General features: G+C 42.5%; 1 protein-coding gene across 1 annotated transcript; it reads left to right on the plus strand.

Annotated features, from left to right (window-relative positions):
• Nucleotides 1-1,608: 1,608 nt before the first annotated feature.
• On the plus strand, nucleotides 1,609-64,120 carry TPH2 (tryptophan hydroxylase 2). The gene is made up of 11 exons (XM_028747685.2): nucleotides 1,609-1,713; nucleotides 9,241-9,393; nucleotides 11,084-11,267; nucleotides 11,372-11,472; nucleotides 16,508-16,575; nucleotides 23,584-23,780; nucleotides 28,181-28,316; nucleotides 33,022-33,148; nucleotides 60,091-60,186; nucleotides 62,386-62,519; nucleotides 62,623-64,120. The coding sequence occupies exons 1-11, from the start codon at nucleotides 1,609-1,611 to the stop codon at nucleotides 62,795-62,797; spliced, it is 1,476 nt and encodes a 491-aa protein (XP_028603518.2). The 3' UTR covers nucleotides 62,798-64,120.
• Nucleotides 64,121-121,229: the final 57,109 nt, after the last annotated feature.

A 121,229-nucleotide genomic window follows, 5' to 3' on the forward strand; every position in this document is an offset into this window, starting at 1 on the left:
GAACCACTTGCCCTTGTTCCCTCATAGAGCTTTGGCATTTGCATTATGTTGTACACAGAGCATAGAATAAAATACCATTTTATGATACTGAGAACTTCACACAATTTAATGAATATCTACATGTGTTGCTGCTGGAAATGGGGAGAGCATTACATGGTGTGGCTTCCATATGTATGCATGCATGTATGTATAGTTATCTTTAGATCTTAGTTGTGATTTTTTTAAAAGTTTCAGTAGAACTGGTGTAAGTTCCTTTCACAGAAATGTGCTAGACACTCTTAAGTGGGACAGCAGGTCTGGGAGCTTCTAAAGGCACCAGCAAGCATTTGTATGTGCACAGTAGGGTTTTTTAAATTTAATTTTATTGTTATTTATTGAAATTTATAGTCTATCCTATTGAAACTGCAGGATTGTTTTCCTTATTAAAAAAGATCATATTCAACAAGATAAACTTAGCAATCATAAAAGGTGAGACATCTGTGCCAATAATGTGAGAGGCAGTTTTGACAATTCCTCCTGTAACCTTCCACACCTCTCACGTTTTTCTGGGATCCCCAAGGCCTCCAGAGCAGCCTTTTAGAGAGCTGCCAGAGGGGTGGGGAATGAGTAAAAATAACCTTTCCTCACCCCCAACCCCTTCCAGACTGTGTTACATTTATGTAAATAATGGAAGGTAATTTTGCATGGGCATGCTTGCATTATAACTGATAACAATTTACATTTCTGGTAGCCTAATCCTAAAGTAGTAAAAGTCTGCCATTGGTCTAATAATGACTGATGGCAAACCTCTATCTCCCCCTCCCTTTTTTTAAAAAATGTCAATTTTCTCATTGACATACTGAAGCTATCATTTGTAGCCAGATCATGGCAAATCAAGCTGGAGAGGTGGTGGAAAAGCAGTCTTGTTTGTACAACTTCATCATTAATCTTCACAGATTAATTGAATTGACCAGATCAATTGGTTCCTAAGAGCATTTGGAGGAGTGGAATATAGCTATCGAGAGTGCCACTGTGAAAAGCAGCAGACAAACATAATGCAAATTGATTTCCCCTTTCATTCCTTTTGTAAAATATCAGCAATCTTTACTCTGGGATGGAGTGATCTGGGTGATATGTTGCTTGTTCGTGGCAGCATCAGATATAGGCGCCCCAGCTTGCTTTAAATAGCAAACTCCAGTACCAACGTTTTATCCAAGTTTGTTGCACTGTCCTCCTTCGGCAAAGAAACACATTGCCAACTCTGCAATGAGTTATTAAAAACATTGCAGCTAACGTTCAAAGCTTATCAACTTCTGACAAAAGGAGCATCTGGAAGAAGCAGCCAGCAGCCTGGGATTGCTAGTTAATATCCTGCGTTTGGAAGAGAGCACGGTCAGTGTGTGGAAAAGAATATTTCCCTGCCGCTGTGGGGCTTTAAAGGTGCCAGCTCTAGCGAGGCTCTCCTAATCAGCCTTCCATCAGTTCTTGCCTAGGCGTATAAAAACCTTCACCAGGGGGGAAATCTGAGATTGCTCCTTGTTCAGCACCAGGAACTGGGGACAGCTCTCTGCAGGCAAACCTGAAGCCAGTTTCCCCCTGCTGTGGAGAGAGAAAATTGCACAGGCCACTATGCAGCCAGCAATGATGATGTTCTCCAGTAAATACTGGGCAAGAAGGGGCCTGTCTCTGGATTCCGCTGTGCCCCTGGAACACCCTCTACATGGCAACGTAACTGTAAGTATCATGGGCTGCGTCAATATAGGATGAATAAATCCGATGTTTAAGACAGCTTCGGGATTTCCCAGCAACTTCTTGGAACACATGCAGGATTCTTCTTTAAACAGATTTGCTTGCTCAGGCTACGGCTCTGCTGGGTTGGCAGTCAGTTTTCTTCCCCCTGTCTGCCAATCCCATAGCTAGCTCAACCTATTTACGCACAAGTAATCAAGAAAGGATTTTATGGGAAACAAGTCTTTGCAGGGAGGAGATGTCTCTCACATACATCCTTTGAGTGACTTCAGTTCTGTGCTTAGATACAGAATTTAATCCGCTTTTGTACTGAAAGCTCACTTGCCTCACCTTGGGATTTGCAGTATCTGCTTGGTGATTTTTTAAAATAATTTTTACTTGTGAAGTCTAATTTTTTCTCTTATGACAGCCTAAGGCTATGATCCTAAGCACATGTGCTTGGAAGAAATCACATTTGAATTAATGGGTTTCCTCCAAGTAGAGCTGATGGAACTAAGGTGTTAGATTTATTTCTGAAACCAGTAATACCTACAGAAATACAAAGGGGTGTGTGTTGGAGAGCTGTTCTGGTTCAGATGCATTGATATGTCATGCATAATAACTGTTGGCCATCACTGGTGATGTCATTTAAAACCAAAGTAAATTTCTGAATGATTTAAGGCTATGTGGACATAGCTTTAATTCTTTTATTTAATAAAAGGATCTGATGAAATTAATAAATGTCCCTTAGCTGACAGTAAGGCTTCTGACAAAGAAAAGAGAAGGGAAACTTTTTTCAGCTATTTCCCCTCTTCATGGCAGTCTCAGCACAGCCTTAATCGGCTTGACAGGGTTGGGACTTCTCTAGCCGAGCAAGACCATTAGGTACAACCCAGTGTCTCTGCCATAGCTGTGCATTCGAAGGGTAATCAATCTTTCCCTGCAATGAACCTTTCTTTGGGATTTCTTTTTTTAAAAAGACTGGTGAATATTTGCTGGCGACAGCAAAGCAGTCTCCTGCAACAATGAACATGTCAATAAATGCAGCTAAATTACACAAAATGAAGAACAAGGTGTTAAATGTCTTAATGTAAGTGAATTCTGCACATACATACCTGTTATTAGAAAGCAATTGAATATAAGAAAGTCAGTCCTTTCTGTTATCAGGTGTTTTTTGTTTGTTTGTTTTTGGAGATACATTTTGTGATTCAGATCTTGGAAAGGCATAACTTTTTGATTGTGTCAGTGATTTGTTAGTAGATGTATATCTTTGGCAAGTGGACCTGCAAACATATAATCTAGTTTGACCTTACATTTGTTGCTTCTGCAGCAGTGGTAGCCAATGTCTGGAAACTCCCTAAGTAAATGCTTAGATGTGTTTCCTGCCAAAGCAGGAATAATTTATTGCTTTGTCAGTTTTGTTTGGTGGCAAAATCACTGGGTACACTTAAAGAGAGAGATGTACAGTAGGTCAAATTCCATCATTTCATTCTGTCAGGGATTCTTCAAATGTGATGAATTTCTATCTTCCACACAGAACACTTGTGTGCATGAAATAATGAAAATCATTCTGGTTTAGCAGCATATGCTGCTGGTCCCCCTGAGGAGCCACAATTTGACACAGCATCTCAACATGCCTACATTATGTGCACATATAGCAAAATAGGAAAATCTCTTACTAGTGAAACTGTATTGTCGTCCTTAAGCTAATTACAGTAGCCACAGGTTCTTTTAGATCCCACTTGAATGGAGACGAAATTACGCAATGCCCGGTCAAGAGTTTATGAACGGATTGTTCTATTTTAGCAGATTACCATAACACATGGAGTAGAAAAGAGATAATAAAATGATCTATATTTTATGTAGATCATGTGTCATCCCTCTGGGTTAGACAGGGGACAAGTCTTTTTACCACAGCACCAGAAAATGAAGCTAGACACCCAACATTGTTTCTGCTGTTTGGTTTTGCAATGATGGAGAGCAGGGAAATAAATGCCCGGTGCTCATGCTACCCCCCCACCCTTTAATGAGAGTTCCTCTCTCTGCTTTTATGCCTCCCTGATTCTCTCACCTGATTTCAGTCCTGGCTGGTTCTTATAGGCTAAACATCATTTACAGTCCAATATATACAAATGTCAACAGCAATTTCTCCTAGCAGCAGCTTTCACATGTGGCTTTGAGCAAGGTGTCCTGATAGGTTTAGGCATCTTGGTTGCCCCAGACATGACCTTCATCACACCTCTTGCATTTTCTATATGTCACACCACACATAGTCATTGTTTGTGTAGTAGCTAAATCATCTAAGTTGCGGCAGGTTCCCTAATTCCCAAGGTGTTTCCTGTGGTGGGTTCCAAGAGAGTGGGCATTGACCAACTTCACAGCATGTAGAATATCTAACTATATATAGACAGAAAATTTCCACCCCCAGAGTCCCTCTGATATGGCCGTTTCTGCTTAGATCCATGTTCTCAGATTCTAGGGACTTGTTTCAGTCTGAGGGTTTGGGAACTCTAGCATTGTTACACTGTCATATGTAAAAGCATTTCCCCACACAGTATCTTACAATAAATCTCAACCTGTTTAGGAAATTTGTCATGGTTGATGTGGCCCTGAGAACCCTTTGATTAAGTGTTTTATCTTGTTTGCTTTCGTTCTTTGATTATACTTGCAATTTTCTAACAATTAGCAATTGTAAAGAGTAGCTTTCAGTGTATTAAGGCTTTTTATCTACTTCACATATTAGTTGTCTCATACATTAATGTGCATTCATTGACTTTAATAGAAACAACCTACTGAGTGCCCTCAAGTTAAATGATGCTGAGTATCCCTATCATCTTGCACTAAAGAGTGCTAATTCAAAATACCCTCTCTTCACAATGTGAGAATAAATACACAGTGGAAAATAAATAGGCTCAAAGTAGGGGTGTGTACTAAGCACAATATTCAGCTGGAACACAGATTTGGTGCTTTGGAAAATGCCCCTGTCCAAAGCACTTTGGAGACTACCTGATTTGTCTCAGGGTCAAAAGCTGTATCTGTTTCAGGAAAATGAAGCTTTATTCCCGTCCCACTTATTATTATGGGAAAAGATATTTTAAAAGTTGTAACTTTTTCCATTTTGGCAGAATTAGCTGAAATCTTCAGGCCCTTTCAGAGGGACTAAAGCCTGCTGAGATAGACAAATACCGTATTTTTCACCCTATTGGACGCTCCGGCCCATAGGACGCACCTAGATTTGGGGGGGGGGGATAAAGGGAAAAAAATTATTCCCCACCCCACAGGCGCGGGGCTTCCCCTGCCCCCAGCCCCCAGAATGGGTCCCAGAGTGGTGCCGGAGCCGTGCCGGGCTCCGGAGGGTTGTGCGGAGCTGCGCCGAGCCCAGGAGTGCAGGCAGCTCTGCGCAACCTTCGGGAGCCTGGTGCAGCTTCACGCCGGGCTCCAGAAGGTTGCGCGGAGCTGCGCGGAGCCCGGGAGTGCAGGCAGCTCTACGCACCGACCCCTCTCGCTCTCTAGGCTTCAGCGAAAGCCTGTATTCGCCCCATAGGACGCACACACATTTCCCCTTCATTTTTGGAGGGGGGAAAGTGTATCCTATAGGGCGAAAAATACGGTAGGTTCAGGGGTATTTGTGTTGGTCATCTTTAAAATTTGATATATATTTTTAAAAAGCCCTTTAACTTTTCCATATTGGACAGAATTGGATGAAATTTGCCATAGGACAGGGCAGGAGGATATCAGAAGGGGATTTATCAAAAACATGGAGTTGATCATGGTGTGTGTGTGACTGTTCTAGGTGAAGTCACACTGCCCACAAAATAACAGGTTTGCAGCCTGTATCTGCATCCACTCTTTGGAAGCCATGATCAGTGCTTTGTATCTATTTACCTGATATGTCAGAAGTGATGCCTCCAGCAAAAAACACAGTTATACAGGCCCTCATAACCTCTTAACTAGTAGTGTAATGCAATAGGTGGGATTGTCCTTAAAAGCAGACCGGAAACTACAGTTTGTCCAGAATGCAGTAACCAGAGTAGTGGAGCATGTTACACTATTGTTATAAGAGCACCTAGATTAAAGCCTAGTATTTAAGAGCTTTAAAAAAATATCATATAGTTTAGACCTGGGCTATATGTGAGGGAACATCTCCCATATGTGCCTCTTCACTCCTTGAATGAATCTAGCATCATAATCTTGCAATCTGGTGGGCAGTGGCTGTGCTTTTAAATTGTAGGAACGCGGGTGGTGCTGTGGTCTAAACCACTGAGCCTCTTGGGCTTGCCGATCAGAAGGTTGGCGGTTTGAATCCCTGTGACAGAGTGAGCGCCAGTTGATCTGTCCCCTCTCCTGCCAACCTAGCAGTTTGAAAGCATGCCTGTGCCAATAGATAAATAGGTGCTGCTGTGGTGGGAAGGTAAATGGCGTTTCTGTGTGCTCTGGTTTTTGTCACGGTGTCCTGTTGCACCAGAAGTGGTTTAGTCATGCTGGCCACATGACCCAAAAAGCTGTCTGTGGACAAACACCGGCTCCCTCGGCCTGAAAGTCAGATGAGCACCACAACCCCATAGTCGCCTTTGACTGGACTCAACCATCCAGGGGTCCTCCCCCTTTTGCCTTTAGTTTATAGTACAGTGGTACCTCAGGTTAAGAACTTAATTCATTCTGGATGTCCGTTATTAACCTGAAACTGTTCTTAACCTGAGGTACCACTTTAGCTAATGGGGCCTCCGCTGCTGCCACGCCACTGCTACACGATTTCTGTTCTCATTCTGAAGCAAAGTTCTTAACCCGAGGTACTGTTTCTGGGTTAGCGGAGTCTGTAACCTGAAGCGTCTGTAACCCAAGGTACCACTATATAGTGACTAGTAGCTATGTTATGCATTAAAAAGAGCAGCAAGCTCTTGTTGTGAGTGGCAATTCCATCAAAGGTGAAGCTGAATTCTCTTGATGAGTGTTCCCCTCATTTCTAAAATTTCCTTCCAACAAATCTTTGACTGAGCAGAATATTTCAGCCATGTAGGTATGCCATGAAGCTCTGTTAGGCAGGCTTTGAATAATTGTATCACCACAAATTTCACCATTTCAGTCTTTATTGTGTCTTTCTGACTAATTAAGCAAGGTCCTAAGGTGCCCTGCCATTGCTTCCATATTTAACCTGAAGAGTGCCTTCTAGCTTTCAGCTATAGGCTGATAACTCTGAAAACACATTTAGCAAGTCATCCATATGATTAAACAATCACTTCATTAAACGTTTAGCGTTAATTGTGTTTTAATCAAAGCAGGTCCCTCAGGAAGAGTACTCAGTGCTGAGGACTTGACTGTCAACAATTCTGCATTATTTTGACATCAGTGAGGAAATGATCCCCCCCCCCTCAAACAGCTATATGATTCTATGTGGAATCTCATTTTCAAGCAAAACTGTTCTTCATATATCTTCCAAGTGTTACTTTTATGGAAACATGTCCCAATCAAACAAGGGAAATCTGTGAATAGGTTCAGGTTCCTTTGCTGGGTTAGGTCCTGCACAGAAAAAGGGATGATTCAAAATCCACACAAAGATTATTAAGTGGTTGGCAAAGAGAAGCAAGCACAAGAACATTAAGAAAGAGTCTGCAAGATTAGGCAAATGGCCCACCTAGTCCAGTATCTTGTCCTCGCAGTGGCCAACCAAATGTCTGAGAAACCTGAAAACAGGACCTGAGCACAATAGCACTCTCCCCACTTGTGAGGATAAGGTTGTAAATGGCTACTAACTCTGATGATTATGTTCTGTCTCCACTATCTGGGTGTCAGGAATGAGCCAGCTCCAAGCAAAGGTTTTCAGCCAATGCAGAAAGCAGCCAGGAACAGGGAGGCTTTGATGTTAGGCAGACAAGGGAGAGCCGGCAGCTGCATAATTTGGCTCTTCCTGACCTTGACGGGCGAGCTGATAAGACAGTAGCTGAGAGCAGGCTAGAACACAGCCAAAGCTCGCTGGAAGCTCAAATGGGCGCGAATATCCAAGGAGACAGTTCGTCGGAAAAGGAAGAGGTTGGCACTAATCCAATCTCTCTGAGGAGTTGGCGAATAGGAGGGCTTCTAGACCGAAAGCAAAGCAAAAGACACAAGGGGCGTTGGTTCAATATATTCTGTAGACACAGGAAGGAATCTTCAGAAGGGTCATCTTGAGTAATGGTGCTGGAGACTTTGTTAGAGCCGTCCGGAGCTATCTGTTTGTTTTTGCAATAAATCCTCCTTTTTAATTATCTACGGTAACTGTGTTATCAAGCTGGGAACCTGGACTCCTGACACCGAGGCAGTATGCTTCTGAATGCCGGTTGCTGGGAGGGGAGAATGTTGTTCAGCTCAGGTCCAGTCCTGCTTGCGGGGCTTCCCAAAGGCTTCTGGTTGGCCATCATGAAAACAGAATGCTGGACTAAATGGGCCACTGGTCTGATCCAGCAAGCTCTTCTTATGTTTGTACTTGATTCCAGCAACTTGTATTCAGAGACACACAATGGAGGTAGGACATTGTGGCTGCTAGCATTTATAGCCTTAGTCTCCATAAGGCTACATTTCTATTGAATCTCTGCAAGGACGGCAAAAGATATATTGAGTATCTATGGAATAATTTTGTATTGTTTAACCATTTTCACCTGCCATCTCCTCTTCACTTAGGATCATTAGTATTTAAATAAAAACAAAACTATCATAAATATACAAGGCAGGATTGTTCCAGAGGGAGATTTATGAGATGAAGGCAAAATGCAGATAGCAGGCGTCTCTCAGGGCTCACCATCCACTGTAAAAGGCCACCTTGCCTCACAAATCTCGTTAGACCATTTACTGATTTTCCATGCTCTAAAGAGGAAGATCTTTCCAAACTCCAAAGCCATTACTAAAGCACAACTATTTTTTATATTAAAAAAATCATAGCTAGTCTTTCATTTGGCTTATCCAAAATGGTGCCACTTTCCTTTTTGACAAAAAGGGCTGTAAAGTAACCTCTAACCTTCACCCAAAGCCCCCACCCCCAAAACCCCCCCACAGATGTGGAAATGCTTCAATGGGAGAACAAGATATAAAAGTGCAATTTTCATTTCCATCCAATAATAGGTAATCAAGCAAAGGTGCAATCATGAAATTTTGTGATGTTCTATGTGTGACTCACATTTGAGTTTATAATGCAGAACTCAAGAACCATAGTTGTTCTGCAAAGCTTGTGAAGTTTGATTTCTCATTGGCAGAAGATCCAAGCCAGAGTTTTATTAAAGAATTATAATAACCAAAGTTGTAGAAGTAGGATAACATGCTCCATGATGCTATTTCATTGATCTGTTCTGAAAGAGTAATCATTCATGTCTGCAATTCTTCTCCTGAGCACACCTTTCAAAAGGGAAAAGAACCTCTCTTGTAGGAGATATCTTAACACTAAAATCAAGTATCAAGATATCTTAATACTAAAATCAAGCAAGAATAGTCTGCTTGAAAGGAAAGCTTAATGTTTTCTTAGGAGTGCACAGAAACCCTTCTGTTTTGCAATGTATTTTCTTTCAGCTAAACAGAACCAGTTCTGGTAAAAACGATGATAAAAAGGACAATAAAGGTGCAAGCAAGAATGAATCAACATCAGAAGGAGGAAAGACTGCGGTGGTGTTTTCTTTGAAAAATGAAGTTGGTGGCTTGGTGAAAGCTCTCAGACTTTTCCAGGTAAAAAAACAAACCCATCTTTTTAAAACAGGTGATTGGAAAAATCTATTGTGTGGATCTATTATGTGTTTACGTCAGGCCTGGCCTTCCCATGAGGCAAGGTGAGCCACCGCCTTGGGTGGCAGGAGCCACAGTGGTAGCAGACCCAGCCTCCAAGGAATGCATTGTTGGTGCTGCCGCTGTGGTGGCATCGATGGCTGTGGCACACTCCTTGGAGGCCGAGTGTGCTGCCTCCATGGCAAGCCCCCTCATGCCACCTCTATTCACCTATTGGTGAATTTGGTCAGCAGGTACAAGGGTGGGTGGACAATATCCTCCTGGTGTCAATACACCTAGCTCCATCATTGCCCTGAACCCCCAGCCTATCTGGCAGCAGGTCAGTATGTCAAGTCCAAAGTCTTGGGTCAAGCCACAGAAGCAAAGTCCAAAGGTCAGGAAACACAGTCCAGGGTCAATCCAAGTAGCCAAGTCTGAAGTCCAGCAGTCAGGATACAGTCCAGAGTCAAAGACCATAGCTGTCAACGTTTCCCTTTTTTAAAGGGAAATTCCCTTATTCCAAATAGGATTCCTCGCAAGAAAAGGCAAAAGTTGACAGCTATGACCCAGACACAGTCCCAAGCCAAAGTCCATCAAGATGGGCAGTAGAGCAGACACAGCACCTTAGCTCTGCTGCCCTTTCATACTTTGCAGGCTGATTGCAGCAACTGTGCTTGATGAGACATGTGACCCTCACCTGTTCCAAGCCTACTCCAGCTGAGGAACCAGGCACCTACTCCCAGAGCTAGCAAGCTCCACCTGGCCAGCTAGGGAGCTGGGCTGTGGGTTCTTGCCTAGCTCAGCTTTCAATAGCACCCCTCTTGCTACTTCCTATGCCTCAGAACCCACCTTGTTTGTGGGGTAGGGAGTCCTCTGCCTCTGGTGATGGGTCCTGCTGCTCTGGTTCCTGTGCATTGAACTGCATTCCTTCACCATCCTCCATCGGCCTGTGAGTACTTCCTTCGCCACCCCCTGCTTGCCATGGTGTGTCCCAGTCCTGGCTACACCCCATGCCAGGATCCTCTTCCTCCTCCCCGTTGCCCTGCCAGTTCATGACAATCATTAGTTACTTTTTCACATGGCACTTGAAGTGAATATGTGAAAAAGCAACTACTTTGTTGCAGAACAGAATATTGTTTCCATGCTCTTGATGTGGCTGTTTCTTTGTAATATGTTTATGAATGCTATTTGGCATGTTATCTTGATTATTGCTGATAGCAAAGTGGGGTAACATTGCTCAGTTAGACTAAAGTAGATTGCAATAAATACTTTTCTTGTATCTTCACACTATTTCATTTCTTGCCCATTAATTTAACTTGTCTATAAATTGGGCATTGAATAGTATAATTTTTTTTTTTACACTGAACACCTGTTTTATAAGAAATGGCCATGGTAAATCACCTTTAATCATCCTACAATAGTTACAGTTTTCAGATATCTAATAAAATGGAGCAATTAATACAGGCGTAATTTTACAGCACACTCATTGAACTAAAAATAACAAATAAGTAATTTAATACAGATGAAGGATTTTCTTAACTCAAATGCCTTTATATGCACATTAAACTACATCCTGTTCAGAACACCCATTAAACCACTTCTCTTCTAAATGAATTCAGCGAGTCAATGAACCAATCTTTCGTTCTGTCTACAGGAGAAGCATGTGAGTATGGTTCATATTGAATCAAGAAAATCCAAGAGAAGGAGTTCAGAGGTAGAAATTTTTGTGGACTGTGACTGTAGCAAGAAAGAATTCAATGAGCTCATTCAGTTGTTAAAGTATGAAACGAACATTGTAACTCTGAATCCACCGGAAAACATCTGGACCGATGAGGAAGGCAAGGCTATTGTTTTCTCTTTCAAAATTTGTTTTGAAATTAGCAAAGCTTTGTGAAGAAGCAGTGAGAATCTGATGCCTCCAATCACTCTGTATTTCCTCCAGAGCTTGACTGTGTTCCTTGGTTCCCCAGGAAGATTGCTGAATTAGACAAATGTTCCCAAAGAGTTCTAATGTACGGCTCTGAACTGGATGCAGATCACCCTGTAAGTGTTCAGTAAATGCAGCCAAGGTCGGTCAAGTAAACATTTGTGACAATTTGATGATAAAGAACTGAACTTTCTTCTTCTTCAAGTAATTAGAACTATAGCTATAATTAACAAATTATTATTAAATATTATTATTCAAAACAACTTAAGTAGCTTAATTTATATCCTTTCTTTGCACCAAATGGCACCCAAGGCTGTTCCATAACTATAATTGGAAGAAAATACAAAATAACAATGGAAGAAGATACAAAATAACAATGGAACAAAACATTACAGAGTTGTTATACAGTGCATTATGCAGTCCATGTTGTTTTTTACTTACTCCTGTTGTAGAAATGATAAATTGCTTAGGATGAGATACAATGTCTTGTTGGCAAAGCCAAGCCATGAGATGTACAATATAATAGGCAGCGGTATTTTCCTAGAACTGGATGCATTTTTTTATTAAGTATGCTTGATCCCTTCAGCTCATTTCATAACCATGATGCTAATTGCAATAACCTTCACTGAATGCAAGAGGGAGGTGGGTTTCTTTAGAAATCCAGGGATCTTTTGTGACAACATATGATACGGAAGATATTTCAGGAGTTTCCTTGACCCTGCCCCTTTGCAATGACAGTTTGTTGCATGGGCCAATATCGTAGAATTTGTTGTAGGCTATCTAATTCAATTCCCTGCTTGATACCGGAAATCCAGCGCTGTCAAGCTTCTGCCTGGAGTTCTCCAGCAATAAGAAGTCCACCAGCATCCTAGAAAAATGGTACTGTTGTTGAACTGCTTTTAGAAGGAACACAGGGAATGATTTTTTACTGCAGGGATGGAGAATCTATCACCTTCCAGATGCTGTTGGACTGAAACTCCAATCAGCCTCCCATCAGCATGGCCAATAACCAGGGATAATGGGAGCTGCATTCCAGCAACATCTGGAGAACTACATGTTCCTCATCTATGGTCTATGCCAACTGACATTGGCTCTCTAGAGAGGGATTTAGACCAGAGTCATTCCCAAACCTACTTGGAGATGCCAGAAATTGACCCTGGGCATTTGCTCTGCCATTCTTTCCCTGTTCAAATTCTTACAAAGTTGCTTCTAATGTTCAGCTGAAATCTACCATCTTCTACCTCAAGTTCCTTAGATCTAGCTGGAAACAAGCCATTGCCCCTTTCTGCTTTTTGAGGACTGATTCACCACTCTGATTTGTCCTGCCTCCTGACGCGCTTCAATATGACAGACTGATCCCAAAAACATTCAGCTAATGCATTTCAGATTAAGGTGCAAATCCACTCAGGCCATTTTCATGGTCTACAACTTCTGCTTAAAAGAGATGCTTTAGAAGACTTGGGATAGATTTCTTCTGCCTGCTCCCCACCCCTGCCAGCTATTATGCTGTATTTTCAGTGTGACAGAGCTACACAAGGTATCACAAAATAAATAAATAAAAATGACAAACTATCCCACTGCTCCCCCCGCCTTTTACCTTTTAGATTACTTTCCCCCTTTTTTAAATGGTGCATATAAGTGTTGCTCTCCAAAATCACCCGGGTACTTAAAGTCATGCCCACTGCTATTTCACTTAAAAGAATATAGATATTAAATGAGCATTCCTAGCGGTGTGGGAGGGGAAAGAAGAAGGCAATTGAAAAGCTGCTCACACTCTGGGAGATAATTATGAGGTAGAAATCATAGCATCCTTTAGGCTCAGCAGGAATGCAGCCTCCATGCAGGTTCCTTGTGTTTCATCCCTGTTTTTAATACGGCAGCACTGTTTCAGCTCATATTTCACACACACTGCAAGGCCCACGTACTGCCAAAAGCCACGACTCCAAAGCTGGGGGAAATTAACCTCTTGCCTTGCCTTTTTTCACTCTCTCTTCAGGAAGGGAAGTCTCCTCCACTTAACTGTGGGGAGGAGTTGCGGTGGGCCACGTGGCCACCCATTCTCCTCTGGGGGCGGGGGACAAAGTCCCACTTTGCTCAGAGGATCCTGGTTTTGTCATCAACCAGCCAGCCAATCCGCTGGCTGGGGATGTGTGGCCGGGACCCATTTAAGCGGAGGCGTGAGCCGGGGCGCCCTTTCTGCTCTCAGCTGGCAAGGCTATCTGCCGGACTTCAATCATCACATCATAGGGTGCACAGAAGTGGCACAGAAGGTGCACATGCTGGGTGGCCGGGTGATTGTGCACCCCACCATTGTTTACAGCAAGATGGCCCTATTTTGAGATGATGGCGTACACCTTTCCGATTGGGGAAATGATATCTGGTTGGCTGATATTGCAGAGGACGTGAAAGATTGGTTGCAGGTTTGAGGGTATTTGGCGGTGAGCCTTTGGGCTCTTGTGGCAGTTAGTCATTGGGTGACCTTATGATGGGGAGGGGAGGTGTGGCCATCACCTGTTCCCCCAAGCTTAAGGGTATTCTGTTAAAGGAATCTTGTCAGAAGCTGGTGTGGATCTTGTCCGAAGCCAGGGGCGGGGCTAGGGCCACGCCACGACCCCTGCGGGAATCCTGGGGGAGCTTGAGTTGGTTTGCATCGATGGGGCTCCCCCTTCTGGTGGTTTACCCTTACTGGACTCCCTGCGCAATGGGCAGGAGTCAGATATAGTCAGGTCTATTCAATGCCTAAGCCAATACCGCTCACATTCTGTAACCAAATAAAGTTGTGGCCAATATTTGCCCAATAACACTAACCAAATATTCTGTGTCCTGGTGTTTTATTCATCTTCGAGGGGGGTGGTTACGGGGTCTCGACACGCAACCTGGGAAAACTGAAGCCATTCTGGCAATTCAATGGCTATTGAATTAAAAGAAAGAAAGAAAATGCCATGGATTTTGTTCTGTGACTGGCAAAGGTATCCCAACTCTTCATGACTTAGAGCATCATTACCAAAATCAGCACCAGGCCTAATGGAAGCTTGGGGTACTCAGAAGTTGACTTGCTTTTTATAAGCCTAGTGTAAACTCCTTCCACTTTGATTTTTTGTAGCCCTCCAGATGCTGTTGCACTATGACTCCCATCAGCCACAGCCAGCACTGCCAATAGTTAGGGATGGCGGGAGTTAGAGTCCAACAACATCTGGGGGGTTCTCCATCCCTGCACTAGCAGATCAGTTACTCCTGTGTGGTGGTGAGGTGCTGGAAGGTTGGAGTTAGGTGGGCCATATGGCCTGCCCTGCCCTTTGAAGCTAGCTTCCTGCCTTCAAGTACAGTGGGAGGGTACTGTGCCGATAATAATGTTGAAGTAATATTTAACTACTAGTACAGTTGTACATTGGTAGCTGAATGCCTTGGCTCCCAAACAAATCAGCTCCTGAACGATCAAAACCCGGAAGTGAGTGTTCTGGTTTTCAAACAATTTTCGGAAGCTGACCGTCCGGCACGACTTCCGTGGCTTTTGATTGGAGCTTCCTGCAGCCAATTGGAAGCCACACTTTGGTTTTCAAATGGTTCCGGGAGTCAAACAGCCTCCCGAAATGCATTCTGTTCGAGAACCAAGGTACAACTGTACAGTCAGATTCTGTCGTAGAGGGTTCAGGTGTAAATGAGGATTGGGGAGGCCCGTGCAGAGAGGAAAGGCAGCCGGGTACACTTGCTTGGGCCTCAGAGGGCTAAGCCAGCCAGAGGCCTCCCCCACCATGTACCGACCGCTTCCTCCTCCTCCTTCTTTGTCATTGTCTTCTACTTTATAACTTTATTCTAACAAGACTTCCCACCTCAGACAAGCTTTGCACGGGCCTGGAAATGGGGTCCTCCACCTTTGGTGCAAGAGGTATCTTAACAGATTATAGCTAAGGACCCCCTTTCACCTTTTGCATGTGACCATCCTATTTTGTATGTGGAGGGGTGGGGACTACATTGTCCTTCACCTCAAGCTTCAACTTGCCTTGGGCTGGCCCTGAGCAGGAAATCCCTGCTGTTCCACCAAGCCAGTTTGGGCCCTGATACACCAATTTAGATCCGAGACAATCTTGAACTGCCCCGAGCCCTGGATCTGGATTGTGATCCGGTAAAAGCAAATCTGCAGAAATCCCACTGACTTGCGTTGGGAAGCTATAGCTTCTCCTTCTCCTTCTGTATTTTTACACAGGTGCATGAAATTTGGACACATGTTAGCCCCTTACGAGGGGATTACCAAAGAGCCACAGGTTTTCATGGTAGCCACCTCTAAAACTTGCTTTTTAAAAAAAGCAGTTAAATACTGTACTACATGGGTATATGAAATGTTACATTGTATGTGTGCTGCTTGTGCACTGACCATGAACAATACACTCATAAGGCTCTCTGTCTCGCACTTGCTCTCTCTCTCTCTCTCTCTCTCTCTCTCTCTCTCTCTCACACACACACACACACAGAGCAAAGTACTAATAAAAGCAGACACATAATCCATACCTATCCTGCTGTTGACTAGGAAATACAGTATAGTGCTGCATTTTGATGTGTTCCCTGCTCCAAACCAGCTTTGATCTGAAATAAGAAAAAGAACAATATAACTGCATTTTAAGCTGGTGATGTGTGCATAGTCTTAGTCAAGTTTTGTTGTAGTAAAGGGCTGTTCTTGTACATCTTGTCATGAGTTTGTGGAATGCAAGACACCAATAATTCCTGCATTTACTAAGTGTTAGAAGTTAATCAGTGCTTGGAGTATCAAGATGGGCTGCCAGACACTGAATTTAGTAGTGTCAAAATATAGGCCAAACCAGTTTTTCCCATGCTCAGGAAATCACCTGGATGAAGAGCCATCATGGACAGCAAAAGAAAGGTGATTAACAAAGCAAGTTTTATATATGTGTACATAAACCATATATCATAAAGACACCACAGTCTCTGTTGTGCCTCATTTCCAAAGGAAACGTGAACCCCTGGAATCTCTTGCCGCTTAGAGATTGGAGTGGCGTGTAACAATATCATTACGTTTGCTGACAGAATTACAATATTAATAAGCGTTATTTTAGAAACCACTTTGATTATTGGTTTTTTTCTTCTTCTGTTGTTTATTCTCTTCGGTACACATTCATTTTCTTTTATCTGCTTTAGGGATTTAAGGACAATGTGTATCGGCAGAGAAGGAAATATTTTGTCGACGTTGCCATGAATTATAAATAGTGAGTACAGAACTTTGTTTGTTGTTGTGGAATTGCTACTGATTCAGGGGGGAAAAAGGACACCGTCTGCTTAGGTGTCCAGATTCTCAAGCAGCAGCCATGAGGAGTGGCCCATTTACACAACTGAATTGGTAGGGTGAGCATCTAAACTGGGCTTATTTGGAGTTGAGCTGTGGAACGTAGGAAGTTGACTTACCAAATCAAGCCATGGTCACTTGAATGCAAAGGCTGAGCTCTATCACTGAACTACAGCCTTCTCCTTGACACTTCTGGCCATCACTTTATTTATTGATTTGTTCATATCAGAAATGGAGAACCTCTCTGTCTGGCTCTCTCTACTTGCTATACTCTTCCTAAGCCACACTCCTGCTTCGAACCTTCCTTGAGAATTTTCGCCTAGCTGGCATGTGTCCTTGAACTCTCATAATGCTTCTAGCTTACCTGGTTGAGAGAGGTGTGTGAGGGCCAGGGGAAGGGGAAGAACAGTGACCTTCCTGCTCACCCCCCTTCATGCAGCGTGTGTGTCAACTCACATAATGGGCTATGTAGAGGTCAAATTAACAGAAAGTTAACACCAGGAATTAAATGACTGGCATTTTTGTTTCTTTGTTTCGTAAGAAAAAAAGATGTTACGGATCCTAGTGTGAACAAGGGGATACCAAAAGTTGTAAAACAAGCAAAATACTTTATGGTATGACTAAGAAGTTAGAAACTAGTATGCAGCTTGCTTTCTCAAAAAATCAATTTAAATCTTGTAACCTGACAGCACCAATTCAAAAATGCAGGTTTAGAAACAGTGCGAGAGCACCTTGCAATGCAACTGTAGACAAGCATTTGGAGAGAGTGATTTGGAGAGAGCGATGCTGAGAACAATATGCATAAGCTTCTTGTTGGAGCCAATGAGATTAAGTCCTTAAGTGGATAAAATATTTACTGCATAGTTGACTTTCTTTTGCAAATGTACGAAATTGCTTGAAAAATACACAAGAAAGCTTTCTGAGCGGTGGGTTCGCAGGGCAACTTTTCAGAGAGAGAGAGAGCAAATGTACAGCAAATGTACAGCACCTGGAAATCATACTTCAGAACAGGACAGCCTTTCCCCCCCCACCCCCCAGGATTAAACTAATGTAAAAAAATGCATCAAACATAAGGGTAGCTGTCATGAAAAACCCACCCTGAATGTAGGAAAGTACTGAGTGAGCAGGCCTTATTCGCTGAATTTTTCAGAGGCTTCTATTCCTAAATTGCTCCTGTTCTCAAACAAGATGTCATTCTTTAAATGGTCACTCTCATTGTCAGCCATGTCACAAATTAAAAGGACAATTGTCAGCCATGTCACAAATTAAAAGGACAATCAAAAGAAATAAATTCAGAGGGCTGGGAGGGCGAAACACAGTTGGGAGGGCACCATTTGCCCCACCCTCGCTGTGGGGCTCTCAGAAGAGCTGCTATCATGCCTTGTCACCTCAGCTGCTAGCTCAACACACCAATCACATTAAATGGTTTATGGCCTGGGTAGGCAAACTAAGGCCCAGGGGCCGGATCCGGCCCAATCGCCTTCCAAATCCGGCCCACAGACAGTCCGTGAGTCAGCATGTTTTTACATGAGTAGAATGTGTCCTTTTATTTAAAATGCATCTCTGGGTTATTTGTGGGGCATAGGAATTCATTCCCACAAGGTGTGAGGGACAGTGGACCGGCCCCCTGCTGAAAAAGTTTCGTGACCCCTGGTTTATGGCTTCCATCACCACATGAAAGGTCATGTACTTCCTTTACCAAGAGCAAGCCTGCTCCTCTCTCCTTCTCTTCTCTCCCCACTTTCTCTTTGAGTCAGGCTAACTCAGTTCACAGGACGTGGGTGGTGCTGTGGGTTAAACCACAGAGCCTAGGACTTGCCGATCAAAAGGTCGGCAGTTCGAATCCCTGCAACAGGGTGAGCTCCCGTTGCTCAGTCCCTGCTCCTGCCAACCTAGCAGTTCGAAAGCACATCAAAGTGCAAGTAGATAAATAGGTACTGCTCTGGCGGGAAGGTAAAGGGCGTTTCCGTGCTCTGCTCTGGTTCGCCAGAAGCGGCTTAGTCATGCTGGCCACATGACCCAGAAGCTGTATGCCGGCTCCCTCGGCCAATAAAGCGAGATGAGTGCCGCAACCCCAGAGTAGGCCACGACTGGACCTAATGGTCAGGGGTCCCTTTACCTTTACCTTTAACTCGGTTCACAGAATTTTGTGTGTGTTGGGGTGTGTGTGTGTTTCCACACAAGGATTTTTTTCCAGCCAGAACTCACCAGAACTGAGTTCTAGCACCTCTCAGGTGGGTGCCATTGCCATTATAAAAGAACAAGGGAGGTGTTCATGGTGAGTTCCAGCATTTCTTGTTCTAGAAAAAGAGTGTTGGTCTCACATTTTGGATTAATTCTTGGCTTCCATTTAAGCTCCTATATGCTCTAGAACCTAACCAAAATCCTAAAGAGCTCCAGCTAGAGCAAATTTACCACAGGATTGCACTTTTACACGAGTGACTTACCTTGTAACGAATAATGCCACCTCCAAATGCTACACTTGCATTTTTCTTTTCTTTTTTAAAAAAAGTCTTTGCAGATCAAGCCTACATTTTGAATTCATTACGATCCCCAGGAGTTAGTAAATTTTCAGCGCTACCTACAAATACCTGCTGCTTTTTGCAATTTTCTTGTCACGCGAGCTTCCAAGTCAAGCTAATTCCAATCACATTCTCATTTTACTCATAATGGGCCAAACTCTTCACATTCCCAAGAAGGCACATGCTAATTTGATGTACTTTTCTGTTTCATGCTTTCTTTTTTTAAAGTTCTCATTTCCCCCTCCCTCCCCTGTTTGTGGTTTCTGCCTACTTCTTTGAGTTCTCGAAGCGCACAAGGAGGGGGGGGGGGGGAGAGATGAAAACATTTATTTCCCCCTCAGCAAACAGTAAAACTTGGCAGGAAAAGAGCATGCTTAAAAGCCCATAAACACACACACACACACACTTCAGAGTAAGGAGAGGGAGGGCATTTGTGTCTTGTGAGCAGAGGCAGCAGTTTTTCTCTCTGGATAGATCACTGCTGTTCTATTAGCATTTTATATGGATATGGATCTCCTAAATGTTCCTTTTTGCAAGTACCTTTTGCATATCTCTGCTCAGCTTCAGCTGTACTTGACTAGTTTCAAACCAGCCCAAACCATTCCCCTCCTCCCCCCCACTTCTACCCTGCTGTGCTGGTGTAAGAAAATGGGGAAATGTTTAAATGTGTACGCAGTTCAGCTTAATTAATGCATGCAAATGAGCCATGACTCCCCCAGCTTATGAGTAGGGGACGCCTATCGTTGGCAGCTATTGTTATTTACCCAGACTGTATTTCTGAGGTTGCTTTGGCCGTGAAATTCTGCTTGCTCCATAAGATGCAATCAGCATCAGTGACTGGTCATTTCTAGAGGACAGTATGTCTTCTTTGACTGTCCTTAATGGTTTCTTGGATGAATTTATACTGATAGTAAGAACCTGTGCGTTGAATCTTTGATTTGTACCCCATCTTTCTTTCAACATGAGACCCAAGGTAGCATGCATGAGGGCTCTCATCCAGGGACTGGCCATAAAAAGACCTGGTTAGGTTCAGCAAGGTGGTAACTTCATGTGGCTTCAGACCATACACTGATTTGTTGTTGAGAAGGCTGGGCAATGTTTGCATTACCACGTTCTCTCACACTTTCCAGTGCATTTCCCCTCTCAGTTTCTTTATTGCAAAAAGCCCAGTGTTTGGTAGAAATGGGCTTGTTGCTTATAGCTTCGCAATCAGCTTTAATTGAGTGACCTGAATTTTACGGTATGTAATTGAATCCCACCCAGAAATAGTGGCAGCATGGAAGTACTCAACTCCTAGGAGGTACGATGGAAAGGCCCAGGTATGTTTAGCCTGGAGAAGAGAAGATAAAGGTGGGGGGAAGAGACATGAGAGATGCCTTCAAACCTCTGAAGGACAGCCATACTGGAGAAGAGGAGGTTAAGGGGTGATATGATAGCCATGTTCAAATATATAAAAGGATGTCACATAGAGGAGGGAGAAAGGTTGTTTTCTGCTGCTCCAGAGAAGCGGACACGGAGCAATGGATCCAAACTACAAGAAAGAAGATTCCACCTAAACATTAGGAAGAACTTCCTGACAGTAAGAGCTGTTCGACAGTGGAATTTGCTGCCAAGGAGTGTGGTGGAGTCTCCGTCTTTGGAGGTCTTTAAGCAGAGGCTTGACAACCATATGTCAGGAGTGCTCTGATGGTGTTTCCTGCTTGGCAGGGGGTTGGACTCGATGGCCCTTGTGATCTCTTCCAACTCTATGATTCTGTGATTCATACTGAAGAAGGCTTGGTCTCCGTTGCTCTTCCAGAGGATACTATAATCTATGGGTGGGAGATTACCAGGGAGCAGATTCTAACTAACATGCGGAGAGCTGGTAAGGATTGATCAGCCACAGAACAGACAACCTCAGGAGGTGATAGGTTCCCCTTTGCTAGAGGCATTGCAGCAGCTGCTGAGCTGTGATTACAAGAGCATTGAGCAAGAGGTTTAGGCTCTGTGACCCCCAACTCTATGATTCATTTCGGCCTTCTGTGTACTATCCATTCAGTTCCACCACGGCTTGCTAACAACATCCGCCCCCCACCCAGCTAAGCAAAACCCTTGTTGTAATTGTTTGTTAGTGAAAGAAAGAAGTGAAGGTGGGAAGAAAAGAAAGGAAGACGACTGTGCTTAATGAGAATTTCCAGGCTGAATAGGCAGCCTCAAAGCACATTAATTCCAGATGATTCTTTCTCCACAGAGGATACTTATTATTGGAGCAGCTTCTATAGTGAGGATTGGTATCAGTTCCTGCATCTAAGAAACATACTGAATAAATCCTGCTTTACTGGAGTTGAGAGAAGGTCTTGAAAGGAGGGGAGAGTAGAGGGTTCGTCTAGGCAGCAACGGGCCTTTCAGTATTCAAAGTGCTTTATGATTGTTATCACATTCACAATAGCCTTCTGAGAAATGTCATTTTCTAGGTAGGAGACTAAGGTCACAACCACACGATGCATCTAAAACCATGCTTATACCACTTTAAGTCACGGCTTCCCCAAAGAATCTGGAGAACTGTATAGTGTACCCCCTCCCCTCAGAGCTACAGTTCCCAGCACCCAGAACAGCTCCCAGGATTCTTTGAGGAAACAATATAGTTTTATTGGTTTGTTTAGATGCATAACAAAATATAGGTAGCCAACTAAACCAAATCATAACCATAGCTGTCAACGTTTCCCTTTTTTAAAGGGAAATTCCCTTATTCCAAATAGGATTCCTCGCAAGAAAAGTGAAAAGTTGACAGCTATGATCATAACACTTCTCCCTCCCTCCCTCCCTCCCTCCCTCCCTCCCTCCCTCCCTCCCTGAATCTTGCCAGCTACCTGGTAGTATTCATGTCCTTGTAATATTCATTGCCCTTTTAGTTCTCTACAGGGTTCTCCTATGTTACTCCATCTGGGTTGTATGGAAGCATCCATCATAGCTATCGTTTCCCTTTTCTTGCGAGGAATCCTATTCAGAATAAGGGAATTTCCCTTAAAAAAAAGGGAAACGTTGACAGCCATGGCATCCATCCACAGCACGGTCATCTCCAGCTGGAAGTATCAAGAAGTCAGTGTTTTAGAATTCTTCTTTTTTCTCCTCTGATCCTGCCCTTGTGTTTAATACAGAGAATAACCACTTACAGGCACAAGGATAGCATTAGAATAGCCTTTCAGAGCAAGCAAAAGAAGAATGTTAACCTATTGCCCCCTAAGAAGACATTCTATTAAAATGCATTGCTCCAGATGCATTATATTATTTTGAAACTGCATCTATTTGGGTCTTTCTCTTTCTCTCCCTGTAATAAAACTGATCTGCCTTACAAACTGTACATGTCATTGAGATTACTGAAATTAATGTGTATGGCGTACTCCAAATATGTAGGAAAACCACTGTATCAGCCTTCCCCAACCTCTTGCCCTCTATATGTTTTGGACTTCAACCCCTTCATCCTTGACCATTGCCCATGCCAGCTAGGACTGACGGCAGTTCAAATTAACTAGAGAGACCAGCTTGGGGGGAAATGTTCTATATTGTAACTTTTTTAAAACCCCTTTGGATTGTGCACAGTTGATCTCAGATCCTGAGGGCATAAATGATTCGGGCAGCAAAATGTCATGGGCAGGCCCTTATCTCCACCTTCTCTCCGTGTGATGTCTGGCTTGTACAGAAAACCCAGCTGTTTCTAAGAAGTTTGAAGGGTGAACCTGTTACATGAAGACTATGTGAAGAACTAGGAGTGGAAGGGAAAAGATTCTTCTTAAACAGGCCTGGCGAACCTTTTCAGCACAAGGGCCACATTGCCTCCCGAACAGTGTTACGGGGGCCACATACCAGGGGCAGGTGAGGGAAGATGCAGAAGTAGGTGGCGCAATGGATATAACACTTGACTTTCGTACAGCAGGCTGCATTCCTCCATCCATCCAAGCAAGAAAACAAAACTTATTATTAGCATAATTCAAGGAAGACACATTCCACTCCGGTAAAAGCGTCTGGGAAGGCTGTGACACAGGGCAGTGAGTTGTGTGGCCTGTGGAGAGAGCAAGATAAAGAGATCTGGAGGGCTGCATTCTGCCCCTTTGGTTCCTTACTCTTGTTCTGCATCTTACCCACTGCTCTAGCTGAAGAGAGCATGACTTTAAGATCTGTTTTGGGACTAACACCAGGACACACCTGGGGGATGAGACAACAGCCACATCAGTCTTTTGCTGGAGATGATAGCAGGCATTGGGTGCAACTTGCAAATGGGCTATCTGAAAAATAGTTATTCCTTCTTTTGAGGTACCAGTGTCTGTCTATGTTAGGGGGGTTTGGAAGGGGCTTATGAAGGGTTGATGGGAGCATATAACTGAGAGGTAATTGTTTTCAAAACCTTTGTATTTTGTATTTTTTTTTCTTAGTGGCCAGCCAATCCCTAGAGTGGACTATACACCTGAAGAAATAAAAACTTGGGGAGTGGTGTTCAGGGAGCTGACCAAACTGTATCCTACTCACGCCTGTCGAGAGTATTTGAAGAACTTCCCTTTGTTGACCAAGCATTGTGGCTACCGAGAGGATAATGTCCCTCAGCTGGAGGATGTTTCTATGTTTCTTAAAGGTAAGGGTGAAATCTGACTTCTAGCAGAAAAAGGGTGCTGTAAAAATAATTGTGTCGCATTTCAAGTGTTACACAATTGGCCAAGTAATGAGAGCTGTTTATACCTTTATTCTTCGCACGACAATTCTGTACGTTGAATAAGCAGTTATGGAACAAATCTGTATGCAGGGAGGGGGAAAAAACCCATCAGGAATCTCTACCATCTCTCCTTTGGGGAATTGTTACAGCTGAGAAAATTCTCGCTGTGTTGAGGGAGTTTTGCACGAAAGTCCTGGCTGACCCCCAATCCCCTGAGAACGTCTCTATTATGACATGTGTCTTTTTGACTATACATGCCTAAACCCATCTGAATACAAAGCAAAGCAGTCAGCTCTGTGTTTGGAACAAACCAGTGCACTGACAATCTTATATGGAGTATGAACAATGCCTCCTTATTCACTACATTTTGCATTTTCAAGATGGGGACTCCATATGTCCTGGGTAGTAAGGTTTGTATGGTTGAATGTTTGTAAAGCAGTTGGAGGTAGTGGGGTCAAGCTTCTCCTCCAAAATGGGCCTGTCGCCAGATGTTCCCAGCTGCCTTTCCTGAAGTCATAACTGAGCTGGAAGTTTGCACACTTCCAGCGACAACACTGAACTTGGCTGGAAGGTGCACCACTTGGTGTGCTCCAAGCCTCCTCCTCAGATGGTAATGTTGATCATCTGCCAGTTGCGTTACTCATGACTCATCTTCTGTAATCCTCCCTTTCTAATCCTCCCAAAGGCATTGCTTCTTTGCAGTGCTTTTTTAAAAAAGAAAAAGAGGCGCTGGTACTCACCAGGAAGTTGTTACAGTATGTGCCACACTTTTAACATTTGGGGGGGAAGGTGCCGGTACTGCGTACCCATGAGTACTGCCAGGAGAAGAAGAAAAAGCACTGACTCTGCCAGACTTCCCTTCCTTTCAGTTCAGGTCAAGACTGGAGCAGGCTGAGAGACAGTCTAATTATAGCTGCATTCTGTGTATCCTCATCAACTCCTCTAGTATGGAGATGACATTTGTCCCGTAGCACTACAGAGTAATAACAGAAGGCCTCTCCTCTCCTCCTCATCCCCCTCTTTTGGAGACCTCTGTTTTGGAGTCTCATTTATTTATTTACTTCACTTTAACCCTATTCTCTCTCCAAGTTGCCCAGAGTGACAAACTAGTCTCTTGCTTCCTTGTATTCTACAAAAAAACCACACACAAAAACCACAACCCTGTGAGGAAAATTAGGCTGAGAAGAATTGATCCGAAGTCACCTGGTGAACTTCATGGATAAGTGGGAATTTGAACCAAGGTTTCTGCAGTTCTAGTCTGACACTCTCAGCAGGAGGTAGCCAATATGGTGCCCTCTGGTTGTAGCTGGGAGTTGTGGTCCAGCAACATCTGGAGGGCACCATTTTGGTTGCCCCCTCACATCCAGCCACTGCATAACAAATTGATTGTGGCTGTGTATACATTATCTGGCTTGAAACACTGCTAGGTCATTGTAAAGCATTTTGCTCATGCTGGGCTGCTTTTCTCATTATGTACTGCAAACCATGTAAGATAGCTCAGGGAAAACCAACCTGCCCTGTAGCACTGCCCAAATCTCTGTAGTCTCCCAATCCTGAACTAAGGGAAGCTCAGGTTGTTTCTGGATGTTCTTGGGATTCACAAAGAGTCCAAACAGTCCACTCACTGTCTTTTGAGCTCCAAGCACACAACTTAGGTCTCTTCTAGGCACAGGTGTGGGTTTTTCAGGTGTGTGTCTTTTTTTTGTTTTGTTTTGTTCTGGTGCTTTTCTTCCTGGAAAGATTCAGAAAACTTGATTGCTGTTTGTGCTGATTCAGCAGTAAAATGTGGGTTTCCCCAGGGAAAGTACTGGGGGGGAAACACACCAAGATGACACTCAGACACAACCTGGAAAGCCCAGACCTGTGCTTAGAAATGAAGCAAAAAGGGAAGTGTGACTGAGCCCTTACTCAGTAGCATATGGCCAAGTACAGAATATGAACAATAAAAGACAGTTAAGAAAGGCTAATAGTGTAAAGCAAACCTTTGGGAATGTGAGTACAGAACAAAACAACAAAGCTAGCTTGCCTAAATCTTGGAACCCATCAGCAAGCTTCATCCTGACACAAGGTTATTGCAGTGCATGATCCTTCATCTGAATGAAGGCCTTCGATGCAGGTCAGAGACCAGTTTTTGTACTAAAATACAGAAGTGTAGATTTTCCTTCATCCAATCAGGGCCTTGGGGTATATTTCCTCACCCCAAGGACAGTGTACATGCAGGATTTCTTGGTGGATTTCTGCACAGCCATTGTGACCTTGATGCAATCCTGCATGAGGCACACAGGTGGCAGGATGAACTAATTAAACAGACCCATTTTTTCCCCTCAGGAAGACTGCACCCAGAACCCTACATAAAAAGCCATTTTAAAGCGAGTCAAAGGGGGATTTATTTGCAGCTGTTCTTTCTCTCCGTTTGGATTGAAACTGGCTTGGGTAGTCACACTTCACCACACACAGAATTTAATAGGAAACCAAAGGACAGGCATGGCTTTTGGCTAATATCACATGTACACTGCTTCCCAGACCACTGGTGGGAGCATACCAGGTGCAGAGTAAATGGTGTGTGTGTGTGTGTGTGTGTGTGTGTGTGTGTGTGTGTGTAGACACAGCCTATGTTGAATGATCCCACCAAGGCCATAATCTTTCCTTATCCTTCTGGAGATGCAATGTGGGCACGTTAGTTTTAGACAGGGCAAACATCACTGAGGTCGCATGTGCTGCAGTCTGCAGGAATTGCTGTGGGAAGTCTCTGATGCTGACACAGTTTTTGTCAAAGAAGATGAGGCAGATGTCAGACTTATTTGCCCCTTATCTCTGGGTTCAATTTGACCTGGTCGCTTGCATCCACTCATTGTTCCAGGCCCTGGAAGATCTCTTTTGAGTTTCAGGGAGTTATTATTAGGGCTGCCTTTTCCGGTGTTTTGGAGTGCCAATATTTCTTACAAATACTAAATGTTTAAATTGGGGGCAGGGGAAAGACCCCCCCCCAAACAAGTTCCCACTATGACCGCAGAAAAGTCACAGCAAAATATAGTCCTAAGAACCTGAGAAAGATTTTTCCGATCAAAAATAAAATATTGTGTATGGCTTGAAAAGCTAACCTGCCCCAGCTCCCATTCCTTCCTTTATTCTGACTTTATGGCTACTAGCACTTAACATTAATTGGCTGACTGCTCTTTGAGCTGGGTTGCATCTTTCAAAGGTGAATCCTGCATTGTTCTCTGGATCCCTGAGGAAGGACGCTGAAACACAGTTCCTTTTTTTTTTTCTTTGCTTGAAGGTAGAAAAGCACTCCAAGGTTCAAATGTGTGCTCTCAGCCAAAGACAACAGTCACAATTTTTCTTTTTCTGAAGAGGACTAAGCTTAGCTTATTTAATTCTAAGCAGTAACTAATGAGATGAGAAAGAGCTTGAGAAAGAACCGTCCTGTTCATAAGTGAAGATATGTTTTGGAGTGGTGTCAGCTGAAGACATTCCTTTTTTCCAACAAGCCTTTTGAGTGGAGATTTTTTAATCCCAATCTGTATTGGATCTGGGGTTGTTAGTTGTATGACATTTGTTTTAATGGTTAAATTGTTTTGAGATAATTTATAGGAAGCACTTCATAAATGGAATGAAATGATAGACAGATAACAAGGTAACTTCCCCCCATCTGACCTTTTCGGCATTTCCTTTCTTTTCGACCTCAGTGTTTACAATCAACCCCACATCATCACTCAGGATAACACTTTGGGCCTTTGGTCCATAAAAGCTTATGCCATAATAACATCGTCAGCCTTTAAGATGCCACAGGGTTCTTTGCTGTTACAGAAATGTTTGCCGATGATTTCCAAATGAATAATGTGCCACCAGATTTCATGAAAGATCTGAGGCTATTACACATAGAGGTAAATCAGTGTTTGCACCAAGTATCCACCCAGCACGAAATTGCTTGCCATTCAGATAATTTTTGCATATACTACCTGCATGATACACACAGCTGGCAGCATGTATTTGCTCCCCCTTAATGTTGACAATTTTATGAGGATACTAAAGATAAAATGCTTTGTTCAAACCTGTATAATGTATAAAGTGGCCCTGAATCCCCCCTTTTAATCTGCTGCTGTAGATAAAACAGGAAGGTGATTAGTGATATTGGCACATTGTAACCTTGGTGTTTTCCCCTCAGCTAAATGATCTGCATCAATTCATCCATTTTATTTTCTTAAGGAATGTCTAGCTGGTACAAATGACGTTTGATTCTGTAGGAAAAATATGGAATAGTTTGTGTTTTCTGTTGATTAACACATATACTCGGATAATTTTGGTTTTTCTACCACCAGAAAGGTCTGGATTCACAGTCAGACCAGTTGCTGGATATTTGTCGCCTCGTGATTTCTTAGCTGGCCTTGCCTATCGAGTTTTCCACTGTACTCAGTACATACGCCATGGCTCTGATCCTCTCTACACTCCAGAACCGTGAGTATAATTTCTCATAACTTAGCATTTATTACATTTATTTTTTCCATGTTTCCTCCAAGCAGGTGATGATGAGGTGAATGGTTCTCTTCTCTACCTCCCCTCAACTTTTTCTTCTCATAACAGCCCTGTGAGGTAGGTTAGGCTGGGAGAAGGTGACTGTCCCAAGGTTATGCACTGAGTTTCACGGCCATGAAAACCATAGGGTGACTTTGGGCAAGTTCCTGTCTCTCAGCTTAACCTGCCTCACAGGGTTGGGATGAGAATAAAATGGGGAGGAGAGGCAAACCACTTAAGCAGCCCCGATCCCCTTGGAGGAAAGGAAAGGCGACATGAAAAAAAATGTAACAACACTACTTGGCTTCTTCAGTTAGAGATGTTGCACAGCTCCACAAATCCCATTTAATTTCAAGCCTGTGGTTCTGCCTCTTTGAACTGTTTCATGCTTCTGGACCAGCTACAGCACACCCTGCCAAAATCATGTACGTTTGCACATACCTGCCTCTTTTCTCCAGGGCAAGGCCCAGCTGCTTCTGCGTCCGCCACTGTTAATGGTGTGTGTAATGACAGAGAAGCAACTTCCATGAAACTCACCTGACATTCCAAGGACTCTCGTATAGGAGGGGAGAGATAATATCCTCATTGTCCTGGGGAAGGAAAAGGTTCAATTGGCGGACCCCTGTCCTTGACACCATGGTGTCTTTCCTGTATCTAACCAAAAGGAGGGAAGGTGCAAAGCAGCAAACGGTGTGCTCAGGCGCCAGGGATGCAGGACATTCACAGAGCGTAAAGGGTTTTTGAAAGCGCTCAGCTTCCTCTTTCTCTGTAGCAAATGCTCAGGACTGCTGTGAAGGCCAATCAGTTATTAAACAAGAAGAAGAAGAAGAAGAGTTTGGATTTGATATCCCGCCTTTCACTCCCTTTAAGGAGTCTCAAAGCGGCTAACATTCTCCTTTCCCTTCCTCCCCCACAACAAACACTCTGTGAGGTGAGTGGGGCTGAGAGACTTCAGAGAAGCGTGACTGGCCCAAGGTCACCCAGCAGCTGCATGTGGAGGAGCGGAGACGCGAACCCAGTTCCCCAGATTAGGAGTCTACCGCTCTTAACCACTACACCACACTGGCTCATCCCTTGTTCCTTGAGCTTGTTGTCACCTGGCTTTTATCTGTGTAACAGCAAGCACCTCAAGAGCGTCACTCTATGTGCATTAATTCTAACCCCACTGCTGGAGGGCACCTTCTCTGAACAGAAACCCACCTAGAGACTTACATGAACCCCAGTCTCACATTTGCAGACAATATTCTAATTCCAACCTCTTCCGAGGGATGTCTAGATCAATTAATCTCTGCCAAGTCTTTCCTGAAACAAAATCCTGGTATTTAAGACTGGCAGTGATGAACATTCAGATGGCTTCACCCCCCCCCCACTCCACCCAGTCCTGGGAACTGCATTTTGTTGAGGGGCAAACTAGAGTTCCCAGGATTCTTTGGGACGTGGTATAAACACGCTTCAAATATATAGTGTGGATGTGACCAAAGGGGTTCTGTTGTAGTGCCTTCTATTAGCAAACTCAGATAGTGAGAGCCAACAGGTATGGAGTGAGACGGGAGACCCTGAGACTTAAGACGGCAGTACCAGCATGCTCAAGGGAACTCTAAAGTCTGCAGCAGAAGAAAGAAAGAAAAAACTTTTAAAAAAGGCCTGAATGGGGCAAATAAGCAAGCAAGCAAGCAAGCAAGCAAACAAACAAACAAACCCTCAGGTCAATGAGGACTGAGCATGCTCAATAGTCACAGAATAATGAGTGTCAGTTGGAAAAGAAAACCAGAAAAATAGGGCCCCACTTCTGGTGGCCCCCACATCATCCCTAGCCAACAGGACCAGTGGTCAGGGATGATGGGAATTGTAGTCCCAAACATCTGGAGGGGCGGAGTTTGCCTATGCCTGCTCTACATGTTCATTGTTTTCTTGCTGGAGTTTCAATATTCTTTTCTTCTATTTTCCCATCTTTTTTTAAATAGAGAAAAGAAGCCCAAAGGGAATTCTATTAATATTGATGTCTCTTTGTTGAAATATCTGCTGTTTTTGGCACTGAATTATTTTATTTATTTTTTATTGTAATGTCTTTTGACTTGCACCAATAAACACTGGCATTGGTGTTATTTCTGTGATATCACATTTGGTATGATCCCCAAAGCCATGATGGATTTAGAGCAGCCATCGGTAAGTGCCCTAAACAGTATGATATTGTGAAATAATCCATATCCTGATAGACACATGAGCAATCCCAGAGCACGGAGATGATGTCAAAGACCACCAAGTGTCCATGGACAAAAACTTCACAGGTAATCAGCACACTGAACCACCTGTCCATGGGTGTCATCTCCTGCATCCGGGATTATTTATGTGTATATTAGGATATGGATTATTTCAAAGTCTCATACCGCTTTGCTCTAGGATATTTTCATGCTAGCAACAAATGGTAGCTTGACATTTGTTTTTGTTTTTTGCTAACCTAGAAACTACTCAATATTGATCCAAAGCAGAACTCTGATTTATAGTTAGCAGAGTAAAAACTTAAATACGTTGCAGGATTCCCACAATATAGTTCAGAGGCAATTATATTTCATCCAGCAGAGCTTTACTGCTACTATAGGCAAATGAGCATAATGGTCACAAATCCAACACATTCAGGATTGGCACTGTCCATAAGAAATCCAGTTGAGGAGACTTAACTTAGACTTAAAATAACTTATAATAAGTCTAAACCTTAACACTAAATACAGAACACCACACCAGATGGAAAGAGAGACAGAAAAAGAGAGTGAAACCCAGGTGCCTTCTGACCTATTATAGCCAGCATGACCTTGACTGAGACAGTGCTTTTTTCCCCTAAAAAAATGTTTAGGGGGACTCTCATTTTCCTACTCATATTGAAATACTGCCCCTCAATGAGGCCAAACTTAGATTCACAAAATGTTTAGGGGTATGCGTACCCCTGTGCCCCCCTGGACAAAAAAACACTGGAAAGAGATAACAAAACCAGTTTAAACCAGCTGTACTCAGCTTCTCTGAAGGAATAACCCAAACATCATGAACCTCCTGCTTGTTTCTTTCACACAGAGAAGCTTCCAGAACCATTTTAAATTAAGTAGACTAGGAAAGATCTCTAAACATCAGATCAATAATTTCTGCACTAAGAAATGCAAACTGTCATGACTTTCAGAGTTCACATTTACCAAAAAAGCACTGGGACCTGTAACAAAATGTTTCCGTGTGACTGTTCAGTGTTCCAGTCAGCCAGCCAGCCACCCCTTTCAGGGCACTCCATTCCACACTTACCTGCCCCAAACAAACACTCAGTGTTTTGTGGCTACTGAGCATGCTCAGTACTTGCTAAATTGTTTTGGGGGTGTTTCCCAAGAGGTTCTCATTTGTATTTCTGCCAATGAAAGACCAGCCCAAGTCATGCAGATTTTAGAGGGTCTCATTTAGAAAGGTCTCTTTCAGCCTCGCTGGCTGAAAACCCTTTCCTGGCAATGCCCGACACTGAACTTGCAGCAAAGCATGGTTGCTAATCCAGTGTTGGTCATACTCAAAGTAGATCTATTGAAGTCAATGGACTTCTATCTATTAATTTCAGTAGGTCTACTTTATGACTTACTTGGATGTTCGTTCCATAAAAAAATGTAATAATAAATAAATAAATTGTTCTGCCATTGAGACTGCTGCACCTGTAAAGAAAGGTTACGGCCGGAAGTCAAGTTCCGAAATCAATTGAGGCGCTCATGTTCCACTCAAGAGTGTTCTCACATATTCCTTAGAGAAATGCTTGGAACTGGGTGAAAAGGGGGCATTGTAATGTGAAACTTGACACATGAACTTGTCGCCTGCAGGAGAATTTGGATTATTGTTCACCTGGTAACAAAGTGGCCCTATTCCCAACAGACGAGCCTTTCACAGGAAGCGCAAGGTGACAGCTCTGAATTGAAAATGAATGCTGAGCCTCTAAGACTTCGGCTCCATTCACAATCCCCATGATGTCTGTTTCCATATTGTCCAAGACATATGAATACGAAAAACAGACAAACTGGGAAACTCCTGCTTGCTTCCTATTGTCCTGCTCATGCATAGCATATTCCTGGTGTGCATGTCTGTGATTCAGTGAACAATAGTGGATGGGCTGGCATGAATAACTCAGGCACGTACTGTGCTCTTTTGATGGGCAGTATCAGGAATATAATGGGGGAACAGAGCATAGCATTAAAAAATAGGAATACATATTCCAAGTATTGTTTTGCCTGAAAACAGAGGCAGTGGGCTCTCTTTATTTGTACAAAAAATGCAAACTTGCTTTTTCCCTCCTGAAGAGGTTGCTCAAAGCAACTAACAACATGCAAAACACAAAAATAAAAACACATTGGGGTTTTTTTTTAGCGCTGCTTTACAGTGTCAAATTTGGACCAAAAATACTTTAATGTGAGTCTGCACGGGAAGTTTAAAACCCCCCACAGTATTCTCCAGTTACCGTCAAAGATTTATTTTTGTAAACAAACCTTTTAATACTTATGACAGCCAGATTCATTTTTTTTTTAAAGCCCACTGAACTGCTTCAGGTTTGGCTAAGAGGTTTGCATGCATCAGTTCTCTGAGTCCAGTGATGCTTTTATACTCCGACTAACTTTGCATTTTAATTCCCTTGCAGGGATACATGCCATGAACTTCTGGGGCACGTGCCTTTGCTCGCTGACCCTAAATTTGCCCAGTTTTCCCAAGAGATTGGACTGGCCTCCCTGGGATCTTCTGATGAGGATGTCCAAAAACTTGCAACTGTGAGTCACTAAGTTTTAAAAGTGTGAGTTTTGCTTGATTCTTCAGAATCTGTCAAGTTTACTAAAATGAAGTGTTTCTCAGTGTGATGACAAAACATGTCACCCTCTTTCTTTGGCAACACCTCCTCTGATTGGTTTGTGGCTGAGGTATGCATGCTAGCCTCAGTGGCCCGGAAAGACCTGGCAGCTGTGTGTGGTTGTGTGATTGAAGGTAGTGGTGCAATGAGAGAACATTGATTTTAACACTTTCCCTCTTTCTTTCTTTCTTTTGCCTAACATCTCTGAACTACAGAAATGGTTTGTACCTATAGAATCTAAAGATTTGGGACAAGCTTTGCACTCATTACACTGTGTTATTTGTCTCAGTGTGCTTTTAGAAAAGGTAAAGGTAAAGGTAAAGGGACCCCTGACAGTTAAGTCCAGTCGTGAACGACTCTGGGGTTGCGGCACTCATCTCGCTTTACAGGCCGAGGGAGCCAGCGTTTGCCTGCTTCTGCAGACAGTTTTTCCGGGTCATGTGGCCAGCATGACTAAGCCACTTCTGGGGCAACAGAACACCGAAACCAGAGCAGTGCACAGAAACGCCGTTTACCTTCCTGCCAGAGTGGTACCTATTTATCTATTTGCCCTTTGATGTGCTTTCGAACTGCTAGGTTGGCAGAAGCTGGGACCGAACAACGGGAGCTCAACCCGTCGTGGGGCCTTGAACCACCAACCTTCCAATCGGGAAGTCCAAGCGACACAGTGGTTTAAACCACAGCACCACCCACGTCACCTTTAGAAAAGATCACTGTAAAGGATTATTATTATTATTATCATCAATACCACATGGGGGAGATGGGTGAAAAGCAAGCTAATTGTGAAACACGGCTTCTTCATTTATTGCATTTCAAGGGCAGTACCGTGAATGTCAAGGAGATGAACTCAGGGCAGTTCCATCTGACACTGTCCAGAATGAGGAAGGCCTCAGGCGCAGTGATCCAAGGTTGCAGGGGACAGGGGTATGATGGGTGGAATGAGAACAGGATAGCGTCTTGGGATCGAAACAACCACAGCTTTGTTTATAACAGATGTCAGTAGGCTTTGGCATAGACATTGGGTATGGGTCCTGAACAGAGAAGGGAAGGCCTGGAAAACCCCCGGAAAAATCCTGAATAAACCTGACCATTTGCTAGTTGATTAATCCTTCAGGGTGAATTCTGGATTTAAGAATCACTCTACAATGAGAGTCAATTCTGGGCAATCCTACCAGGACACCACTGGGAAGTTCTGTGGCCCATTAACCCTCATCTGGGCCTTCAGACAGAAACCTTCTCCTGGACCCCTTTACTGGGGTACCCTGACACTTTGACTGGAGTGATGAGGGGTCTCTTACACATACCCTTTTTCAGGACTAAGGATCTAACCCAATGCCTTTTTTTGTTTTTTTGCCAACAAGTTGTAACAGTTGCTACTAGGTAAGCAAAACCTCCAGACAGGCCCAGTTTTGTCTGCCGGAGAATTCCTCTCTGGCCCTAAATAGCCCCATAGCAAGGTCTTACGCACATCCTGCTGCCCACCCCAGCTAAAGCCAAAATTATAGGGAGGAGGGGAGAAACCCTATGCTCACAGCACTGACCAAGCCACACACTGCTGATTTAAAAGAGATTGGGCAGACCTGGTTGAAACCAGCCAGCTCACCAACCAACCAGAGCCACCCCACAATTCCCACCACCACAACCAGCACACAATTGGTTTGACAGGGCTTTGAATGTCACAGGCAGTTCCCAGCTTCCTGCGCAGATATCCAGTGCAATGATGACATCAGGTGGCTGCACAGGAGAGGAACAATTTGCACCCCCAGGTTGCCTCCTGCGCCCATGTTGGACCACAATCAAATAGTGAGCGATCTTTGCATGCATGAGGAATGAGGAAAGGCCTTGCATGTGTGGAGCTCCATGTCTGATCAGAGCTCTATACTAGGAACATCTGAACCAGGAAAGAAGCAGCTCCCTCCTTCAAAACTGGGTTGTTGTTTTTTTGCAGAGATTCACATAAAGACAAAAGCCCTAGTATTCCTTTAAGTGCTGAATTTATGGCACTGGCTGCTAGAAAATGTTATTTATAAATGGAGGGTTTGGGAAGACTATAAATATTGAAAGAAAACTCCAGTGCTACTTCCCAGGTAGTTTTAGAAAAGGGATTTAAAAACCATGGGAGGAGGAATCAGAAATATTTCTGAAAGTGTGTAACAATGCAGGAAACAAGTGGCTAATGTGCAAGCACTGTGTGTCTATCCCAAGCAAAAAAAATGGATATTTGGACGTGTGAACTTTCTGTTTACACCATGACAAAAATTAGCAGCTTGGATGAACATACACAACTCCACTCATGCAGATGTTTCATAGTGTTTTCTTCAGTGAGCTGAGAAATAACTGGTGTTTTCTTGCAATGAAGAATCTATATACGTGCCTGGATATGCCCCCCCAGAGTCATGAGGCGTCAGAAACACCCAGTACAGTTATACTTTGGTTCTCAAACAGAATCCATTCCAGAAGTCTGTCTGACTTCAGAAAACATTCAGAAACCAAGGCACGGCTTCTGATTCCCTGCAGGAGCTTCCTGCACTCAATTGGAAGCTGCGGAAGCAGTGTCAGATGTTCAGGTTCTAAAGAAATGTTTGAGTCGCAAGGCGTTTGACAACCAAGGTACGCCTGTATTTATAATTTTGGGGAAATGAGTGTCTGCTGTGTACTGCCACAGTTCACAAGATGGTTGTTTAGTGATTGGTATGTTCTATCTTTATCCTTTTTTGGCTGGTCTACACTATTTGGGTAAATGTATCAGTGCCCATTACTCTGGAAATGAAGATGTTAGTATTTGGTATACAAGCTTTCTGTGGCTTTTTCTATTACGAAACTATCTGAATATCTGTCCAATTAAGGAATTGCTGTCAGGAACTAATTGGTTTCATTACACTCTTTCAAGTCCCCCCCCCATCTTTAAAGTAGCTTTTCAACCTCTGTCTTTAAAGTGCTAAAAACTACAGTCTTCTCTGCTATTTCTTGGTAACATTTATTGTGATATTTTAATCTACTGCTGAGGAATGAAAACCAAACAACTTTTGCTCTTTTGCCACTGCACTGTGTACAGAAATCTGGAGAAATTAATTGCTTCTGAAGCTGGGAGAAATTGAGGGTTTTAAAAAAATGCTTATAAAGTTCATATTTATTAATATGGATGATTTTGAATGTCATATATCTATATATAGCCAAGCTCAAAAGGAGGTTTACAAAAGGAATGGAATCATCAGTGAAAAGCAACTTAATTATTTAAGAATTATTAAAACCAACGATAAACTAAAAAACAGATTAAAACACTTGTCAACATTTCACATGCCTGGCTAGGCTTGCCTGAGCAAAAATGTTCTTAGCGGGCCCTGAAAAGAGTAGAGGGAAGGCACCTGCAGAGCGCTCCAAAGTCCAGGTGCTGCTACACTTAACAATCAATTTCTCACCTTTGGAGAACAAGTATTATGTGGCACCTGTAATAGTGCTAGTTCCACGCCAGTTTACTGTGTAAATCAGTCTTGGTCCCTAGTTGTTAAGGGCTTCGTAAACTAATAACAAAACCTTGAAGTTTGCCTGGTAGCAAATTGGCAACCAGTGTACGTCTTTGCTGACAATACTCCTATCCGCAGTTGTACCACAGCATCCTGCAATAACAACAGCTTCCGGATCAAGCCCAAAGGAAGCCCCACACAGGAAGCCCCATTGCAGCAATGCAACCTTGAATTAAGCAATGCATAGACTACTGTGGCCAAGCTTTTTCTGGCCCAGGAACGGCCATAACTTTTGCTAGTGGCAGCTAGTAAAAGGCTCCTCTAGCTATTGAAGCTACCTGGGTCTCCTCCAGGGACAGAGCTGAATTCAGAAGCACTTCCAGACTGTGAGCCTGCTCCTTCAGGGAGAGTGCAACCCTGTCCAGGGTAGGCCAAATTATCCAGCCCGGGAGCCCCTCACCCACAATGCCTCCATCTTTGCCAGGATTCAAGCTCAGCTTGTTTTCCTTCATCCATTCCACCACTGCATCCGAGCACTGGCTTAGGGAACTGCACGGCTTCTCCCGATTCAGATGCCATTGAGAAATAGTGTCATCGGCATACACCTTACCTGCAAACACTCCATGACAGCTCCCAGAGATTTCATATAGACAATAAATATATGGATATTAAAGCACATGTATAGATATTATGTTATTATTTCATATGGATAGTAAATAACATGGAAGATAACAGGCCTTGGGGAATATGCATATCTTGGCTGAATTTTGTGCAGCCGTTAACAACTTGAGGACCAGTTTACCTCACCTCATCGGTCCCATGTGACTGCTTCAATTGTTGGAATTGGCACTTTTACAAATGCCACATCACAACCACACCACACCTGTAAGGACCAGTTTAGTGTGGTATCATCTGTACTTTGGAACTCCCAGCCTATTGATATCGATGAAGGTGCCTTCGCTGTACAGTGGTACCTCGGGTTACAGACGCTTCAGGTTACAGACTCTGCTACCTCGGGTTAAGAACTTTGCTTCAGGATGAGAACTGAAATCGTGCACCGGCGGCGCGGCAGCAGCGGGAAGCCCCATTAGCTAAAGTGGTGCTTCAGGTTAAGAATAGTTTCAGGTTAAGAACTGACCTCTGGAACGAATTAAGTACTTAACCTGAGGTACCACTGTATTTCGGCACCTGCTGAAGACATTCTTGTTTAGACAAGCTTACTTGTGTTTAGAAACTTTGTAGGAGCTTTATTTTGTTTGTCTATTTTACTGTGGTTTTAACCTGTTATGTTTTAAATGACGGTTATAAATATTTTAGTGATAATTTTCCTCCTCCTCCTCCTCCTCCTCCTCCTCCTCCTCCTCCTCCTCCTCCTCCTCCTCCTTCTTTGTAAACCACTTTGAGGTTTTCCTACTATCTAGCCTTACGTAAATTTTATGAAAAATCAATCAATCAATCAATCAATCAATCAATCAATCACAACACCACCACCCAAAACACGCCTTTTGCTGCAGAGTGCTTAAAACAGGAAGTGCTCTCTGCTATTCCCCAGTCAAGTGGGATTGTAGGGAGAGGAACATTTTACACCTTTCCTCAATTCTGATGGAAATGCCCCCCCCTTCTATTAAACTCAACAGCATGGAGTCAATATCCATGGGAATTGCAGGGGAGTGAAGATTTTAGCAGCTGAGAAAGGGTTGCCCACCAGGGAAAAGATGACTAGGAGATAAAGAGTGTGAAGTAGTTCTGATCTTGCTCACTGCCATTTCTGACTCAGTCTACCTGCTGGCAAATTACCTGCCCCTGGCCTTTCACCCCAGGTGGCAGTAAATGTTCTCAGTTACACTAACATGTTTGTTTGGGTGTGTGTGTGTGTGGCAATGGGTCTATATTGCAGTACCTGTTGCGGCTTTCAGAAGGGTATGTAACCCTAAATCTATAATGTTTTCAATTCCCTGTTTTGAAGTGGAAGTTTCTGGCATATGTAAGCCCAGAGCATGTCATTCAGAAATGTGTATCAGGGTGTGATCTTTGGCCTGACAATAGCGTGCCCCTCTTTTCGTCTTTAAAGCACAAGAGCACCTGCTTCCTTTCACCAGCAAAAGATTGGTAATTCAAGGCTAGGTTGAACAGATATCAACAGTGGATCTGTTTTTCAAGAACCCACTATTTGCAAGCCAGTTGCAATTTGGGTAGCATAATTGGTATTTGTTGAACAGCCAAGACTGGCAAACCTCCCTATTCTGTAGCAACACAATTTCCTCTGCTATGTAGCCATAGTCTTGATGTCAAAATACCATCCTCTCAGTAATGACTGCAGTATTTGAATTGGTAGGAGTCCACCACGCACATGGAAACTAGACATCATTTGTAAAGTCTGTGTGAAGTCCTGGAACTCGGAGCCGGGCAGGCGTGATGTATTCATTATGATGAGCATGTCTCAATTTATATTCTTCGGAGTTCCAGGTAGATGAGAGCAGAAAGCAACATCTAGGGCACTGCAACATTTCTCAGATCACAAGTGACTGCAGATGCCAGGGCAAATGAATCAGAATTCTGAAGACTTACTTAGCATTTATATAGCACTTTGTATGCTTAAAATACTTCACATAACTTTATCTCAGTAACCTTGACACCAACCATGTAAGTCTGCCAGTACTGATACCCAGCTATTGAATAATAGGTTTTTTTGAAAGCAGTGCTGGGGAATCTGTGGTCTTCCAGATGTTGCTGGAATCTAGCTCCCCTCATCTTATCACAGCCAAGGTTTGGGAATTACAGTTATGCAAAAGGAACGGTTTGATCATTTAGTTGTTAAAAGCTCTGGGTGATATTATTTATAGTTTAAAACCACACTTGCACTAATAGAAAGCGGCTTTCACCAGTCACGAAACTGGAGAGGTGTGCAGGGGGGAAAGACACAAAAGCTACCCAGAAATTTAGCAGTATTCAGCACGTATTTTCTTGATGTTTTATGGCGATGTTTTCTGAGGGCCCCCTATAATGAGCATTAGCCTGCATGTCAACTTTCAGGCACAAAAACGCAATAGATCTTGATATTCGAGTTAATAAGAGAATAATGTGAGCCTGACAAAGCATTTGCATGCTCATTATGTCTGCTGTTTTCAGGGGGAAGCATCATCATCATTAAGAAATTGCCGAATCGGCAATCACAGCCCTCGGTTGAAGTTCAATCGCTCATGCTGTGAATCTGTGATCTGTCGGAGTGTGGCTGCGAGAGGAGGGGAGGAAAGAAAAAGAAAAGCTCTTAAAATGAGCTTGATGAGTTCTTCAGTCGTCAGGAGTAACTGAAGTAATTAGTTGAGTAACTAAGGTCATACCCCTAGCATTCAGCTCTTGTAGGAACATTTCGCCTTGTTTTCATTTGCTTGTTTTCTATTGTTACATATGGAGTAGATCTCAAACTAGCAAGGAAATACGTGTGAGTGAAAGAGTGACCCTCATTAACACAATCAAGCTCTTTAAAAAAGAAAAAGACCAGATGAAAGATTAACTACTGTTGTGCATTAAACTACCAAAAATGTATTGGTTCATAGCCATTCTGAGTTTATAATTACCATGGATGGTATCCAACAAAGTACTTCTGCTAGCACAAGGACTTTTGGCTGTGCAAGATAACTACTTCTTCCTTTCCTCTTCCCCAAGTCCTCAAATCTGCTCTGGAAGGTTGGAGAAAACCCCAGAACAGATTAGCTTAAATAGTTAGGCAAAAAGAAACCAGGATGAATTCTTTGAACCAAAGTGGGGCTGGCAGTTTGTACATGAATATGCAGCATTTCTTACCTGTTTTAAAGGTATAAAATGGATGGCCGTACTTAAAAAGGAAGAGGAAACAACAACTGCAAAGAGGTGTAACTGGAAGCTGCCCATTCTTGCTTTGAAGGCTGGCATGTGTTTGTTCTCCAGGATTTAAAAACCTGCCCCTTTTTGGAATTCTCCAGTTTGACTCTGCTGGGTGACTATGTTAGGGCTAGACTTCAGAGCATTGGACACAGTCGCCTGAACCTTCCCACCACCCAAAAAATAAATGCCAGAGGAGACCACAATAGTGGACCCAGAGGGGGACTGTCATGAAACAGATATATCAGGGCAGACGCCAGTTACTGCACTATCCCTTTTCTTTAAAATTAAGCCAGGCAGGTGCCCTGCATAGCACAATACCTGCTGCTAAGGCTCCAGACATGTCTGCCATCTTAATTTTCCCACAGTGCCCAGAACCTGACCCTGAAGGACTCTGTAGAAATTACGATGGTATGCACACCTGGAGCCTCAGCACCAGACATTTTTATGGTGCAGGGTACCCACCTGACTCTACCTACCTACCTACCTACCTATTTAAAAGCACCTCCTCTAGCTTTTCTTTACCAGCTTGGGGGTGTGGAGGAGAGGGGTAAGAGTGGAAGGACCAGGCAGTGAGGAAGGAGCATCTAGGATGCCCAGTGTGATGGGGTGAGGAGAGAAGGTGGCAGTGGTGAAGCAGCCAGGGTGATGAACAGCAAAGAAAGGATACCTACAATGGGGAAACAGAGTCCCCTTGCCCATAGACCTCTTAGAGTCACTGACGGTTGCTTCTCAAGTAAGACGAGATATGAGAGAGTTTTGCATTGTGTGGAGAAAGTGATGAGAGAGCTTGTCTGCACTTCCACTTGCCCCGCTGCTCCCCTCTGGGAAAACTCACTGTTGACCACTGAATCGGAACAAGCACCAAATGGTTTTTCTGCAGATAATGACATTTGTTCCCATTCAGCAGCAAAGAACAGGTTTTCCTGGGGAAAGTGGTGGGGCACATGAAAAAGTGCCTGGAACCATTCCTATAAAGCACGGGAAAAGCGGAAAATGTATTGGACCTGGGCTTTCTAGGCACAGGAGAAGCAGAAGTGTGGATGAGCCCAAGAGAGATGTTTCCTTCTTTAGTCGAAATACAGTGGTGCCTCGCAAGACGAAATTAATTCGTTCCGCGAGTTTTGTCGTCTTGCGATTTTTTTTCGTCTTGCGAAGCACGGTGTCGGGAAAGTTTTGGAAAAGCTTCAAAAATCACCAAAGTCTTCAAAAACCTCAAAAAAGGCTACCACACCGCGTTCTATGAGTTGCTCCTCGAAGTCAAGTCGCAACTGTATTAACGGTGTTAAGAAAAAGGAAACAAACTTGCAAGACGTTTCCATCTTGCGAAGCAAGCCCATAGGGAAAATCGTCTTGCGAAGCAGCTCAAAAAACAAAAAACCCTTTTGTCTAGCGAGTTTTTTGTCTTGCAAGGCATTCGTCTTGCGAGGTACCAGTGTACTAGAACTCATGATCATCTAGTGGTCATGAAAGACAAAATGAAGTGCTTTTTTCACATAGCACATAGGTAAGCCATACCATTCTCTCCCAGGTATGGTGAGGGCCACCAGCTTGTTGTGGTTTGAAAAAGGATTTGAACATTCCTGGAGAATTCGAAGCTATCAGTGCTTAATTTCTCCAGTACCAGAGGCAGCACACCTCTGAATACCAGTTGATAGAGGGAGGGGGAGAGAGAAAGAGAGAGAGAGAGAGAGAGAGAGAGAGAGAGAGAGAGAGAGAGAGAGAGCGCCCTGCTGTGGTTGGATCCTGCTTGAAGGTTTCCCAAAGGCATTTGGCTGGCTATTGTAAAGGCAGGATGCTGTCTTTGGACTAATCCAGCAAATAACTTTTTATGCCCCTTTGTTCTTAGAGACAGAAGGCTAAGACAAGCGCGTGGCTGCTTTTAGTCAGTGGGCGGTCTCGTCTGAGTTAATAATGTGAATGTTTGAAAACTTATAAAATTGAAACAAGAGGTCAGACCAAAGAAATAATTTCATAATTCCTGTATAGCAGTATGGCTTCAAACATTCAGGTCTGCAAAGAAAGATTCAAGCCGTTATGGTTCTTTTCAGCCATGTGAATCAAAGCTATTTTTCTTTTCGGTGGAAAATAGACTCCTCTTAGTATTCAGTGTTGCTGTATATTATAGGAAATTGTATTAATCACTTTCCACTGTGAACAACCAAATCAAATTTGTGCAACCTGATTCTTTCTCTCTGCTTGATGCTGGGTAGGGTGCTTTTGTTTCTCTGGGTAGCTGAACGAATGAATGAAAATTGGACATAATAACCAGAAAAAAGCTAACTATTTTTCTAGGGTATGGCTTAATTAATTATTTGATGATGCAGCTTAGAAGGATTGGCATCTTAGCGTTAAAGGGCACCAGGGATGGATAATGGAATATAATCTTCAAAAATTTTAATGGAGGTGTGATATGATCTCTTTGTAAGAACGGCTTAATGAAATTTTTATAAACCCAGCTGTCCCTGCCTAGAACCAAAGAGGAATTTTGCCATTGTCTTGAGTTCCCTTTGGAGCAAATATTATCTTCATTTACATTTAGTAGATGCATAATAGTAAACTATACATATATAAATGAATGCAGAACACAACCCTGCATTCTTTATTGTGCTATTCTCAGAACTTCATGTATATATTTTTAGAGCTGAAAGAAAGCTGCTTTATCATCTTACTCAGCACCACAACATCCTTATTTATGGCAAAGAATACCTTACTAAAGCTATAATGTTTGGTATTTGCAGCACTCAAATGATCTGGAGCAGGTGCCTTAAATTCAAACGTCTTCCTGCTGTTGTTTAGTCGTTTAGTTGTGTCCGACTCTTCGTGACCCCATGGACCAGAGCACGCCAGGCACTCCTGTCTTCCACTGCCTCCCGCAGTTTGGTCAGACTCATGTTTGTAGCTTCGAGAACACTATCCAACCATCTCGTCCTCTGTCGTCCCCTTCTCCTTGTGCCCTCCATCTTTCCCAACATCAGGGTCTTTTCCAGGGAGTCTTCTCTTCTCATGAGGTAGCCAAAGTATTGGAGCCTCAGCTTGGGGATCTATCCTTCCAGTGAGCACTCAGGGCTGATTTCCTTAAGAATGGATAGGTTTGATCTTCTTGCCGTCCATGGGACTCTCAAGAGTCTCCTCAAGCACCATAATTCAAAGGCATCAATTCTTTGGCGACCAGCCTTCACTTCTTACAAACATGCAAAGAGAGATACAGTACAATGTCATTGGAAAACAGCTGAGAGAGAATGTCACTCTAGGCTTAGGTGGGGAAAACCTGACTGTATTTTTTTTTTTAAGGCTCTGATATACAATTACTGAAAACTAATGGATAATCATGGCATAGAATTAGAGAATCCTAGAGTTGGAAGGAACCCCAAGAGTCATCTAGTCCAATCCCCTGCAATGTAAGAATCACAGATAAAGAATCCCTGACAAATGGCCCCCCACCTCTGTTTAAAAACCTCCAATGAAGGAGATGTAGATCCCTGCACTGTCAAACAGCTCTTACTATCAGAAAGTTCTTCTTTATGTTGAGCTGGAATCTCCTTTCCTGTAATTTGAATCCATTGGTTCAGGTTCTACCCTCTAGAGCAGCAGAAAACAAGCTTGCCACCATTCATGCAACAGCCCTTCACACATTTGAAGATAGCTATCATATCACCTCTCAGTCTTATCTTTTCCATGTTAATGTGCATTTATTTCCTAATGCTATGTTAATTAATCAGGCTTAGTTAAGCAGATCTGTGGAAATATTTCTACTAGAAGAGAAGAATAATATCTATATCTAGCTCCAAAAATTATGACAGCCATTCCTAAATTCAACCATGCTTTGACAAATCGAAGACTTGTTCTCCTGAACCTTGGAAGGGTTTTGGTCATGGATATATTAAACAAGCAGTGTGTATTGTCTGTTTCTGAGCCCAAACATTTGCAGTTTCACCAGATTTAAGCCTTTCATGGCAAACCAAAACAACACAGACCCAAGAATGGTTATTTGTGTATCATTGTGTATCTATAAAATCAATGATGTGAGACAAATGTGTGAACATCCAGCACCATGAGTGAAAGCAATCAATTGACAACACTGAGGGCATTTACACATGATCCCTAGCTGGCTGAAATGTGAATCACTGGAAGGTTTTCATCAGAACTAGGGAGATGGAGCTCATAGAAGTAGACTTTGATGTGTAATTATAGGACTCTTTAGCCTGTCCCTACCCCAGCCAGTGGGACGCGGGTGGCGCTGTGGGTTAAACCACAGAGCCTAGGACTTGCCAATCAGAAGGTTGGTGGTTCGAATCCCCGCGACGAGGTGAGCTCCCATCGCTCGGTCCCTGCTCCTGCCAACCTAGCAGTTCGAAAGCACGTCAAAGTGCCAGTAGATAAATAGGTACCGCTCCAGCAGGAAGGTAAATGGCGTAATGTATGAAACTCAATTACAGTTTCTGACCAATGAATGATTTGTTTTCTAAATGAATGTACCCCTCTGTTTCCCCATGATATTGATTCTACCAAGATACTGAATAGATCCTTTTGTCCACAAGATTTATTTCTTTGCTTCTGAGAGTTTATAGTACTCCATTAACTTGCCCGACATGGTACATACAAACCTCATCCTACTTTCAACGTTGCCTCAACAGGACTTCTTGACACTCAAATGTTGGACTTTGCATTGTCACTAATGAAAATACTGGTCAAATTAATGATCTCCTCTTAACCTCAAAAAACATTTCTGATTGTCTGCTTTTCGTAATTGAGATGACCACTGATGATAGACCAGGTGCAAACTTTGTCATGAAAATCTTACCTTTGCTTTTGCTTTTTATTTTGTTTGTTCAGCTCCTTTATAATATGTTTACAGATTCTGACAGGTAACTCAATGGTGAGTCACCACTCAAATCTGTATCTATGGCACATTATTTCAGGCATACATTTGCTGCTGACAAACATCCCAGCAGATTTTAAATTCTCTTTGAAAAAATGTTTTGTATTAGAGGTGTCAGTTTGGCGAATTTTCTTAATAGCATAATTAGAAGGTGCATTTAAAAAGATCCATCCTCTTTTCTCCTCACAACCCACGAGTTACTCTGTTGATGTATTGTTCAGGTTCAAATCAGGAGACTTATATCTTGATCCAGAAGCCTCCCAGTTTTTACAGCCAATCACAAACATACCCTTCCCCAGCAAAAAATCTCTTACCCGACTGAGAAAAGCTGTCCACTGGCAATCGTGCAAGCCCCAAAACAGCAGCCACCAATCATGGCAGTGACAGCTAATCAACAGCAGTGTTTGCTGCAGAAGCCAATCACCAACCCAATTAGAGAAGCAGCAGCCAATCCAAAGCAGCCCTTCTAGCAGCCAACAATCGTGGCTGACAAGCTCCTGCTTGCAGCTGCAGCCAGTCACCCGACCACCCCATTCACTATCCTTGTATAAGACGAGGCACATTTTTGAACAAAATTTTAGAGTAAAAAAACATAGACATGGAAAAGTACGGTATATGGTTTACCATCTTTCAGAGCAAAGCCCTCCCCAGGCTGCGTAAAACATATAGCAGGAGCATGCATATAACAGGAACAGCATACTTCCAGATGATTTACAATGCAGTAGAATTCACTTGCAGTGCTTCCAATCCAGATAAAATATCTTCCATTTATCCATCCATTCCGCTGCGTCTATCCACAAAGTTGTTGCCAGCACTTACCCTTCGTCTACTCAGGGCTCACCTCCCTCCTTGAATTGTCAGATGCCTTACTTAGTCCATGAAATTTTGTTTGAACAATGAAAAAAAATTGTTCTAGAAGAATAATGTCTCAACCATGATACAATATATATTAGAAACGTAATTGTTTAAACAAAGTGAAACCATTTTAGTTAACCTGCAATTAATTAAAACAGGGTTAGATGAATGTTACCATTATAAACACATATCCTGATACTTGCAACTTTGTTGGACAGTGTCCTAGAACTTATCATTAAAATGTATACCTTACCAATTTAATTAAAATGAGCAATTGCTATATTGTTTTTGTCGGAGGCATCGTGTTTTTTTTATATATATGTGCGTGTATTTGTAGAAACAGGGCCACAAGATGCAGCTCAAACAACTGACAAGGTGGTTTTTCCTTGTTAGCAGCTAAATTAGGTCTCATGAGATCACCCAAATGAACTCACTATTCATGACCGGGTGTCAGGTGACACATTCAGCAGATTCTGAAATCCTCTTGACATTGTTCCCCTGGGCGTAACTTCCTAAGCAGCAGCATGAACCTGGCTATTATGTTTTGTGTATACTATCACAATGGCTGTGAAGGCAAGATTCCACACATTAACGCCTTGTTTTTCTTTTGGGTTTTATATGCAAAGCTCTAGTTACGTCTGAGCACATCTGCTTCCTAACTGTGAAACTTAAACTTCTAGGTGGTACCAACTTTACTGTAGAATCTGAATGCCCATGAAAATTTACCTTTTTTTATTTCTTGTATGTGCCTTCCTTCATTTTATAACCTGCCCACATGCCTATTGCATGGGGGCATATTGATACCTGTATTAGTCCAGAAGGGATTAACAAAATATAACTAATGGAGTTGCCCTATTGACAAATTTAAAAAGCTTGATCCTAACATGGAGTTGCATCTTGATAATGCTCACATGTTGCATGAGAAGGGCTGCAGCATCTAGCTTTGCCCTTGTAGCAAGAGACTAAAACAGTGACCCGCCCCCCAAATATTCTCACACTTTGGTCCTTGTCAATAGTAGTTGCTGAGTAGGGCAGGGATACATATAACACTTGATGACAATGTGTCCCATGATGACATCTTATATGTTATATTTCCATATTGATGCCAGCTAGAGTGGGTAATAGGTAAAGGTAAATGCACCCCTGACCATTAGGTCCAGTCGCGGACGACTCTGGGGTTGCAGCGCTCATCTCGCTCTATAGGCTGAGGGAGCCGGCGTACAGCTTCTGGGTCATGTGGCTACCATGACTAAGCCGCTTCTGGCAAACCAGAGCAGCACACGAAAACTCCGTTTACCTTCCCGCCAGAGTGGTATCTATTTATCTACTTGTGTTTTGATGTGCTTTTGAACTGCTAGGTTGGCAGGAGCAGGGACCGAGAAATGGGAGCTCACCCCGTCGCGGGGATTTGAACCCCCGCCCTTCTAATCGGCAAGGCTCTGTGGTTTATATATGTAATGCAAATTGAAGAACGGGGGTGGGGGTGGGCATTCATGAGGCACAATTCTGGCTCCTAATGTATTCATTTCAGTTTGTGTGGGGTACTGTTGTTTTCCCCGGAAAGGAACGATGGCAGCTTGTATTTTTTACAACCGAGAGAGCACAACAAAGCCCTCCAAAGTCAGTTGAATGATTCTTACCCCTGCCCTGCAAAAGGGAAGTGATGTTTCAATAATTTTATGGAAAGCAGAATCCCCCAGTGAAGGGTGTGGGAGGACAAGGATGATGCATGTTCACCCTGCTTTTATTTTGTAGCTTGGCATTCAGAGGATCCCTTCTTTAGGAGCCCCGGAAAGAATGTCAAAAGGCTGATTCTGCTTCCCTTGAGATAAGTGTGAACTATTTTCGACAGCCAAAACTAGAGCAACAGCTTGAAGAAGCAACGACTTAAGCTACTCAAGAGAACTTTGAATATAAATGAATGTGACACACTTTTTAATGTCAATTGGAAGGGGAGTTGTTTTCACAGCATATTGTTCTTGCTTTGGAATGCCAGGATAAATTAATGACATTAAATTCCAAATCTTTGAACCTGACGGAGATAAAGAAACAAATGGTTAGGGAATGAAAACAGGACTTACAAAAGCTTTCAAATATCTGCACTGGGGTGGTCTGGCCCAGGAAAGCCAGATACACCGTTTTGCAACTGGATTCCCCTCCCACCACCCATCAAATGCAAAGCTGCATTGTTGAGTGGCTTGAGTGAGGAGGAAATGTGTGTGTGACACATTCTCTTGCCAGGTATTATCTACTTAAAAGCACCTGCCACCTGCTATTCTCTCGGTTGGTTTTTTAAAATGTTTTCTCCTGCATCAGTGGTGGGGCACTTTTGAGCTGACATGGAAATGGTTAAACACCCCCCCCTTCTTCTCAGCAGTCACTCCCACTACAGGTTTTCCACTAAACCCCAAACTACTTATAGTTGTTTTGCCTTAAAAAAGCAAAGCATTGGAGAAATAATAAAAATAAAAATATCACACAGCAGTTGCTAGATGTAATGTGCTGGCCCTCAGAAGTGGCTATTACCAGATTATACTTGTGCTTCACACCTTATACAGTCATACCTCATGTTACATTTGCTTCATGTTACGTTCTTTCAGGTTACATCCCGTGGAGACCCGGAAGTACCGGAAAGGGTTACTTCCGGGTTTCACCGCTCACGCATGCGCAGAAGCGCAAAATGACATCACGCACATGCGCAGAAGCAGTGAATTGCAACCCGTGCGTGCGCAGATGCGCTGCTGCAGGTTGCACTCTTTTCATGTTGCGAACGGGCCTCCTAAACAGATCCCGTTCGCAACCAGAGGTTCCACTGTACGTATTTAAAGCGTGTGGGGCAGAGCAAGCTTAAATAGCCTGTCACCACTTCTCCCCATTGGGCGAAATCGTCCTCAGGTCATCACATTCTCCTCTAGGGAGATACCATCTCTCCTCTTCCTGCAGGGGTGGAGGGGTATGGCAACTTTGTCTCTCCAAAATGGTGAGAATGGCATTATACTGAGTCAGAGAGCAGGTTCAGCTAGCTCCTGGGTTTCAGACAAGGGACATTCTCACCTGGAGATGCCAGGGGTTGAACCTGGGGACTCTGGCATACAAAACAGATGCTCTACCACTGAGCTACAGCCCTTCCCTTTTTGTTAAAAAGCCCAAGTCACCGGGCTGGTTTAAACAGCATGCTCAAAGTCATTGAGGTTGAGGGAAATGACTGTTTGGCCATGTTGAATGGAGAGTTGTATCCACTGCGTTGCGATTTTGCATCCTTTCATAGGCTGAGTGATCTTGATCTTGTAATAAGGAATGTTATTGACATTACACAGTGTTTGTTTGTTTGTTAAAAGAAGGTTGTATCAAGGGACAGGCAGAAGATTGATCTGGGCTTTACTGGAAGATCTCTGGCTGGTTTGAAGTACATCCATGAGGGTTTCTGACACTGAATTGTATAAGAATGACAACAACAAAATGGCTTTCCCCCACCTAAATTAAGTTGCTGAAAGGAAGAAAGCTAGCAAAGTGTGGACTTCTGTGTGAAATAACTGTGCATTCGGTTCAGTTCTGGTACTGGAAACAAATTCATAATGTGCTCAGAGGCACCCTGTTGTTTAATTTTAAGTATAGTTTGTGGTTTGTTTCTTTAAGAGACGTGTCTCTAGTATGTCACAGAAACTCTTCTCTCCTCTCCTCTCTGGCTGTTGCTCCCTCCATAGCTGAGTGGGAATTCATTGGAACTTTAGTCTTACCTATGTAGCAAGTCCTAACTGCTATGCTGTTCTGTTGTCCATAAAGAAATGTTCTGTTGTCCATAAAGAACTGCTGCTGAACTTCTCCAGCTTCCTAGCATTAGGGCAGACTCATTGTAAGGTTTCTTCACATGGTGAGTACCCTTTCCCAAAGCCATGTGATACTACACACTTGGGAATCAGCCTCCAAATTATAATATATATATTTTGATTGTTTAGAAGTTGCAGAAGCTATCCCAAACAGGCACCAGTCATTCCTAACAGAAGTTGCACTGGAAGGTTGCCTGAGAAATGATGTTAGGCATTGGACTGCACTTTACCTGAGGCACTACAAATACTTGTGCAGCAATAGATAATGCCAATATATAAGTTTTAGCTACCTGGAGGAAATTCTGCTGAAGAAGCATAATGGAAACTCCCTTTCCCTTTCTTTTCCCTTTCCTAATATTTTACCAAGTCTTGCTATAAAAATAACATTAAAAAAAGATCAAAATAAGTTTGAATGATTACCCTCGCCCACTTCTGCCACAATACAAAAAACAAAACAAAAACAACTCACTCCATTTCTACCAAATACAAAGTCCATTGACAGTGTCTGTCTATCCCAGTTATTCATTTTTAAATATGGTTCATTTCATACCAGAGTCCCTTCGCTCTTCTGTGACACTGTGAAGTTAGTTGGAAGCACAATTAAAGCAGGGGTTCCACAGGAAACTTTTAATTAATGGAGGCTGGGATCCAACAGCCACACTTGAGGGTGAGGCTGGGATCAAAGGATACATGGCCTCTTTCTTATGCTTTCCTCACTGAGCTGCCTTCCAAGGCTGGGCTCAGTCTAGCCTTGCAAAGCGGCTCAGGATTGGTGTTGCGCTGGTGGCATTGGCGGTGAGGGCTGGGCTGGCACATGGCAGACTCTGTTTGCCCTCCACAGCCCGTGCCCTGCCTCCCCGGTGCACAAGTGCCCAAGGCAGCATGAGAACACACAACACCACTGCCAAACACTCCATGAGAATGTGGCCTGTGAGTTGATTGTGTGTCCTAGTTGCGTCAACAGAATTTTATGGGCAATTTTTATTCTGCTCATGTTACAGTTTCCAGTGTGTTTATCTTTTTTTTTTCTCCTTATAATTTCCTTTCAAGAATTTTAATTACTTTTGCATAATGAGAGTTTGGAAAGTTCTGCTGAGAGTTACACATGACTCTAAAACAGATTATAGATAAAAAAAGAGGTATGTACATAGAAAAATCCACATGCTTCAATGTCAGTGTGAAAAGTAATCATTCTGGCTTTGTTTATATAAGAATGTAAGAAGACATACCTCCCGACATTTCTCCGAAGAAAATAATGATAATTTTACTATTTATACCTCACACATCTTACTGTGTAACCTTGGCCATTCTGGGCGCCTTCCAACATACATAAAAACATAATTAAACATTAAAAAACTTCCCTATACAGGATTGCCTTTGGATGGCCCAGAGGTCAGATAACTCCATACCCTCCAACATTTCTCCAGTGAAAATAGGGGCACCCTAAGGAAAAGTGGGACATTCCGGGATCAAATAAAAACCAGGATGACTTCTCTAAATCAGGGACATCCCTAGAAAATAGGGACACTTGGAGGGTCTGAGAAGAAGCTGTTGGAGCAGGCCTGTGGCCTATTTAGTCCAGCATCCTGTTCTCACAGTAGCCAACTGAACGCCTGTATTATAAAATACAAGAAAGCAACGCCACACTTGCTCAGTGTTCTGTTTTTTGGTTGCTGTTTTTTGTTTTTTTTTTAACAAATGAACTCTTCCAAAGTGTGTGTTAGCAAAAGCCCTGTGCAACGTTGAGGGAGAATGGAGAGAAATGCAGTGCTGTTACGAAATGAGTTGTGTTTGGGGAATCACAAAAGAAGCCTAAACACCTTTTACGGTAGTAATTTGCAGAAAATGGTTGAACGAAAGAATGTTATGAAAACATGCTCTATTTCATTTGTTTTATTTAGAAACCAAGTTTGTGTTTTAAGTGATTTTATTTACAAGTGAATATTGTCAAGTTCTGATTACAGTGGTACTTTGGTTTACAAATTTAATCCATTCCGGAAGTCCGTTCTTAAACCAAAGCGTTCTTAAACCAAGGCATGCTTTCCCATATCAGTGGGGGACTCAATTTACAAATTGAACACACTCAACAGGAAGCAAAACATGTTCTCATTCCAAGGCAAAGTTCACAAACCAAAACACCTACTTCCGGCATGCAGCGTTCTTAATCCAAGTTGTTCATAAACTAAGCTGTTCTTAAACCAAGGTACCACTGTAATTCACTCTGTTAATGAATGACTATTATTCAGGATTACTCCTGGATGTATATGAGATACAGAGTGAGTGAGTGAGTGAGTGAGTGAGTGAGTGAGTGAGTAAGAGACAGACAGACAAAGAGAGAGGGAGACTGGGCACATTTTTCAGATTTAAATATTTCACAACCTATGGCATATTGATTAGTTTCCTCCACAATATGATATTATGGAAATTTTCTCTTCATGATTATGCAAACCACCAAAATACCCATAATTAATTTAACACTTCCAGATTTTTACTGCAATCCTCATGCCTTTCAATATGCAAATACTACAGGCATTTAAGATTCTAATGTGAAAAGCAATGATTAAACCACTGCCACATGCATTCCTGCTAGCCATGTTAGGTAAAATTGAAGACTGCCTCTAATGTTATGTTGAAAATACATGGTTGTACTCTTGGGAGAGGCAGTCATATTTATGGCAATGTAATGTCTGACTGATAATAGAATAGATTGTAGATAATAGTAGAGTAGATTGCAGAGTAACTCTGGAGGTCTTGTGTGTCCTCTCCAAAAGAAGTGTGCATTATTGTTCAAGCATGACATTGCCACAGACGTTTAGGAATATGAGACACTTGAGAATAATCTTTTGTAAGTAATGTTTAAAGGCACTGGTAAATGTATTGGAAGCAAGTAAACAGTAGAAAACTACTGTGGCTGATTTTCAAAAAGTAGCAGTAGCATACTACTCAAGAGAGTTTTTTAGCACTCCTACACATTTTCAGCTTTAGTTTGTCAATGTAGAAGGCCACTTAAACTCAAACAGTGTGTGCTTCATGAACTATTTCATCCATGGCTCTGTAAAATGTCATGAGATTCTGGACAACTTATATCCGTTTTGCTACTATATTCATTTAGGGAAAGGTTTTCTTTATGTTAAGATGGTAATTCCAGCCACAAAGATGTGCGTATTATAATATTTTGTAAGCAATTAATTAGTTATTGCAGCCAACAGATCTTTGGACCATGTCTTGGCACTATTAATACCATAGGTATCAACATTATATTTATTGTAATTTGGAACTGATGTAGAATATATTGTATAGAAGAGATAAGCCAAGTTTCTACTCATTTGAAGGGAATGTTGCTTGCAGGGAACAGCATATCCATTTGGCTATTAAGCTGCAGTCACATTGGGACTGGCCTAAGCAACACCTCCACTCAGTGATAACGGAATTAACTTGTGAGTTACAAACTGAATGATCCTTCCTGTTGCAGTTCCCACAGTATCCAGTTGCTGATGGGAGACTCTTTGATCCAATGGAGCGATCTGTCAGTGGAACAGGGTTCAAGAAGGCCTTTAGTGAGTGAGTCTCCCTCCTACACTATGCCCACCTGCTCTGGAGGTGATGGGGGAAGGAGTTGCTAAAGGTTCCCTCACTCCTCCTTTCACTAACAGAAGGCTCTGCTGGATCAAAGAGCTTTCCATCAGAGGGTGGGACACCAATTGGATAACCCAGCAAATCTTAACTACATCTGAATGTATATGTTTCTATTTGGTTTATTGCATACTATTGAATTTATTTTTTATTGTGCCACAAATTTTTATTTGCTTACACATGTATTTTACATGCTTTCTCTTATGACCTATGGTCAAGACAGTGAAACTTCTTTTCTCTCAGTAGTACCAGTTATTTTTAGCCTCAGCTACAACTTTGACCCCCCCCCCCGCAAAAAAACCCCTCCTGTGGAGACCAGGTGGAGAATTGCTGTTATTGACGCACCATGGCTGCTGTACTGGCGCCAACCCATTTCCCTTACTTCAGCAATGAATGTAGCATGAATAGTGTTTCTAGCCATCTCTTGTGCTGTGTGCTTCTAGTTCAGAAGTGACACAGACAGGACTCCCTATGAGAAGAGAGGGTGATGCTGTGGAGATATAAAAGTGGAAGAGGCCAAGGATACATGAAAGGTCAAGGTAAGCTTCCCTCTTCTGTTTAGGATGGGAGGGGACACAATTCTGCTAGAGCTAGGGATCTGGCAATGCCAGCAATTGAATTGCTACTGTTTCTTAGTGCTTTAAAATTACAGGTATTTTGTATCTTTGGATGAGTGGCCACAGTTAGCTTTGTATTAGACATAAGGGGTTGTAAATTGTGTCCAGCTCTTGTCCTCTTCCACCCAAAGTTACACCATTGATATCAGTGGGTCGACTTATTTCTAGAATATATGCTTAGCGTAGATACTAAATCAGTAAATGATCTGGGAAGCTCCTATGCTGTTATGAAGGTGTGTGGATTTCTGTCACACACACTCATTTTTGAAATAATCATCTTCATATATACAGTGGTACCTCGGAAGTCCGTTTGACTTCCAAAATGTTCAGAAACCAAGGTGTGGCTTCTGATTGGCTGCAGGGACCTCCTGCAGCCAATTGGAAGCTGTGTCAGACATTCAGGTTCCAAAGAACATTCACAAACTGGAACACTCACTTTTGGGTTTGTGGCATTCGGGAGCCAAAACATTTGACTAGCAAGGCATTTGGGATCCAAGGTACGACGGTATATATATTTTTAATAATGATCTGTAGCCCCAAAATGCTGCTTCAAGTAAATGCCTTCCAGCCTCTATCAAATAAATGCATAGTAGAGTAAGAAACTTTGTTTCCTTTTATCAGGTGAGCTTCTCCTGGCCCAGCGAGTTGCATTGATCATTTCCACAGGAGGCCTCAATTTAATGGCTCAGCAGAATAAACTCCCTGCCGATTGTGCATTTCTAGGGCTTCCTCTGGTTCCTACTGACATTAATGGGGCAATTTCCACTCGCCCATATTCAAGAGACATTTGAAGGTGTAAAGAGGCCTTCATGCATGAGGAAGCATCACTTATGCTCCTGTTTAGGTGAATTTGGGCAAAGGCCCTTGACTTCAGTTAAAGGAACAGGAATGAGCATTTGTAAAAACATTTTCTGATGGGATATGATAGGTGCATCTGCTGTTATCTCAGTTACTGAAACTATTAAGTTTAATAGGAACTGTATGAGCTGCACACCTGATGTGTTTGTGCACTTTTGATGGACAGGGAGCCAGTATTTCAGAATACCTTTGTATGTTGAAAGGCATCTAAATTGAGAATCACTATTTATTTCTCTACTACATTGTTTTAGTAGCTGTGGAAGGAAGCAATAAATATAACCAAAGAAAGGAGAATCTCAGATAATTGAATTGGTTTGAGGAATGCTTTTAATTACCCCCTTTTAATTTAAGAATACTTTAAAAAAAAAACTTTAAAAGGCTTAGCAGAGAATAACTCAGTATATGTTAAAGAAATTAAAGAAAACAGAGTGAAGCCTGATGGGAGCCTATTCTTATTTAAAATGTGAATCCTCTATTTTTAGTTTATCTTTTCTTAATTAGAATGGATTTATTGCCAGAATAGTTCTCCAAAGCAGTGAAATCAACAGAATATTCCTCAAAGGTTAAAATAATTGTATTAAGGACTAATGATCTGAAGATGGCAGCATTGGGCGAGATACTTCATTCTCTATCCTAACAAAAGCTTTGTGAATCAGAATCTACCATAGATGCTGCATACAGGAAATAAATTACATTTGCAGTAGCTTTTTCTTATTATTCATATGAAGGGTTGTTCTAAATATACGGTATTGATAAAAATTAGAACTTGGCAGATACAAATTACATTTTACCATCTGGACATTTTATCTTTAGTTTATCTATATATATATATTCTCAAAACTCAGGCTTTTCAAAGACTGTTATCCCTTATAAAATGAAAATGAGTTATTTTGGCATGTATATACGGTGATGGAATACATCCCTTTTAAAACACTAATTCCGCTAGTTCTCTGTTATCGGCAACCTTACGCATAAGCATAAGTGAATTAAATTCTAGAGCATCTTTGGCAGACAGGTAAATAATACCCCATTTCTACAAATGAATAGATGTGACAAGAAGATTGCAAACTATTCCACACAATGGCTTGGATCTTAACTAGGCATCCACAAAGAGAAGGGCTTCTACTGTTCACAAAGAGAACTGGGATCACTAGGATCCTGCTAACAGAACTGGGGGAGGTATTTGCCAATTCTCTTTTCTCCTGGCTCCTGCACGGCCTCTTGTGTTGTTCCAGAGTGTCCCCTAACTCTCCAGAGAAGATTTTCAAAGGGCAGAAGAGATGAAAGGGGAAATTGATGGAAGCATACTAATGCTAGATGAAGCCTAGGTAGCAGTGGCGTAGCGTGGGTTGTCAGCACCCGGGGCAAGGCAAGTAATTTGTGCCCCCTAACCCGTGGATTTGCGCCCCCTAACATGTGGATTTGCCCTAACCCCAGATGTTGCGCCCGGTGCGGCCAGCCCCCCCTGCACCCCCACGCTACGCCACTGCTAGGTAGGACCCATGCCCATGTTATTTCTAGATCCTTTATAATCTATAAAATGAGGGAGGGGGCTAGTCAAAATGAAAGGAGGAGAAAATGCTATCACCTACCTTAGTTACCTTGGCTGCTGGCATTAAACCTGAGATGGCTTAGATCAGGAGTAGTCAACATTTTGCATTCCAGATGTTCTTGAACTGCAGTTCCCATTATTGGCTGTTGGTTTTGCTGTTGTGTATTGTCATTGTACAACATCTAGAGGGCTCAACACTGGCTATTCCTGGCTTAGATTGCCTTCTCTCTGCAACAGAAATAGTGACATCAGATAGAACAGGAATTAACACCATGACTATACAACCATGTATCCCTCTCCAGAAATATGCCATTATTCATTAGCCTGTGCTAATTTGTTTGTCTCCCTGTGTTTATAGATGACTTAATCACACAGAGTCAAAACACATGCTCCCTGTACCTCCAGATGCTAAGATGAGTGCAATGGCCATTGTCCCCGATGACAACCACTCCCTTTCATTTTTAAATTTATTTTTGGCCAAGCACATACCAGCTGAATTTGCACCAGTTAAAGGAGTGTAAATTGTGAGTCAACTGTATTCAGAGTAATATGAGTAATTCATATATCTTGAAAACCACAGGAGATAAAGGCCATGATCTATGGAGAATGTGGAACTAGCTCTGTGGGCCTGAGGGACTTTTTAGATTTGTTTTCCTCAAACAGCAGCTCCCGATGCCTCGTGCCAAACTGATAGAAGCATTCTAAAAAGCACTTTCTGATAAGCAATGGAAGTCAGCTGTTCCATGAAAAGTCCATTATTCCACTTGGCTAGTGCAAGTCCCGTACGTGTGCTTTAAATGGCTTTTGGGATCCCTGCCAACAGTGGATCACATGGAGAAGGTGGTTAAAATCAACAGCAAAACAGCCTTGCAACCTTGTGTTTCTTCCTAATGTACTGCAGAAACACCACCTGGTGGTAATCATACTATACTATCAGGCTAACTTTCAGATTATGTGCAGCTCGACCATTCTGTTAAATAAACTGGTGCTAATTCAGGCTTTCGGGTTTTCAAGAATACCTACACATTCGTCTTGACTAAGATTACAAATTCAAACCTGCAGGTTCTTTCACAACTCTCCTACAGAAGGTCTTTTTGCATCTCATTTTTCACACAGGTAAACAACAACAACAGCAATTTATTATTTATACCCCGCCCATGTGCCTGGGTTTCCCCAGCCAACAAAAGATTAAAAGTACATCAAAACATCAGTCATTAAAAACTTCCCTAAACAGGTCTGCCTTCAGATGCCTTCTAAAAGTCAGATAGTTGTTTATTTCCTTGACATCTGGTGGGAGGGCATTCCACAGGGCAGGTGCCACTACCGAGAAGGCCCTCTGTCTGGTTCCCTGTAACCTTGCTTCTCACAGTAAGCGAACAGCCAGAAGGCCCTCGACGCTGGACCTCAGTGTTCAGGCTGAACGATGGGAGTTTGAGACGCTCCTTCAGGTATACAGGACTAATGCTGTTTAGGGCTTTAAAGGTCAGCACCAACACTTTGAATTGTGCTTGGAAACGTACTGGGTGCCAATGTAGGTCTTTCAATACTTGATTATTTCCATGGCTGCAGGGCTTATTTCAGGCGGAACTCACCGGAACTGAGTCCTGGCACCTCTTTGCTGCATTCTGTCACCTCCGTAGTGTTGCTGTGCCGTTTCACTGCATGGCGCTTGGGGCAGCATGACAGAGGTGGCAGGCATCACGGTGTTTTTTGGGGTGCTCCTCTCCAAAAAGCTCAACCAGTTCTGGCACCTCTTTTTCTAGAAAAAAATCCCTGGATGGTTGCAGTAATGCCACCAAAAACTGATGGAGTAGGAAAGGGTGGGTGGGAAGGAATGGAAGCATTTTCAGAGCAGGATGCACTAGGCTAAGCGATGGCCCCTCCTGGCGTGGGCAAGTGACTGAGGTGATCTTCAGGCCTTCAGGTGTTTCTATTGTTTATTGTTTCTATTGTTTATTGTTTGTCACTCCATAGAAGAACTCTGAGAAGGAGGAAAAGAATCAAGCAGAGGCTCGACACTCCTTTCCATTTAGGGGGTTCCTATTTCCTGCTAGCAGTAAAAGCTTAACTTTGCAGAATTGTTTGCATTGTTGAATTAAAAGCTAAAGGTTGCAGATATGTTAATGAAGCTAAATGTGCTCCATAGGGACAACAGGTGGTGCTGTGGTCTAAATAAACCACAGAACCTAGGGCTTGCCAATCAAAAGGTTGGCGGTTCAAATCCCCAGGACAGGGTGAGCTCCCGTTGCTCTGTCCCAGCTGCTGCCAACCTAGCAGTTTGAAAGCACGCCAAAAAAGTGCAAGTAGATTAATAGGTACCACTCTGGCGGGAAGGTAAAACAGTGTTTCTGTGCGCTGCTCTGGTTTCACCAGAAGCGGCTTAGTCATGCTGGCCACATGACCTGGAAAAACTGTCTGTGGAGCGGACAAACGCCAGCTCCCTCGGCCTGTAAAGCAAGATGAGCTCCACAACCCCACAGTTGTTCGCGACTGGACTTAACTGTCAGGGGTCCCTTTACCTTTTCCTTTAAATATGCTCCATAAGGTGGCTATGCAGTAAGAAGGTAGCACAACTGAGTTCAATGGAGCTTACTCCCAGGCAACTACGTATAGGATTGCAGCCATGCCACTTGACTGATCAGGGATGTGAACCTGGGACTCCCTACCTAAACTTCAGCATTGTAGTCAGCCACTACTTGACCATTTGCAGCTTCCTAATATATGACTGTCAGTTAATTCTAATAACTGGGTATTACACCATGCACTGCAGTTGTTTTGGATGTGTGTGTGCATTAATATTATATATATATGGATCAATACAGCTGCCTGCATTTTGGATTCTTTCTTTGTAGCATTTCATGATATGGCTGCATTTCAAAACTGTATATAAGTGTATGTATATGTATATATAACCTGTGCCTTTTTTGTTGATTTTGTGTGTATGTGGGCGAAGATGGTTTGGAATAATTTAACATATTCAAGCAAACACTTCATACTTACTGGCTGCTACAAAGGTGCACGTGTACTGCCTCAACCATAGGTGCTTCCTTCCATGAATCATGCTGATTCTAATGGCGACACTTCTTAAACAGATTTAGGACGGAGCCGGAGGAAATAAATCAGAGCGTCCCTGATTTTGCCCTTTGTGGGAAAATTACATTTAAAGTACTGAAATGTGTATGTCCTTGATTGAACTTATTTAAAAAACATGAAATTCTGAAGTAGTGGTGTACGCAAGCGAAAGCCCTGATGACATGCTTTCTTTGAACTTGTGCACACATCCGGACTCAGGGGCATCTATTTCTCTTTCTTACAGTGCTATTTTTTCACTATTGAATTTGGCCTTTGTAAGCAAGACGGGCAACTCCGGGCTTACGGAGCAGGGCTTCTATCTTCCATTGGAGAACTCAAGGTAGGAATGTAAACAATAAATATACATAAGCCTGCATTATTTATGGCTAGTAACCAGCTCTCTGCTGCATAAAGATACATATTTCTTGTATAATTCGAGGCTGATTGTATTTACCTCTTTCTAAACGGCCCTGGTAACCGTTAGTACATGTGTTTTGGAGTGCTTGAAAAACACATTTCAAAAAGGTGCCCGATTCCAAATAAAGCATTCATTCCTTTTCCACAAGTGCATGGATTTGAAAGAAACAGAGTGGCAAAATGGGCAGTGCAGTCCTAACCTCCAAGCAAAGCCATTGGAGAGTGTTTGAATGAAGCAGAAATACCTCTCTTCCAGGCTCTACCAGAAGCAGCGCTCTGCCAGCGTGTGGGCTTTTGCCAAAAGCACATTGAAATGATACTGGTAAAAGACCAGGGGATATATTGTGGGGGTTCTTGATCTTTAAAAACTCCTTCCATTTGTGTAAACAATCTATAACATTACATCGGTCTAAATTTTATTTAAAAATAATTCTATTGATGTTGTAAAACATTTCTGGCAATCTGAAAACACACCATCCGAAAATGCCTGTTGCCATAGGCAACCTCCCAATATTTAAGTGTGTCTTTTCCAGAAGGTTTATTTTCTCAAGCAGAATTAAAAAAAAACCCCACAATTAAGAAACCTACAGTGTAGTGAGGCTAGCAACTTGCAGCGTGGTTTAACAATCAATCTCTCTTCACATGTAACTCTGAGAGTTGTAGCTCTGTGAGGGGAATTGGGAATACCCTCTAACCGTCCCGATTTTTCAGGGACAGTCCCGGAATTACAAAAACCATCCCAGTTTCGGATTTGATCCTGGAATGTCTCTATTCCTCTTGCCAGTGCTGCTGCTATTTTTACCAATATATTCATTTCAACGCACACTTTCTGCTAATATAAGCATTTTTATACACATTATCGGTTGGAGAACTGCATTGCAACTGGGTATGTGTGAATGGCAAACGGATAACTGTGTTGTTTGCATATTGTTTTAGAAAGTGTGAATTTAATAGATTCACCTTTAAATTAGAGCTGAGTTGAATTTCTATCCCATCTGCATCTCCACATGTTTTGAACAACATGTCTGGAGAGGAACAAGTGTGGGAATGTCTGATTTAAAGTGTGCCTGCCTTTGATATTGAACACTTAAAAACATATATATACAGACAACCCCTGATCTGCACAGGGGTTGTGTTCTAGGTCATTTCGCATGACGGCAGAGAATGTATAAGCCCGTTATGCCCCGCTTTTGGCTAGCTTACAGTTTATCGTATTGTCTGAACCAATGAAAGTGATTGTGCTTTGTTTCAAACAAGCCAATTTCAAACTATAGTTTCCAAATCTGGCCTCTTTAAAGTCAGCATAGTTAAATGTCAAACACTATTCTGGCCCTGCTGACTGTGGTGAAGCCACACAGAGGAGCATCTGGGATCAGACTGTGGGGACCCTGAAAGAGGCTGGGCCTGTTCATGCTCCGCTAAACTATAGTTTAATATGGTGTCCAAACACAGCAAATTCATTTCTCTTTCTTATCATAAGGATGCTGTTCAATTGCTCTTTTGGAAATACATGCATGTCCTCCTTTGCTTCCTCTTATCACTATAATCTATCTGTTTGCATAGTCCTTCCCTAGCAGTATTTGCGTGAAAGGGTAATAATGTCTTCTATCAACATACAATTTTTTAAAAATTATCAACTGTTCACCATATATCTATTTCACTTGTAGACCGAAATGCATTTTCAAGATACGATATTGACTGTCACACAAATGGCATAAGTTGTGTGAATAATATCGTAAGATTAAATTTTACTTGTAAAATGGGCAAACGTTTATTGCCTGGAAGAGCTGGTAATTTGCGCTACCCCAGTAATTCTGCTTGGAATATTTATTGATAACTGTCTCTTCAAGGTTGATGATTTAAGCCGCTTATGCATATGGGGCAGAGATAGCTCTTAGTTGTTTTCGATCATGTCATCATTTGGGGGAAAGGCTCTTACAGCAACTAACCATTTTTTGAATAAAAATTGATTCATCCTATTGATGATTAAAGACCACTCTATATAAAATGGGTGAGACTAGCAACTGTGTTTGAGAGCATACTATGCTGTAAAAGCTGGGTGTACAGAAACACTTGAGCATTCTGTAATATAATTTAACAGATGATGTCGTCTGTTTTGCAGCACGCTCTGTCTGATAAAGCCAGTGTGAAAACATTTGATCCAAAGACAACCTGCTTGCAAGAATGCCTTATCACGACTTTCCAGGAAGCTTACTTTGTCTCTGAAAGTTTTGAAGAAGCCAAAGAAAAAATGAGGCAAGTTCTTTCACTTGACCCTTCAAAACAACCCCCAAATCTAATTTTCTCTTATCTGAAGGCACAGAAATAGGAGTTAATTTTCTTTCTTTTAAACTTTCAGGGACTTTGCAAAATCAATCAACCGTCCCTTTTCAGTATATTTCAACCCATACACCCAAAGCATTGAAATTCTGAAAGACACCAGAAGTATTGAAAACGTTGTCCAGGATCTTCGGAGTGACCTGAACACAGTGTGTGACGCTTTAAGCAAAATGAACAGATACTTGGGGATATGAGTTATCCAGTGTTGTGGGATTTGGAGTGTAGCTACCTTAACACCATTATGCGATGCAATGTCTGTTCCTTCTCTGTTGCATGACCGTTACACTTCCTTAGTGTGTGATATTATCCGACTGTCGCTTCAGATACGCCAGTGCTAACACGCAGATCCGCAAGGAAGTGGAACATGTATCCTTTGCTTATTTGTTTCAATGTTTAGCTTGCCATGCAGCTTTTAAAAAGCTCCCAGGGCAGCTTACAAACACATAAAATGAATACACTTCAATAAAAAGCAAATACGTCAATAAAAATGCACATATTAAAGACAAAAAAAAGCATCCATCATCATCATCATCATCAAGCAATAGCAGCTGTAAGCAAAATTACAATAAGAACTGCATTTTTTAAAAAGTTTATGTTCTCTGATACTAAATGGTTCTCACTAGCCTAGCAGACAGATCTGATAACTTCAGTTGAGGGGATTGTACCATAAACGTGACACCACAACAAAAAAGGCACTGTCCCTTGTACCAGCCACCTTGATCTCAGGCAATGCTGGCCCAAGCATGCCTCAAAATGGCACTCCGCTTCCCACCAGCGAGGAAGGGACGAGTGAAGATCAGGAAAAGGGGGCAAAGGAGAGAAAGATTGACACTGGGATCTGCTGCCTTTGTGGATCTGCCGCCTGAGATGATCACCTCCCCTAGCCTCATGGGTGGGCCGGCCCTGTACTTAAAGCAGGGCCAGAATGGGGAAGTTCATGCAGAGAGTACCTGGGAATCAACCTATTTAAAGATCTAAAAGTTTAGGCCAACACTTTAAATTGTGTCCTGAAACAAACTGGGAGTTAGTGTGATTCTTTCCACATAGGCATAATGTGCCACCGAGCGATCCAAAACCTTGACAAGGAGAAGCACGGTGGGGGACATTGGCAGATGCACTACAGCACCCAGCGCTCTGCCACCTTCTGAACCAGTTGATGTTTCTGGAAAGTTCTTAAAGGTAGCGCCATGCACAGTACATTACAACAGTTCCAGTTTTGAGGTTATCAAGGAATCCATGGCCACGTCACTCTCCTCTAGAACTGGTTGCACAGATGAAGCTGCTGAAAGAAACTCTGGGAGCACAATAAGGTCCAGGAGACTGTCTAAGAATATACTTCCTTGACATAAGCCTGCAAAGCCCTGATATAGCCAGAAGTTCAGACGTGTTTATGAGCTGGTTTACACACGTTCACTCATTCATCACTTTGCTACCTCAGCTTTGAGTGTTGATTTGCATGTCTGACCCAAATGAACACCTCATCATGAGCTCAACCACAATGCTTTACAGTGCAGCCCTCACTTTCAGTGTTGAGTAATAAAGTGATGTACAGAGATATGCGAGGCCACCCTTAACACCATGCATAAATGTGGTATTGAAAAACCTGACTTGGAATTGATTTTGTTTTCTTTATGACGTGGTGGTTGTTTTTTGTTTTAAAGGAAAATGTAACAAATGTCTCCTCTTTTTTGTTAGCAATGCACATTCCCCTCTTCCCTCACATTTTCACAACCACTGGGTTCCCACCAGAACTTGAGAGGCAAAAAACTGCAATGTTTTTTGTTTTCCTTGTTCAGTGGAGACATATTTCTTGCTTGGCTGGTGATGACTGTTTCTGTCCCTGCGCCTTTAGATTTAACTGTGGTTTATGCAACGTGGTGAAGAACATAATATGTCTCTGTTAAATGGCCTTTGGGCTATAATATACATAACGGACAGTTATTTCCAAACATTGAAGCACCTTTTCATTTTGTGTGTGTAGCCCTGTTCCACTTGCATATCATACAGAAATCCCTAATTTATAGATCGCACCAAATAGTAAAAAGATGCACAACATCATTCTTCATATATTTTTCTTAAAAGATGGCAAATCAGAAATTAAAGGCTGCAATATTTTGAACTCAGCAAGCTTCCTTCAGAGTAAATATGCACTTAGTCACTTATCTCTGTAATTCTTAACTAATTGTTATATGAAAAGAATTATTACAATTCATCAATCAATAGTAGTAACGCCTTAGTAGGATGTTTAATCAGGCACAATTTCTCTCAACTAAATAGGAGATATCTAGTTGCTTGTTTGAAAATTCTTCTTAAATCATAGCCTAAATCAAGAGATATAATTTATGATAACTCTGTTTGTCCATGTGTATGATTAGCTATAAAGAAAGCGTCTGTCTTTCACAGGGGGGCAGCTATGACTACAAACAGCTTTTTTTTAAAAATAGGGGAAATCTTAATTTGTAATTGAATGTGACAAATTAATCACAAAATGCACTTGGCTCTAGAGAAATTGTAGATTCTAAATTAGCTGTGGAAATCCTGACATGATTTCCCCTTGCTTGCAAATGATCTGTGGCCATCATATATAGTGGTACCTCAGGTTAAGTACTTAATTCGTTCCGGAGGTCCGTACTTAACCTGAAACTGTTCTTAACCTGAAGCACTATTTCTGGGTTAGCGGAGTCTGTAACCTGAAGTGTATGTAACCTGAAGCATATGTAACCTGAGGTACCACTGTACTCCTTGCTGCATTATCCAGAATATCCCAATGGATTTTTCTAGATGTGTGTAAGTGGTGTTTATTTAGTGGGCCACTTTCACATGCACAAAAGAGGACTGTTAAAGCTGAGGAAAATCCGATTCCTTACAAGTAAACGGATGAGGATGGAAGTCATCTTTTTGTAACAACAATTGCGGTCTAATTTCTGAAATGAAAGCAGTCTGGGCAGCCTAGGTTAGTAGGAACAGTAGCACTTCAGGGATGGATCAATGATCTTTTTTGAAATTGCTTGTTCAGATTAGAATAAGTGCTCATGCACTAAAACAAACATCAAAAGTAATCTTAGTACCATACAGCTAACTTTTGGGAAGACTGACAAGACCCTAATGAACAAACATTATGCTCTGTCTCTCTGGCTTTCCAGCTTGCTGCTTTACTTCTAGGTCACATTATTGCTAATTCTCACCCCTCTACTCTAAACTCTGGCTTTACCTGTTGAGGGAGGGCCCCCTCACCCATTTGCCATCGCCTGCTGAGCCTTCTTGATCCCTTTGTTCTCTTAATGGCCATTCACCCAGGTGCTCACAGGAAACTAGACTGGCTTAATTAGATTTTAACACTTGCTGGATCCACAGATTAGAGAGGTCTGGCAACACCCCAAGCCTTGGTTAAATTCTAACACTTTCTAGATTCAGGGATTATAGGAAACTGGCACCCACAAACTCATGATAGATCTTAAAGTCCATCCCTGGCATCTGCAGGGAGGGCTGGAAATACTCTAGTCCAAAACCTCAGAGACCTGTGGCCAATCAGTGTAGGCCATACTGGTGCCCTCCAAATGTTCTGGGCTACAGTCATTCCGTGTCATGAACTGGCAGGACAATGGGGAGGTGGGAGAGGAGGAGGAGAATCCCAGCGCCAGGTGTAGCCAGGACTGGGGCAACTAGGGCAAGCACAGGAATGGGGAAGGAAGTACTCGCGGGGTGACGGAGGATGGCGAGGAGGTGGGTGTCAGTGCACGGGAACCAGAGCAGTAGGACCCAGGGGGCCCCTGTCTCCACAAACACCGTGGGCTCTGAGGCAGAGGGAGCAGCGAGAGGGACACTCTAGGAGGCTGAGGCAGGCAAGGGTCCACAGCCCAGCTCCCTAGCTGGCCAGGTGGAGATTGCTAGCTCTGGGAGGAGGTCTGTGATTCCTCAGCTGAAGTAGGCTGAGTAGTGAGGCTCACATGTCTCATCAAGCACAGATGCTGCAATCAGCATGCAAAATACAAAAGGGAAGCAGAGCTGAGGTGCTGTGTCTGCTCAACTGCCAATGCTGGTGGACCTTGGCTTGGCTGCTTCTGGACCTTTATGGGACTGTGCTTTGGGTTTGACTCTGGACTGTATCCTGACTGCTGGACTTCATATTTGGCCGAACCTGTACTGTGTTTCCTGACCTTTGGACCTTGGACTTTGCTTGTGTGGATTGATCCTCAGACTTTGAACTTCGGATTTGATATACTAACTTGCTGCCAGGTAGGTAAGGGGTTCGAGACATTCAGGGATGATGGGAGTTGTACTCAAAAGCATCTGGAGGGCATCATGGCTGACATAGGCAATACTGAGCTAGATGGAACAGATGCCTGACTCAGTGTTAAGTCTGGAATAGCCAAACTACTGTAGCTTCCTGGTGAGGTGATGGGGAATTAAGGGGCTCGGTGTGAGGTGGTGAATGGGTGGACGAACAAAGCTAGAATCTGGAGTAGAGAGTTGCAGTGATGTAGGCCAGATGCGAACCAACAAGCTGGAAGAACGCAGAGAGACAGAACAACGATGTCTGTTTGAATCCAAGGCTGTGACTATGGGAAAAATAAGATGCTTTGGGAGTGTTGATGTTGGGAACCCCTCCACCGTAGGCTCAGGTTTTATATATGTGTAAGTAAGCCATATATCATAAAGACACCACTGTCTCTGCTGTGCCTCATTCCAAAAGGAAACATGGCCTGGAACCCCTAGAATCTCATATCGTTTGGAGATTGTGGTGGCAGGCAGCACTGTTTTAGTCCTCACACCAGCCACTGAAAAGGAGCAAGCGAGCCTCAGCCAGAGGTTTTGCGAAATTTGTTCTATGCCACGCTTTAAGAGCACCTAACAACTCTCTTGTAGCTCTTCACCAGGAAATTGCAGGTTATCGAGATTTACTTCAGTGGCTCTCAAAACCTCTATGACAGAAATAATAGGATTTACTTGACTTTATCAGGTAATCAAACACAAAAGAATAATGACTGTGAAGCAACCTACCTCCACTGTGAAAACAACTAGGGTCAAGCTGTCCTTGATGCTTTCCCCTCTTTTTAAAAGTAGTTGTGAGGAAGAAGCTGGCAGGCTGGCTGCTTGCTCATGAGTAGCCTGAGCACTAATTATCATAGATGGGCTCCGGTGAAGTAGGGTAGAGGTTGATGAGAGGCTATAAGCCTTCAGACTCCTCCCTGAAAGGTTATACAGTGGTACCTCGGGTTACATACGCTTCAGGTTACAGACTCTGCTAACTCAGAAATAGTGCTTCAGGTTAAGAACTTTGCTTCAGGATGAGAACAAAAATCGTGCTCTGGCAGTGCAGTGGCAGCAGGAGGCCCCATTAGCTAAAGTGGTGCTTCAGGTTAAGAACAGTTTCAGGTTAAGAACGGACCTCTGGAATGAATTAACTACTTAACCCGAGGTACCACTGTAAGCCTCGGAGGGAGTCCTAAATGGAAGGAAGGTTGCTTCCAGAGAGCCAGGGTTGAATGCTAACACAAGAGCACTCTTGCTCATCTCTGCCCCAAATATGCTTGGGTGGGACAGCATGCAGAGAGAGGAAAACTGTTCCATCTGGCAAGTGGAAATGCTTGCACTGATGCAACTATCCTCTTAACACAGTGTTGAATTCCGCCCTCAGTATTTTGCAGCAGGGATTCAATTGCCCAGGTCTGCGCCATTAAAGATAAATGAAAGTGCTCTGTTGTGGTGGTGCAACAAATCCGCTTACAAAAATCAACACCCCCCTGGAGGGTTTTGCAGTTAGGAAACTAATGGGGAGAGGCATGGAGAAGTGTGGGATGAATGAATGATTAATGGGAAGATGTCTGACTACCACACAAGCGGATTAGGATGAATTCAGGGTAAATGTTCATTGTCATATAATCCTCTCACAAGCAAATCAGAAGAAAAAAAAATCTCTGTGAAGACAGGACGTAGTATAACCTCTGTGTATGCCATGTGCAAGCAAATTGGGATGGATGCACAAGAAACAGGTTGTCTGGAGGAATCCAGAAGATGCTGCTTGAGGGATGATAAAGGAGCTGATGGGGTGTGGAAGGCTGGAATATCTACTCCACACACTCACTGGTGACTGAGGAGAGGGCAGCCTGTCCTTGTACTGCTGCCCTCAGTTCTGAGGCCCTGGGACTGTGACATTGGCATTATGCAAAGAAAAGCCCGAACTAATAATTATATCGCCAGGATTCGTTCTAAGCTATTCTGAAAGTGTCCACAGCCTTCTGCTTTTCTCTAAAGAAGTAGCACATCTTAATTGCAAATAGTTAAGAAGTAAATCTTAGTATGGATTAGAGACCAGCAGTTGAAATCCCACAGACAGTTTAGGACAGATGAAGTCAACAAAGCTGTCTTCTGTGAGGATGGAGTGTTGTCACTGAAAATGGACCATTGTGGAAGCATAAAGGATTCCTGCTCCTAAAAAAAGCATACTTAATGCAATGGTTTGATTTAATTAGAACGCAATAACAATTAATGAAATGTTATGGGATGCTGTGAGATGATTGCTTACTCTTTTCCATATTCAAATGCTTAGGGATGATATGTGTAGGATGCGTCCAGATGGAAGACTGCCATCTTTTTTTGGCCAAACTAGATGTTGTCTTGGCAAATGTATGGTGCCAATCTATGTCTAATGATATAACAGGAGAGGGAGAGAGAGAGATGGGAGGGAGAAATTGATGATCCTCAGGGTCCCTTCCAATTGTACAATTCTATGAATCTATGATGCAGGAGAAAAATGGGGGCAGAAGTGGTGCTTAACTCCTCCCACATCTTCTACCTCCCCGCCCCCTGCAATTGTGGTCATTTATCTCTTTGCTGTGATCACTTCCAATGGGAGTTCAGTAGGGGATAAACAGCGACCCTGCTTTGTGGAGTGGTCTTGCACAGAAAAAAGGCAGGCAAGTGCGGGGTTAATCCTGCGGATTCATCCATGCAAATGTTACCAACCAAGCGTTATGTCATGGGTTCCTTTCATAATGTGTGTGCTGCTGTTACCCTCTTTATGTCTCCATCTTGTGGACTGGAGGGAGAGCAGCAAAAGTCATTCCACCCCACCCAAAGGAGAGGGTAAGGATCAAGAAGACTGAAATAGGGCATCTTACCACGGTCCAAATTTCAAATTTGTAGTCCATGCCACAGGCCTACCACAATGCCATCTTTAATGTACAGCCTTGTGAGTTGAGAGCAGAAAAAAAAGTTTCTATTTTAATTCTGAATTTATGTTTTCTACATTTCTGAAGGGACACCATGCTGGCTCCCTTGGGGACTTTTGTGCCAAACACCCTCCTCTTTTTGTTCTGATTGTGATGCACCTGCCCTGAGGAAGAGTCATATGAAGCTTGCTGGTTATTTTGCAACATTTTGGTTGATCCTAATTAAGGAAAGATTCCACTGAAGTTTTAATTTTTTAAAAATTGTCATTCTGTTGAACCACTGCAACTGTACAAATAGACAAATTCTTCCCCAAGCATCATTTTTCTGGTCTATTTCATTGTGACATCAGGAATTATCTCAATCAAATGCAAATTCATATTTGATAGACAAAATTCCCTAAGGATGCAATTCTAACCCTACTTACCCGGGAGTAAGCCCCACTGAATTCACTAGGACTTACTTCTGAGTAGACATGGTTCTGATTGTACTGTAAACCATTTTTTCACCAAACAGTCAAATGTGTATAGTTTCTGATGTGTGCAAGCTTCTGGAAATGTCTTCCAGCTTCTGCCATAGTCATGACAGTGTGCTAAAAATCAGTAGGGCAATGAAGGTTAGTTTCAGTTGCTTTTGTGTGTTTGTGTAAATCTCATTTAATAAAATAAATGGAGCAGTTCATACTCTTTTCCAGATGTAGACTTGGAAGATCCTTCCCCCCTGCCCAAATATGGAACATTTCACAAGGAAAATTCTCAAAATGATCTGTAGGACATTTGTAGACATATAGAGGGTTCTATTATTTGTATTTTTGGCAGGCATAGCAGGAGTTTGTGCTCATGTGTGCATGTGAACTATGTTGTACTCTACCCTGGTTGGTCCTGGTAAAATATAGTACACAAACAAGCAAACAAGCAAATGCTATACATTAATCACATATAATTGGGGCTTATATACAGGATCTGTAACTCCCACTGCCCCAGGGATCAAAGTCCCTGATTATTATGGCATGTTGTCCCTCCCATTAGCTGTCTATCCTTCCTGACTAGGCACAAATAACTCTGATTCTGGTAGCAACTGAGCTACCATGTCAAATAGAGAAGCAGAACATTATCTGTCTTTCACAGAACAAGTCCTAGTTTTACTATTCAAGCACACTCTGTTCTAGAAAATGCCTGGGCCACCAGCTCACTGTTCAGAATATTGCTTGTTCTCCATTGACTCCAACAAATCTCATAATATCTGGAACAACGGGAACATAGATAACACAAACTTTCTGGAACATAGTCTACAATTGTCTCGTCTCCCTCCAGCCCCCATTATAGTAAATGAGATTGCAGTCTGGGCCAGGACTCTCTGATCTGATCTCTGAACTCCAGTGAAGTGTACCCTTCCACCTGCATGCTGTCTCAAAATGTTAAGTCATATCCATGTGCTCTTAGAGAAAAACTAACCGTTCTAAAGGTGGCAAGTATGCTTTTTAAAAAAGTGTGCTGTGCCTTTATGACTCAGATAGTTTTATCTTAGTTGCAATATCTTCTCAGACTTTTTATTAACAAATTAAGATCAACCATCCAGTAGTCGTCTTGGTTGACAAACTCATTTGGCATAATGAGGGAATTATCGACAGTTATCAAATTGCACTCTCATTCCTTTGGAAATAGGTTACATTTATCTAAGGTGTTTCACTTAGCTTTAGTGATCTGGACTCTGGAAATTGGGTTTCTGGCTCAGACTCATTTATTTACTGCGTAACTCAGAATGGATGCTTTACGGGTATGAGATATAGGCAGGCACTTGCTTTGCTCGCACATAGCAAATGGTCCTGGGCTTAATGAATGTAAAGGATTGCAACGTTTACAGCCGTACAATGTCTAAAATGAACACCGGTGTATTATCAAAGGGATGCACACCAAATTGCATTTGCAAACAAAGAGATGGTGTGCCACATTTTTGTTTCTTTTGTTGGAAAAAGTCATTAGCAGGCAATGCTCCTCAGCTCCTCTCCGTCTGACTGCCTGTGAAATGAACTATGGGGGAAATGGTCGGGAGACCTTAATGAAATCCACAAGATCCATTTAGGATGGCTACTCACACATTGCCAAGGTGGAAATGTATCAGGAGAAAAGAGGACCAGAGAGGATACAGATTTACAAATGCTAACTTTATATGTACAGTGATACCTCGGGTTAAGTACTTAATTCGTTCCAGAGTTCTGTTCATAACCTGAAACTGTTCTTAACCTGAAGTACCACTTTAGCTAATGGGGCCTCCTGTTGCCGCAGCACCACCGGAGCCCGATTTCTGTTCTTATCCTGAAGCAAAGTTCTTAACCTGAAGCACTATTTCTGGGTTAGTGGAATCTGTAACCTGAAGCGTATGTAACCCGAGGTACCACTGTATAGGTTTGTATTTAGAAATAATCACTAAGGAAGATACAGCTCACCACAGTGGAGAAGGCTATGAGCAGATGACATGTGTATCTGCTCAGTCTGCTATCCAGGAACTAACAGCTGATGGACAACTTCAAGGCCCCTGCTCTTCCTTCTTATGTTTTTTAATTTATAACTTGGGCCTGGACAGGACACCCCTCCAGAAAAGGCATGTTGTCTGTGAAGCAGAACCCCTGGCTCTCCTAGCTCCATATCCCGAGTTCTTCTCAATTTTATCCAAATAACGTTTCCCAGGAATTTCAAACAACAGTACCTAAAGGCACCATCGCAAAAAACTAAAGGGTCCTTTGGTTGGTCTCCTGTAATTCATACTCTCATTATTTGAAGCCAGATCAAAAGCCAAGTAAAGTCAGTAGGAGTAAACTTTCCATTACTTGCCAATGTGACTCCATTGTTATGTCTCTGTTTACTTCGTTATGAAATGAAATAGCAAAAGAAAAGCTACATGGATACCAGCAAAACAAGCAAGCGAACAAAAAACCCTTCTTCTTTTCACAGGGTGGCTTTGAAAGGATCTTCTGGAAGATTTGGTAATTCCAATCATGTCTGCTGATTTCAGGAGCAGAAATCTATTTCCTTCAGTGCCAGAGAAAACTCTGAAGTTGAAGCCCGGTAGCTAGGTTCTAGCCTCAGGCCAATTAGATTTCTTTGTTCAAATCCCACATTTCCCAATAAAAGACTCTCAGATTTCTTACAGACCAAAACATGGCAGCCAGTCACTTGTTATATCGATGAGTCAAGTGTCCATTTTTCTAGGAGAAGGAAGATCTAAAACACTGAGCTGCACAGCATCAAGAACACGGCATCAAGGAAAACCCTGCAGGAGGATCAGACTGAAAGCCTGTTCTGCTTTGTTCAGCATCCCGTTCTGCACAGGGGTCAACCATATGCCCCTGAGCAGCCCACAAGCCAGTCATGAAGACAAGAGGCTCTCCAGTTGTTGCTCCTCAGCAGAAAAACAGCTTCTGAATCTGGAGGTTGCATCTACTCATCATGATTGGTAGTCACTGATAGACACATCCTCCATGAATTGAAAGCCATCTAAGCGATCAATTGCCAATCGCCCACATATTGTGGAAACAAATCCCATCAATTAATTAAGGGCTGTGAGAAGAAGGTACAAATCCTTTTGTCTATCCTGAATCTCCTACTAATTTGTTTCATCGGAGGACCTTGAGTTTATCATATCAAGGCAAGGCACATGAAAAGTCTGGCATCCTGCTTAGTCGGTGTGCTATGAGTGTGTCTACAGCTTGGTAGAGATTTGTATATGGTACAAAGGTAAAGGGACCCCTGACCATTAGGTCCAGTCGTGGCCGACTCTGGGGTTGCAGCGCTCATCTCACTTTATTGGCTGATAAATATTCCGGGTCATGTGGCCAGCATGACTAAGCCGCTTCTGGCGAACCAGAGCAGTGCATGGAAACGCCATTTACCTTCCCGCCGGAGGGTATTTGTCTACTTGCACTTTGACGTGCTTTCGAACTGCCAGGTTGGCAGGAGCTGGGACTGAGCAACGGGAGCTCACCCCGTCATGGGGATTCGAACCGCCGACCTTCTAATTGGCAAGTCCTAGGTTCTGTGGTTTAACCCACAGCGCCACCTGCATCCCTCTTGTATATGGCAGTCATAAATAAACCCCTGCGATTGTACTTTGGACTCGTGTGTTTTCTGGAGAGCACAACCTAGGGATGAACTGCAGACAGGAAGCCCACCATCTCCCCATCCATACTAAGCATGCCTAAGAGCCATTACACACATTACCAAGTGTGAGGACATCCTCACACTTATTACTTATGAAAAGTCAAAAGGACGCAAAAGAGCCACACTGAATCGGACCATTTAGTCCAGTGTTATGTCCTCACATTGGCCAACCAGATGCCCAACAGAAGCCCACAAGCAAGACATGAGCACTACAGCCCTGTCTCCATTTGTGATTCCCAGGAATTGCATTTCAGAGGCATTCTGCCTCCAGCACTCAATGCTAGTGGCCACCATGCCAGTAGCCATCGATAACATTGGGCTGCATTTCTGAATCTCACTTATTTGGGAGTAAGCCCCACTGACTTTTATAGGATTTACTTCTGTTTAGGATTGCAGTGCCAATCAGTCACCTTTTTTCTGTGGCTACTTTCTGTGTTAATGCTTTAGTACTGGAGTACTGAACCCCAAGCTTAAGAGGTCCTGTGCAAATGAAATGTATATGTAATAAATTTGTGGATTAAGTGCCCTTTTCTACCCTGCCTTCCCTACTCTCCTTTATATTTACCTCTCTCCATCTGTTTTAGTCCTCACCATTTATCAGTCTGTCATTTTGCTATGTTCTTTCCACAGTATAGTGGGCATGGCGTATTGTCCAGGTGGGGAAGGGACAATTATGAGCTTGCCATTTTTTCAATCAACCTCCCTCCCCACCCCACCCCATCATTTTCCCCATCAATTATTTAATCTGCTCACGTCATTTTTAACTGAGGCGATGTTTTGAATTTAATTTAATTTTTCAAGGGTAGGCTAAAAAGTGTTTTAGCACCAATTAAAACATCTTCAAATGTAATGGTGCTAAAACAGCATCGCTTGTAAAGACAGCATGTTTTTAAAACCATTTTTTTTAATTTAAAAAAATGGTGTTAAAATGCCTTTTCTGGGCAACTTGGAGATCAGTGGGCGATATTATATTATAAACTGTTTTATTATAATGTGTTTTTAAAAGGTGTTATCGTTGCTGTGTTGCCCTGCAAAAAAATCAGTAAAGAAAAGAAAACAAACTAACTAAAAAAAAAATCAGTAAACAAACAGAGCACATAATATGGAGTCACTCTCTGTTGAAGGATTTAATGGCTTGGGTCCTAACTAGGTTTCTGCTAGCAGATGCCTCCCCTGAGCAGCACTGCATTCATGGGCACATTCAACAACTCCTCCTCCTTCCCACAATCCTTTGTGCCCCTCAAAGGTTGTGGCAGACCAGCAGCATGGTGTGTGTGTGTGTGTGTGTGTGTGTGTGTGTGTGTGTGTGTACAGGGAGCTGCAAGGGAAGGAGGAGTTAATAGATTTTGCCTCCTCCCTCCCCTCCCTTTCTGCCAATGGAATTCTCTGCTGGATCTCCATCTCACATGTGAATGGGAAGAGCCACTCCATGAACAGTTTCTTTTCCTTTTTTAAAAAAATCATTTATTTTATTTTATTTTACAATACAAAATTCAAATGCATATCCATATATACAGAGATTCCTCTAAATCTAAGGACTCCCCCCCCCCCCGCCGAGTCCAATTTTAAACATTAAAACTGCATCTTTCTCCATACTCTATTATATCAATCCATGTTTTCCATGGCAATTGTTACACTACATCTGCTTACAATAGTCCTTTAAATAATTTATAAATGTGTCCCATTCTTTTGTCGTCTTGGTTCCTGAGTTTTCCAGTCAACTTTGCCATTTCGGCATAGTCCATCAGTTTGGTTTGCCATTCTTCTCTGGTAGGGACTTCATCTTCTTTCCATCTCTGGGCTAGTAGCATCCGAGCGGCTGTTGTTCCATACATAAAAAGTCTTTTCTGGTCCTCTGTAAAGGTAAAGGTACCCCTGCCCGTACAGGCCAGTCTTGACAGACTCTGGGGTTGTGCGCCCATCTCACTCAAGAGGCTGGGGGCCAGCGCTGTCCGGAGACACTTCCGGGTCACGTGGCCAGCGTGACAAAGCTGCATCTGGCGAGCCAGCGCAGCACACGGAAACGCCGTTTACCTTCCCGCCAGTAAGCGGTCCCTATTTATCTACTTGCACCCGGGGGTGCTTTCGAACTGCTAGGTTGGCAGGCGCTGGGACTGAGCAACGGGAGCGCACCCCGCTGCGGGGATTCGAACCGCCGGCCTTTCGATCGGCCATCCCTAGGCGCTGAGGCTTTTACCCACAGCGCCACCCGTGTTCCTCATAAAAAGGCTTCTAGTTTTTAAACAAGAGTTATTTTAAACACCCCCCCCATTTCATTATATATCATCTCCCAGAAAGCTTTTACCACCTTACAAGTCCACCACATATGACAAAAGGTACCTTCTTTTCCTTTACATTTCCAGCAGATATTTGAACTTGTCCTATACATTTTTGCCACATGCACAGTTTCTTAGTTAGGGTCCATGTTATCACTGAACAGTCTTGTCTGGACAAATTACATAGCATGGTTCAGATTAATTAGCTCTTTCTTTTTTATAGAAGTGGAATTTATTTATTTGGGTGCGTGCATCCCTTATCCCTACATTGCCTGGGGACATTTATGCTTCTCCTGCACGTGTGGAAATGCTTGTCCCTCATTTCCCTGAAGGCATGCTTGTGGTCACTTTATTCTATTAACTCCTGCTAATTAGCAGAGACCCAGAACCCTGCTGAGTCAGTGGCATTATCCATCCTTAGAATTTGCAAACTAATGAAAGCTTTTTGTATATGTTCCCTGATTCCAATGAATAGCTAATGAGGCCAATTATTGGTAAATGTGTCTAAGTCTAAGAACACATTGGATATGCCGGCACAGCAGAAAGCACTCCTGAGAATCAATTTGGATGAATTCCCTTCTGATAATTATATCTGATTGATCATTATCTATGGAACTATGAGAGCACAAGCTTCTCAAAATCAGACATGTGCATAGGATGAAAATCTCAGCCTTGCAAGGGCAGCACATATTCCGCAATGCATTTTATTTTGAAGGCTGATCAATTAAATTAAAATTTGCTTGAAATAGCTGTTTTAGATTTGGCCATTGCATTCTGGTTTTGGTTCGAGAGATGGATTTTAATCTGAGCCGTAATTTAGCTGCCAAACCAAACTTATTCCAATCTCCTGGGACATTAAAATAAAAAAAAATGTTCTTCCTCTAAAGAAGCAAGGATGGAGGAAATGGATTCTAAAGAGCCACACAGTATGCTTTTCCTGCAGGCTCTGGCCAGAGTTGTTAGGTCCCCAAAGATATCAGTAAATATCAGTAAATATCAGCAAATAATTCAAAACAACAAAAATCAACCACTGAGCAAACACAGAACAAATTCAATCTTGCAAAAAGAGCCCATACAATCTAGGCTTAAGTACATAAATACAAAGCAAAAACAAAAGTTAACCAACAATAACGTTTCTGGTACTGGTCTTGCCGCACTCCAGGGATCGTGGCTTAAATACAGTTCAGACATGGCGGGTAGTCAATGACCTGCTGCTGGCTACCATATCCTTGCTCCAGAGGAGGCTGACAGCAGCAAAGGGCAAATGTTGGGGACTACCATGGTCACAAGATCCTTCCCTAGCCTCCTGGAAGTACCAGTGGTTCTATCCAATGATAGAACCACCCTATCCATGTCTAATCAGAAGTATGTTCTGTCGAGAGCCAGTGTGGTGTCATGGTTAGAGCTTTGGACTAAGCACCGGGAGTGAAGTGTAGGTGAGTTTCCATGAGGCAAGACACAGTGATAACAGCAAGAACCTTTATTGAACTAACAGAACAGGGGCAAAGCAACTGCTTATATACATTTCTGAAAGCCTGGGTCACTCCTACTCCCAACGTGATTGGCTGTCTAAACTTCCAATCTGCGAATAATAACTCAGATTTTATGGGCCAATGGCAGAGGCCCAAATCCTGAAATGTTCTGTGATTGGATATCATGTATCGAATCAGAACACGGGGGCTCATAATCCTTAGTCCAGACTCAAGCTCAGGCAAACACAGACCACTGAATCCATAACAAGGAATTCCAGTCCCCACTCAGCCATGAAGCTCACTGGGAGACCTTGGGCTAATCACTGTCTCCCAGCCTAATCTACCTGACTCTCCTCTGTGCAACCTTTATGTGACATTCCAAACTGTTTTTTTCTTTTCATCTTTATCTCATGGGGGGGAAACAATGGCAAATTAATTGTTATATATAGGAGATCATATATTGGAATTCCTATTAGTTTGTCTAACTGAAATAAATGGGCCAAGTTCATTTCACTTTTCACTCATTTTAAAAGTAAATGCAACTAGTATTAAGAAATGCACATGCATGAGTGAATTAGTTCAAAGACTATAGCTCTGTGGCAGACACACACTTGGCATGCAGAAAATCCCATTTTCACTTCCTGGCATCTTCGGCTGAGGATGGGAAAGCCCATGTCTGAAATCTTAGAGAGTCAGTGTCTGTCCACATAGCAGCTGACTTGGTATAAGTTGCTTCCTATGTCCCTATAGAGAAGTGGGGCATGATGGCAAAGGGATATTCATCCTCTGTTGTTAGGATGTGAACAAATAAGTATGTGACAGTTAATTGATAAACTGGCAGAACACAATGCAGCCTTGCATTTTCACGACATGCCCGGTAGGCCTCTTTGAAAAATCTGCTTCCATATCCAGGGCATTCTCCAGCATATTTGCCAAGCAAGTAATTTTATAATACTCACTTAAAATTAAATATAGCATTACAAAATGGGTTTATTCAGCAGACTTACAATTGAAAGCACTAAAAAAACCAACAGCCCTCATAAACACAAAGTGTATAACAAACAGTCTCATCATGGCTGGCAGACTGGATGGCTTTTAAACTATTGGCTGACATTTTAATCCATTTATGTGCTAAGGTCAGTGTGTTTTCATTTTTCACATGTCATTCCTTTAAAGCCCAGGAGAATCTGAATGGGTGACATTTGTAGCCATTCTAGTATATGAAATATCATACTAGGCTATGTCTCTCCCCTTGCCTCTCCTCAGTTACCAAAAAAGGGAGGTGGCAGCACATGAGACTGGGGGGGGGGGGAGGGTGGAAATTGGTATTCACAATATTATGAAAAGGCTGTTGTACTCATAATGCTCCATTTCACAAAGCAACTTCAGTCTCTCCCTCCCCACCCACTTCCCGTTAAAAATGAAAACCTGGTCCAAAAGGAGTGCATTAAGTCTGTAATGTAAATGTCCCTGTGTTTGCAGAAAGGGAAATGCTAAATGAATATTGGGAGATGCTAAGTGTTGGGAGAGCAATTCTTTCTAGCTGTGGAGCTAATGGACTGAAGAAGGGAAAAAGTGAACAATTTGTTTCATATGATGATTCACTAGCACTCCAACTGACAAGGTTTCAATTTCTGTGGCCTGTTTCACATTCAGCGCCTTGTTTTACAGTGCAATAGTACAATTACCTGCCTATCTGTCGAGTGTTATAAACAGGGATGGATTGGGCACGGAATAAGAAAAACAGACATAAATCCTTGCTGTTAGAGGCAAAATTATGTTTGTGTAGACAAGGGAATCCACGCCTGTTAAGCACCTCTGTAACTGAAATTTGAACAGCTTTAATTTACCTTTAAACTTATTTTTCAAAATTACAATATATTATAACGTAGGCGGCAGCCCACCGTAAAACCTTATCAGATAATATTGAAGTCAGAACAGCAATACTGGCACAGCAACAAAGGCAAAGGACCTGCCTTGACCCCCAGCAACATCAATCCAGAGGGGAAGTGTAGGTATGTATGGGGACTTGTTTTTCCATTTCTTTTCAGCATTGAAATGCCTCCCTCCCTCCTCTGCCTAGTTTGTCAATGAGAATCACAAAGTGCTTTGTGTTTGAGGTCACTTGGCCAGCTGCCAGGGGTGTAAGCGGGGCCCTATTACAGAAGCGAATTGACAATGCAAAGCTTTTAGGGGAACTGAATGGTGATTCCCAAGGGGCACTGATACAGCGTATGTCAGCGCAGCTGCCTTAGAAAGCTACCTATGTGACTTGCGCTGTATTGCCAGCTTTCCTGGCAATTGGAAGCCTCCCAGGCTAATCCTCATTTCAGATTTCAATGTGTAAATGTTTTCAGACCTATGCATTATGTGCTGAAGCAGGAATACGCTCCAGATACAAGCCATGCAAATTGGTATATCTAGGTGGTTGCCCCATTTGTGACCTCCCTAAAATACACCTCACCTGCTACAATCAGGCTGGAAAGGACTCTTTTACTGTAGCCAATGGTACTCTTAATCCCAGTTGAGTCAACGGGGGACATTTTTGGCAGCTACTAAGGGGAGAATGACTGGTTTCAGGGCTTTCCCAGAACATTCAGCTTATGTAATGACCCTAGAGCGATCTTTGGTTTCAGTCTGCAGACATAATCAGCTCCATCTCTTGGAGCATTTCACCAACACTTGCAGTCTTTTCTCGAAAGCCCTGTTCTGGTGATCTCCAGGCACCAAGCCCATGACCAGAGAAAGGTTGAGTCGTATCACAAAGCTGACCTCGCCCTGGTCATCCTGCATGATGTTGGCCTTGTCTCCTTGATAGCTGTGCCAGTGCTCAGATATCCAGGAAGCAGGACCAGCATCAGGCAGGTTACCGGTGCCAAGGCCCACAGCCCGCTTCTCCAAGCAGAGGCTCAATAAGTAGAGAATGCCTGGACAGGGGCTGCTGCCATTGCTTTTCACAGCCACTTTTCTCCCTTCCTTGCCCTGGGGAAGGGCAACTCTCCCCTCCCCCCCAAGTCACAGTCAAGAGACAAAGACTGCTGGGAAATAAAGTCCTTAGACTCATTGGTCACATTATGATCAAACATTTGGAACCAAGAACCTTCTTTGGTGTAAGTTATCTTAATTACCTACCAATGTGAAGCCAAGGCTAGAATTCTGTATCTGAACCACTTGGTATGTCTCAGTCTAACCTACCACAGGGCAGATGCTTCTGATGGGTTGGACTCTATTCCACAAAACTTTGTCATAATAAAATTGGTTAGTCTTCAAGGTGCCACAAAACCCTTGGTTGATTATACTTCATGGAGTGCCGTGTTGCTAAAATGTTACCTTGATTATCTTGAAGGAAAAGTGGGATGCACATAAATACATTTATGTTGATGAGCTAGTTTGCCTACTAGGTCAGAGTATGAGGTATGAACTGCAAATGGAAGCATGGAGTACACTGACACATTTAGCACTCCGTTGTTTGGCTCTCAGACTTCATTCCAAGCGCATATATAATATGGGGATTAGAAAGGTGGCCTGTTTTATAGGGTTATTATAAGAACCACTGAAATGTTTGGGAAGTGCTTTGGACATTTAGAAGAAGCATTGTATAAATACTAAATATTCACATACCAGTGTTTTGTCTGTTTGTCACAGTCTAACACAACCAAGAAATAGAACTCACAAAGCTGCAGCATGCTAGATTATCAGAGTCTCCCATTCAGTTCTGTGAAAGAAGGTAAATGGGACAGAGTTCAGGGGCAAAACCAAGCCAAACCTTGTCACCTGCTTCCATCATTGCTGCTAAGGGCTCCCTAGAGCATCCAAGCCTTGCCTCCTCGCCCACTCCCTATCTGTCATAGTGGCAGGCCTTTCATTAGTTATTAAACTCACCTTGGGGCTCTTAAATATGGCAAGGCTATTGAGATTTAACTTAGAGATATTTAATTGAACAAGGCTAGCTTGATTTTCAAATCTCCTTGCGGTAATTGCAGCCCAAGGTTCTGTAAAAATTGCTCATGGGATTATCAAGCAGAAAGCAGAGTTGACATTATTTAACTAACCCGTATTGACTACCATATGCCTTGAAGTGTAGCAGACTTGTGGTAGCTAGCTATGAGCAGAAACTGTTTCACCACTTTTTGACATTTCCTCTCCGATACGTTGTATTGTGTCCTTGCTGCAAATCAAGGCATCCTGCTCCACAATCATAGGGACAGATGGACAATGGGGTTTTTTTGTGGCATCTTTACATCCAACACATCCTATCATTTCGCTCATCATATAACAGAAGGATGGCAACCAATTAGAAAGAGCTAACGGCTTTAGACAAATGCTTATTAGATCTCTGCACAATATAGGTTGTTTTTTTTAACCACAGCCAAACTTTTCACATTCTTGCTGAATGAGCAGTTTGTTTGTTTCATAGTACTGTAGTGGTAGCAATCATTACATTGCCTAATTTCCTCCACCCACCCTACCACCTAATTTGTGTGCTCTACAGTTAGTATTCTCAAGCCTACAAAAATGGATCACTTACATTTTATGGGGATTCAAGGTCCAAGGCCAGTGGGTCTCTGTGGCAGCATCAGGAACAGAACCCAATGACAGCTACACCAGCGTAGCATCATAGAAACATGATTGTGACCAGGAGCTTTGCTATCAACCCTGCGTGAGCCAACAAGGGCTATTTGGGCCGCTTAACTGGATAGACTGATGCAACTGCACTGGTAACTTATTCTGCAAAAATGTGTTCTGCTATATTGTGTTGTTGCACAAAAATGGATGGAGAAAAGTTCATTTACTACATTTATAACCCACCCTCCTCCAAGAGGCCCAAGGAAGTGTCCATTGCTCTTCCCTCCCATCTCATTCTCATTGCAGCCCTGTGATGTGTGTTAGGCTGAATAGCTCAAAGACACCCAGCTTCATGGCTGGGTGGAGATTTGAACTTGGGTCTCCCAGTTCAACACTCTAGCCGCTCTATCGCACTGGCCCTTAATATGGAAGAAACAACAGAAAGAACGTGTTTCGTTCCATGTGTTCAAAAGGGCATTTGCTCACTGCCAGGCAATTCAGACTGAATCAGCTACCCTTCTCTTCCTTCTGAAATGTTCAATTATTTAGACGGCTATCAGGAAATGAGGAATAACAACTGTTCAGTCTATGGGCAGCAAGGCAGGTTTAAACATGGATTTAGAGTTGAGAAGGGGATATAGCTCACTCGTAGAGCCCGTGCCATTCCTGATGTCTTAGTTATAATAAATATGGGACTTTGTAACTTCTCCAGATAGAACTGTCTCAAATGGCAAGGCTGGGTGTTTGAAAACAGCAGCACTGGGCTAGGTGGGCCGATGGCAGCTTCATATGAATCTTTTATTTGAGGGGGGTGGTCAACCAATTACATAGGCCAAAAGGTAGAAACAGCTAAACAACAAATTCTCAGTTCACCCAATATAGTGCAATACGCACCCAAATCATAGACCCAGATGGGCCCTCCTGCTCCCCAAGGGTGTCCCTTGTCATGTGGCTTTCAACACACCATATCAGGCAACGCATGAAGTGAGCCATGGCATTTCAGCATCATCCATCCCGATTCCTATTCTTCAGGTATGACGATGGCTGAAGACAAAGCAAACTATTTAATCTTAGGGATGGTGGGGTGAACATCCTCCCACACAATAACTCCTATTGGCATAATCCTCAATTCTGGCAAAGCTGTTGAGCATGAGGGGCCATTTATATACCTTGTGCTATTTGTCTGTTGTGCCAGAGCAGCATGCATTCCTTGTATCAATTATTGGTTTTCTGGTCCTCATATCACAGATTGACGTAACAGTCTCTCAGAGGCTCTAGTAATGCATATAAGTTCATTACGTTATTCCTCTGCTAGACAGTTCCTTAACTGACATAATCCATATTTGTGAGAAAAACAAAGAAAACAGTGGGGGAGGTTTATGTAAACATGATGCACCAAAATCTGCATGGGAGGGGGGTGGTTATGTTTGATGCTCTCCACCATGAATACAAGGCATGTCCCCTAAGACTCTTGGGATCTGTACATACTCCCATTTACACTTCATCCAGTGCATTCCTGTTGGTGGTTTGTGAAGCTGCGTACGCAGGACATTAATCACAATGCACATTTGCCCCGTAGTTTCTTGAGAAAAACTGCATTTTGATGTGTTTTCCCCAAACTAGTTCAACCAGATTTGAAAATATCAGCCATATGAAGACATGCACACCCCTTCTTTGCACACTGGTGTAGACAGACAATGGGAGATGTGTGCAATGATGTACCTACAGCCTCTGGATAAAACTAAAGTAAAACAGAATTACCGGTACCTTTGAGTAATTGCTAGAGTTAGAGCTTATTGGGGAAATTCTGGCTTTTAATCATATCCTAGATTAGTTTGGTTTTTCTTAATTAATGAATCTTGCAAACAATGTTTTTTTCATGCTCCAAAAAGGGATTATTTCTTAAGATCTAAAAGACACAGCAATAATTCCCGACTCCATGTCTAGTACAGAAGAGATTCTAAAATAGTTCATAAATACCTGACTTTCTTTACACCTAAATTCATGGGTTTAGTTGTAAACCTTTGGTATCTTTGGCATAGTTCAGGAGTGGGGAACCTTTTCTCCATCTAGGGCCATTGACCAATAGAGGGGGGGGGGGAATCACACAATTAATTAATTAATTAATTAATTAATTGTATTATTATGCACATCTCGCTTTCCAAGCAGTGAGAGGCTTAAGGGGTGCCAGCACAGACCTCAGATTCTGTTTGCTTAAAATGAGGCTCACTGAAGATTATGGTGTTTTAGGCAAATATATGTTAAGAGGAATGTGAGTTCAGTAGGTAATGTGCATAACAACCAGCCATTCTGCATATTCACCAATCCTCATGGAGAATGTGCACATAATAATCCCACAAAGAGGGAATTCTGCACACTTCCTGGTCCCACAGAGCTATGTGCATAGATGGACTGAATTTTGTACATTCTCTGGCCATTACGCATAATCTCAAATAAACTGTCATAGCCTGGATATCACAGAAGGTGGAGCATCAGTGCTCGAAGCCACTGCCATTCATCATTGGTGGCACCATGTGGGAGGGAATGGGAAGCTTGTGCCACTACCTGCAGCTACCTCTGCTGGTTTTGCAGACTGGGTCCTGTTCTTTCACCAGCACAAGACCTGCAGTTTCGTACCCTTGTCCCCCTCTGCATCTACCCTTTCCCCATTTTGCTGTCCCTGTTGGTGTGCCAGGCCTGGTGCAGAGCTGCCTTCCTCAGCCAGGTAACATTTCACTTCCTCTTAAGAGGAGCTTTCCCTTTTATGCTGGTCTTGGCCCTGAACCATCACTTTACCTGCCATCTCAGTGATGAAGAGTCTCTAGAATTGTCAGAGAGCTGGCATGAAGGCGAGACCAAGGGTCAGAAGTTCCCCATCCTTGTCCAAGGTGGTAAATTCCCATCCCACGCAAGACAACTCATAATCATGTCCCATTAACATGTAACTACTTACTCCCAGATAAGTATTTGTAGTATTCCAGTCTCATTCTAGGTTGAAACATTACAGCCTTCAGATGGGGCCTTCCCATGTTTTTCTGTACAATCTCTCTCCCCACAGACCCGCCAAGTACCCCTATTTTCCAGGGGCTGTCCCAAATTTACAGAAGCTGTCCTGGTTTCTGATTTGATCCCTATTTTCATCTGAGAAATGTTGGAGCGCATGAAGTTATGCGACCCACAAGCCAAGCAGATAATTCATCTTTAGAAGACCCCTGAAGGCAGCCTTGTGTAGGGAAAGTTTTTTTAAAAAAATGTTTACTATTATGTTTTTATATATGTCGGAAGCCACCCAGATTGGGTGGGACAACCTAGCCAGAACATCATCATCACCATCATAATCAATTAATTAATAATTTTATTTGAATAGGATGTCCCTATTTTCACCAGGGAAATGTTGTAGGGTATGTCCCCACCCAGGAGCAAGGCTTGGCTGCAACAGTTTCCCCAAATATGTAGTTTTCTGTGTGTGGAAAATTGTTTGTGCAGTCTGAAATTGTATAACCCAGGTACCGGCATATCACCTCAGTGAGAACTAGGCCTCTGTTACAATTTTATATTGTTTACTAGGTAGAAAATTTTTCTCATTTTTTTCAGGCCCTGTATCGGAGGGCATATCTGACTAAGAAATAAAAGTGAAAGGCCATCATAAATCTTTGTGATTAATTTCCCCTTTCTCTAGGAATATACCTGCAACTTCTAAAGAACAATAAAATAAGAAGGGCATAAGACCCACTATCCTAAACTACCCTGCTGAAACCATCCCACAGTTTCATCCTTACAAGATCAAGGCAATAACCCTTCACCATGCATTTGATATTCCAGTGAGATAAAGCCTCTGTTGCGAGTTACAGAAATAGCATTTTAATTTTCTTTGCAAAGGAAAAAAAAAGTCACTTAAAAATAACTCCTTGTACTTTTAAACTCTGCATCAGGCAGCCGAATAGCTGTAATGAACTCTGAAGGGCTTTTAATTGAACAAAATAAAGATGTTAACGAAAAGCAAATAAGAGTCATGTGGTGCAAAGAAAAAGGAAATGAGATAAAGCCGTGCTTTTTAAAAAAGCCCTTGGTGATTTGTGGGTTTGTTCTGTACTTTGTGAGAAGGCTTAAGATTTATCTAGGCTCTAAATATTTTATAAGCAAATTATCACAAGCAAGGCTGGCTAAAAGGATATGGGGATGATGCAAAACTACCAGCTAGGGACCTGAACATCTTTGACCCATATTTCTAGGTGCAGAGAACAACCCATTCTTTTCTGTTGGTATCCACATAGGGAGCATGGGCCTTTAAGATGTTTAAAGGGCTCCAAGTAACATCACCTCCAGCTAGCATAGCCTGTGGATGGGGATGATGGGAGCTGTAGTCCAACAGCATTTGGAGGGCCACAACATTCCCACTCCTGCCACACAAACAACTTGCAGACCACACAGTGGGAAACAAGGGTGTCTATAACAAGGGTTTCTCTGGACCTTAAATTGAGGCTCATACAACAAAAAATATCTAGAATATACCAGACCCCATTAGGTTTGTTTAAAAAAGAGCTATCTAAGGTATCTAACTGTTGAAGATGCAATAGGGATAATGTTTCTCTAAAACATGTTTTTTCATTGTCCTATATTGAAAGATTTTTGGCAGAAGGTAACTGAAACTATCAACAGAACTGTATGGAACAACCTTACATTTACAGAACAAAATATGCTTTTGAATTATATATCCAGTACATGGAACCTTACAAAAGGACAATATGAGTGGACTTTCCATGCCCTGACCACAGCAAAAAGACTGATACTGATGAATTGGGAAAAAATAAAAATGCGGCTCCCTTTTACGATTGGATTGAAGACTTATACATACTCTCAACATATGGACAGCTTGCATATAAAGGCAGACTTGTCATGGACAAATTCATTGATATTTGGAATTCATTCTTACAAATACTGTAATAGGTTAAGAGCTGGTGAAGTACAATAACAACTTTGTAAAGTATTTTTTAAAAAAACCAAACAACTTGCAGAGGCAAAAAAACTGCATGGAACCACAAAGACAGACACCCTTTCACACTGGAATTCCTTCCTACCCCCAAGGCCTGTAAATTTGCCCACTGATCCTCTGTATCATATGGATCCCCTTCAGCTGAAGAACAGTGAAACTGCCTTCAGCTAGAGACAGTTAAAAGGACACAGAGGATGGGGAATGGGGGCAACTCTCTACTGTAGGCACACTGTAGAAAGTTCATTGAACAATTATTCAAAAGTTCTCATGAGGAAAGAAGAAAGGTCCATGAGAGCAGTTGCAGAAGATGGAGGCTAGACGATGTGCTGAGAAAGACTTAATTAACTTTGCTTTCCACTTGTCTTATTCAGCAAAGGACGAAGCAAGAAACAGAGTAAGCAACAGCCACCTTCCTGGCCCCAGAAGGGGTGTTAGATTTTTTTTGCATGTAGAGAAATTGGCACAACAAGTGGTGCTTTTTCACGCCAGCAGATTTTTCACATGCATCCCCACTCAAGGCCTGTGGGTGAGTTAAATTTATGCTCTCTATCGCATAGAAAGAAGCAATTAACAGAAGGACTTTGCTGAAGAGTCTGTAATTCTTGTACGAACCAGAGAGCACATTTAAGAGTTTCTTTTGTGGCTGTATGAACTAGTCAAGGAGAAAGTGGCAGAGATTCAAAGGAAAGAATAAGGCTCAGAAAATAATTTGGGTCAAATAAACAGCAGCTGTTAAAGAGTGGTGAGGAATTAGGGAAATATTGAAAAGGGAAGCTGTTAGTAGTTGCAATTTCAGGGCAAGAGAGCTCTAAGTGGCTTTCCCTGGCTCCTTCTGTCCTGTATCTAGTTATTGCTTGCTCATGAAAGAAGCGATCAACAGTAGTTTATGATGCTAGGACATTTCTATGCCCTGTTCTCTGTTAAAAACAACAACGCATTGATGTTTCTGCTTTCCCTGGATTTAGCAATTTGCGGTTGAAAGACTTGCCCTTCCAGACTTTATATTTTACTAACTCTAGTGGTGAAGTTTTTAAATATATATGTGTTGCACACCCCTTCAAGGGAAGGAGGAGAAAATGACCCGCCATCCCACTGGACTATTAATTATAGCTGCAAAAAGCACTCCATGTCTAGCAGAAGAGAAACTGAGCTTGCTCTTCTGACTGCAGGGGTCTCTGGCAGACTCCGCAGCAAACATGGAGCCATGTTCATCAGGATGCACCAAGCAAGCCTGTCATTATTTTAACGACTCTTGTTGGAAGGTATGATTACCGGTCACTGCAAAATTCTCTGTGAGAACGGCCAAATAATAGTTCAGGTGGCTTGCTTGGGGGGATGTGATGCCTACACAGAGCTCATCTTTTGAAAAGGAGGAAAGAAGGAAGAGAATCATAGTTGGTGATGGGGTGGAGAGATAAGGAAAAGAGAGCTAAGATGGACTGACCGGGGAAAGGTATGCAGGAGAAAGGGGGTGCAGTTATGACGACTCAAAGGTATTTTGATGAAAAAAGTATCCAATTCAAGGCTCAGGAAATTAGAACAGTTTTCATCTCAAGTGCCTAAAGCAAGGGCATTGGAGCACATTAAGGAATTGTCATGGGCACGACAATAACAACCACCCATTTCACAGAAGACAAACTGGTGATGCTTAATGTGTTTAATGTGGTTTTGAAGCGGCTTGCATTTCAAGGTACTGGTATTTATGTCCCCATGATGTCATCCTCAGCCAAGTGACAGCCATCCCTGAACAAATTTCGATTTCCCTGATCTGTGGCTAATCCAATAAGGAGGGCAGGAATCCAATATAAAACTGTATGCTACCCAGCTGTGAAGTGTATTGTGTGGGTGGTTTTCTGGGGTTTTTCTTTCTTACCTGTTTGGTCATGGTGACATTTTGCTAGGTACTGTCTAACAGCACACACACCCAGTTCCATTTGCTTCTTGCCTGAGAGCAACCTGGTCGTTTTGTTTCCATCAGGAAGCAAAGGAAATGACACTGGTTGCTCCCGAAGTTACATTTACGGTACATTTTTAGAATTGTTGCTGTTTTGCACAAAACTGACCTTATGCAGAATGAAGATTTTGATTGGTTTTTTATTTTTAATTTGGTATAAATCATTACAGTGACCATTAAAAATAATTTAGCTACTTATGTGGCCTCCCAGTACTGCAATGTACTGTTTCAAACCCGGAGTATTGTACATATTTCTTAAACCATCATGCGCTCTGTATTTTCATAGATCTTTTACAGAGGAGAAATGAAACAGTGGCAAGGCACACTCATCTTTTCCCTTCAACAGTAGGCTGACGTGCTTGAATATCCCTATATCAGACTGTATTTTAATGGCCTGTCTACATACAGTCCTGGATGTTTTGCAAACAGCACCAAAGCCCAGACCCAGAATAACAGACATATTGAAAACCTGTCTACGTTGGTGTCCTGCGTACAAATTCCATTAAGCCATGCAGATTCTGTGGACGTTACAGGTAAAACACCAGCAAAGGTGTGCCTGCAGCTTACAAGAATTTCTGGGCTGTCACCTGGGGAGCCAAGTCTGGTCTGAGCTGTAATAATGATACACACAGAGAATTACTTGCCCAGCTGCCTGTCAGATATGTAGCACTGGCAGGTGATAGAACTACAAGCAAGTGATTTTTGATTTGCTACTGGTAGAAGTTAAGTGATTCCTTGCTGCTCTGAAAAGGAATATATATATATAGATATATATATATATATGTAGATAGATACATATCGCCACAGTGTAGGAATTGTCTAAATATGCGACAATTTAGAATATCCAGCCATACATCGTTGCCTTTTCTGTTCCTATAATCTTTAGATGTCATTGACGCCTTGCGGAGTCTGATGCTTCCTTTTATTTTAGAAGATCTGCTAATGTCAATGAGGATAAGCCAAAATCCAGTTTTAAAGCATTAAGGGAAGTGGTGCCTCCCCACTGCCCTGCCTGCTATGTTTAAGCAGATGGTCCTTCTGATGGAGAATAAAGCTAGACTGTTCTTCAGGGTAAAATCCCAGACAATCTTGTAGAGTGCAAAGGAAAATTTTGCCTCCTTAATTACATTTTAATGATTATTTAAAGACTAATTCTGTGGCTGGCACTCGGGAGGGAGATGGGAACACTTCTAAAGATATGTTGCTTTATTTTAGCAGTTGATTTCTCAGAGCTCTTTTGTGGTTCTCTGCTGGAGGAAAAACCCAGGAGATTTATACTGTATATCATGTAATAACATTAAAAATAGTTATGATACCATAGTGGTTTAATGGTGGTGAAATATATACATTATCTCAAGATTTCTACAAAATGCTAGAACTATAGGATTCCTGTCCACTAACATGGAATTTTTTGCCACATGAGTTACTTGTTGTGGTTTAAAGTAAAATAGAATATTCTGTGCTGAAACCACTTGCTCTGTCAGCTCAAGTTTAGTATTTCAACAGGAATACTTTAGAGTAAATGATGGCAATGTTGTGCCCTTCAGATGATGGACTACAGTTCCCATCATCCCTGAACGTTGGCCATGCTGCCTGAAGTTGAACATCAGGGTTGTCTGTAGGCTACTACTGGTATTACCGTCTTTCTTTCTTTTTAAGCAAAATGTAAATAATTTTTATCTCCATATGCACCACATGAGTTATCTGAGCAACTTCCAGAGACAATATATGGATGAAATTCAATGTGTCATTGCATGTAACATGCAGGATTTTAAAAATGCAAATGGCATTAGCTGGATGTGTTTATTGATAAGTAATAGGCCCAGAAACAGGTACTGAAAGAGGAATTTAGCTCTTCATTCCTTGGCTGAAAAATCCTTCTGAAGCTTGTATTTGGGGGGCTGGGGAATCCACTAGAAGTAGAAGCCCCATATGGAGGGCAGGGGATGGGCCAACTGCAACAACTGTAGGAAAGATGTGCAAGCCATGTGTGATGTTTGGGTGGGGGCTATGAACGCTGGGGAAAACCTCTGTGATATAACATTTCCGGCAATTGGGCCAAAACTGTCCCTCATCCAACCATGGAGCCCACCCTTCAAACTATGGTTTCACCTTCTACTGCACTAAGAAAAATGCCCCCAGATTGTTGTATGTCCTCCTCCTTCCCATGGACCAAACCTAAAACCTATTGTGACTCAACAGGAGTCAGCAGACTCAACCACCCAGACCCTGCTCTTCATGGAAGAGAGGAAACCACGCAAAGCTCAAAGCAGGCCATAAAATCATTCCAATCCAGCATACCACTTCCCCTCTGGGGAGCATAACTTCGCTTGAATTTATTGCCTAATGACTGGTCTGGGTAGTAACCTAGGATAGCCATATGTCCTGCTTTACAGAGGACATGCATTCTTCTGTTTGAAGGGCTGTCCAGACCAAGTCTAGAGGAAGGGTCCTGATGTTGCAACAATTACTAGCTGGATAGCATGTGCACAAGTCCCAGTCTTCCTCACTATGCTGAGACACATGGTATTCCACTCCAAGTTGCAGTAATCATTTCTAAATGTGCATCTTTACATATAAATTAGTTATGCAAATATTATGCAAAGCCAAGTCCTCTTTTGCCCTCTTTCTTTGTGGTGTGTGAGTGCCCCCCACTTACAGGAAGCAGTTGTTTGATACAAGTCTTTCTTCAGCCCTCCTGCCTGAAATTCTGCAAGACCCTGGACTAAGGATCTCCTATACAATGCCTCCTCCTTTCCCATTCTCCCTCCCCCACATGCTAGGCGTTCTCTTTAAACTTGGCAGCGAGAAGCAGCTCCTGATCCAAATGAAGCAGCAGTTGACAGAAAACAGCTGGTTCCTTCTTTGTTGCCTCTACCTCCTTTCACCTGCTAACTATTTTCAACGTGTTTTACCTTTCTCTCCTCAGTGGGGATACATTGCATAATTGGACCGAGTTTTTCCTCCACTTGAACACCCACCTGCACGGGCTGCAGAGAGTGACTTGGCACTGCTGATTCTAGTGAAAACAGTGGCATATGTTTTGGAATTGCAAATGATGAGATGTCTTGGTCTGTAGGTTTTAGGGAAAATAGTTCCCGATGGCTAAGAACTGGATTAGGGCTTCAGTTTGTTTTAAATACACGCAGAGGCAGGCAATGCTGTGTGTCTGTCTGTCAGTCATTCACAGTCATGATCCCATTTTGAAAATGGAGAAAGTAGTTCTAAACTCATAGGGTCTATTCATGGAGAGCCCAGCCGCATTATCATCCCAGTCCTCTTTTATGGTATACCAGAAATTATAATACTGTTACATGCCACCCCAATCTGCCAGTGGTGAAAAACTCTAGGAGTTCCAAATGCTTAACCAGGTTTAGTTTCCTTATCACGAAGCTCAGTGTAGACTGTGATGTCTTTAGGATATATATTATTTACACAAATATACAACTTGAGCATAAGATGGAGGAGCTCCATTAACACCTGAAAAGATTTTGCGACTTCCGGGTTGGCGCCATCGCCGAATGGCGGACTCCCTCCGAGCTCCGGAGGGAGCCTGCTCAGCAGGGGTTGGGTCTTACCGCGCCGGCGACGCGGGGACCCTTAAAACCCACGGCCACGGAGGCCGTGGACATGGTGACTCGGCTGGCACCGTTAGCGCCCTCCCGACTCGTGAAGGAGCCTTTTTAAAGGCTACGGATCGGGTGCCGGGGAGAGGCGCGGTGCTTTGAGTCCTCTGCTAGCCCTGCCGAGCGAAGCCGCATGCCATCCGGCGGAGAGCGCTGACTTCTTCCATTGAGAATTCGGACTTTTAACAACAACCCGTGAGTAATTTGGAAAACCGGGTGCAAAAGGAGAAAAAAATATTTTTTTCGGATTTGGCACGAGCGGGGGGGGGGGGGATCCAAAAAGGAAGTCAGTCCCCCTCCCTACTGTAAACATTCTAAAACAAGGACCGGGCAACCAAGGTCTCGAAAGAACTGCAATTTTGATAAAAACCAAGACTTCTACGATGGGAAACTACAAGAAACTGTGCTGGAGGAGAAGAGCGGAGGGAGAAGGAAAACGTAACCCCCCCCCCCTGGAAACCGGGGTGAGTGGAGAGAGAGCCTGGTGAAAAGAGACGGGGACTTTGACAGCTGTCAAAGTAGCTGTCAAAGCCGGAAAAATTTAAAGAGGACTCTGTTTTGAGGACTTTGCTGGTTAAATCTGTTACAATTTGTTAAGATTCGGATACAAAATGGCGAAAACATGGAACAACAACTAGACTTTTGGACTAGAGGAAACAAAGTTATAACAATCCCCCTAGAGGAGTTTCGGGACATTACAAAGATGGTCGCAAGTGGAAAAATACCTTCGGAACTGTACAGGACTGGTTATCTTCTGGGAAAGCTGCAAAACTGAAACAGTATTATGTCTACAGGGGTGTTTATACTAAAGGAGACAATAGAATTTTCTATTGAAGAAAGGAAGGGACTGAACGCAAGTTTTTGTTCCTGAATAACAAAATCCCCTGTAGAGTTACTAAACTTCTGAATTACAACGCTTTGCAGCGGAACAAGATGAAATTGGACTACAACAGAAAGAACAATGGGGGGAGCTTTAAAGATCAAAGATTGGAGACTTGAAGTTAAATACTATAAAAATAACTTTAAATTTAAAAAAGGAAAAATTGGCAAGGGACTGGGGGAAAATTCTGATTATGGATTTAAGAATTCCAGGCAGATAATATAGATTGGTGGACAGGGGGAACCCAAACCGGGGAAGGGGGGGGAGAACTAGAATCCAAAGGCTTGCAACTATTTTTTGAATTCTTTTTTCTATATACCTTTTATCTTCTTATATCTTTATATTGTTTTTCTTTATACACTTTGATTGGGGTTTTTATTTCAAAAAGAAAAGGGAATTCGTGGAAGGAAAATGGGGGGGACCTTGGGGAGAGAACTTTTGTTTTTTATAAAGGATAATGATGAGGACTGTATAAGTTTAAATTTGAATATTGGGTCAAACAAATTAAGTTTAAATTAGGAGGGAGAGCTTGTTGAGCCAACGAAACGAAAGGGGAATGGGGGAGGGGGGGAGTCCCAGAAAGTGGATTATGAAAATAAGGTCTTAAATGCATTCTGTTTTTGTATTATCTTTACTTTCTGTTTTCTGAAAATCTTAATAAATATGATTTAAAAAAAAAAAAACACCTGAAAAGATTTTGCTTCTCCATTAGTCACAGCTTTGGATCCAGCACAGAGCAAACATGTATCTGTGTATCCAGCTTCCATTCTGCTTTCGACTCACACACACCCTGCCCAGAACTAACAAACCCAGCTGGACAGTGGAGGTGAGCATCAAAGGAATAGCCACACTTTCCCTTACTACATTAATTGAAAACAGGCAAGTATTTATCATCTCCATTTTACAGATGGGATCGGGAGAATAAAGTCTTACTTAGAGAGTTTGTGGCTGAAGCGAGAAGTGAACTGGTCACACACCTTGGGCCAAAACAGAAGATGCGGTTAATTTGGACTTAAAAGTAGCTGTGTATAACCCCGAATTGGATAGGAACAGTCACACAGTTTCCCCCCTCTTTACAAATGTCATCTCTTAATCTAATCCCCACCTTGCTTTAACACACACACACACACACACACACACACACACACACACACACACATTTCACAGTAGAAAATATACTGTTGTTAACTTCACAAGTCTCCTGTTGTAATCAATCCTATATGTTTGGAGTGTGGGTGTGGATGGGTATATATACTTTCTACTTATGATTTTTCTCCTTGGTGTTTCCCTTTCCCCCCTCGATGTTTCTTTGGAATGTTTTGATTGTTTTACATATGTTTGTTATTAGAAAAGGGGAAGGAGATATACTGGATCATAGTTGTAGATAGGATACGGTAGGATTGGGGAGACATTTTTTTACATTTTCTGATTGAACCACATTCCTTATCCCTTAACTGAAATGAACCACAGCAGTCATATGACCCAAAGAAATCCAAAGAAATTATTTGCTTCTTTTTTGTTTTTGTTTTTTGGGATTCTGAGGGGAGGGTTCTGAACTCAAAATTGTTTTACTCAGAACAAAACCTTTAAGGCAGTTAAATACACACAAACACACACACACACACACACACACACACACACACACACACACAATAATAATAAATTAAAATGTGCACCCCACCCCTGAGACCATTTCAGCTATCCAACCTCCTAAAATTTCAACACCCCTTGCGATGGTTTGACCCCTTTCTATTTTCTCCTCAAAATCATTTCTCCTGCATATTCCCCATCTTACTTTAATGGCACCTGTTGATTTATCATTAATAGCTATATCCCACACCTCTTCCATTTATTATTTATTTCTATCCATTTTTGTTACACTTCTTGCGTAAAATGCATTCAAAGCCACATATCTAAATATCAAAGGAAACACCTATTCTGATGAAAGGGCATTTCTGGCAAAAATTTTTTACCAAGAATGAACCTTGGGAATAGCACTTGTGAAGTAAAGGAAATGATGGAGCAAGGTATGGAATAAGAGAATGGAAGTGGAGGTACACCAGAGGTGTCCCGGTTGGAAGGAAGGTAGAGAAGGAAGCAGAGGGATAAACAGTACCTTGGAGCAATCCCCCAGCAAGTGGACGAATACTCCAACTGCAACCAACCTATTTTCAGGTTGAGATAATTTAAAAGGAGCAGTTCCTATGGAAGGAAGTGCTGGTACAGAGAAAGTTGCTTCTATAATGAGCAGGATCAGTGAACATCCACACCACACCCATTCCAGCAGGGCATTCTGTATGCACCATTAGTTTTTAGATCCAAGTTGATAATCCTGTTTACAAGCATTTTCAGAGTTCTATTGCCTGAGATGAAGTTGACCCCAATTTTCTTTGACTTCATAGGATGATTCATGTCACACAAGCCCTTCCTCACATCCTTTGCATGCCTTTTGAAAATGTACACTGAAAAGCGTGGGGATCTTTATTGGGCTATTATATTAGTGACTATTAAGGAAGCACCATTTACCATCAGTTAGTAGGCTTTACGTAAGCCTAGGAAGAATGGGCTCTCTTCTCCTCTAGTGTTACCAGAGAGCATTATCTTGGCAACACAGGCTGAAAGTTGGCAATTTAGCAAGGAAAGTTGTGTTTCTTTCCTCGTGAGTAAAACAAAATAATGCAATATTTAGAAAGACAAAGAACACAGGACCAAACAGAGTTGTATATTGCAGTACATGTACAATCGCACGATTGCTAATAAAAGATCTAGCCACTAAGCGGAAGCTGGGGAAAACAGATACGGGCTTCTTGGGACACAGTGAATAAATATGCAGTCTGCTTATCGAAAATCTGTTCTTGGTGCAGGCTCTCTTACAGAACAAAATATCGTGTTTGTGTGCATGCATGCTTTTAAAAGAGGAGAAAAGAATATAACTATCCATGGGAATACTGCATAATCCAAGGCAAATGCCACTTGAGGAAAGTTCCGAAAACATCTAAATACCAACCTTTGTAAACAGGAGAGCCTGCAAATTGCCAATTTGTTTAGAGGCCAGCTTCCTGTCCTCCAGCTCCCCCAAGTTCTACATACTGTATAACTTCCATGTGTATTTTGAATTCTAACATAACAAATTCAGAATAAAAATAAAAATGAGAAATTGAATAGACCAAATTAACTCCCGGAAAGGGCTCCGTGTTTGCCCCTTCTAATTCCCAAAGTTGCCCAGGATACGTTAATAGCATAAACAATCACCTAAAGTTTTAAAAGCTTAGCCAATTTTCTGTCCTTGGGGTATTCACAGACTCCTCAGTACTGATAGGTCCAAGCAAATGTAGCTATGACATTTCAAGGTACCTGTTTAATTTCTCTATGTGTTTTCCAACATACTTGACAGGCTCAGCGTTCCTGCCCGCTCCCCATCCCAACAGGTAAGGAAACGCTGTGTGGGACTCTAGTACTGTATTCAATAAAGTGGGACCTACATTTTTACCTCAGCAGCAGGTTTGAGCAATCTTCTTGACCCAAAAGCTGTCTGAGATGGTGGGTGGTGGGCTCCCATTGCACCTTCCCCTCTTTTAGCCACAGAGAGAAATAAGACACCTCATCTTTGCACAGCCACATGCATCGTTCTCTCCCACTGAACTTTCACTCCATCTCAGCATGCAAGTATAGGAAAGTTTATCTCCCTCTCTCAGCACATTGAGATTCCATCATGCATCTCCTCTCCCCGCTGTCCAGCTGGAAATAACTGTGGTGGGTGCACAACCCAGCTCTTCTGAATGCAACGCAGTTGGACTGCGGGGAGCTAGTGATGAGATCTTCATGTGCCTGCCCCCACCCTGGCTGACCGTTGTTGCAAAAATCTGAGGAGCGCACTGATCAATGCAGTATTTGGCTCTTTCTAGCACCAAACTGCTGGGAATCTCATGTGCTTCCCCTCAGTCCATAGCTTATTGGCACTGACAGTCACGTCATTCAGTCAAACAGCTGAGGGGAGTGCAGTTGTGATGATGAGAAAGGTACATGAGAGCTGTCCTAGTCACTCTTCCTTCCCCATGTAAATTGCTCTCCCTGCATCCTGCCACACAGCCCTTTGGAAGGCTGAGCAGGATGTAGTTGCCACTGCAGTATGGGGTGAATTCAGCTGCAGGGGCAACTGTGGGAAACTACAGCTGGCCACATGTGGCCCACTTGCTCTGAGTGGCCCACCTGTGCTGCACACACTCAGCCAGCCTAGCTGACATAATGCATTTCAAATGTTTTAAGTACCTATATGAATGCTAAGCATACGTACTGCTGCTGTGATTGCTTTATATTTCTCTACCAGATAGAGTTTGGTGGTGTGTGTGTTTTAATTCAAGGAATTGTGCAATGCAGTTCTCATTTCAAAAAATGTACCATAGAAATGTATGACAAAGTATGTATATACATACAGATTTCTGCAAAGATTTCTCATTAATGCAGAAAGGGCATGGAACACACATGTATAAAACTGACACGGCCTGGAAATAGACTGGTCCATCCATTCCTAGTGAAATGGTAAGAAACCCAGGTAGATGCCAACTGAAGGACTTTGGTTTAGTTTTTGATACACAGACTGTTATCTATTCCAGTACATGCCACATTTCTTTCTACAACCCGAAGGAGTTTAGGTCTGGCTTTCACTGCCATCTCAATTCTGCTTTAATTATGGAGTTGCTATGGTGTCAACAAACTCAAGTGGTGTTTATTTCTTTGTGAGTAATTAGGGAACTGATCATAGTCCTTATGCTTTTTAGCAGTATAACTAATGATCTCTTTCCTTATCGATGCCTTCGATGCCTTCTGGACTGTGCCGGATGGGAAAACACTTGTTTCATTTAATTCAGAAAATTCAATGATGGCTTTGCACAAAATTGATCTTCGTGTTGAAGAATTAAACCCTTGCCAACTGCATGGTACATCACATTTAAAGCTGTAAAAGCAAGCATAAAGTGAAAGCATTATGTACTACAGAAACAGAAACAAATGTATATTTTGAATAGCAATGTGGGTTTCTTGAATTAAAAAAACCAACCCACATTGCTGTTCAAAATATAAATCTACTGGTTTTCTGCTCAAATATACTCCCCATTTTGCTTCTTTAAATGATGCTAGAATAGAAGCATAGAAATCTAGAATGGCTGCTATTCAGACTTGCTCATGTGAACCTTTAATTCAATGCACATTTAATTCTGTCCTTTGACTTTAATGAAAGCAAGGGGCTTGAGCTATGTGCTTAAGTTCACTGCTGAATAGATGCCATGGGGCAAATGCCACCAATGAGTTCCATTTCTGTTTCTGAGATGTATCTCTTTGCCTGAGGAACTGGTGCAATCATGTCCATTTAATCTTTGTTTTCTATGTTCCAACTGCCAATTGATGCCCACTGTGATAATGATAAACAGCTGGCTGCACAAAAGCTGAATGGAGATGATCACTTTGGGTAGCTTCATGCAGTGATGATAATGTCTTGGGCAAGATTTGAACTAATTACCTAGAAATAAAAGGCCATATTAAAAAAAAAAAAAGCAACTAAGGCAGGGGTTCTCCAATTTGGTAATGCCAGGCCTCTCTAAATCAAGAAAAGAAAAAAGGACACAAGAGTGTCCTTTTTATTCCAATGAAGCATGCAGAAACACCATCTTATCAACAGAATGATTGGACACTTTCGCCTTCAATCCCTTGTCCGCCTGGTTGATCCATAAGCATGCAAATTAGCTGATCATTGATTGCCAGTCAGACTGAGGATATTTACAGTCTTTGATGCAATGCACATTTCTGGGTAGTAATTCCTGTTGAACTCAATAAGATAAATTCCAGGCAAATATGATTAGGATTTGTGTCCCTTGATTATTTGCAAATTTCTCTTTTCTCTGATCTCATTAAAATTGCTGCATTGCAACTTTGCAAAAATCTCAGTGCAAATATCTGGTTTCTCTGAAAGGTAAGGTTTGATCTGAGTTTGTGCTCCCCCCGCCCAGGGCATTTGTGTGCTGCTTTATCAATTGGCATCCCTTGTACTGCACAGGGAGAACCATGAATGGTGTAGTCCTCAGGGGAAGCATCTAGGAAGCCCCATTTGGGTTCACACATTTTTTAAAAAAGATATCGTTTCCCCATTGTCCAGCACATAGAGTCAATGCAAGACCTAAAAGAAGGTAACACTTTATGTAACCAGCACATCTCTGAAGCAAAACAAACTACCCCTGAGAATGAGTCTAGAAATATATTTGCTTCTTTCTGTTGGGTGACCTCATTCAGCACATAATGTGATGTTTGGGTCACAAAAATATGGAGTAAGCTTCAATATTTACCAATAATGTAATTGTCATTAGATTGTGTGCATTCTGGGCATAAATTTAGGCCCAACCAGATGCATTCTGGGCCAATTCAGAAATGCTGATGACCATGCTAAATAATGGACATGATGACTTTCCATTTTCATTGTGAAATGGTCGATTGACCTTACTTCAAATCTTACCTAGCTTGTCTCTTTTCTTTATTTCTATAGAGCTAGTTCTTTTCCTAGTATACGCATCAGCTTAATTTCAGAAAAATCAGTGGAGCTATGCTGATATACAACAGCTGAAAGTATGGTTCTTTTGTCTTTTATTACTCAGATGAAGATTGAGTCTGAAAGGGGGATCAGATGTTGAAAGCTATGAAGGCTTCTATGAATGGGGGGGGGGGAGGAAGAGAACTGATTAAAGTTCTATTTGCTGATGTCCCCCACTAATTTATGTCCAAGTGTTAGTTTGCTAATTAATGACTGCTCAGCAAATGCCATGTGTCAGCAATGAATCACTTACTTTTGTTGCACCTCAGTAGTGGTATGGCTAATGAACTAGGACAAGTTGTATAATTAAAAACAAAAATAGCCTCATTGTAAGATTCAGTTATACCTATATTCTGTAGGTAGCATAGATGAAACAACTTTCCTTCTCAATAATTTAATTTAAAGTAGGGTAGAATAGTTAGACTAATGAAAAATAAAAATCAGCTCCTTTTATATGAGGGAAAAGAGTTAAACAGAAGTTATACTCCATTATAAAAGACACTCCACAGAGTGCTGCCAGGTTGTAGTCTACAACAGGAGATTAGGAGGGAAGTAAAATTTTCCTCTCTGATTGTCCATTGACAATGCAACTCCTTTGTCTTCATGGTAAAAAAGATACATGTATCCGTTGCCCTTGCCCCATGGTGCTAAAAGCAGCTTGTGTGTGTGTGTGTGCTTGTGCTGATTTAGAGGTGGAAAGCTAGTAGAGAGGTATTGGAGTCAAAGAGTGTCATGTTCTGGTCCAATGCTGGATCTCACAGAGGAGAAGAGAAGGCAGAAGTTGCAGGACCAGGGACAGCTCTGTGAGAGCTACCTGCTCCCGCAAAACTCTGAGAGCAGACTGAGCCCTTTAAAGCTCAAAAACACATAGCTCAGCATGAAATGGAATAATAGAATTGTAGAACTGGAAGGGACCCCAAACACTATCTAGTCCAGCCTCCTCCAATGCAGGAGGAAAAACCCTGGAATGCAAACAATCCTGGAAACATTTTTAGCCCACCTGCCTGTGCAGCACATGGATAGCCCAGGAAGGAAGATGCCATTTGCTTTCAGTTTACAAAGTGGCTCTGCCTAATCACCAGGGGCCATGCTTAGCTACCACGGACAACTAGGCCAATGGCTGTTTACTAGGCTGGAAGGAAGTGTGCTCATTTGGCAATTTTAGATGGAATTGATACATATTTCATAAATGTCATCAATGTGCCTAACCTTTTTTTTTTTTTTACAGGTGAGAATTTTTTTTAAAAAAAAAGATATTTATTAAAGTTTCAAGCAATAAAACAAACTTCACAATACAAAGTAAGAAAAAAGAAAAAACACCACTCAAAAATCAGAAAAAAACAAACACAGTAAAAAGCCCATCAAAAAAACAAAAAACAAAAACAAAAACAAAAGAAAAAATACATGAAAAGGCATAAAAAAAGAAAAAACCAATTTCTTAGGTATTATGTGCCTAACCTTGAGGAAATGATCTTATGCTTCTCAGAGCATAATTTGTGGCTTTTGAGCGCAAGGTATGAGGAACTCAGGAATGAAGTGTACAGTGCACACTGGGGAGGTTCTGGGGAGTAGTGAACACACTTCCACACACTTCTTTCCAACATGCCTACTCTGCGTTGTTGAGGAAAGGACTTGATGCTTCTTTGGGGTAGAAGTTGAGTGTGAGCTATCAGGAAACCCCTGCTGGCTGGGTGAAAGCCACTGGATAGATCCAGCTCAGGTTTAAACCAAGTGAAATCTGTGTCTCTCCAGCTGTGCTGCAGGCTTTGTCGAAAAGCTCTCCCATCAAATGTGGAGTGCCACTTATTCAAGAATCTGTCTGTCTTAGACAATGGCAATGGCACTTTCCACCTGCTCTCCCTGTGAAATTAAGCTGCCAAAGCAGATGTGCTGACTGCAACTTATCCTTTTTACAATCCTTCTGTGATCTCTAATGACATCATGAGACCGGACAGTTCAGTAATGACAAACCAGGGAATAATTTCTCTTGCAGACATCTGCTCTTCTGTGTTCCACCGCTTTGTTTTGCTTTGCAGCAGCTACGCTATTAGTTCACATCGGCAGGGCTATGGATGCCCATCTCTCATCTGAGCTATGAGACGGCAACACCTTGAATTCAATTAATTTCTGTTTTTCACTCAATCAGAATCTCTTTTGGCTGAAAATACATCCAGGTTTAATGGAATGTAAGAAGCGTGAAGTAAGCTTAAAAGATGGAGAGAGCAAAGACAGCAGCAAGCACCCAGGCCCGATGTTTGAAAATACATACAGTGTTGTGGATCAGAAGTAGGATTTGTGTCATTAAAATGAATGGGAAGAGATTCTAAAGCTCCAATTCTCTGGAGAAACACAGAAATGAAAATATAAAGAAGAGAAAGTTAAAACAACAATAGCTCCCCCCCCCCTCAAAAAACCTCCAATATTCTTGTGATGATCAGACTACGTTTGTAAGTTTGCAAGAAGTTTTGTGAGGTGAATTATTGGAACTATTGCAAAAATGGATAAAGGGGAGGATGGTTAGTTAAGATAATTAAAGGCAATATGAATTTAAGAAATGCATAAGAAGTGGTTAAAACGGTGGATCATCAGAGGTGCTGATGGAAGTCCAAAAAAAGATTGTATAAGTGGTGAAGTTTTGTGGTATGTATTATAATTTATATGTTAAAATTAATAAAAATTATTATAAAAAAAACAACCTCCAATATTCAATAAACAAGGAAAAAAGTCTGGAATGAACTGTGAGGACACATATTGTGATCACTCCAATCTCTAAGGTTGAAGCTGAAGTTCCCATTATATCTGGAATTCATATTTAATCAGGTTTTGATTTTTGCCTTCCTTCTCCACAGTCAAGGATCTTGATGCAAATCAAGGAGACCAGTGTGCATTGGAAACATATGAGCAGGACACCAGGCTCATTTTGTGCTGCAAGATTCTCCATTTGTGATCACCTCAAAACGTCTGGGTGCCATTTTTGCACCTGGCTGATGCTCAGGTATTACTGAAATGTATGTGCTTTGAAGCCTCAAAGTATATGTTAAAGGCAGATAATATGTTGAGTTTAACAATAAAGAGTAGAGTGTTTGGAAAACTGAAGTATGATGCAAACACCAATTTAAACATGTATTAACAATTTCTGATAAAAATGTGTTATTAACCATGTGTCTCTTAGGTGAATTGCATATTAATTCATGTTTATCAAAATAATAAATAAATAGTGTTGCCAACTCCCAGAAAATGGCAACTAGAGATTCTATTTTGGCGCCCACAACCAAGGAGCCATTTGGCTCCTAGCTTTTCTATGCCAGTTTCTAACACTGCATATGAGGGGAGTGGAACAACGTTTCTAGTTCCTTTGATCCTGTGTCTCCCAACACCTGTAACTACTTTACCAGGACCATAACATTAAAAGGCTTAAGGCAGTATTTTTCAGCCAGTGGCACTTGTACCCCCTAACACTAGTCAAAACACTCAAGGCAGCATACATGATTCTCCCCCTCTTCATTTAATCCTCACAACAACCCCATGAAGTGGGTTTGGCTGAGAGGCAATGATTGGCCAACGGCCACCCAGTGTGCTCCATGGCTGAGTAGGGCTTTGAACCCTGATCTCCCAGGTCCTAGCCTGACACTCTAACCACTACACCACACTGGTGTGGAAGGTCAAAAAGATCTGCCAGAAGCACATTCTAACTGTTTTGAAAAAGAACTAAGGGAGGTTGCTTGAGTCAGTTCTCCAAACAGTGGTAGAAATATGTAAGTGAAGTAGGAAAAGTTTTAAGAATGACTTCATGACATAGAATATGAGATGGGTCACTGAGAGTTCTCCTTTATGAACTAGCACAAACCGGGAGCCTATAGGAACTTGTTCTGGAAGGGATGTACCTCAATACACCTTTGTTTTCCTATATGAGCCTCTGTCACATGTTCTCGTTTCCTGCCTTCCAGCAATCCATGTGAGTTTAGCAGCAGCTGGCATCTTAGATTCTTAGATTTAGCCCGATTCTTTGCAGCACTTGCTCTCCTAGATGTAGTGCATTTTCTTTATTTTTGGAAATGACCTTAATTTATTCTTTGACTAAAATTACTACTTGAGTCAAATGGCTTTGCTCTGATCCTGGGATTTCCTGCATTCTTAAGGTCTGATCCTCTAAGAAATGCATGCTTAGCACTGCAGCAAGCAGAACATTGTGTAACCCACTGATCAGATTACTGAAAATACTATTTAAGGAATATAAATAAATCTTTTAAAGGCTGAGATTTCTTCATTCTGAATCATGTCTCACTCAAAAACAGTTCAGAGAAGGGATGCCAAAAGGGTTTCCTGGGCTTGGTACACTGTATGTAATGGGGACCCCCTCACCTCTCTCTCTGCCCCACCAGCTCGCCACCTGCAGTTCTAAGTTGGCAAGTACTGCTGCTTATGTATATATATTAACTCAGCCTAGCCTCCCTCACTGGGCTGTTGCAAATAGAAAAGCGGGAGAGGAAAACATACACAATCTTGAGCTTCCAGGGTGGAAAAGAAAGACATAAATGTATCAATTATTTTGATTGATTATTTAATTTCTCTACTACTTTATATACTAACAATATAAGTAGTATAAAAAAACCCTGAAACAACAGACAAACAAAATATTACAAAATAATAATAATAATAATAATTTATTATTTATACCCCGCCCATCTGGCTGGGCCTCCCCAGCCACTCTGGGCGGCTTCCATAAAAACCAAAAATACAATAAAATATCACATGTTAAAAACTTCCCTGAACAGGGCTGCCTTAAGATGTCTCTTGAATGTCAGGTAGTTATTTATCACTTTGACATCTGCTGGAAGGGCGTTCCACAGGGTGGGCGCCACTACCGAGAAGGCCCTCTGCCTGGTTCCCTGTAGCTTTGCTTCTCGCAATGAGGGAACCGCCAGAAGGCCCTCGGCGCTGGACCTCAGCGTCCGGGCAGAATGATGGGGGTGGAGACGCTCCTTCAGGTATACTGGACCGAGGCCGTTTAGGGCTTTAAAGGTCAGCACCAACACTTTGAATTGTGCTCGGAAACGTACTGGGAGCCAATGCAGGTCTTTCAAGACCGGTGTTATATGGTCTCGGCGGCCGCTCCCAGTCACCAGTCTAGCTGCCGCATTCTGGATTAGTTGTAGTTTCCGAGTCACCTTCAAAGGTAGCCCCACGTAGAGTGCATTGCAGTAGTCCAAGCGGGAGATAACCAGAGCATGCACCACTCTGGCGAGACAGTCCGCAGGCAGATAGGGTCTCAGCCTACGTACCAGATGGAGCTGGTAAACAGCTGCCCTGGACACGGATTTGACCTGTGCCTCCATGGACAGCTGTGAGTCCAAAATGACTCCCAGGCTGCGCACCTGGTCCTTCAGGGGCACAGTTACCCCATTCAGGACCAGGGAATCCTCCACACCTGCCCGCCTCCTGTCCCCCCAAAACAGTACTTGTGTCTTGTCAGGATTCAACCTCAATCTGTTAGCCGCCATCCATCCTCCAACCGCCTCCAGACACTCACACAGGACCTTCACCGCCTTCACTGGTTCTGATTTAAAAGAGAGGTAGAGCTGGGTATCATCCGCATACTGATGAACACCCAGCCCAAACCTCCTGATGATCTCTCCCAGCGGCTGCATGTAAATGTTGAAAAGCATGGGGGAGAGGACAGAACCCTGAGGCACCCCACAAGTGAGAGCCCAGGGGTCTGAACACTCATCCCCCACCACCACTTTCTGGACACGGCCCAGGAGGAAGGAGCGGAACCACTGTATAACAGTGCCCCCAGCTCCCAGCCCCTCAAGACGGTCCAGAAGGATGCTATGGTCGATGGTATCAAACGCCGCTGAGAGATCCAGCAGAACTAGGAAACAGCTCTCACCTTTGTCCCTAGCCCGCCGGAGATCATCAACCAGTGCGACCAAGGCAGTTTCAGTCCCATGATGAGGCCTGAATCCCGACTGGAAGGGATCCAAATGGTCCGCTTCTTCCAGGCGTGCCTGGAGTTGTTCGGCAACCGCTCGCTCAATCACCTTGCCCAGGAATGGAAGATTTGAGACTGGGCGATAGTTGGCCATCGTGGCCGCATCTAAAGATGGTTTTTTAAGAAGCGGTTTAATAACCGCCTCTTTCAGCGGGTCTGGGAAGGCTCCCTCACGGAGGGAAGCATTCACCACCCCACGAAGCCCATTGCCCAGTCCTTCCCGGCTAGCTTTTATAAGCCAGGATGGGCAAGGATCCAGGAGACAGGTGGTTGGTTTCACTCGTCCAAGCAGCCTGTCCACATCCTCGGAGGTAACAGATTGGAATTGATCCCACTCAACTTGACTAGACAGAACTCTAGCACTCTCCCGCCCCGGCCCTGCTCCCACGGTGGAGTCTACTTCTTCCCGAATCTGAGCGATTTTATCTGCAAAAAACTTTGCAAAATCATTGCAGGAGAACATGTGGCCCGTACTGGGCCCCGATGTTGCAGGTGGTTCCGCTAAATTGTGAACCACCTGAAAAAGTCTCCTGCTGCTGTTTTCTGCAGATGCAATAGAGGCGGTGAAGAAATTCTTCTTCGCCGTCGCTATCGCCACTTGGTAGGCTCGACGTTGAGCTCTAACCTGTGTCCGGTCAGATTCGGAATGAGTTCTCCGCCACCGGCGCTCTAGCCGTCTCAACGATTGTTTCATTGCCCTCAGATCCGTGGAAAACCACGGGGCTGTCCGGGCTCCATGCAATCGGAGAGGGCGCTTCGGAGCCAAACAGTCAATAGCCCTGGTTAACTCCACATTCCAGCGGGCCACCAGGGAATCAGCTGAAAGGCCATCAACATGGGATAAAGCATCCCCTACCACTCTCTGGAAACCATTTGGATCCATTAAGTGGCGGGGGCGGACCATCCGAATTGGTCCCACCTCCCTGCAGAGGGGATGGGTCGCAGAGAAGTCCAGTTGCACCAGGAAGTGATCTGACCATGGCACTTCTTTCGTTTCGCTTTTACTTAGTGTCAGATCACCAACATCCATAGAGGTAAACACCAGGTCCAAGGCATGTCCACGGCTATGGGTTGGGCCAGACTTATTCAGGGACAGCCCCATGGAGGCCATGCTTTCCACGAAGTCCCGAGCGGCCCCTTGTAAGGTCGTGTCGGCATGGATGTTAAAATCCCCTAGGACGACCAAGCTAGGTGTCTCCAGGAGAACATCCGCCACGACCTGAAGCAGCTCGGGCAGGGAATCCTTGGTGCAGCGGGGAGGTCGGTACACCAAAAGGAATCCTGTACTGCCCCTATTGCCCAACTTCCAGAACATGCACTCAGAAAACTGGGTCTTCCCAACAGGACGCCTGGTGCAAACTAATGACTTCCTAAAAATCACTGCAACCCCCCCTCCCCGCCCACATGACCTGGGTTGCTGTGCGTAAGAGAAACCTGGTGGACAAGCAGCGGCAAGGACAGGCCCATCTGCTTCATCCAACCAGGTCTCTGTTATACATGCCAGGTCAAATCCTCCATCCATGATCAAGTCATGGATGGCAGTGGTCTTATGAATCATTGACCTGGCATTGCACAGCAGCACCTTCAGGTCATGTGGGTATCCCTTGCTGATTCTAGTATCCATCCGGTCAGGACCAGACCCGGAGGCAGGGATAGTCCTCAGACAACGACTAAACCTGCCTCCTCTGTAATGACAGGGTCTGGTCTTAGCGTAACTCCTCCTCCTACAACAACAAAAATACGTGTTGTTGTTGTTTATTCGTTTAGTCGTGTCTGACTCTTCGTGACCCCATGGACCAGAGCACGCCAGGTACTCCTGTCTTCCACTGCCTCCCGCAGTCTTTCCCAACATTAGGGTCTTTTCCGAGGAGTCTTCTCTTCTCATGAGGTGGCCAAAGTATTGGAGCCTCAGCTTCACAATCTGTCCTTCCAGTGAGCACTCAGGGCTGATTTCCTTAAGAGTGGATAGGTTTGATATTCTTGCAGTCCATGGGACTCTCAAGAGTTACATATAAAAATATAGTTACATATAAAAATGTTACATTAATACAAAATTACTAATATATCATCTATCATCTATCTATCTATCTATCTATCTATCTATCTATCTATCTATCATCTATCTATCTATCATCTATCTATCTATCTATCTATCTATCTATCTATCTATCTATCTATCATCTATCTATCTATCTATCTATCTATCTATCTATCTATCTATCATCTATCTCTATCTATCTATCATCTATCTATCTATCATCTATCATTTATCTCAATTCATTTTCTTTCTGACACACCCTCCCTCTCAGCCTCTAGGTTCTCATGCAGGGTTCAGACAAATTTTCAGCTGACCCACAAAAGTCTCACAACGAGAAGAGTTCTTGGAAACAGTGGATAGATAAGAAAACACAGGTCTGTGTGGTTTCCTAACTTTGGGTGTTTGAACTGCCAGCTCTCAACCTAGCCTACTTCAGAGGGTTATGGTGTAGATCAACTTACAATTTTTTTTTAAAAAAATTAAACCCCTGAACTTTGGTGCCTGGAATAAAGGGCATTACAGGACATGTGACTATCCTGCCAATCTTGACTTGATTAGATATGCCCAGTTGTTACATTTTGAATGTTTCTATTGTCGTGGCATTTCTTAAAACCTGTGGTAATGTTGGCACACACTTAATTGGAATGGAAAACATGTGCCATCAGAATTAAAGTACAAGAGAGTAAAGGAAAGTTCCTAGTCACTGGTAGAAAATTGATGTGAAATGCCATCTGACATGGCTTCAGCAACATCTAATTAGTTAATCAATTTAATAACAGAACATTTAAATCAGCACCAAAAGGGAGTCAGTAGGCATAACCAATGAAGTTTATAAACCAGGCATCTTGGCCATCTATTTTCATACTTTAATTACATTCTGTGAACCAATTGACAGCACTTGATGAAAATTGAAGGTGTAGACAGAATATAGCAGGTAGAGTGGCCTGCTTTCCTAAGCTAATTGTTACTATCTCCCCCACAACACGCAGACACACAAGCCAACGCAGACGTAGAACCTACGTCTGAGAAAATGATTAATTGTGATTGTAGCTAATCTCTTATGAGACATGTTTGGCGCTTCATGACACCCAGTGGCAAACCACTTCTCTGTGCATAGTTTTATCACATTTTGTGTTTTATCCTTCTGGAATCATTTTTGAAAGTTTTTCTTTTCTTATCCATTTTGTCCCTGCGATACTGGTAAACAAATAAACACATAGTGCACAGGTCTTCATGTTGCATGTGTCAGCTTTCTAAATCATAAAAAACTGATGATGATCTCTGAATTGCATATAATGTATGTCAAAATGATTTATGGTGACTCTCATGAGATACACTGAAATGATTTCGGAAAGGAAGAACAAGAAGAAAGCTTAAAAAAAAATCCTGTCAGAACCCAACTTGCTGTTTTCATGAGGGTTGTTTTTGTTTTTGTTTTTACTTTTACTTTCTGTTCACCTTTTGAGGTGACTTGAGTTGGTTCAAAAACATTCCATCTCCCTATCTTTTGAAAGCCTCCTAAATAATATTCAGTTGTATTGTGGATACTTCTTCTGGCTTGAGGGAACTTAGTTTGAAATTCTTGGAGCAGACATTTAAAATCTGGCAGATCTTGGCCCCTAAAAGAGGCTGGGAGAGGTCAGTCAAGGAAAAAGAATCTTCTTCCAAAATGAAAAGGCATTTATTTAAAGCTCTCTAGGTGACAGCAGTTGAAATCATCCTAAGAAACTTCTTGTTCACCCTAGAAGAGAACCAACAGTACCCTCACCTGGGAGTTGACGTTTCTTAATTTAGGTGAAGAATGCTGTCTACAGTAACATGGTTACTCAAAATGCCCTAAAAGTAGATACTGCAGCTGCCGTGTGCCCTTATCTCTCAGGAATTCAATGTGATGTTGGATTGCAGAGCAGCTGTGCAGTATGTTACCAGGTTAGAAGAGTAAAGTGGGAAAGGGGCTGGCTCTATTCCTGTGTTTCACTCTGGCCTCATAGACCCAACCATGCTCTGATAGTAGCCATACCATTATTGCATTATTAAGCTATGCATTTATTCAGCGAGAAACCATATGTGTAATGCATTACAAAATGCACATTGGAAACGGGTGTGTTACGTGCTTCTATGTTTGCATGCCCAAGATCTAGCTATAGTAATGGTCATGCCTACTAGGGGATTGGCCCAAATTCAAAATCTGGCCGGTGGCAAAAAACCCACCAACCAAAGCAGCTGCCCAGGTGAATCCCTCAACGGCTGGTCCCCTCTGCCTACCATTGCTCCCCTGGATTGGGTCCTAATGCACCGTGCTGAAACCACCACCCACCCCAGGACTGGGTAAGCAGCCATTGTTGTCCGAGTCAGATACAGTTTGCCACCCCTCTACCTTGCTGCCCAGGGTTCCTTCCATCTCTTGTTTCCCTCAGTCTGGGCCTGTGGTGTGTGAATAGAGTTAGCTGTAGTAAAAGGAGACTTTGTGTGCCTCTATAACTTTGATGCAGCAGTGGAAGAAACAGATATTAGAAGAAATAGTTCAATGCTGTGTTAGTAATGATTTGGATTTATGCAAAAGAACACATTAAGTAATACCTTGGAAAAAGATGGTAGAAGCATTAAAATGCTGGATAAATACTGATAATAAAATTGTTTTTCAATGGTAAAAGTATCAGAGAGACCTAATAGATCTTGGTGACAAGTGAAAGGTGATAACTGTAAAAGATATTCTGGGAATGGGTAACTCCACAATTCAAGTGACTGGCTTTTCTCCAAGTCTTTTATTTCTGAGTCTTAAAAATGATGTGTGTCTAAACCTCGCTACTGCTTCTTTTTATTTTAAAGTGGAAATTGCTGTAACTAAGAACAGATATGATTGGAATTTGGAAGGGGACATTTATCATTTTTAAAATGGGTAGCTTGTATTTACGGTTCTTCAAGATGTATCAAACATGGAACGACTCAGCCTACAACAAATCTGCAATATTGTTCATTAGTTGAGAAAATATGGGTGAGAAACCCCTTTGAGACATACTTTCATTCTCTCTTGTAAATATACTCTGGCAATTTTATGTAGTGTATGGAAACAGAGACCCATAAGCATCTATACACCGCAGTTCAGTTCCTTCTGTAATATTCCGCATCAGAACATATCATTTTTTTAAAAAAACAACCCCAAAACCTTTCAGGTCTCTTATACTGGTATATCACATCATGAAATTTCAATTATAACACTGTAATAAATATATACACGCTTTAATGTATACTGCAAATTGTCCACAATCATAGGGGGGAAATAACTAAACACTTGGAGCACATTCTTTTTGCACAGATTAATTTAGGCTCTTGTGGTCTGCTTGCTTTGAAAGCAAGATTATTTTCTTTTAATAAAAAGGGATGTTTTAAGATTTACATTTGCAGGAGACAGCAGGAGGCTATTGTGTCTGGTGAGAAAGATAGAAGTTATATAATCTGCTGCCTTCTAAATCAATATATTCATATCAGCCTGTAATTTCACTCTGACCAAATGAAGAAAAGGAAAAAAGTCGAACTGGAAAACGATGTTCTTTATACTGTTTACTGAGCCCGCCCTGGTTCTTATTATGTCAAAATAAGCTTCGTAGATATGAACTCAGCCGCACGGCAGAATATAAAAGCTATATAACCTTCTTTTGTGAAGGGGAAAATAAAGAAGGCTTGGGGAGATAAGTCTGAGGGCTATAATTACACAACTATATAAATGAAATCTTGGGTAGTTCTTTTGAAGACGATTTCTAATATGTGTTTGTGAAATTGAGCAATTCATATGATGCCAAGTGCCATTAATTGAAACCTCTGCGTCTTCGCTTTGATAAGTTTGCTTTAGCCACTCTGTGCTCAAACTTTTTCAGTCAATGGGCTCTGTATATTCTAGGAGCTGGGGATGGCAAAGAAGTAAATGCCTTTTTTGTGGCTTGTATTTTTGTGATGCAAGAGCAAGACAACCCTGTCAATGCATGCCTGGCTTCTGCGAATGATAGAGGTAGTGGTGGCATAAGACCACTACTTTGAGTAGTAATTGCATTAGTAATTGCATTAGTCCAGCTGTTGGTTTGAGTGCGTCCTTGGCAAAGTGTCAAATGGGTATCCTCCAGGTATCCTTATTTTCCAGGGACAGCCCCAGATTTACAGATTTGATCCTGGATTGCCCTGCTTTTCCTTAGGATGCTCCTATTTCCATTGGAGAAATGGAATAGGACATCCCCAGGGCGGTTTCCCCCCAGCCGGAGCTCAGTTCTGGCACCTTTCAGGTGGGCACCATTGCCATTATAAAACAACAAGGGAGGCATTCGTGGTGAGTTCTGGCATCTCTTTTTCTAGAAAAATAGCATTGGATGTCCCTATTTTCATCAGAGAAATGTTGGAGGGTATGTTAGAATACTGGGTCCTGGTTGAGGGGAGTAAGCATAGTGATCAGAGCTGGACAACTATGGCTGAGCTGCAGTTTAAATTTCTCACAATGCCTGGAGCAATGCTACACCTGAGGCATTGTGGGAAATGAAGATGTCAGCTTGCACATGGCCACCCACTTTGGGGAACCCATGGTAGGCATTAGCACAGCAATGGGCCCTGCTAAGGGTTCCCAGGGATACCGCATACTGATGCCAGGCTTGCTTGGCTCAGTCAAACTGGATGCAACAATTATTGTGAATGCAATGAATGTGCGCAGGGTTTTGTTTTGTTTTTAATTACCCAAATAGCAGCTGAGGACAAGACTCGGCAGCCTTGAGACCTCCCTGAAGCTGCTATTTGCATCTCAAGGGATGTTCCCGTTGGCAACTATCTACTGGTTCTAGATCAAATCCCTTTTCAAAGGTGGCACCAGATGGGTGGGAGGACATTAGATCATTAGCTCACCCCAGTTGTTGAACCCCTGTGGTTACTTTGAAAGAAGCACATCTTTCATGCACAAATTATAACTCCATCGCAAACGGGAAACAGGAAGGAGACTGCAATCCTGTGCTTGCTTACTTGAAAGTTTATACAACAAAATCAATAGCTAGCTAATTTATCAAAAATATATTTTGGATAGAAGCATGATTGTGAAACATGCCATTATTTTTGTTTTCAAATTTTAGCATATGGGACAAAACCTGCGCCCTCCCTCAGTAATGAACTTTGCTTCCTTTATGCCCCCTCCCACAGTATTTTTTTCCTGATGCCACAAGTGGCCCTTTTCAGCACTGAAACTCATTGGGTTGCTTTGTGTAAGCCCCAGTCTCCCAGTCTAACACAGACTATTTTAAGAATGATTTGAGAAATTCTTCACACGGAAAAATGCTAAAGAAATATCAAAAACAGTAATAACTTGGTAAATCTTGTTTCCATAGCTGCTTCTTCCATAGTGGTCTTGGAGGGTCCACAAACACATTTCCCTCCTCTTTTTGATTATTTCTCTCTTCCACTGAAGCATCAGAATTGGTTGGATCAATGGATATTGCTAAGAATCACTGGGATTTTTTTAATGGCCATTGTGCTTTACAATCTCGGTCTCATTCATATACATTCAGCAAAACTGTCACCCTTCTTACTGTTTACTCTTATCTGCGTTCTACAATTGGCAAATGGAGGCTAGAATATAGTGGCTTTCCTAGAACATCTGAACTGGGTAAATTGGTTGAAAGCATTATTAAAGATCAAAATATTAGGCATGTAGAAAAACCAGTCTTGCTGAAGAATAATAATCATAGCTTCTGCAAAGGTAAGTCCTGTCACACTAACTTCTTAGAGTTCTTTGAAGTGTCAAAAGCATGTGGATGAGAGTAATCCAGTAGACACAGTATACTTGGACTTACTTTTTTATTTTTTACAAAGACCCCCATCAAAGGTTCCTGAATAAACCTAGCAATCATTCAATAGCAGGCTGGATTCTTTAGTAATCAGTACTTGGGAAAAAGTTCAGGAAGCAGAGAGCTGAAATAAATGGATGGTACTCACAATGGAAGGATGTAAGAAGCAGGGGCTGGAGTTTTTTAACTTCTTCATCAATGATCTGGGACAGCAGTGAGGTGGTGTCGTGGGCCAGCAGTCAGCTTTGCCTGCTGAACAGCAGCCTGAAGGGGGAGAAGGCGGAGTGATTCCTCTTGCAGCTGATCAGCCTCCAAGGACACAGAGGAGAAGGCGCTGATGAGAACCAGCTGGCTTCAGCTTTCTTGAGCAGAGCTTCCAACAGCAGTCAGATGCTGATAACAACACTTGTAGTTCCTGGCCCTACCTTGCTGCTTCCTGCTTGTCTTGACCCTTGACCCTAGGATCATCGGATTCTGGACCTGACTTTGGATGCTGAATCTGCCTCCAGGCAAGTACACCTCAGAGACTCTTCTGGGTGGCCTCCCACTCCTCTGAGCTCTGCATGTTGTTGCTCAGCAACAAGAATATGCCAGGTGGCCATGTTTGCTGGTGACGTCAAATTATACAGCATGGTAAAGAGAAAAAGCAATTGTGAAGAGCTCCAAACTGAGGAAATGGGCAATAAAATGGCAAATGCTGTTCAGTGTAAGGATCAACCTAATTTTCCCCAGAGTGAGTGAGTGAGTGGCAGACAGAGGGAGAATTAGAATGGGAATGGGGCTAGATTAAGACTAGGGAATTAAGAAGGGATCATTTCCCATTCTGTCCTGTATTAATTACATGCAGCCCCGTTTCCAGTCCATTGCAGTTCACCTTCTGCCAAAAGTTATGTAATTCCTCTTACTGGCCACTGTGGTGAAATTTTCATTGGACTTCTCCAGCATCCCTGATTGGGACCATTGTGTGGTGAGAAGGGGCTTTAACTCTTTGCCGCCATTGTGGTCCTGATCAGAATACCCACTATGCCTACTGTTCATAATGGGAGGACAGCTCCCAATGGCACCAACTGTTTAGACTCAGCTATGGCAAACACCATGTAACAGACACCATGTCTAGTAACAGACACCATGTCTAGTAACAGACACCATGTCTAGTAACAGACACCATGTCTAGTCCTATGTGTGAAGTAACACACAAAGGAGCTTCATGTGTACACTAAGCTTGATGATGACTGACCAGGAAAGGGTTCATTGGAAATGAAACTAGTCTGATTCAGCAGAAGTCTTCTTATATTCTTAATATTGTATATGTGAAGTCTTTCAGGTCCAAGTCCAGTGCTATTCATTGAAATACACTGAGAACGTCTCATGCATGCATGTGTGACTCACAGATGAATGAGCAATTTGCCTTTGCTGAAAAATATTTTCTTTTGAGAGGGTATGAAAGTGTCTGTATCACGTTTGATCTGTGATAAATGTTTCAAAGGGGCAGGTCATCGTGTGGTTTTGTGGTTGTGGATGTAGTAGGAATGTTGATATCCCAACATCCAGCCATGCATGTTGATATTAGTGTAATCAATAACGAACATTGTGTGTGAAATCCAGCAACCCCTGGATGGCACCATGCTGGCCATCCCTGATCTAGGTAATGCATAAGAAGCACTTTGAATTATGCAAATGTTAATGGTGGTTACTTAACTAAGCTAATTTCCTACCCTCCCTTAAGCACTGGCATAGTGAGTCTGGCTTGCTTTTTTCTCTGTGCTTGTGCCAATTCACAAAGAGCAGCTCGGAACAATTCTGATTCCAGCTTTTCCCCAATATATATCAGTAGCAACTTGTGCAGAGCATGGGCAGGAATGATGCATGATGCATATGTATAGGGAAAACCTATGCATGTCAGCAACATGCGTTCCCTTTTGGAGATGTAACTGGCACTGCATGTGCGCACACAGGAAATTCAAGTACTCACACAGCCGCTCCACTAATGTCTAAATCATTTTGCTCTCTTTGAATAAAGGGACATCCATCCTCCAGAAACCTAGGCAATAAATGACCTCCACATGCTGTAAGTGTTTTGACCATGGCAAGAAGGTTTCGCTGAGAAGAGCAGCAGCTTTGAGTTAGCATTTCAGTCTTATTCTAACACACCTATGATTTGGGTGATGCAAGGTTTTGATCCTTTGCTAGCAGGAGTGCCACAGCTCCAAGTAGTTATTTGGAGAGCTATTTTCTAGATCGGGACAGAGTGGTGCTATTAAGTCAAGAACGTACAGGGCAGTGTGTGAAACGTCAGCATGCGGTGAGACAATGAACTGGAATTACCATTTGGTGGAGTGCATTAGCACAATTACTCTTGACACATTATGCTTTCTAGATATTGATAACATAATTATAGTTATTATTATTAAGTGGTCTCATATTTGAAAGCACAGCTTGATCAATAATTTGATGTTTCTGTCTTCTCCTGTTCTGAAGTCATTTTAAGCACTTAGGTATTATGACACAACGCATGATAGCGCAATTATCTCATTCTGAAACTTGGCTTTCACTTTTTCCTTAATCAGAGTAGGCTTACTTTTTGTACAGGCTTCTAGTTCTGTAATGGCAAATTCTGTGGAAGCTTCTGAATTCTATAGTAACTTCAAAGGCTTCCACAGAATTTACTATGTTTTTACTGGCTAGGTTTGCTACAGTTTCTTATTTATTTACCATAGCCTAGGAAAAGATCAGCAGCGCTTAAAAAATGTGATTCCTCAACCACATTTATTCACAAGCAAGTGTCAGTGTTCAGAAGAAACCTTTTTTATGGTTTGAGGTCATTATATAATTCTATTTTGCTCTATTGCAGATGGGGTGGGGGAGAGGAAGGCAGAAAAACAGGAGAAAGGGGTGGGGGCTCTTGATGCTCAGAAGTCCATTTGTTCTGACCAATGCATGTTATATATGAATCCTCCTTCAGATCTCAGCCACAGCCGCTCTGAGTCTTTAGATCTCTGTTGTATAAGAGTCGAAAAGAGAAGTGATATGTAGGGTTATTGTACAGGCAGTTGCCGTAATCAAGATATAGTAAACTGGTGCCTACAGATAAGTAATACTGTTAATGTTCGATAAAGGTTATAGTAGAGTTGTGTTTTTCTGAATGCATGCATGATCTTAAAAAGAGTACAGTGAAGGCACCTGCTTGTTCTTCAAACATTCAATACAGTAATGCTTCTTTAATGCTAGCAGTAGTTTTATTTCTCTCTATAATTTGGTTGGCATCCGTCTGTCTTGGGAGACAATAGAAGAGTGAGCCTTTGGGGGTGAAGCCAAATATTGGAAGAGTTACAGTGCCTGCTGTGGCTGTAGAGACTTGGTAGGGGAGAGAGATGTTTTGTTTCAGCTGGGGCAGATGAAGGTGTCTGGTTGTGCTGATGCAAGAGTACCATGGCTTTTCTTCTTTCTGCACTCGTCTTTGCCTTTCTCACTGCAGCTAGCATCTTTATGCAGGGCACAAACGTAGTTCATAAGAGCCTCACACTTTGCAGTGATAATAGGCTCCATGTCCTTAATGCTGGGTTCAAGTAAGTCAGGGATCTTTTGTGCTCTTTTGCCAAAGGAGGACATGGCTGGGTTGTCGGTTTTCTCTTGGTGTGGTTCCACCTTGCTTCAACACTATCTCCAAGGAAATTGATCAGAGCTTGTTCAATGGAGTCAGAGAAGCATCCACAAAGTTCAGGTATGGATCTTCTGGCATTATTGATTCTGCACTTTCTGCTTTGGGCTATGGGTCCTCTTTGGCTAGAGAAAGAACTTGCTCACTACCAGGGAGTGATCTGTGTCACAGACGGCACTGTGGTCGCTCCATGTGACACAGACACAGGTCAGTGCTGAGTGCCTGGTGTCAATCAAGTCCCGTTGGTGACAGTGGCCTGACCTTGGATGTCTCCAGGACACTTGCCGTCTTGCCTTGGTAGAGAAGAACATTTGTGATGCAGAAGCTGTGATACGAGCACAGTTCAAACAACCTTTGCCCATTCTCATTCATGCAGCCAATATCAAACTGGCCTATGCAGTTGTCCCATGTGTGATGACCATCTCCAACTATGGCATTAAAATCTCCCAGCAGGAATAGGTCTTTGCAGGCTGGGACCTTTCTGACAGCCTGGTCTACTTCCTCGTAGAACTGATCCTTGGTCTGTATGTCAAAGCACATAGTTGGGAGTGTAGATGCTCAAGATGTTAACCTGGCCAGAGATGGTTGAAAGGTGGAGGGCGAACAAGCATTTTGAGCTCTCAGTTGGTGGCTCTATCAGAGACACAAGAGAGTTCCTCACTGTAAAACCTATACCATGAATATGTGGTTCTTCTGGCTGCCCTCCTTGCTATAAAGCAGTATAGTTCTTCTCTGAGAGGCTGATATTAGAAGCGAGTCTGGTCAGCAAAGCAGTGGAGGTTTAGGATCAGAGTATTCCTTCTGTTAGATGGACAACCTTGCCAGATAGATGAGCCCTATTTGCCCTTCATTTCCCTCAATTATCTTCTTAACCATTGAACTTGCTATTGGTGTCATCTGCTCAATGTTCCAAAGCTTAGCTTCACATTCAGGGGATAGACAATTCCCTAAGTCACCTGATTTATCAAGTGTTTAAGACCCATTGGCTGCCCTCACCTGGTTTAGCCAGTCAGTCGAAGCCATTTCCTGGGGGTGTGGCCACTGTTTCATGCTGATAGCTTCTAGGAGCCACAAGGGAGAGCTGAATGCAGGGTGGGGCCCAAAGTGGATGAACTATCCCAGAAGAAGCATGACATGTCTCCCCCCAGAGATCATCAAATCCCCAAAAAGGTATATAAGACACAGGCCTGGAAATGGCCTGAATTTAAAGCCGTTTCTGCACTATCAGTTCTGCTTGCCAGCTGCATTTGTAAGTGTGGATTAAGCTATACTGTGGTGCAGACAGAAGATTTTGCTGATCCGCAGGCTGCAAGAGAGTGTGCTTTTTCAAGCAGGGCCCAGCACTGGGGTTTTTCTTCTTCTCTTTTTTTGTATTAAACTGGTGTATTCTTCCATTTCTATCAAGAAAATGCACTACAGACAGTGCCTGTACTATAATCCCAATCAATATCTACTGCTCAGTGCCTGGAGCCTGAAATTGCTTTCCATGAACTAAAATATATTAGGGCAATTCAGGTTATTTCATGGAATCAAATTCAGAAAGGGAAAACAGAAGGCTGACTATCAGCAGAAGTATCCCTTCTGTGAGATGCATTAAACGGTTGCTCAGCCTCCCACACACCCTCACAGAATCCCTTTTCCTGGGTATAAGAATGCAAAATGAACAATATCTAAAGAACATCTGCAGAATGTTACAAGGGCTGGAAGACAGTGAGACTTATTCAAAGCAACCTTGCCAATTTATTTACTTGGAGACAAGGTCTGCCAATTCCAAGGTTTAGCCTCAATTATAATTAAACAATAATACAGGCCATTCTAGAGCAGAACCAAAGTTGGTTGCAAAAATTTTGTCCCCTCCCCCGTGTTGACCCTGTGAATGTGGGCTCTGCAAATGTTGAGTATTTGATATCTAATTATATTTGATATTTGACTGTATTTTATAGTTGATGTACAATGTTATTTGGCGTTTTACTGTATTTTGACAATTGACATACAGTACTGTTCAGTATTTGACAGAAGATAATAAAAATGGTATTTAATTGTGTTGCAAAGCTGGTCGGCAATAGAATTTAGTTTCTCCGCTACATAATAACTGACATGCAATGGATTTAATACTTTATTGTTAGTTGACAAGTTATAGAATTTGTGAAAAGCAAATGCTGAAGAATTTGTTGGCAAATCCATAACATTCACATTTTACTTTGAAAGGTTGATAGTTTTTATTCATACAACTCCCATTATCGAGAGACCAGGATAACCTAAAAGAAATCAGTGAAATTTGTACAAAACTATGCTCATCTCGATTCTGTGCCAAATGTTCCTGTGTGGAAGAGCACATCAGTATTAAGTCACTTCCATTCTTTCTGGGATGTTGTAGTTCCAAAAGGAAAATAGTAATTTGTTTTGTGCTGATATTTGCTTGACAAATACTACTCATGGTTACACTCCCTGAAGCTTTCATTATGTACGCATTATTATGAATGCAGATAGTTTTCTTTCTCTTGATGCCATAATAAATAAATACTGTAATTAGTCAAAAGTGCATTTTTGGAATCCGAAACGTAGCCAGAGAAAGATATTTATAGCTATTGTGACTGGCATATTTTAGGAGATAAAACTGAATTGATTTAAGTACTTTGTGTGTGCATCTCACAATTGATGTTGATTGATTTTGAGTAGCCTGTGAGTTATGGGAATTGTAGATATCTTCCCCATTATGACCGCTTTGAGGTTTCCTATTAATCTATGTAACCATCGAATAACTTGCTGTTTATTTCTCCACAGATAGCTACATTTCTTTTTATTGTAAAAATGTGCATTAACATGAATGGAATGCTTGGTCTTTGCTCTTGCAAAATGTGGATGGAAACCACCACAGACCGCTCTGTGTAAGCATTTCTGTGCTCGGGATCATAAGGATTTGAAGTGAGGTCAGTTTCCAAATTAAATAATATCTGGTAACATCTAGATTTTTCAGCTAACCTGTGCTTCCCTTTTTGTTGAATCCACAAAGTGAAAATACAGTGCTAAACATCAGGAGAAAACGATCTATTGCTTTCCGGCCTTTTAGTCGAAGCAATAAGAGACATTGCCCCCTGAGACATTCCCCATGCATATGTGCTCTTGGACACCTCCCATTCATTTCAATGGGACTTGGGGTCACCAGCATGTCAGCCATAGGCACCCATGTTCCTGTCAAGACCTCTAACAGCACCTGTGAAAGGTCTCAGTAGACATCTGCTCAAAAAACCAAAGTGCACGAGCAACTGTTTGCTCTTCCCGCTCAGCTCCTATTTCCACAGGCTTGGGCTCTCATGCGATGAGCATTTAAATACACCCAAATTGCACTGGATGCCAGGTTTAGACGCCCAGCCTCCCAAACACATTTTAGGTACAAAGAGCTTCTTTGAAAGCAAGTGTGGCAGTGGCTAATGTAGATTCCTTTCCCCCATTG

This window comes from Podarcis muralis, chromosome 10 (assembly GCF_964188315.1).
Source record: "Podarcis muralis chromosome 10, rPodMur119.hap1.1, whole genome shotgun sequence".
Classification (NCBI taxonomy): Eukaryota; Metazoa; Chordata; class Lepidosauria; order Squamata; family Lacertidae; genus Podarcis; species Podarcis muralis.

What these genes read in the sequence shown, in the direction of transcription:
- TPH2 (XM_028747685.2), top strand. Translation starts at nt 1,609, where the DNA reads ATGCAGCCAGCAATGATGATGTTCTCCAGTAAATACTGGGCAAGAAGG. An exon ending in AAGCTCTCAGACTTTTCCAG is followed by an intron (nt 9,394 to 11,083) that starts GTAAAAAAACAA and finishes TTCTGTCTACAG; the next exon opens with GAGAAGCATGTGAGTATGGT. An exon ending in GAAGCCAAAGAAAAAATGAG is followed by an intron (nt 62,520 to 62,622) that starts GCAAGTTCTTTC and finishes TTAAACTTTCAG; the next exon opens with GGACTTTGCAAAATCAATCA.